At 41.7% G+C, this 144,179-nt stretch overlaps 1 pseudogene; it reads right to left on the reverse strand.

Moving 5' to 3' along the window:
* Window positions 1–54,068: 54,068 nt before the first annotated feature.
* On the reverse strand, window positions 54,069–107,248 carry LOC149233755 (G-type lectin S-receptor-like serine/threonine-protein kinase At2g19130 pseudogene; annotated as a pseudogene).
* Between the last annotated feature and the right edge of the window lie 36,931 nt (window positions 107,249–144,179).

A 144,179-nucleotide genomic window follows, 5' to 3' on the forward strand; every position in this document is an offset into this window, starting at 1 on the left:
GCAAGTTATTACATTACCATAATAACCTATTTGAAGTGACTTCTGAAACAAATACCAAGCATTTAACGCAGACAATAATTTGACATCTTTCTAAGCTCAAAAATCAAGAGCCCTTGTTCTTGATTGGCACAGGTAAACAGATAATACTTCAATTATGGTGTATCTCTCACCTTTATTCATGCTTTTAGAGCATCAATTTACTCTATTCATTTAGTGTGGCTCTCATTATTTAATGGCATTGAATCTATTATAGGGTTGTTACTATGATTTTTTTGGAATTTTAGATGTCATGAAGGGGATTTTTGGACTGTCCTAAATGTGAAAACGAATGTTAGGTGCATGGAAAATGTTATTATAGAGCATGCTCACTACTACTATCTATTTTGTGGAAACAATGACCTAAAAGTCAAATTATCAAAGTTCAATCATAGTTAGTGAATCCTTGGATAGAGTGTTTTGTTTCTTGATAATCTATATCAATATGCGATTTCCATACAATTATGGATTTTGCTATTGTCTTCTTTAACCAGAATGTAATTGTTACTATCGTATTGTAGTCTCGTAATTATTCTACTAAAGATAGCCATGGTTGAAAGAAGTGTCCATAAAGAGTATTTTATTGAAGCTACTATTTTGGGATGATTGGTGGTTTTGTCATTTCTTGCAATGATGATCTTGCTGTACAAGCCATTTTGCTATCAAGATTCTTTCTTGTTGAACTGAGAGCTACTTATAATTTGAAAACCCCACAAGCACAAGTTGTGGAGAAGAATCTTCGAGGATACGCTACAAGAAGTGAAAGGTATAAGAAATTGAAATATACACAATTAAGTTGCAAAAATAAGGTGTTGCAAACAAAAAGTTTGTAAAATCAACCAAATATTTAGAAAGGTCAAGTGGTAGATATAGAAGTTAAGGTCACTCACAGTAGCATTCGGTAAATAATTTTTGGGTCCTATGAAACAAGGCCCTACAAATTGAAGTTCCTTCTTCTTAGTGTTGGTTTTTGGAAATGTCATTGGTGACATGTGTTGCCACAATGTTGTGAAACATAGGTATTTATAATAACGATTGAAGGAGATCTTGTGGTGTAAAGATCAATAACATATTGATTAAAATCTCTTTGACTTTTTTGTTCTTGGGTTTCTTGTGGAATGAATGAGATCTGTGCTCATGATGTGATCAACTAGTGGTTATTATTCTTTGAGTTCATTTTTCAAAACGGGTAAAGATTGCAAGAAATCCCTTGGAGGAAGGTAGTTAATAAACTTCATTATAAGGTTCTTAAATGATGGGGTTATAGAGCACACAATAGAGATCTTAAACACACTAAATTGAGAGACAACGCCAAAGATCTTAAAAAAAAGAAGACATTACTCAATGGAGAACAAAAATCACACTTTTATTACAAGCAGGAATAGCCTTGGCCTTGCTTGGATTGCACAAGTAGAAGCAAGATTACAAATTTATAGATGGGAGAAGAGTTCGATATTTCTCCTCATGTGAAATTCATGGTTGCGCAATGAAGCCAGAAAGTTAGTCACGGTGGGTGGAAGTCGGTGTGTTAGGTTCGGCATCGACACGCCTATCAAAGAGTCAACATCGACGTCTTCATTATGGCTTCACTTTTAACATTCTCCCACTTGAAGCCGAATGGATAATCCTGAATAAAACTCACATCGAGTCCTACCATGCCTCTACAGAACTCATGTTTATTTCTTGGTAGAATCTTAGTGAGCATATTAGCAGGTTTTTTATCTGTATGGATCTTTTGCAATGATAATTGTCCTTCCTCCAACACATGATGGATCTAATGGTACCTTAAGTCAATGTGATTGTTTTTGAGTGAAATGATAGGATTTTCACCATGTGAATGTCACTCTGACTATCACAATATAGAACATACTTTTATTGCTTTATTCCTATCTCTCCTAGGAATCGTTGCATCCACAACATTTCTTTACAAGATTTTGTTGCACTAAAATTGATTTTGTGGTACCAAATGGCTTGGCATCCTTCATTTTAAACCTGTCAAGCACCTCATTGATATATTTTTCTTGTGACAACCATAATGTTTTGTTTTTATTGTCACGCATAATCCTCATGCCCAATATTTGTTGTGCTGGTCCCAAATCATTCATTGCAAATTTGTTGCCCAAATATTTCTTCAACCTATTGATCATATTCTTATCATGCCCAACAATCAACATGTCATCCACATATAACAATAATATGATATACTTTCCTTGATCATACCTCTTGATTTAGACACAATGGTTAATTTCCAACCTGTGAAAACCATGTTCCAACACGAATGAATCAAATTTATTATACCATTGTCGAGGTGCCTGTTTAAACCCATAGAGGCTCTTCTTCAACCTGCAAACTACGTCTTCCTTTCCTCTTTCTATGAAGCCTTTTGGCTACTCCATATAAATTCCTTCCTATAATTCACCTTGAAGTAAAGAAGTTTGTACATCTAACAGTTCACATTCTAAGTCTAAAGAAGCAACAAGACCAAGAATGACTTTGATGGATGTCATTTTGATAACAAGTGAGAAAATCTCAGTGAAGTCAAAACCTTATTTTTGGGGAAATCCTTTCACCACTAGCCTTGATTTATACCTCTCCTTCTTTTCATCACCTTCATGCTTAATCCTATATAGCCATTTTTTTTGTAGAGCCTTTCTACCTTTTGGGAGCTTTACCAACCCCCAAGTTTTATTTTCCAGTAAAGAGTTCATTTCTTCCTCCAAGGCAGGGGGGGTTTCAATAGGCAAGGGAGGTTGGTGTCTTCATGCACTGCGGGGTTTCAGTAGGCAAGGGAGGAAGCTTGATGGTTGTAGAAGAAAAGCACACAGTTTAGGGAAGCTAGATGAGGCTAGGTTGCTTGAGAAAATGGCTAAGTGTGAGATGAGTGAAACATATGTGAACATTGATAGGACTTGACTGTGATCACACACAGACACTTAATGACACAATGTAGATCATCCAGAATGCATAAGACATACTTTGCTTGATGCAGTAAGCTTCGTGACAAGTGTGCATGAAGTGAGAGTGAAACATGTCTATGTGATGAAAACCACTCATGCACACGTGCTTTCCCTTGAAGCAAAACAACATTCCCTTTGTATGACAAACAACAACCCCTATGCCCGAAGATGACACGTGCCTCATAAAGATGAGAACACATAAAACTATTAATATCAAGGAGGGGAGATTGAAATCATCATCCTACCAACAAGTGACCAAGGATGATCAATTGCAGGATCCAAGGTAGGCTCCGAAATTCGCATGCGAGCCAAAATTTTGGAGGGTGTTGTAGCCACTACAACACTTGGCAACACACAAGTAGAACTCTAGATCTTTGTATGGACCTTGTTTCGTGAAAATCAAGTCTAACCCTTCAGGAAGTATTGTTCAATTCTTTGATCATCGTGGTTTCCACACTAACTTGGTTGAAAGATGTAATCCCTGCCATTCTCTTGATCGGTTAGCACACATTCCAAGCCAAGTTAACTTAGTTGTTTTGATTGGGGATGAGGGGTATGTGTGCACAAGAAATATAACTGTCAAAGTTTAAGTTTCATCTCTTGTGTTGCTTCACTGCCAGTAGGCCTGGATAGTACCCCGACAGAGTCACACAGGAATACAAGCATCGTTCTGTTGCCTTTCTCTTCTTTCACCTTATTCATTTTTCATTATTAGTATTATTATTATTGTTTTTGTTGTTTTTGTTATTATTATTATTATTATTTTCAAAAACTTATGCGTAGGAACTTATTTATTTCATAGGTGGAAGAGGGATCCCGACTTATTGAGAGAAAAAGAGGTTTTTACTTCAAAGAAGTATGTTATATATACCTCTGACATACTTGTTAAGGTTTTCCCCCTCACCTTACTCTACTGGACTGAGCATACAAGGGTTAAATCAAAAGAACCGATTAGAGTAGGTGGTACTAGTTAACAGTGCAAGCGTTGTGTTTTCACTAAGACTCACTCTGAACATAACGTATTTTCCATCAAGGCATCATCGACTGAAGACAATGAGCTCTTCATAAAGAGAGAGGACAACATATAACCAAGTGTTGATAGTTTTCCCAGTCCTCTTAGATTTGACCAGCTTGTCTCGAGAGCCAAACACAGTTTCACGAGAGGCTAAGCTATGGGTATAAGTAAGAAAAGAAAGCAAAAAGCATAACTAAAGCGGAAGAAAAACAAGTAAGCAAAGATATAAATCAAGAAAACCAAACCAAGTAAGCAAACAAACAAGCATGCAAACCAAAAAGCAAAGCAAAACAAGAAGCAAAGACTACTCCTACTCCTACGCTAAACAATGCATGGGCCTACTCACGTGAAGTGACATTTCCAATGCAACCACCGACGCATTGGCTGGCCCATGTTGGTGAAGGCATGGTTAAGAAGAAATATATGCATGTAAACCAACGAACAAGAAAAATAGATCAGCAAATACCAACATGCTCTGAGTTCTAAAACATCCGCATAATACAAAAGAGTGAATGCACAAAACAAACATTCTGTAGACATACCATGGTATTGTGACGCATTGCGTGCAAATGGTAAACATACACACTCTTTGGACTGTGACATACGAGTGAACATGAGAAAGACCAACAACTTATGCTTTGCTAAAGCACTCGTTGTGTAAGATTCCTCCAAAGCTTGAGCAATGGGATCATGTGATTCAAGTGGAGGAAGCAAAATTTGGGTGTTTGGTTGATCTTCAATGTGAAGAAGAAAGTGATGAGGAGCCTTGGGTGTTTCGAAAATTTTTTGATCATAAGAAGAACAAAGCTCAGGACAATGAGGGCCTGACATAACCATCAGCCCAAGCTGAAGTGCCTCGACAGCCTGTGGGGTTTCCACTCCGTCAATAGGTAGATCATCGAAGACCAGTGACATAGACAGATTAACGACGAGTGAATCAACATTGTGATCAAATGAAGAAGTACAAATATCATGACATCCATGATCACAAAATTCGGGATGTTCGTTGGCATCCTCATGATTTGATGAATCGTGTAGAGGGGTAGATGAGAAGAAAGGATGTTCACCCTCTATGTTTTAAGAAATGATAGATGACATATAGGACGGATCTGCAAAGGAATATGTGTAATCTTCGCAATGTAATGAAAAACTAAGACCCGATGTGTCCTGTGAACGATCAGAAGTAGAAACATCGGAAACAAGTTTTCACAGGGGAAATCAACAGTGGTAGAATTACAAGGGATGTCAGGATAGAGTGGATGAGGCGCAGATGGAAGGGAGTCATCCTTCACCACAGGTTCTTCTTTAGATCCCCACACATACTCATCATGAATGATAGCACAGGTTGGTTGCACAACACCAACTCTGTCGACAAATTGATTTGTGTTCACAGTTTTGAGTCACCCCGCCACCCCACGGGTGGGCGAGTTGCCAGGGTGGCGTGGGGGGGTGGGGGGCAGTTTGTACAGCTCCCCCCCGCATCACCGTGGCGGCCTGCCTGCTTGCGAGGTGGCGGGGCAATTCCGAGAGTCACCTTGCCACCCCGGTGGCCAGCGCACCCCACGGGCAGGCGGGCCACTGGGGTGGGGGGGGGGGGGGGGGGGGGGGGCTTCTGCAGCCCCCTCCCCCCCGGCGGCCCGTCTGCCAAACGGGCTGGCCATCGGGGTAGCACGGGGGGGGGGGGGCATTTGCAGCACCCCCCCGTGCCACCCCAGCAGTCCGTCCGCTCGCGGGGTGGCGGGGCGACTCTTAAATCGCCGCGCCACCCCGTGGGCGAGCGGGCCGTTGGGGTGGCGTGGGGGGGTGCTGTGCAGCCACCTCGATAGCTCGCCCGCCCGTGGGGTGGCAGGGTGACTTAAGTGTCCCCGCCACCTCACGGGCGGGCGGGCCACCGGGGTGGTGCGGGGGAGGCTGCCACAGCACTCCCCCCCTCCACCACCCGGGCGGCTCGCCACCCCGGGGGCAGGCGGCCCTGCCGTCCCCATCGCCCCTAACCTACAGGCTCATTTGGCCACCATGAGATTTACCGGGCCCACCATGCCCACAATGGACATAGTGGGTAAATTTGGGCCGCAAAAAATTTTAATTAAAAAAAATAATTAAACTTCATTAAACTTATCTAATATTAAAATTTGCAAGGAAAAAAAATTAACTAACCTTTCAATTGCGAGAATTCTCCGTTGAATATGTTGTTGATAGCAATGTAGCTGCTCCACAAATTCACTCCAAGTCTTTCAATGAACCTCGGAAAACCTTGATGTGATGTGAGTAATAGTGATAATGAAATTTATTATATAGGTAAAATTACGGAGATGTTTTACCGTACGGTTAATGTGGGATTAATTTGTTTTAAAAAAAAATTAACATGTTAATTTTTTTATGGTGATATGGGAAACTATGATAAAGTGAATATTATGGAATTGTTTTACAACACAGTGAATGTGGGATTAATTTGTTTTAGAAAGTAGTATAAAAATTTAAAAAACATTCAATTGTTTAGTAAATATTATATAGTTTAACTATTAAAATAATTTAGGTAAAAGTTTTAGTTTACAATTTTAAATTTAAAGATTTATTTCATAAAAAAATTTAGTTAACATTTTTCAATAAATTGTAGAATAAAATAATGAAGGGAAATACATGAAACAAAATTTTTGGAGGGAAATATTTTGGCGAAACTTTTTAAAGGGAAATTTTCTTGAGGGAAAATTCCATTCTCTAAGCTATATGATATCTTTAGGAGAGTCTGCATTTGTATCATTCAACCTCTCTATTTGAAAGGGATGGATTCTCCTGATAGTGAAGTTTCGCTTTGTAAAGCATCAACATCTTCATCGCGTAACAACTCTAGTCATATTGATGAATATAATGGAAATTCTTCCACTATGAATAGAAAGTCAATTCTTCCACTTAATCCTAATCCTAAGGACTATGAGAGCAACATTGATGAAAGAGGGGATGAAGAATTTCAAATAAATAAAGAGTCACGGATTCCACTTAGTCCTAATCCTAAGGATTATGAGAGCAACAGTGATGAGGAGCATGATGAAGAATTTCAAAAGAATGGAGTGTCACGATGTCCAATTAGTCCTACTCCAATGGACTATGAGAGCAGTGGTGATGAAGAGCATGATGACGAATTTCAAAAGAATGGAGTGTCACGGTGTCCAATTATTCCTAATCCTATGGACTATGAGAGCAGCAGTGATGAAGAGCATGATGACGAATTTCAAAAGAATGGAGTGTCACGGTGTCCAATTATTCCTAATCCTATGGACTATGAGAGCAGCAGTGATGAAGAGCATGATGACGAATTTCAAAAGAATGGAGTGTCATAGTGTCCACTTAGCCCTAATCCTATGGACTATGAGAGAAGCAGTGATGAAGAGCATGATGACGGATTTCAAAAGAATGGATTGTCATGGTGTCCTCTTAGCCCTAATCCTATGGACTATGAGAGCAGCAGTGATGAAGAGCATGATGACGAATTTCAAAAGAATGAAGTGTCACGGTGTCCTCTTAGCCCTAATCCTATGGACTATGAGAGTAGCGATGATGAACAGCTGTTAGAAAATTATATATTACGGAGCAATGGAACGCATAAAATATTGCAGAAATATAAACACAGAAAACGCACAAAACAAGAGAGACACAGATATACGTGGTTCACCCAGTTTGGGCTACATCCACCCCGAACAGCCAGTCCTTCCTTTCTATTATCCAGCAAAAATAAGAGACACAACCTACAACAAATCCGCTATAATATCCTCTGTTTTCTCTCACAGTCTCACCTCTCTGTTTCTCACTCACAAAATGCACATCTATCACACAGTCTCAAATACAATACCCTCATTCAAAGAGAGGGGTTGCCTTCTAGGGAAAAAAACCCTAAACTAAACATAAGTTCTACTGTCAGATCATCCGCCTAATGAACGGCCCAGATTGACTAGAAAATACTATACTTTTACAAGGCAATTTTACAGCTGTTTTTAGCTTCGGGGGCGCTGCTCCCGAAACCCCCCGCCAGGGGGGGGCTCCCAAAGGTCGCAGCCGCCCCCCCTGGACCCCCCCTGCAGCGAACATTTTACGGGCAGCGTTGCCACCCCCATTTCGAACTGGGGTCCTATGTGGCGATACCTTTGAATATAGAAGATAATCAGGCTCCACACCCAACAATCTCCCACTTGGAGACTGATTGTAGCAACTCCACCGCTGCTCCATTTGCTGGACAATGACTCCTCTTTGGACCTGGCTGTTTCTCATCTTCATCGTCATCCTTGAAGACCAACTGAAACTGAGCATATTCTCAGTTTCTCCCTGGTTACAACTTTTGTTAGCATATCTGCAGGATTCTGGCTAGTGTGTATCTTTTCTAGCTTCAACTCTCCATCTTCCAACACTGATCATATGAAATGATACTTGAGCTGTATGTGTTTAGTCCTGGAATGAAACGCTGAGTTCTTTGCAAGATGAATGGCACTTTGGCTATCACTGTATAACGTGCCCATATCATGCTCCTTACCCAATTCACCCATAAACCTTTGTAACCAAATCATTTCTTTACTAGCCTCTGTAGCAGCAACATACTCTGCTTCTGTTGTTGAAAGTGCAACAACACTTTGGATTTTTGAAACCCAACTGATAGCTGTTCCTCCAACAGTAAATACATATCCTGTAGTGCTCCTCCTGTTATCTCTGTCACCTGCCATATCTGCATCAACATATCCTTGTAGGGAGATGTTTGAACCACCAAAGCATAATGCTTGATTTGTGGTACCTTTCAAATATTTGAGAATCCATTTCACTGCCATCCAATGTTCCTTTCCTGGATTGTTCATGTACCTGCTTACAACTCCCACTGCATGTGCAATATCAGGCCTTGTGCAGACCATTGCATAGATTAAGCTTCCAACTGCTGATGCATATGGAACTTTAGACATATAATCCATGTCTTCTTGGGTCTTTGGGCACATTTCCTTGCTAAGTTTGAAATGGCTAGCAAAAGGTGTACTAACTGGTTTTGCATTGTGCATGTTAAATCTTTTCAACACCTTTTCTATGTACTCATTCTGAGACAATGTTAATTTACGATTTTTCCTGTCTCTAGTTATTCTCATACCAAGGATTTGTTTCGCAGCTCCCAAATCCTTCATTGCAAATGAATTTGCCAATTTTCTTTTGAGCACATTTATTTCCTGCATGTTAGATCCTACAACAAGCATGTCATCTACATACAATAACAATATAATATAGCTGCCATCATTTTGCTTTTTCAAATAAACACAATGATCAGAGTGACATCTAGTATAACCTTGTTCAGACATAAACTTGTCAAATTTTAGATACCACTGCCTTGGAGCCTGTTTTAAGCCATACAAGCTCTTCTTCAACCTGCACACTAGTTTCTCCTTCCCTTTCACCTCATATCCTTGTGGCTGCTGCATATATATCTCTTCCTCCAAATCCCCATGGAGAAAGGCTGTCTTTATATCTAACTGCTCAAGATGCAAATCTTCAGCTGCTACAAGACTTAAAATAGTTCTGATTGAAGTCATTTTAACAACAGGAGAAAATATTTCATCAAAATCAATACCTTTCTTCTGTGCAAACCCATTCACCACAAGTCTAGCTTTATACCTCTGTTTTCCTCCATCTTCTTCCTTCAGCCTGTAAACCCATTTATTCTTCAATGTAGTTTTTCCTTCAGGAAACCTGACTAAATCCCAAGTTTGGTTATGCATTAAGGAGTCCATCTCTTCTTCCATGGCTACCTCCCACTTCTTCCTGCTTTCAACCTGCATTGCTTCTTCATAACATTCGGGTTCACCGGAATCAGTCAACAATAAATAATATAATGAAGGAGAGTATCGTTCAGGGGGTCTACTTATCCTGGTAGATCTTCTAACATCACTTTCAGGTGTTTGGGGTGCCTGTTGTTGTTGTGGTGGTTGCTGTTGTTGTGGTTGTCGATTATTATTATTTTTAGGCACCTTTACTTTTTCAGTTATTTCATCAAGAATTGCGTATTCCTTGTTTTCCTTTTCCTGTTTCTTTTTCTGCAATTGATTCTTATACAAGACCTTTTCATTGAATATTACATCTCTGCTCCTAATGATTTTGTGATTTTCGTAATCATATAAGCGATAACCAAAATCATTAACACCATATCCAATAAAGGTACATTTCTTTGACTTTGCCTCAAGCTTTGTTCTATTTTCTTTATCAATATGGACAAAGGCCTCACAACCAAAAGGCTTTAAAATAGAGTAGTTTACCATTTTACCTGTCCATGCTTCCTCTGGAACACCACCATCCAAGGAACTTGAAGGCCCTCTGTTTATTAGATAAACAACAGTATCTACAACATCTGCCCAAAACTGTAAAGGCAATCCTGCATGCAATCTCATGCACCTTGCACACTCCATGATTGTTCTGTTCATCCTTTTTGACACACCATTTTCTTGTGGTGTTCTTGGAACTGTCTTCTCTCTGCGAATTCCATGCTCTGAACAGTACCTATCAAACTCTTTGCTGCAATATTCACCTCCATTGTCTGATCTAAGACACTTCAATTTCTTTCTTGTCTCAATCTCAACCAATGCTTTCCATTTCTTGAAAGTATCAAATACATCAGATTTATTCTTAATACAATAAATCCAAGTTTTTCTAGTTGCATCATCAATAAAAGTAACATAATAACGAGAGCCACCAAGAGATGATACCTGAGCAGGTCCCCATACATCTGTATGCACAAGCTCTAATTTTCATTCTTCTTTTCTTTCCCAACTCTGAGAAATCTGACTCTCTTCTATTTTCCATAAATGCAATTCTCACAGAAGTCCAAATCAACATTCTTCAAACCCGACAACAAATTCCTTGAGTGAAGAATCTTCATCCCCTTTTCACTCATGTGTCCGAGCCTATGATGCCATAATGCTGCATCTGCTCCTCTGGAAGTTAAAGCATTAATAGAGTTAGAAATACCATTGCATAAATACAATGTACCAACCTTTTCGCCTTTTGCTATTACCAGGGCTCCTTTAGTGACCTTCCAAGCTTTATTTGTGAAAGTTGTCACACAACCTTCACCGCCTAACTGCCCTGTTGAAATCAGATTTTTCTTTAGATCTGGAACATGCCTTACCTCCTTTAATAGCCATTGGTTTCCATTTTGCTGTTTTACAAGAACCTTACCCATTCCAACGATTTTACAGGGTTTATCATCACCTAGACGAACTTGTCCAAAATCTCCTTGAACATAGTCATGAAAGTATTTCTTATCAGGTGTGGCATGGAATGAAGCCCCTGAATCTACCACCCAGGAATCAGTAATATTTTCAAAAGAAAGAATCAAAGCATCTTGTAACACCTCATCTGTCACATTTGCTTCATGATTGTTTTCTTGCTGTGCATCTCCTTCTTTTCCCTTCCGAGATCTACAGTCTTTCTTTAGGTGTCCTTTCTTTCCACATTTCCAGCACACTATCCCTGATCTGGACTTGGATCTGCCTTTCCTTGATTTACTGCGATATCCTGAGCTCTTTCCTCTTTCCATTTTTCTTCCTCTAGACTCTGCACTCAAAGCATTTCCCGATGTCTCACCGGAGCTTTTCCGTCGCATTTCCTCGCTAAGGATAGCACCGACAACATCATCAAACTTTAAAGTACTAGATCCAGAAACGGAGTTACTAATGGCCATTACGAAACCATTCCAACTTTCTGGTAATGAGCACAAGAATAACAGAGCTCTAACTTCATCATCAAAGTTTACCCCTACAGAACTTAACTGACTTGTAACTGTATTAAAATCATTTAAATGGTTTGCAACAGATCCACCTTCCGACATATTCATATTAAATAACCGTTTCATAAGAAATACCTTGTTTGAGGCCGAGGGTTTTTCATATAGTTTTGACAACGTCTGCATCAAACCCTCTGTCGTGGTTTCCTTCGAAATGTTGAAGGCGACTGACGCAGCAAGGCACAACCGTATTGTTCCGAGTGCCTTTCTATCGAGAAGGTTCCATTCTTCGTCTTTCATACCTGTCGGCATCTTTGTTTTTCCGCCCAATGGTAGGTATAGATCTTTCTGATACAGATAATCTTCCATCTGTATCTTCCACAACAAGAAGTTTTGGCCGTTAAATTTCTCGACCCTAAACTTACCATCTTCCGCCATTGCTCCCACTCGAACTAGGAACCCTTCTTTCCTGCGAGTTTATCAGCCAAATAGACCTTCGGCTCTGATACCAGTTGTTAGAAAATTATATATTACGGAGCAATGGAACACATAAAATATTGCAGAAATATAAACACAGAAAACGCACAAAACAAGAGAGACATAGATATACGTGGTTCACCCAGTTTGAGCTACGTCCACCCCGAACAGCCAGTCCTTCCTTTCTATTATCCAGCAAAATGAAGAGACACAACCTACAGCAAATCCGCTGTAATATCCTCTGTTTTATCTCACAGTCTCACCTCTCTGTTTCTCGCTCACAGAATGCACATCTATCACACAGCCTCAAATACAATACCCTCATTCAAAGAGAGGGGTTGCCTTCTAGGGCAAAAAACCCTAAACTAAACATAAGTTCTACCGTTAGATCATCCGTCTAATGAACGGCCCAGATTGATTAGAAAATACTATACTTTTACAAGGCAATTTTACAGCTGTTTTTAGCTTCGGGGGCGCTGCTCCCGAAACCCCCCGTCAGGGGGGGCCTCCCAAAGGTCGCAGCCGCCCCCCCTGCAGTGAACATTTTACGGGCGGCGTTGCCGCCCCCATTTCGAACTGGGGTCCTATGTGGCGATACCTTTGAATATAGAAGATAATCAGGCTCCACACCCAACAAGAGCATGATGACGAATTTCGAAAGAATAGAGTGTCATAGTGTCCTCTTAGCCCTAATCCTATGGACTGTGAAAGCAACAGTGATAAAGAGAATTATGATGAATTTCAAAAGAATGGAGTGTCATGGTGTCCTCCTAATCCTAATCCTATGGACTATGAGAGCAGCAGTGATGAAGAGCATGATGACAAATTTCAAAAGAATGGAGTGTCACGGTGTCCACTTAGTCCTAATCCTATGGACTATGAGAGCAGCAGTGATGAATAGCATGATGATTAATTTCAAAAGAATGGAGTGTCACGGTGTCCACTTAATCCTAATTCTAAGGACTACGAGAGCAGCAGTGATGAAGAGCATGATGATGAATTTCAAAAGAATGGAGTGTCACGGTGTCCTCTTAGTCCTAATCCTATGGACTATGAGAGCAGCAATGATGAAGAGCATGATGACGAATTTAAAAAGAGTGGAGTGTCATGGTTTCCTCTTAGTCCTAATCCTATGCATTATGAGAGTAGCAATGATGAAGAATTTCAACTTAATAGAGTGTCACAATGTCCACTTAGTCCTAATCCTGTGGACTATGAAAACAACAATGATGAAGAACATGCTGAAGAATTTCAAAAGAATGAAGTGTCATGGTTTCCACTTAGTTCTAATCCTATGGACTATGAGAGCAGCAGTGATGAAGAGCGTGATGAAAAATTTCAAAAGAATGGAGTGTCACGGTGTCCTCCGAGTCCTAATCCAATGGACTATGAGAGTAGCAGTGATGAAGAGCATGATGACAAATTTCAAAATAATGGAGTGTCACGGTGTCCACTTAATCCTAATCCTATGGACTATGAGAGCAGTAGTGATGAAGATCATGATGAAAAATTTCAAAAGAATGGAGTGTCACAGTGTCCTCTTAGTCCCAATCCTATGGACTATGAGAGTAGTAGTGATGAAGGACAGGATGAAGCACTTAGTCCTAATCCTAATGGCTATAAAGGTAGCAGTGACAAAGGATAGGATGTAGCATTTTTAGTAAGTAAACAGTCATTCGACATAGTCCTAATTCTATGGACTATGAGAGCAGCAATGACAATGCACATGAGGAAGAATATCCAATAAACATCGAGTCAAATTTTCCATTTAGTCCTAATTGTAAGGACTATGACAGTAGCACTGAAGAAGGGGAAGATGAAGAATATCCTCCAAGTCATTATTTGAAAAGCACAACTGATCATAGTGTGGATAACATTCCTCTTAATGATGATGAAATTGCTTATACAAATGATGATACAACGATGGAGATGTTGCCAAGAAATATTGTATCGAGGAGTAGGAGCAGACCTTTTCGTATCAATGCAAGATGTTCTAGTTATACAAGGGGTAGAGCAGAATATCTGATGAGAAGAAGTTCTATCAATGCTCTCATTTCAAGTGAATGTTGTCAAAAATATTGCTTGAAACATATGGATTTCAAATTTGCATTAGAGAGAAGGAAGAGATATTTGTCAATGAATAAAAGCATGCAAAATTCATATTTAGTTGGGTGCATGCAATCTACATTGTGAGGTTATGATTATCATATTGGGTCTTTATTTATCTGTAGAAAGGCTTTCAAAATGTTTCATTCGATGGGGAATTTTCGTCTCTCGAGAATTCAAGAAAATTTGGAAAAGGATCCCACATTTTATTCAGAAGTATGTCATAAACGATAGTTTGGGCCATTATCAAATACTGCAATGTCATGGATGAAAGATTTCTTTCAAAGCATGGAGAGTGTATGCCAAACAGAGAGACTACATATTCCAGATAATTTTTCAAGACGAGAAATCTACAACTTGTACAAAGAATATGCAGAAGGTGTTGAGGGACATGGCCGGTTTATTACATATCAATATTTTGTGAAGGTATGGAAGAAAGAATTCAACAATGTTCATATTCCTAAGAAGACAAGGATGGGGATTTGCAGTACATGTGCTTCTCTTAAATAAAAAAGGGACAAATGTGAAGGGTCAGAAAGAGGTAAGCATTCCTAACTTTAACTTTTAAAATTGTATAGTCATCAACTATGAAAACATATTTCTTAATGGCTTTCTTTTATGTTGTGTAGATTCAATAGTCAAAGAACTTTAGGAGCATCGTGAGCAACAAACAAGTGAAAGGAAAAAGTTGTACAAGCATCGAAAGAAGTGTTATGATAATTCGAATAAATATTTGGGTTTGATAATTGATGGTATGGACCAGAAGAAAACACTTTTACCACATTTTGTTTGCACACCAAAAAATTTACAGGAGGAAAATTTTATTCAGTATCACTTGGTCGATTGTATGCTCTTCAATGGGAAAATGTTGCCAAGGGTGTACTTCACAGCTCCAAATATTCATAATGATGCAAATATGACAATAACCATAATTCACGATGTGCTTTCTCATTGGTAGGGTAATCTTCCTGAAGTTTTGTATCTACAATTGGACAACACTTGCCGTGAAAACAAAAATCAGGTTGTTTTTGGATATCTAAACATGCTTGTTGAATTGAGAATTTTTTAGAAGGTAAAGGTTGGTTTCCTTCTTGTTGGGCACACTCATGACCATATTGATCAGATGTTTAGTCGTTTTTCAGTCACATTGAGGAGGAAGGAAGTTGGGATCTTGCCATCATTAATTGAATGCATTAAGAAATCATACATGCCAGAGCCTACTTTTGATGTGTTGGAAGAAACGGTTGACATGTGAAGGTTTATTCTAGGATCGCATGGTGAGGAGAAATGCATTGAACAACTTACTGACATTAACTTCCAACATCAATTTCATATCAAAAAAATTGATGAGAAAACACTAATATGGGGCAAGAAGCATTCAACTACTATAGAATGGGCACTGTCATCAGGTTTGGAATTTTTGAAGTTCATTCCAGATCATCCAATATTTGCATCAAAAATTTTGTTATTACAATCAATTGGTGAAGTTCATCATGCACGAAGACAGAATAGAGATATAAATTATTTTGATTGCCTAGAAGAAATTAAAAAATGTAATAGATATACATATGAGTACTTTGAAATCGCTGATTCAGTTTGGTGGGAGTCATTGTTACACAGTAATTTGTCACCGTTGGTCACCGTCCCTATCGCCCCGTTTCCATACATTGGAGGACGCATCCCGGGACCTGTGAGCAGTGACATAACCCAAAAACACTTGCATTATGTTCCCCTGAGTATGTACTTCATGTTCCCTGAAGACACCTTCTGCAAATTATCCCTGAAAAGTGCTCTTTTTCCATTGGCGCAGGTCCATCTTACCCGCGCCAATAACTGAGATCCTCAAAAGAGGGCGCGACCACTGGCGCTCTGTCACAGAACAACACCCGCGCCAACCCAGTTTAGTAATGATTTTTGCCAAAAGCACGCCCATATGATTTTTTCCCTTCAGATCACGAAGCTTTTTGAGGGAAAAATCCAGTGGATAGAGTTCGAGAGTCATCATCTATCCTTGACAACTATCCACAGTAGCTTTTCCGAGATAATGCCAATCCACAATGGGTGTCCGGGTTCATCGAATCTTTCTACCTTCTCCATCTATGAATATTTTTCCTCATGCATTAGACAAGCTAGTGCTAGTTGTTGAGTTCTTGAGTTCTTGGAGAAATGTTAGTTGTGGTTATCATGAGTGATAATGAAGCATAGAGAGGTTATGCTGCCGGAGAGGAGATACATTGCAAGACACATATAGCTGCTCGCCCAGCCAGAGGAGAGGTTCAACGTCAGAACCTTGGTTGTAACTTTTTCTTTTTATTATTAATTAATGAGCAACTGCTATTATAGTTCCAGTCTCATTGTCTATTATGGTGATGTGTGATTTATTTCCTTTCTGACTGAAATATAGTTGTGCTTTGGTGGATTTTATGTTGGTATCTGTTTCTTCCTTTGCATGTGCAGGTGTCCGGTTATGATCTGCTAGAGCGAGGGAGCGGGAACATCAACTCTGCTTCGGCCATAGCGTTGGATTCCAGGTTGGTCTTCTTGATTCACCTTTGATGCATAACTAGGAACTTGCGTGGCAGCGTGGTTTGATTGTGGCTAGTTCTGTTTTAGACTAGTGGGATCGCCTCTGTCCGCAGAGGGGATTTACCTATCCAACAATTTGGCGACTCCGCTGGGGAGAAGCTATTTGGAGTTTGTCTTGCATGTTAATTTTCTCTTGCTTGCTTGAGTGAATGAGCTTCCTGGGTCAGTTCTGAGTTTATTCTTTGCTGTTTGATCCATCTGAGCACTGTCAGCCCGACCTGAGGTCGTGTTATTTATTTTTCTAGCCGGCAAGCTTAATTGGCGCGGTTATTACTCTGATAGTCGCGCCAGTTGGCGCATGTTGCTCAAAAGCAACTCGCGCCAATCCTTTGGTAGTGCAAGTTGCAGGCTGACAGTCGCGCCAGCTCTGTAAATTTCGCCTGTGTGTGTGTGGAAAGCTCTTTCAACCTCTTTTTATATCTCTTACAGCCTCTGGAAGTGTGTTGAACCTCTGCTTGACTGGTTTTAGCCTTTATCCTGCAGTTGTTTGCTTATTTCTATTGGTTTTCGTCTCAGCCCTAGAACATCTAGTGACTTTGCATGTCTAGCCTTCTGTGGGAAGTTTCAGTCTCTTGATTATCCAGTCAACTTGTTGGTTGTGTTCCGCACCTATCCAGTGATTTGTTAAAGCTTGATCTTCTATGCTCTGAGTGATTCACTTCTAGCCTCTTTGGATTTTACTTGACTTCATTCGAACTTAGATTACATGGTTCATTGAAAGTCTTTGTGTTTTTCCTTGCTTGCATAGTTCATTTTGGTGTTTCAGAATTGGTTCTATTTCATTGAGTGAAATTGGATTGTGCATATCTCTTAAGATTTGTGTAAATGCATCATGCCATCTTAAAGGAAAGAAAAACAAAATATCTTTTGCATCATATTAGTTAGCGTTTATTGTTATTTGTTGCTATTACAAAGAAAAAGAAAAAATTTCATTTCTTGTTATTAGCTGCATTAAGATCTTTGTTGTTTGTTGAGTGATCATTTCGTTTGTGTAAAGATCTCAACCCTCCTATAGATAGAATTCATCGAATCAAATGATATAGTTTTGGCATATAGTTTGCATTTAAGAAGCTTTTGAGATATCACATACGGTAGGACCAAAAAACTGAAACATAATTGAAGATAAACTTTAAAATAAACTCAATGAACATAACAACGCATTGGAACATAACGCAAATACTCTAGAGGTCTAAGTTAGAGACGTGTTCCGGCGTCTTTAAACCTGGTAGTTTATCGTCGAGTGGTTGGGTGATTCCTCCACGCTGAAACGATAGGTGCCAATACGGACTGAGCTCCCACGTACCGTCGCGTATATACGGGAGACCCCACTAGGCTATTATCCTTTATCCATAGGAAGCCGAGTCTGCCGCCTTACAAGCCGTAATGCACTGAACACAGCATTCGGGAAGATTGACTGCAGTACGAGAAGTCCTTGGTTTTCATCTGATTGCCGAGGTGTATAAGCAGTTTTACGGATTGTTTGGTGAACCTTTTACCTAGAGTCTCCAGAGTAGTCACTTTTGATCCTTTTCGGACTCCCTAAAAGAAAAGGTGCCTGTGAGCGTCTTGTCACTTCGTGCTCATTAAACATTCGAAGGAGACTAGAGTCATCTTTTATCCTTTTCTCGACTCTTAAAAAATGAAAAGGTTAAGTTCAGTGTCTTAAAATTTATTGGCCACGATAACATCTACCCAATTAGATTTTGTTTGTGTCGGTTTGAGTAGGGGTTGTCTCGGTAGACTCCTTAAGTTTGTGAAGTTTCATCCTGGCGGAATTACCAGTTTCGTCTTCTACCGAGACACCGGTTGTGAGTCTTCCTGTGGTTCTGAGTATACAACCACTTAGTTCTCGTGCCCCAGGTGACGAGACTTACCAGTCTCATTGGAACCCTACGTGGGAACCTTTTGAGGACGGTGTTCCTTTTTGGGATTATACCTCTCCTCGTGTGTCAGTCCCACCTGCTTCATCTGACATGGATGATTTGTCCCCTACAACGACTGATGAGTCCGTTGCGACGAGCGGTGAAATTCCCACCTCAACGGACCCTATACGTGATAGTAGTACACCTACTACTACAAATTTACCACCAGGCTATAAAGCTTTAAGAGATACTATGCCGTCTGGAACTCCGTTCACGGGTCCTGTTTGGTCATCACACACTTTTCCTACTACGGAGCCTTTTACTCCGCAAAGTCACAGTCCATCTGTTACCTCAGTCACAACCGCTCCAACGGTTTGTGCAGCCTCTTCGACTCCTATTTCTAGTCGTCCCTCAGCTTCTTTGTTTGGAGTCTTTGATCCCATGACGAGTGTCCCAATACAGGGGCCATATGATCCATATTTGTCATCTCAACCGGTTGTTGAGGTATCAGTGCCATTGTCAATTGATTGGACCTCCACCTCTTTTCATGGTGGTCAAGTTTCATCATCGCAATCTCCAAGACAACCCCCTCAAGACCAACCAGGACAATCCTTTCATGGAAACCCTTTCACTACTGGTGCTCCCTTTTCCTCTTCTTATATCTAACCTTCTGGTAGCTCAGGTCAGTCGTCTTTTCAACAAGCCCAACCTGGTATCCAGCAAGGTTATCCCGTTGGACAAATTGGTCAAAAAACTATTAACCCAAACCAATCCAATGTCCAGTATAGTCCAATGTCTGGACAAGTTACTCAACCAGCTGGTCAACCTACCGTCCAGTATCCGCAACCCTCTGGGCAAGCTGGTCAGCCTCAAACACGGTTGGGCCAACCAACTGCCCAGCCTTCTCAGTGATCTAGCCTGTTAGGACAACCTTCAGCTGCGCAACAACAGTTCCAATCCCAACCGGTAGGCCAACCTCAGTATCAGCAGGTACAACCTTCTGGACAGGTAGGCCAACCTCAGTATCAGCAGGTACAACCTTCTAGATAGGTAGGCCAACCTCAGTATCAGCAGGTACAACCTTCTGGACAGGTCGGCCAACCTCAGTATCAACAAGGTTTCCCTTCTGGCCAAATAGCCCAACCTATAGGACAGCCTACTGGCGCGGCTCAATCCGATCCGTGGCCCCAAACGGGACCCCAATACCCACCTGGTTTTCAAATGCAGGCTGGGTCTCAATCACAAACTTTTTATCCAACCCAGCCTAGTCCTCAAACGCAATTTGGAGCCCCACCTCCGTATGGCTACCAACAACCTCAAGGACAACCTTCGTTTGCCCCATACCAGAACTACCAACAACTGCAAGCGAATCCCTCGCAAACCTATCAACAGCCATATGGCGCATCTGCAGCATCGTTTGGTAATCCTTATGCTGGGGGGCAATATACAAATCCCTATGGCCAATACACTATGGGGCTAAATCCATCCAGACAAAATCCATGGGGGCAACCACCCCTTGGTTGGAACCCTGATGCTCCACCCTACCAGCAGCCCCAGATGTCTTTCAATCCTCAATTACCATTCTTAGCGACTTTAGAATTACCGGATGTATCCAAATTAACTAATGATCCTATTCTTCATAATCCTTATTGGCCTCCAGTTCCAACTAAAATACCTGGTGACTGTCCAAAATTCGATGGTAAAGCCAATGAAGACCCACAAGCCCATGTTATGACTTATCATTTGTGGTGTTCATCTAATTCATGGCTTGACGATTCAATTCGGCTTCACCTTTTTCAAAGGACTCTCACTGGCTCTGCCGCTAAGTGGTATATCGAACTTCATCGCGGGTCCTTTCAGGATTTCAATTCTTTGGCTATGGCATTTCTCACTCATTTCCAGCTACCCATTCGATACGAAACGGGTACACACCTCCTCACTTCATTAAGACAAATGACGGCTACGCATATCTCTGATCATATTCATGAATGGAGACAGCGTAGACGTATGATCAAATTTTGGATTCCCGACCAGCTTCTTACCGATTGGTTTACGACTTCGTTCGTGCCTCCAATAGCTCGGGATATCGCCATGGGGGCCTGTGTCACTGAAGAGCAAGCTATTGCTCGAGCTTAGTACCTTGACTTGGTTTATTCTCAGTCAGGTACATTATATGATTATTTGCCTGATGTCCCAAGACTAGGAACGTCTAAAGCCTCGCCAACACCCACTGTTGACGGTATCATTGGTTCGGTTAATTCAAAGAAAAATCCCGCGAACCCTGCGAAGCAAAAACCATCTGCTTCGAATGGACAACCTTCCCAGGCATCGCCTGGTTCGAATGTTACTTCTGAGGTTAATGCCGTCCAATCTAATACGGCAAACAAGGCCTCGAAAGAGAAGAAAAAAGGGAAAGCGAAAAATAAGCCAGAACAACCCAAACAGGAAGCCCCAAAACCTCAACCTGAGGACGACACTAAACGCAAACCCAAGTATCCCTGTTTTATCTACGATGAGGATCACTATACCAAGGATTGCCCGGTCCGAAGTTAGTCGTTTGTTGAAAGGCACCCCTGGGACTCCTGCGGTGCTCAAAGAGCCCTTTCCCACCCAACACACTCAAAAAACTCAAATGGTGGCTGACCCTACTCAGCCTCCCTCTTCCTTTGGTTCTCAAGTGTTTATGGTTGGTACAATACCCATTAATATCAGTACTCGAACGAAAGATTATCCGTCATCTGCCGGGAAGGAGCCTGAGGTTCCCTCGAGTGCTCCTCCGTTCAGTTCAGGTCCACTCCACATTGAGAGACCTACCACTGAAACGCCTCTTCGACCCCCTCCAAAAGGAGTACTCCGGAAATCCTCGTACAATCCGAATGCTCATGCTACATAGCACTACAACATCGTTGAGGACTTAGCACAGACTCCGTCGGCTATGTCCGCTTTAGAGGTTCTCCAGAGCTGCCCTTCTCAGAGGAAGTCCATGCTATCTGCCATTGGTGGCATAGACCCGGCCGATTCGGATTTAATAACTTTTGACTTAGAACGCCACACTCAGAGACTGCCTCCCCAAATCGCCTTCCTCATACAGGTAATTATTGATTCCAAGACGATTCACCGTACAGTTATTGATGAAGGTGCCTCAACTTGCATCATGTCTGTTGCTTGTTGGAAAGCTATTGGATCACCAACGTTGAGTCAGTCTCCCACTACCTTGGAAGCTTTCGATGGAAGAGCGTCCCGTCCTTATGGTATACTCCAACGTTTACCAATCTCTTTGGAAGGGAAGACGGTCGAGATGGAAGTTGAAGTCGTTGATGCTACTCTAACCTACAACCTCCTTCTCGGAGGTAGCTAGATATACGCGATGCAAGCTGTTGCTTCATCATTCTTCCGAATCATCCGTTTCCCTCATCAAGGGAAGATCGTTACCGTTGACCAGCTCTCCTTTTTTGCTTCTTCTTCCGAAGGCACCATCCCATTTGTGGAGCATACCTCCAAATTACCTAAGAGTCTGGGAGCTGGACTTTTCAAAGATCCCGATCTTATGGGTGTTTTTCCACTCCCTCCTCTAAACATCGCCTCTGTCAATATGATCACTACTGGCTTTGATCCGTGGTTGATACCTCCCACAGACCACGTAGATTCCTGGGGCGACCGGATGCCGTTGAGTCCTGCCGAGCTTAATTATGTTGAAATCATTGCTGCCTCGGCTCCCTCTTCTACGCTCACTCCATCCTCAGGGCTTCTCGACAAGGCTTCTTCGGATTCCCTAGGAGAAACATTCCTCTCCGACGAAGCCATTATTGAAACCATGTCTCTGAAGGAACCTCCTTGGCATGACTCTCACCATCGTTCCTCATTTCTCCCTGCCCTACAACATTTTCTGACATGCCTCGAGCGGTTTGCTCCTTGTCTCCCATCACAAATCCTTCAAACGCCTATTCAAATTGATCAGGTTTTTTCTGAAGGGAATATGGCGAACATTACGCGAACCCAACCCATTGACATCTCTGTCAAACCCGGGATAGTCGAGCATATTCACATTGGAGTCACTTGTACTCCAGAAGAGATTCAACTTTATTCCAAACTTTTTCGTGAATTTCGTGATGTTTTCGCATGGTCCTATGAAGAAATGCCCGGCATTGATTCTAGTATAGTGGTGCATGAAATAATCACGTACCCAGATGCTAAGCCTGTTCGTCAACGTTTACGCCCTGTACACCCCCGAAAGGCTGCAGCAATTAAGGCCGAGGTAGAAAAGCTTCTTAACGCTGGTTTTATTTATCCTATTCCTCTTACAGATTGGGTTTCTAACATTGTGCCTGTAACTAAAAAACAGGGTACAATTCGGGTTTGTGTCGATTATTGTGATATAAAGAAATCCTGTCCTAAAGATAATTTTCCCACACCATTCATTGATTAGATCATTGACGAGTGTGCCGGCAGTGAAATGTATTCTTTTATGGATGGTTTCTATGGTTATAACCAGATCAACATTGCTCCCGCTGATCAACACAAAACTGCTTTTATTTGCCCATGGGGGACTTTTGCCTATAAGAAGCTCCCTTTCGGTCTTAAAAATGCTGGTGCTACCTTCCAGCGTGCAATGTCTTATGCATTTCATGACATTCGGCATATTGTACAACCTTATCTGGATGATCTCCCTGCTCATTCAGCTAAACGTCAAGACCACCCTCAACACCTTCGCGAAATCTTTCTTCGCTGTCGATATTACCGAATCAGGCTAAATCCTCACAAATGTGTCTTCTGTGTTGAATCTGGCAGACTTCTCGGGTTTATCGTTTCTCGAGAGGGCATCCGTTTGGATCCCCTTAAAGTTGCGGCTATCGTGAATCTCCCTCCCCCCGCTTCTTTGCATCAGTTGCAGAGTTTGCAGGGAAAAGCCAATTTTTTACGTCGTTTTGTTCCCAACTATGCCGAGGTGGCCAAAGGTTTTACACGATTACTGAAACGTGATGTCCCTTTTCATTGGGATGCCACAGCTCAGGAATCTTTTGAGCGTCTCAAGAATCTCCTTGTTTCTACTCCATTGCTCCGTCCTCCGAATTATCATCGCGACTACACCTTGTATTTGGCTACCGCCGATACCACTATCGGCATGGTTCTTGTCCAAACCGATGATGATAACACTGAACATGTTATTTATTATCTCAGCCGCAACCTATTAGACACGGAAACTCGATATGCTTATGTCGAGAAGTTGGCATTAGCCGTAGTTTGTGCTGTACAACGCTTCCGTCATTATATTCTTTTGCGTACGACTACTGTGATTTCTGATTGCAACCCCATGACGTATATATTGTCACGCCAGTTGCTGGGGGGCAAATACTCAAAGTGGATTGTTATCCTCCAAGAGTTTGACTTGGAATTTACCACTGCCAAGTCTAAGAAATCCCTTGTGTTTGCTGAGTTAATTTGCTCTTTGCCATCTTCTTCCTCGACCTCGCCTGTCGAGGATCAAATTCCGGATGAGACCCTGTTCCTCATTAGCACCCTCGATCCATGGTACGGAGATATAATCACCTATCTGCAAACGTCCTCCTTTCGCCCCGGTGTGTCTAAAGACGCTCGGCGAAGGATCCGTCATCAATCTCAACCATACCATATCATTGGAGATACATTATATCGTCTTGGTGCAGACTCTGTTCTCCGCCGTTGTCTTACTTTTGAGGAAGCGGAACGGGTTCTCAATGACTGCCACTTCGGTGCCTGTGGCGGACACATGTCCGGATATGCTACAGCCCAAAAAATCCTTCGTGCTGGCTATTTTTGGCCCTCTATTTTCAAGGATTGCATTCTTGCCGTTCGCTCTTGTCATGAGTGCCAGATATACCACCGGAAAATCCGAGCGCCTCCTGCTCCATTGCACCCTGTTGTTTCCGTCGGCCCTTTTGCAAAATGGGGCATTGATTATATGACCTGTAACCCTCGCTCGGCCGGGGGGCATGGGTTTGTCATCGTTGCCATTGATTACTTTACTAAATGGGCCGAGGCGATGCCTACATTAACTGAAGACGGTCACACTGCGGCGCAATTTTTATTCAATCATGTTATTTCGCAATTCGGCGTCCCTCAAGCCATTGTCACTGATCACGGAAAACATTTCCGTAATCATATGATGTCGGAATTAACAACCCAGCTAGGCTTGCAACACGATAGTTCAACTCCATACTACCCTCAGTCCAACGGTCAAGTTGAGGCTGTCAATAAGATCTTGGTTACAATGCTTCAACGTATCGTTGGTGTGCATAAGTCTAACTGGCATTTGATGTTATTCCCTGCCTTGTGGGCTTACCGAACCTCTATGAAGGATGCCACTGGTTTCACTCCATTTCAACTAGTTTACGGACTAGAGGCTACCCTGCCAATTGAATGTGAGATCCCTTCATTGAAATTAGCTGTCGAGCTACTTCCCGACACCACTCCGTTAGAAGAACGCCTTCTTTACTTAGAACGGTTAGATGAGACTCGTCGCTTGGCCTCTTTGGCCATCGAAACGAAAAAGAAGTGAGTCAAGACTCACTTCGATCAGACCGTCCGTCCACGTTCTTTCGTTGAGGGAGACTTAGTCCTACTCTATGATCAAGCAAAAGATAAGCTAGGTGCAGGAAAGCTCGAGTCTATGTGGCTAGGCCCTTACATTGTCAAGAAAGTTTTGCAGAAAGGGGCCTACGAGCTGATTGATTATGAAGGTAACCCTCTTGGGAAACCCCGAAATGGGCTTTATTTGAAAAAGTACTATGCATGATGCAGGTACATTTTATTGTATACATACATGTACTTTAGTGTGTCGTGTGTGTGTGTCAGTCTTCAAGACATAGCTACCACTTATTGTGTCTTTCGCTTCTTGTGCAGATGCCGGATACACCTTATGTTGGTTTCGCTGATGGTGCCTGCCGCAGTACCCGTGATTTGTCTTCTGCAGCATGGGTGATCTACGATCCTCATAGCGAGCTAATAGATTGCCAGGGTGTGTGTTTAGGTCGTACTACTAACAATGTCGCCGAATACTGTGTTGTAATCGAGCTACTTGCTAGAGCAATTAATTTCGGTATTCGCGCATTGATAGTGAACCTGGACTCTCAACTTGTTGTCCACCAGCTCAACGGGCAATATTCCGTCAAAAACCGTCATATTCTAAGATTGTATTTACGTGTAAGATTGTTAGAAAGGCATTTTGATTTTATTACATATCAACATGTTCCGAGACAATTAAACACATTATCTGATGCATTGGCCAATCATGTATTAGATAGACATTTACATAATTTGTAACTAAAACAGTCCATAAGCAAGCACATAAAAACACAATAATGAACCATAAACATATGTATATACGTGTGTATCATAATGTTTGCGCCGCGCGCATTACATAACTCAAAAATAATACATGTCCAAGTCCCATACAGCCGCAGACAACATGTCTCTCAAAATATACAAAAATGAAACCTAGGCGTCTAAGCACGGTGATGCTCATGATAGCATGTCACCACCCGCACAAAACGTCTCAACAGACGATGGACGCGAGTAGATACTCCCACCGTGTGTCTCTGATACGCTCTAGGCACATCGGCCAATCTGCCATAATCTGGTATTCCTCGAGTAAGGGCCTCAAGGTTCTGAACTAGATCATCCTCACCCTCTACCTGAGGGTCTGCTGTAGGTTGTGCTCTCCGCACGTTATGAGGCAAGTCGGCTGGTCGCTCTACACCAACATCTACATACATATAGGTGCTGTAAGAAACGGACATGTATTACAAAAACTTGATTATGTAAAAATATTAAAAACATAAAGGGTTCTTACCTAGCTCCTCGTCCCAGTCCTCTCCCTCAGGCAGCGGGAGGTCTGGGTCTCCAGTGAAATCAGTGCCCGCATAGGGCCAGTCCTCCACGATGATCATCTAGTGTTGGAGCCAAATGAAGAACTCGGGCCTCCAGGCCATCTGCTGGCCCCCACCTCCTCTAGGCATAAGTGGTGCCCATCGAGCCAACCTCGGCTCCCGTGGCACTGGGTCTGCCACTATGCCTCCCGGGATTCGGAATATCAGTAACCGCTCCAGGAAAAACAACACTATAATGGATCCATATCCAAACTGCTTATTGCCATCACGCTTACACTTGGTAAGATGCCTCTTTATATTTGTTGTCACTGCCGATGCCCAATCAAATAGTGTCGGTTGCAGACACTCAGTTGCCAGCAGTAAGAGATTCTTGCCGGCCTCATGGGGTGCCTGTATCCCAGCTGTCTGGGTGATAGTAAACAGTACCACTCGTAGCACCAAATCTGGGATAGTGACAATATCTACCTTGGCGACATTGGATCCAAAATGAGCCCTAGGACAAACCCTTTCCATTACCTCACCCATCTTTTCCCCGGAAGGCCTGCTACCGGACAAGATGGGTCGTGCGCCCCGCCGAGATAATCAAGTAATAAAATAGACATCAGAGACATCCAACTCCAATGTCTGGTCCTTCAGGCGGAATACCTGATCCTCAATATCCCAGGCATCCACGATAAACCTTAGTAACTCGGGCTGTGCACGTAGGTATGAGGTAAGGAAGAATTTTTTCAAGCCACAATCTCGCAACGCATCCATGCATGCATCATCTTCCATTGCCATGGCATCTATGGCCTCATGTTCCCTTTCTCTCCATTCTATCGACATTTTGACTAATACCTGCAACCAAAAACCAAAGATGTCATCAATAGATCAATGATGAAACCAAATATCAAAGAAAATTGCAAATCCAACGGTGGAAATAGGGTAAAACTTGGTTCGCGCGATTGGCGCGACTGTTTTAAAAACAGTCACGCCAATGGCGCTTCTCCTTTAGAGAAAATTGCCCATTGGCGCGGACCCGTGAAGGATACTCGCGCCAATGGGCGCAGCCCTAATTTTTGCAATCCCCTTTGCAGAGGATCATTCTGTGGAAGGAAAACTAAATAAATGGAATAGAAATGGAGCTAAAGATGAGGCCTCTTACCTGTTTCAAACGGCGGCTCGAATGGTCTCCTGGATTGATCGCAATTAGCAGTTGAAATTTGCACCCAAAACCCTCCAACGGTAAACTCACAAGGTAAAAAGTGAAAAGTAATTTTATTTTTTACTATTTCACTATTTATAACTTCTTTTGGCTTAAAAATACATTAAAATAACGTTTTGTGGAATATTTTTATGTCAAAGTAGGGTTTTACGCTGTTTTTTGAATGTTGACAGGGTTTAGTGCCACTCAAGCAGCATAACGAGCTCCTTTTTTGACTTTTTCAAGCTCGGTAAAACACGAGAAAAGGTTACTTTAAGGTCTGCTTTCAGCTCTTTTCTGACCATTTAAAGAGGAAAAGATTGCCGAGTCGCTCCTCTTGACTCGTTAAATGTTAATAAGGGGTGGTCGTTTTAAGTTCTTTTTGTCGACCGTTAAAACATAAAAAGATTACCGGGTTTTTGTTGTTTCAAACTCGTTAATGGTTCCGAAACGACGTGATTTTGACCGCTTTTTTACTTTTTCAGGTCGAAATCACTAGTTATGAAAAGTACTCCTCGATCGTAATGATCGGGCGGTTCTTTCGGGTATTATTTTATACTTTTTCGGGCCCGAGAGACACAACTTTACGAAAAAGGACATCCCTGGAGTTTCCTTTTCTACTGTCTTTTCAAACTCTCTAAACATGAAAAGACGCCGAGTTCTTCCTTTGTCAGACTCGTTAAAACTTGATGACATCGGATTTTGTCACACCACAAGCATATGCTATCCCCATTAAGCTTGTTAAAAATAACTGGGGTACTCGCCAGAAATGGCGGGGGGAAAAGAAAATTTTTGAACCATAATTATTACCGTGACGGCAGTATGTCGCTCTTGAACATGGCACTTTTCTGCTTTCGTGTCCAGGGTGGGGATACCTCATCTCATATCTTTCACTTGCTTCCATGGACTTGGGTACCTTATTTGACCTCTCATCCACTCATTGCCTCGTCATCATGACCTTTGATACATTGATGTCAAATACTGCCGATTCCATTAATGTGCCGCCGATATGTTCAAGAGAAGTTGACCTCTGCGAAGAAACAACCTCCCTCTGATAGTTCGTACAATCTTGATTCACAACATTATCTCTCTGTCTCGTGTCGATGATGTGGGAAACATTATGGCCCACCTTCGATCAAGGTCACTTCCTGTCGACTTCAACTCATTATCCAGGAAGTTGATCTAGAGACTCCTTTCCAGTGCCTTGGAGCCTGCATGCCTCAATGGCAGGTTCTTCGTGTTCGACGTGAGGTTTTCATCATTGGCCTCCGATCGAATGATTCTACGGGTGTTCGACTTCAGATCATTCATTCACACGTCGTATATTGTACCTATAGTACCTTAAGGGCCATTGTCGTTATTGGTGGTACCTCTCGCGTCTGTTAACAGTTTCCACTATTGACTGGTAATCAGACGATGTTCATGCATGTTCGACTTCAGCTCATATATTCACATGCTTGAACTTGTACTCTTGTTCGGATCGAGATGGAGCGCAAGACCCTGGATTGTGTCTGTGGTAATCCAGGCGTGATTCTTGATACTTGACTCATTCACTGGATGGCTGCGACCATACCTGAGTCAATTCATTGATCCTAACCAGATGGCTGCGTCCATACTATGGATCTAGATTATTTATGTACTCTCTTATGGATGGCTGTGACCATACCACGTACATCATGTAATTGAACTATCAGTCATGTCTCTTAACACAGATCCTCGGCGGCAGCTCTATATATGTGTTCTTGTGTGTTCTTGTAAAGCATTTCACCCCTCTCTCTACCTCTCGGACTTCATGCTTTAGGGGGCATCTGTTACACAGTAATTTGTCACCGTTGGTCACCGTCCCTATCGCCCCGTTTCCATACATTGGAGGACGCATCCCGGGACCTGTGAGCAGTGACATAACCCAAAAACACTTGCATTATGTTCCCTTGAGTATGTACTTCATGTTCCCTGAAGACACCTTCTGCAAATTATCCCTGAAAAGTGCTCTTTTTCCATTGGCGCAGGTCCACAGTATCTTACCCGCGCCAATAACTGAGATCCTCAAAAGAGGGCGCGACCACTGGCGCTCTGTCACAGAACAACACCCGCACCAGCCCAGTTTAGTAATGATTTTTGCCAAAAGCACGCCCATATGATTTTTTCCCTTCAGATCACGAAGCTTTTTGAGGGAAAAATCCAGTGGATAGAGTTCGAGAGTCATCATCTATCCTTGACAACTATCCACAGTAGCTTTTCCGAGATAATGCCAATCCACAATGGGTGTCCGGGTTCATCGAATCTTTCTACCTTCTCCATCTATAAATATTTGTCCTCATGCATTAGACAAGCTAGTGCTAGTTGTTGAGTTCTTGAGTTCTTGGAGAAATGTTAGTTGTGGTTATCATGAGTGATAATGGAGCATAGAGAGGTTATGCTGCCGGAGAGGAGATACATTGCAAGACACATATAGCTGCTCGCCCAGCCAGAGGAGAGGTTCAACGTCAGAACCCTGGTTGTAACTTTTCCTTTTTATTATTAATTAATGAGCGACTGCTATTATAGTTCCAATCTCATTGTCTATTATGGTGATGTGTGACTTATTTCCTTTCTGACTAAAATATAGTTGTGCTTTGGTGGATTTTATGTTGGTATCTGTTTCTTCCTTTGCATGTGCAGGTGTCCGGTTATGATCTGCTGGAGCGAGGGAGCGGGAACATCAACTCTGCTTCGGCCATAGCGTTGGATTCCAGGTTGGTCTTCTTGATTCACCTTTGATGCATAACTAGGAACTTGCGTGGTAGCGTGGTTTGATTGTGGCTAGTTCTGTTTTAGACTAGTGGGATCGCCTCTGTCCGCAGAGGGGATTTACCTATCCAACAGTCATTTTTCAATAATCAAAGTGATATCATTTAGACAATAGCAAATGAAGATATACCTTTGAAAAATCCATTTATTTGGCCACAAAATGTGTCAAATGAACATGAGGAAATAAACATTTTTGAACAGCAACAATCTCAAGGTATTATTAATTCTTCACAGGCAGAGGAAAGAGAGATGTATATTGGTTCCAAAAGATCTCGTGCACAACATGAGGCCATGGAAGACCTTTACAGGGGTTCAGTACAGGATATTAAGGAGGGTTGCACGATCGCAATGTAGCAGTTGGAGATCCCAATGGCTATCCATTCTGGGTTGCTAAAGTTATAAAGGTCTTTACAAAAAATGAGGATGTTATAAGTGTTGAAGTACATTGGTATGCCACAAATACACACCCATTCAATGGTGTGTATAATCCAAAGATTGTAGTTGACAAAAAAAATGGCGGAAAGAGAAAAAGAAAGGGTATAAATATAAATCACCTCCGCACAAACATCTTAAAATTGGAAGATGTTGAAATACTTGTTTATGATTTCAATTTAACAAAGAGAGGAACTCTTCGCTTCAAGACAATAGAGATTCTGAAAAGGTTGTTACCAGAAGGAACAATGTTGAGATGGGAGTCTGCTGAAACTAGTCGAAGATCTAGAAGAATTTTTAAACCTGAAATGGTGGGCATGCATGTGGACTCAGATGGGGCACTAGTTGATGAAAGAGAAGAATATGGAACATCTTTGTCAGCATCCAGTCATTCATTTGAGGATGTGAATTTTGATGGTGTGCAAGAAAATATTAGTGATTTTGAATAATTGTCTAAGACAATTTATATAACTGATGTTTGCATCGTATCTTGAAATAAAATTTTTGATTTCCATATGGTGTTAAATAAGAAGTTATGATTCATTTTTATGTTGTTGGATTATATGTCTTAATTATGATAATTTTTATTGTTTAGAATATCTACAATGCAACATTAAATTAGAGATATAATGTATGTTTCATTCAATATACAAATAATGAAATTTGAATTCATTTAGTCATGTAATTTGTTCACAATGTCATGGTTTTTTAATTTTATGGTTGAAAAACTTCCAATTTCTTTTGTATCTAGCATGTTATGGTTGAAAACATGTAGAGTTTATACTTAGGAAATAAAAATGTTATTCTACCAAAAACATTAGTGTGTTTTTTTCCTCATAAACAACATTTTTTGGCACATAAAAATTCGGTTTTACTACCATTTTTTAAAAATGATGAAAATTGACCCTAAAAAAAAAATCATCGTTCCAATATCAACACTTTTTCGTTTTCAAGGTGTTTTTTGCATGAAAATTTCATTTTCACTATCATTTTTAAAAAATGTTCAAAATTGACCCTTAAAAAAAACCATCATTCTAGTATACACACTTTTTGTTTTTAGCGCTGTTTTTGATGTTTTTTCGGGGTTTTTTGGACAGAGTTCCCATTTTGAGTTTATAGTTCCCGTTTCAAATTTTACATTGTTGGAAACTGAAAAACTGAAAGCAACAATGGTGGGGGTCTAAGTGGAATAGGCGGGTGGCCACCAATATCCACCTGGATCATTCCTTGCCTCCCCCCCCAAGGAAGCAATGGTCCCCATTGCATTAAGTTCCTCCATGAGATGAGGAAACTTCTGTTGAATTTGGTCCCTGGTGAGCCACTTGCCCTAGTGAAGGAGTTGGCCAGCTTTGACAGCTCGATATAGTTGGATCCTTTGCTGTCGGGTGTTCTTGATCTGCGTGTCCATGATTCGATCAGTTGTGGTTTGCTCCATGCAATCTAGATTTAACTCTGTAGGTGTGAGTTGTTCTGTGATGTATGATGTGTCCAACAATGGTGGGAGGTATGGTCAAAGGCGTTCCACATTGAACACTAGGTGCAGGCCAAGGAATGGGAGAATGCTAAGCTCAAATGCATTGTCACCTATAGCCTTGGTAATGGTGTAAGGACCATATCGGAGTGGTCTGAGTTTCCGATAGGCTCCAGTAAGGCATTCCTTCTGCAAATGCAACCAGATTTTGTCACCCACCTGAAACTTGTGTGGCACCCGATGTTGATCATGTCACTGCTTGTACTTGGAATTTGATTTCCCCAGAATGTCATGGACCTACTGGTGAATATGTTGGATGTGCTCAATGAAGCTATTTGCCTTATCGTCTTCTGACTAGACATGAGTCAAATGTGCCTGAGTAGCTGCAAATGGTATGGCCACATCAATGGGACATAGTGACTGGAATCCCAAGCCCACTTGAAAAGGGTTGCGGCCAGTCGAGCTGTGGAGAGCCCGCTTATAGCTGTGCTGGACATAGGGAAGGCTCTCATCCCATGTGCGTGGATGCTTTGAGTTGTACATTCGTAGAATATGTACAATCATCCTGTTTACGACCTCTGTCTGGCCATCAGTTTGGGGATGGAAGGTTGGGGACTTAGTGAGCTTGGTGTTCAGCATTGACCAGAGACTGGACCAAAATGTACGAAGGAACCTGTTGTCCCAATCTGAGATGATAGACTGTAGGATCCCAAAATGTATCGACACCCGTTCAAAGAAGAGTTTAACAGTGACTTCTTCTGTGATATTATTCTTGTAGGTCGCTGGAATGGCCATCTTCAAGAATCTATTGACGACCACAAAAACACAGTCATTGCCATGCTTAGTAGAAGGAAGGCCCGACATGTAATCCTTGGAGATGGATTCCCAAGGTGGACTAGGGGTAGGAAGCAGAGTATAGAGGCCTTACTTCTTGATGATCATTTTGGCAATGGTGCAGGTAGTGCAGGATCTGATGTACTTCCCAACATCCTGTTGAAGATTCGGCTAGTAGAAATACTTATGTAGTACTGCCATTGTTTTCTCGACCTCGAAATGCCCAGAAGCCTAGCTATAGTGCGCTTCCCAAATCATCTTGGCTCACTCACTTGAAGGAACACAAAGGTGTCCCAAATGGCATAGCAGGACATCATGGAGGTGAAAATATGGAAGTTGCTAACCCTCCAAGAGCATCTAGTATGTGTGGCCGAACTCTAGGTCGCTTTTGTAGAGAAGTGGCCAATCAGAAGTCTCGTGCCCACAAGAGTTGAGCACGGTGGTTAATGCCATGATCGGTGGTTGGATGAGGCAGTCTGCAACATTATTGGTGCTACCCTTCTTATACTTGATATTCAAATGGAACTTCCCTTGCATTTGTATGAACTGCAGGGGTCAATGGTCTGTGTGGATGACTATTTTCTTCCCCAAAATGTAACACTTCTGTTGTCAGTAGGCCTGCACAATGGAATACATCTCTTTGTCATAAGTGGGATACTTCCATACTGTGTCTGAAAGTGTCTCACTATGATATGCCACTAGATGCCCCTGTTGAGTAAGGACTGCCCCAATAGCATAGTCAGAGGCATCTGTCTCGATCTCAAATGGTTGTTGCAAGTTTGGTAAAGTGATCGCTGGTGCAGAGCAGAGGCGATGTTTCAACTCTGCGAATGCCTTCTGTTGAGATTCAGACCAAAATAATTTTTTTTTCACTCCTCCCTTGGTGACTTGACTCAAGAGCCAAGTGATATGAGAGAATTCCAACACGAAACTGCGGTGGAAATTGGCAAGACCCAGAAAGCTATGGAACTCTATCAGAGTGGTTGGGGCTGGCCAATCTCGAATGACTTGGATCTTGGATGGATCCACATGCACCCCTCGTTAATCAATAATGTATCACAGATACTGAACTTGGGTCATGCCAAAAGCACATTTCTCCAAATTGGCACACAACTTTTGTTTCCACAGTGTTTGAAGAACCTGTCGGATGTAGTGGAGGTGCTCTTCCCAACTCTGGCTAAAGATCAGGATGTCATCCAAGTATACCACTACACATGAGTTGGTGAATGACAACAAGATGTCATCCATTAGCCTCATGAAGGTTGCAGGACCATTCGTCAACCTAAAAGGCATAACCAACCATTCGAAGGCCCTCCTTCGCATTGAAGGCAACCTTCCACACATCGGAGGGTTCGATTGGCACCTCATGATAGCTAGACTTCAAGTCGATCTTATTGAAATATTTTCCCCCCTTCAGTTGGTCCAGAAGGTCATCAATCCGTGGGATTGGGTACCTATTCCGGACAGTGATCTTGTTCAGTGCGCGGTAGTCAATATAGAGTCTCCAAGTCCCATCCTTCTTCTGTACCAACATGATCGGGCTCCCACAGGGCAATGGACTCAGACAGATGTGACCTTTTTGCATCAGCTCCTGAATCTACCTCTTGATTTCATCGTTCTCTAGAACGGAGCGTTGATAGATTGGTCCATTGGGCAGCGACGCACCTGGGGTCAGATCGATGGAGTACTTGACCTGACAGTGCAGAGGAACCCATGTGGGGGAGGTGAAGATGTCCTCATACTCCTCCACGACCTTGTTACAGAGGAGCCCTGTCTAGAGGTTGTGGCCACTGTCTTCTTCTTTCCCTGAGGGCGTATCATGAGGAAAACAAATTTCCTGGTTTTGGAAATGAGCTTACTGCTTTGTTTTGTAGTAACCAAAGAGATGGCAGTAGGAAGTGGCACCTTCAGTATCCTGTACAACTTATTTCCCAAAGTAATAATAATAACACGAGGCCTTGACTCATACACATCATGTCGCTTCCATAAGTATGGTTGGCCTAATAATACATCACAAACATCAAGGGGAGCAACGTCACATAATACCTCATCCGTGAAGGGCTTGATGTTGTATGGAAGGCAACACTGTTGGCTCACGCGAAGAGCCTGTCCTTGGTGAAGCCACCCGATGGTGTATGGTTGTGGATGTGCTGTCGTTGGTAAGACCAATCGCTTCATGACCTCTGTCAAAATGAGGTTCTTTTGGCTCCCGCTATCGACAATGAACTGTAGCGGGGAACCCTTTACCCACATCTGGGAGTGGAAGAGGTGCTCCTCCTCCTCTGGATCTTCAGGTTCCTCCTTCTGGATCTTCATGGTGGCAACAGTGGCGTTGGGCTCCGCATTGATAATTTGCTTCCCTTTTTCATTCCCCTTGTCGGGTTATGACTCAAGTCAGAACATGCATTTGACTTTGAATCCTTTAGCTCGGCCACCAGTGATTGCTTGGCCTGACACTCACTTGTGTTGTGAGCGGAGCTCTTATGGAACTCACACCACTTTCTCGTGTCCTTCTTTGGCTGCGGAATTTTTATTTGCTTGCGGCTTTGGTGGGTTGTCCTGGGCTGCCCTGCCTTGGCTTTTTCCTTTGTTTTACGTTTTGAGGGCAACTTTCCCTTGCTTCAGATTCGTATATCCAAAGTCTCGCATCTTCTATTTAAAATTTTGCTTGATCTTGACTGGATATCGGTATGTCGTGCCGAGCGAGGAGATGTCTAGGAATTCTATCTCATCTTGGATGTACCTGTGTAGGAATTCGAGGTACTTGAGAACCAAATGCTTCTTAGAATCCTTGATACCCAACTTCGTGCGAAGGGTATGAAAAACATTGGTAAGCTTCGACACATATTGGTCCCTTGCCTATTGCAGTGTTGTCCATTTTATGTATTTATCCTCATAGCTCTTGACAGGGTAGTACTTCTCCTTGATGGCATCTCAAAATGAGTTCCAAGTGGGTGTAGCTGAAAACAGTGAGTTCGTACTTTCATCCTTCTACTCATAGTAGGTTTCCCACCAGTCCTTGACATGGGGAGCTGCTTTGAGAAGTGCAAAAGTAATATTTTCCCGGCTGGAAAAATCATGAACGAAAAATATCCTTCTAGTAGATTTAACCATTTATCAACAGTGTCTGCATCTATCTAACCCTCAAATATGGGAATGTCATAGTTAACTTGTACCTTAAAGGGTGTGGCACTTCTAGAGTAGATGTTGGAAGTAGATGCATCGCCCCTGGGTAGTTGTTGAAGGATCTGGGCAAAGTTGTCCATCATCACGTTCCTTTCTTGCTTGAGGGCTTCCTTGAGCAAGATTTTGATAGGATCTTTTGCCCCCTCATCTATATTTTCATCCGCCATGGGAGGTCGTCGGGATTTGTGAGGCTGGTCTTGCAAAGGTTCGACCAGTTTAAGCCCTAACTCCTTATATCCTAACCTCGTTGGGGACATGCAAAGAAAAATAGAGAAAGAGCAGACCACTTTGATACCACTAATCCAAATTTAAATAGGAACACAACAAATTATAGATATAACCATAAATACAAATATGCACTAGAAATAACACTTCATTTCATTAATATCAAATACTGAAATATGATTGCAAACATAATGGAAATAAGACTAGTTCAGGCGATGGTAGCTTATCTCTGAGGAGAGATGTGGTAGCTACATGCCTTTGAACTGTGTTACAATGAGGCTCAATGGCCTGTTTATTGTTGAGAAATAATGGAAAACCCTAAACATCCAAAAACCTAACCCTAGGAGATGAAGCGCCAAACTATGGGCCCCGTTTGGGTAAACTGATACATCAATTTCCCGGGGTCGTAACTTTGGCATACGATCTCCGTTTGACACGCACAATACCTCATTAGGAAGACCTATCCGAGGACTACAACTTTTGAGTGAGAAACATTAATGAGTGTCGCATGTTTATCCTGGTTTTCCCAAAAAACGTCGTTTAGGGCCTCAAAATGGATCTAGAAGCTCAGGACCCGAAAAACTGCCAAAAATAGTAAATTGTGCTACAAATAAGGAAACTGAAAAACTGAAAGAAACAATGGTGGGGGTCCAAGTGGAATAGGAAGGTGGCCACCAATATCCACCTGGATCAAGCGGGCATGCTTAGCATCTTCTGTGCAATTTTTTGGAGGAGTGAGGCTGAGGGTCACTGCCTAGTTAAACTCTTTGGTTGACCAACTGGATGCTTGGTTGATTCTTGGAGGCAATACAAATTGAGATGGCTTGCTGAGAAACTTCTGTGTTATCTAGGTGACAGTCAGTCGGTCGACTTCAGAATTGTGCAATGCAGACTGGATGGGAGGAAGCTTCAAGCTCTGCGCAATTTTGGGCAGCAGTACATGATCACTCAGATCTGAGACTATGCAATGCAGCTCAGCAAGGGTTCGACTATTGGAGGGTGGTCCAATAGACAAAGTTTCAAAAAAATGACTAAGTGTGTGAATGAGTGACTTCGTACATGCGTGACATTGCGAACACACACTTAACATAAATTGACGACAAGACACCTCGAACCATCAAGACAACATACACTCAGTGTGACTGACCGACAAGTGTGAACGACCAGCGCGACACTTGTGATAGTTCATTGAACGAGCATGACGAAACTTGCACGACAATGCTTACAACATCGTGTGTGAGTGTGACAAATGTTTACATAATGAACACAACTCAAACACAACCTTCAACATCAGCAGAATGAGGTCGCAAGCATGACATAGCAATCAACATGTTGAAGACGATAGTTGGTCAAACAAGTGAAAAGGCAGCAAGACATGTAGAAGAAACACATAAAATGAATTTTTGTGTTTGCACACATGCATGTTACTCAGGACAAGATGATATGACAATGACAAGTAGTCCTACAAACTCAACTAAGAGGTGTACTTCGAAAGGTTTTCTTTACTTACCATACTTACCCTCAAGATGATCATGCATCTGACAGAGTTTTCATGTAGTCTTGATCTTTCCATTACTTGGTTCGTTGGTCTTTCTCCTCAACTCCTTGGAAGTGATTTCAGCATGTCACCTTTTCCTATGGTCACTGAGAGGTAGATCTGTGCAATTTCAGCAGACAATGACTATTGTCGGAGTGAGGCCTTGGGAGGCCTGTCTGCAGTTTCTACATGCAAGACAGACAGGGAAACTTAGACAACATTGCACAGTTTTGAGGCACATGACACTGCTGTGGGATGGGGGTCCTGGGAGGACACCCTTGCACAATTTATGAGTGCAGTGCAGCTGGACTACTCTACACATTTTTGGAGAGCAGTGCTGGCTGCTTGACTGCTCTGCGCATTTTTGGAGAGGAGTGTTGGCTAGGGTCTCTGCAGGCTGCAAAGTTTCAACAGGAAAGGGGGGTTGGTGTCTCTATGGGTTGTGGGGTTTCAGCAAGCAAGGGAGGTTGGTGTCTCTGTGCACTGTAGGGTTTCAGTAGGAAAGGGAGGAAGATTGATGGTTGCATAAGCAAAGCGCAAAGTTCAGGGAAGCTGGATGAGGCTAGGTTGCTCGGAAAAATGGCTAAGTGTGAGATCAATGAAACATATGTGAACATTTATAGAACTTGACTATGATCGCACACAGACACTTAATGACACAACGTAAACCATCTAGAATGCATAAGACATACTTTGCTTGATGCAACAACCTTCGTGACAAGAGTGCATGAAGTGAGAGTGAAACATGTCTATGTAATGACAACCACCCATGCCCACGTGCTTTCCCTTGAAGCAAAACAACATTCCATTTGCATGACAAACAACAACCCCTATGCCCAAAGATGACACATGCTGCAGAAAGATGAGAACACGAACAACTCTTAAGATCAGTGAGGGGAGCTTGAAATCATCATCTTACCAACAAGTGCCCAAGGATGATCAATTGCAAGATCGAAGGTAGGCTCCGAAATTCACATGCGAGCCAAAATTTTGGAGGGTGTTGTAGCCGCTACAACACCATCTTAATGGCCCACACATCATAATCCTTCCATGTAAATAGTGGAAACTCAGGCTAGAAATTCGAGAAAACCATCTTTCTTCAAAAAAATACACCTCAAATAATAAAATCCTCTTTTACTAAAAATGTTTATAAACTATTTCAAAAAAACCTTTATAATAAAAATCTTTCTTAGAAAAAAACTTTAAAACTTTAGACTTTCAAAAAAGCATTTTTAAAAAATCTTACAAAGCCTTTTAACAAAATAAACCTTTATATAATTTTTTTTTATAAAAAAAATTTCGTAAACTTATAAATGCCTTTTATAAAGATTATTTTCAAATCTTTTATAAAGTCGCTAGAAATTCTTATTCCGTAAAAAAAATAAATTTGAAAAAGACACCACGTGCCTGTTTTTTTAAAAGGTTTTAATATAAAGTAATGCGGCTCACATGAACTTGACTTCGGTCAACCACAATTAATGCACATGGTTCCACGGTTATTAATGGCTTGAGCATTGCCGACCACATAAGTTTTGTGCACTTCCTACCACATAAATTTTGCACGGTTTTTAATGAAATTTTCGCTTTCTTTAACAATTTGACAAATTTACAACTCAAATTTATAAAAAAAATGTTAGCCTTTTTCTTTGGCCTTCTTCTCATTGGCTCTGCCAGCATTACGGATCTTATAATCCTTCCTTAGCTTTGATACCAATTTGTTGGAAAGGCAGAGGAGGAAAAACAACAATTTCACACGAAACATGCCAGAGCGCTACTATTGATCACACAAAAACTTGATTCTTACAATGAAATCGGTGAAGGGTAACCCTTTTGACATGCAACCACACTCTTAATTCAAGTGACTTAACTCACTTGACTCAAAGCTTCAGCACTCAACACTCTTAATTGACTCTTTAATTTTAGCCAACTCTTCATATTTTAACATCTTCGTGGCTCTTTGTAATACCAAATTGCTGGAAAAGCAGAGAAGCCAAAACACAAATTCCACACACAAAAGACTAGATCTTTTATTGATCACACAAAACTTGATAATTACAATGAACCCAGTGAGATATATTTATATTTTTCCAACTAGAAACGCACCTAAAATTAACTTATTCATCTATCACTTAACTCCATAGGTTCGACACTAAATTAACTTATTCACTAATTTTAGCCAAGTATCACACTCAAGTAATAGATAAAAAATCACACTTTGAATTAAATGAAGGAGTTGCAGCTCACAGGTGTGTACTACACCTGGGAGACTGCACTCAAACAAAGAGGAGACTCTCACTCTCGTTCACTCTGCTTTACATCAAATGAATATTACAATATTAAATACATCACTGAAAAATAGGTAGTTGTAAACAACCTCCTAAACTCTAGGAACTAATCCTAAACTAAGGAGATACGTTACAACCATATAACCATTTCTCCATTATTTTTAACTCCCCCCCTTAATGGAGAAAGGGTTATTTTGCACTCCTAACATCCCTCTAAATAATTCAAACTTTACTCGCCCTAGAGGCTTAGTAAAAATATCAGCTAAATTATCACAAGTATTACAATACTCCACACATATTTCTTTTGACTGTATCTTTTCTCGAACAAAATGAAACTGAGTGTCAATATGTTTAGTATTTTTATGGAAAACTGGATTGTATGCAAGCTTTATTGTGCTCTGGTTGTCAGTTTTGATGCTGGTTGCTTCTTTCTGACTTTCGCCTGCATCGCTAAGCAATCTCCTCAACCAGATGGCTTCGCATGTTGCTACACACAACGCCTGGTACTCAGCTTCACATGATGATAATGCTACAGTACTTTGCTTTTTGCTACTCCACGAAATAACCCTGGATCCAATACTAAATGCGTAACCTGTGATGGATCTACGATCATCCAGGTTACCTTCCCAATCAGAATCTGAATAACCTGCTAAAGTAACATCAGAAATGTCAGTGTATAAAATGCCATAATTACAAGTACCACTAAGGTACCTCAACACACATTTTGCTGCAATTCAGTGACTCTCAAGGGGTCTGGACATAAACTGGCTCAACACACTAACAGAATATGCCAGATTAGGTCTAGTTGTCGTGAGATATATCAAACTTCCAACTAGCTGTCTATACAAAGTGGCATCCACCTGTTTTGTGCCATCATCACTACTTAACTTGAGATTCTGCTGCAATGGTGTTGCTACTGTTTTACACTGTTCCATTCTGAATCTTTCCAATAGGGTTCTGGCATACTTTCCTTGGGTTAGAAAAGTTTGACCAGAATCTTTCCACACCTCCAAACCTAGGCAATAATGAAGATCTCCAAGGTCTTTCATTTCAAATACCTGTGACATTTGCTGCTTGATTTCTTTGATCAAATTATTTGCATTTCCTGTTATAATCATGTCATCCACATACAAAGAAATCAAAATGATTTACCTCTGTTTATTTATCTTGGTATACAAGTTTGGGTCGTTGAGGCTCCTATGAAAACCATGCTGTATAAAAAATGAATCAATTTTCTCATACCATGACCTGGGTGCTTGTTTCAAACCATAAAGTGCCTTATGCAATTTACACACTAAATGCTCCTGCCCCTCTTTCACAAAACCAGGAGGCTGTACTAAATAAATTTCTTCCTTTAATTCTCCATTTAGAAATGCAGACTTAACATCTAGCTGGTGTAGCTTCCATTTATGTTTTGTTGCTAAAGAGATTAGCATTCTAATTGTATTTAGTTTAGCTACAGGGGCAAAGGTGTCATCGAAATCTATGCCTTCTTGCTGTGAATAACCCTTTGCTACCAGTCTAGCTTTGTATTTTTCTACACTCCCATCTGCATTTATATTAGGTTTATACAACCACTTACAACCTATAGGGGTTTTTCCTTCAGGCAACTCAACTAAATCCCAAGTATGATTTCTATATATTGATTCAATTTACTCATGCATTGCAGCCCTCCATTCATCTGATTTACTTGCTTCTTCATAGTTTGAAGGTTCTACAATTTTTAAAATTTTGGACATTAAAGCATAGCCTTTCAATCTTTCAGGTAGTCTAGTTTTTCTACCTGATCTTCTAGGTAGAGGACTTACCTCAACTCTATGTGTTTCAACACTTTCCAGGCCTGCAACATCACTTATTACACTATCTGCTGCTACTTCTTCCTGTTTCTGCTCTTGCTCCTGCTCTTCATCTTCGTCACTGTTCATCTCTATTAGCAATGGAATGTGGCTATCATTGCAAGAGTCTTCCTTTCCATCTTTAGTCTGTTCATGAAAAACAACATCTCTGCTTGCAAAAACTTTATGAGTCACAAGATTATATAACTTGTATGCCTTATACTCTGTGCCATATCCTACAAATATACATTTCAAGGCTTTTGGGTCTAACTTCTTTCTATCTGCTTTTGGTATATGAGCATAAGCTTTAGATCCAAATATTCTTAGATGACTAACTACTGGTTTGAGTCCAAACCATGCTTCAAAGGGGGTTTTGAAGCCTAGACATTTAGTAGGACTCCTATTCTTTAAATAAACAGCAGTATTAATGGCTTCTGCCCAAAGACCATTTGATATACCTTTACCTTGAAGCATAATTCTGGAGCACTCCACAAGAGTTCTGTTCTTGCGTTCTGCTACTCCATTCTGCTATGGAGTGTGTGGCACTGTGAATTGCTGCATAATCCCATGCTGCTTGCAGAAGTTCATGAACTCTCCTAACCTGTATTCTCCCCCTTGGTCCGAGCGAAGAATCTTTATCCTCTTTCATGTTTCGTTCTCTATCATAGATTTGAACTCTTTAAAGTACCGAAAGGCTTAAATCTTTTTACTTAAAAAATACACCCATGAAAACCTAGTGTAGTCATCTGTAAACAACAAAAAATAATATGCACCTCCTAGGGACCTAGTTTGCATAGGTCCACAAATATCTGTATGCACTAGTTCTAGGATTACTCTTTCCTTTCTATTGACATGCAAAGGGAACTCTTCTCTATGCATTTTACCTAATGCACATTCATCACATTCCAGCTTGACATTATGAAAAACAGGGAGTCCATCGACCATACCTTTCTTCTGAAGTAAGATGAGGTCCTGCAAATTGAGATGTCCAAATCTCTGATGCCAGAGATTTTCGACTGTTGATCCAGCTACAACCATTGCTTGTCGTGGCATACTCTTTGCATCCAATCTGTACAAATTCCACACGCGTACTCCTGTTTCAACTGTTTCCATCTGGCTATCCTTAATGACACAACCATTCTTGTTACACAGTAATTTGTCACCGTTGGTCACCGTCCCTATCGCCCTGTTTCCATACATTGGAGGACGCATTCCGGGACCTGTGAGCAGTGACATAACCCAAAAACACTTGCATTATGCTCCCCTGAGTATGTACTTCATGTTCCCTGAAGACACCTTCTGCAAATTATCCCTGAAAAGTGATCTTTTTCCATTGGCGCAGGTCCACAGTATCTTACCCACGCCAATAACTGAGATCCTCAAAAGAGGGAGCGACCACTGGCGCTCTGTCACAGACCAACACCCGCGCTAGCCCAATTTAGTAATGATTTTTGCCAAAAGCACGCCCATATGATTTTTTCCCTTCAGATCACGAAGCCTTTTGAGGGAAAAATCCAGTGGATAGAGTTCGAGAGTCATCATCTATCCTTGACAACTATCCACAGTAGCTTTTCTGGGATAATGCCAATCCACAATGGGTGTCCTGGTTCATCGAATCTTTCTACCTTCTCCATCTATAAATATTTATCCTCATGCATTAGACAAGCTAGTGCTAGTTGTTGAGTTCTTGGGTTCTTGGAGAAATGCAAGTTGTGGTTATCATGAGTGATAATGAAGTATAGAGAGGTTATGCTGCCGGAGAGGAGATACATTGCAAGACACATATAGTTGCTCGCCCAGCCAGAGGAGAGGTTCAACGTCAGAACCTTGGTTGTAACTTTTCCTTTTTATTATTAATTAATGAGCGACTGCTATTATAGTTCCAATCTCATTGTCTATTATGGTGATGTGTGATTTATTTCCTTTCTGACTGAAATATAGTTGTGCCTTGGTGGATTTTATGCTGGTATCTGTTTCTTCCTTTGCATGTGCAGGTGTCTGTTTATGATCTGCTGGAGCGAGGGAGCGGGAATATCAACTCTGCTTCGATCATAGCATTGGATTCCAGGTTGGTCTTCTTAATTCACCTTTGATGCATAACTAGGAACTTGCGTGGCAGCGTGGTTTGATTGTGGCTAGTTATGTTTTAGACTAGTGGGATCGCCTCTGTCCGCAGAGGGGATTTACCTATCCAACAATTTGGCGACTCCGCTTGGGATCGAACCCAGAATCTCCCCCTCATTTGCCGGGGGGGGCTAAATTGCGTATGAGTGTTAATCGCCTTTGAGTGTTTTTAGTTTATGATCTTTGGAACTCTCACCCGTTTTTCTTGGTTTGCACTTGATTGGTTCTTAGATTACATTAGAACCATCGTGTGTTTGAGAATTCTCTTGCATAGATCACACTTGCATAATTAGAGTTCTCATTTTCAGGATATGAATGAAAAGTGTGCATAGATTACATTTGCATACTTTGGTTGTTTGCCAGTTTCTGTTTCGGTCTTCTCTTGACCCAGTCAACTTTTTGGATACTCTTTTGCATATGTTTGGTGTTTTTTAAAGCTTGATCTTCTATGCTCTGAGTGATTCACTTCTAGCCTCTTTGGATTTTACTTGACTTCATTCGAACTTAAATTACATGGTTCATTGAAAGTCTTTGTGTTTTTCCTTGCTTGCATAGTTCATTTTGGTGTTTCAGAATTGGTTCTATTTCATTGAGTAAACTTGGATTGTGCATATCTCTTAAGATTTGTGTAAATGCATCATGCCATCTTAAAGGAAAGAAAAACAAAATGTCTTTTGCATCATATTAGTTAGCGCTTATTGTTATTTGTTGCTATTAAAAAGAAAAGAAAAAATTTCATTTCTTGTTATTAGCTGCATTAGGATCTTTGTTGTTTGTTGAGTGATCATTTCGTTTGTGTAAAGATCTCAACCCTCCTGTAGATAGAATTCATCGAATCAAATGATATAGTTTTGGCATATAGTTTGCATTTAAGAAGTTTTTGAGATATCACATACAGTAGGACCAAAAAACTGAAACATAATCGAAGATAAACTTTTAAAATAAACTCAATGAACATAAGAACGCATTGGAACATAACGCAAATACTCTAGAGGTCTAGGTTAGAGACGTGTTCTGGCGTCTTTAAACCTGGTAGTTTATCGTCGAGTGGTTGGGTGATTCCTCCACGGTGAAACGATAGGTGCCAATACGAACTGAGCTCCCACGTACCGTCGCGTATATACGGGAGACCCCACTAGGCTATTATCCTTTATCCATAGGAAGCCGAGTCTGCCACCTTACAAGCCGTAATGCACTAAACACAGCATTCAGGAAGATTGACTGCAGTATGGGAAGTCCTTGGTTTTCATCTGATTGCCGAGGTGTATAAGCAGTTTTACGGATTGTTTGGTAAACCTTTTACCTAGAGTCTCCAGAGTAGTCACTTTTGATCCTTTTCGGACTCCCTAAAAGAAAAGGTGCCTGTGAGCGTCTTGTCACTTCGTGCTCATAAAACATTCGAAGGAGACTAGAGTCATCTTTTATCCTTTTCTCGACTCTTAAAATATGAAAAGGTCAAGTTCAGTGTCTTAAAATTTATTGGCCACGATAACATCTACCCAATTAGATTTTGATTGCGTTAGCCTGAGTAGGATTATTTCTCGTTCAATGGCATCCTTCCCTGAGTCCACCGGCCAAAGTGTTCCCCCTGATGGAAACCCTAGTCCATTTCCTTCTGTTGGAAATGTCGGTGTTCAGTATATCGCAACTTTGTCTTTGCCTGGGTTAACCATCGGTTTGCCCGTATGGTTGTTTTCAAACTCGGTGGTCTCGAGTGTGATAACTTCTGCTCCGAATGAACCCACCTCCCAGGTAATACCCACTTCGAATGTTACTTCCGAGGTCAATGCCGTCCAAACCACCATGGCAAACAAAGCCTCGAAAGCAAAGAAGAAAGGGAAACCGAAGAATAAGCCAGATCAACCCAAGCAGGAAGCCCCTAACCCTCCGCCCGAGGATGGTGCCAAACGCAAACCCAAGTATCCTTGTCTTATCTGTGATGAGGATCACTATACAAAGGACTGCCCCAGGCGGTCCGAAGTTAGTCGTTTGTTGAAAGGCACTCCCGAGACTCCTGCGGTGCTTAAATAACCCTTTCCCTCACAGCAAACTCAAAAAACTCAAATGGTGGCTGACCCATCTCAGCCTCCCTCTTCCTTTGGTTCTCAAGTGTTTATGGCTGGAACGATACCCATCAATATCAGTACTCGAACAAAAGATTACCCGCCATCTACCGGGAAGGAGCCTGAGATACCCTCTAGTGCTCCCTCATTCAGTTCGGGTCCACCACCACCTCCTCCACCTGAACAACGTCTTGCTGATTTCAAGGTGGACCCTTCCCCTTCTTCGCCTACTGCTGCGTCCTCATCTTCTACTTCGCCTGGTGAAACTCTGGATTCAAGTAACCAGGTGGCTAAGAAGAAAAAGAAGAAGAAGACCAAGAAGAAGAATACTCCTAAACCAGAGGTTAAAGGTATAACCCAAGTCGAGCCACCTTGTGCTCCTCCGCGGAAGGTCAAATTTCCTTGTAAGTTGTGTAAGGAAGACCACCTTCTCCGCGATTGTCCTGGCATTCCCAGGGTTTTAGAAGTATGGTCTCATGATCCAGACCGCCCTGCATCGTCCTCGGTAGATCGTGGCGATGTTACCTTCCTCGGCGGCGAGGGAAAAGAGAAGATTCGAATCCCTTGTAAACTTTGTGAAGGCAATCATCCCCTTCACCTTTGTCCATTCATGGATAGAGCCTCTATTGTATTGGAAAGTCTTACAGCTCCCTCAACCCAACTTCCTACTGGTTATCAACGTCTTTCTGCAATTGCAGAACGTTCCCCTGCTGACAAAGAAATCAACCAAGATTCCTCTCTTGTCCAGCCTCCTCTTCCTGAATCTGGCTCTGCCAAGCCTGTTCCAGACCAACCATTGGTCGGAAAGAGCGTCGACTCGAGTTCACCACCCACCAACCACTCTATTTCAGAAGAGAATCAAACTCATGTTCTTCTCATCTCCTCAAATTCTCCTACATCTGGAAATACCCCTACATCTGAGAGTCCTACTGCACTCTCCCCCAAGCAGGGGGGAAATCATACGATTCCCCCACCAAGTAGTTCAGTCGCTTCCTTCGACTGGAGACGTTTGACTACCTTCCGTCTCCCATCTCATGTGCCTTTTTGGGTCATGGTACACGCCTATGACAAGGCAATACCTGGCACTGTTTTGGATGAGGGTGCATCTGTTAGTCTTATGTCTGCTACTACTTCGCAAGCTTTGGGTTCCCCACAGCTTGCGCCCGTAGCATCGAATCTGACTGCTTTTGACGGAGGAACTAGCCAACCATTAGGGATCCTTCCAAAGTTCCCTATTACTTTGGGAGGCAAGACCGTCTATATAGACGTATCGGTTACCCAAGGTGCTTTAGATTTCAATCTTCTCCTTGGTCGTGACTATGTTTATGCCATGGGGGCCCTTATTTCTTCACTTTTCCGTGTGGTTTGCTTTCCACACAATGGACGAATTGTGACTATCGATCAATTATCGTTCGTTAGTCCACGGGTCCCCCCTGCGCAGTCGTCATCCCCTCCTGGTGTTCATCCACCAGTTGCATCTGCCTCACCGCAGGTCAACTACGTGGCCACCTATCCTGTGCCTGTATCCAGCGATGCCACCGTCGTGCATAGTGTCCTAGGGGCATTGGGTCCTGACTTCCAAGATGTTTCCCTTCCGTCGAAAGTGACACTCTTGGAAGCCCCGACTTCCTGTTCATTATGATGAAGTCGCGGCGGAGCACAGTTCGTTTTCTTGTGTCAAGCTCGTTCAAAAATGAAACAAGGGTTATGAGGATAGTTCTTTTACTGTGTCAACCTCATTAAAAAATGAAACAACTCCCTTTCCAAATCGAGTCTTTTGATTAAGATCTCGTAAAATACAAGTCGAGTCTTTCACAGATCTCGAGAGTGAACCTTCATTCCATCCACCTCGTTGAATGCAATGAAGCTTGGGGGGCATGTACCTCGATTTGCATTATCATGCTGGGGGCATGCAAATTTATAACAAGCATAGTTTTTTCGTTTCAAGCTTGTGTAAACATGAAACCGAATCCAAGCAAAGTTCTCCATGGTTCAAGCTTGTGTAAAAATGAACCCATACCTGATTTACATCCCGTGATTGCCTTTTATCTGCTAAATTCTGCTAGATGAGCCTTGGTTGTTTCATTCCATCGCCACCATCTCTTTGGCCGATCATATGCTTTCACCTGGTTTTTTATCCTTTCCTGAGGAACCGCAGCGATGAGTGGTTTTATTAGCCAGCCTCTTGACCATTACATGTTTTGAGCAGTTCCACCATTACCGGAACCAGTTGCTACCCTTTATACCACTCGTTCCTTCAAGACGAGTCGCCTTTACGCTCTTTTCTGACTCGTAAAATATGAAAAAATTGCCAAGTATTTTTCCTTTTTGACTCGTTAAAGAGAATAAAAATGGAGGTCCGCTTTCAACTCTTTTCTGACCATTTAAAGAGGAAAAGATTGCCGAGTCGCTCCTCTTGACTCGTTAAACGTTAATAAGGGGTGGTCGTTTTAAGTTCTTTTTGTCGACCGTTAAAACATAAAAAGATTACCGGGTTTTTGTCATTTCAAACTCGTTAATGGTTACGAAACGACGTGATTTTGATCGCTTTTTTACTTTTTCAGGTCGAAATCACTATTTATGAAAAGTACTCCTCGATCGTAATGGTCGGGCGGTTATTTCGGGCATTATTTTATACTTTTTCGGGCTCGAGAGACACAACTTTACGAAAAAGGACACCCCTGGAGTTTCCTTTTCTGCTGTCTTTTCAAACTCTCTAAACATGAAAAGACGCCGAGTTCTTCCTTTGTCAGACTCGTTAAAACCTGATGACATCGGATTTTGTCGAAATGACACACCACAAGCATATGCTATCCCCATCAAGCTTGTTAAAAATAACTGGGGTACTCGCTAGAAATGGCGAGGGGAAAAGAAAAGTTTGGAACCATAATTATTACCGTGACGGCAGTATGTCGCTCTTGAACATGGCACTTTTCTGCTTTCGTGTCCAGGGTGGGGATACCTCATCTCATATCTTTCACTTGCTTCCATGGACTTGGGTACCTTATTTGACCTCTTATTCACTCATTGCCTCGTCATCATGACCTTTGATACATTGATGTCAAATACTGCCGATTCCATTAATGTGCCGCCGATATGTTCAAGAGAAGTTGACCTCTGCGAAGAAACAACCTCCCTCTGATAGTTCATACAATCTTGATTCACAACATTATCTCTTTGTCTCGTGTCGATGATGTGGGAAACATTATGGCCCACCTTCGATCAAGGTCACTTCCTGTCGACTTCAACTCATTATCCAGGAAATTGATCTAGAGACTCCTTTCCAGTGCCTTGAAGCCTGCATGCCTCAATGGCAGGTTCTTCGTGTTCGACGTGAGGTTTTCATCATTGGCCTCCGATCGAATGATTCTACGGGTGTTCGACTTCAGATCATTAATTCACACGTCGTAGATTGTACCTCTAGTACCTTGAGGGCCATTGTCATTATTGGTGGTACCTCTCGTGTCTGTTAACAGTTTCCACTATTGACTGGTAATCAGACAATGTTCATGCATGTTCGACTTCAGCTCATATATTCACATGCTTGAAATTGTACTCTTGTTCGGGTCGAGATGGAGCGCAAGACCCTGGATTGTGTCTGTTATAATCCAGGCGTGATTCTTGATACTTGACTCATTCACTGGATGGCTGCGACCATACCTGAGTCAATTCATTGATCCTAACCAGATGACTGCGTCCATACTATGGATCTAGATTATTTATGTACTCTCTTATGGATGGCTGCGACCATACCACGTACATCATGTAATTGAACTATCAGTCATGTCTCTTGACACGGATCCTCGGCGGCAGCTCTATATATGTGTTTTTGTGTGTTCTTGTAAAGCATTTCACCCCTCTCTCTACCTTTCGGACTTCATGCTTTAGGGGGCATCTGTTACACAGTAATTTGTCACCGTTGGTCACCGTCCCTATCGCCCCATTTCCATACATTGGAGGACGCATTCCGGGACCTGTGAGCAGTGACATAACCCAAAAACACTTGCATTATGCTCCCCTGAGTATGTACTTCATGTTCCCTGAAGACACCTTCTACAAATTATCCCTGAAAAGTGCTCTTTTTCCATTGGCGCAGGTCCACAGTATCTTACCCGCGCCAATAACTGAGATCCTCAAAAGAGGGCGCGACCACTGGCGCTCTGTCACAGACCAACACCCGCGCCAGCCCAGTTTAGTAATGATTTTTGCCAAAAGCACGCCCATATGATTTTTTCCCTTCAGATCACGAAGCCTTTTGAGGGAAAAATCCAGTGGATAGAGTTCGAGAGTCATCATCTATCCTTGACAACTATCCACAGTAGCTTTTCCGGGATAATGCCAATCCACAATGGGTGTCCTGGTTCATCGAATCTTTCTACCTTCTCCATCTATAAATATTTGTCCTCATGCATTAGACAAGCTAGTGCTAGTTGTTGAGTTCTTGGGTTCTCGGAGAAATGCTAGTTGTGGTTATCATGAGTGATAATGAAGTATAGAGAGGTTATGCTGCCGGAGAGGAGACACATTGCAAGACACATATAGTTGCTCGCCCAGCCAGAGGAGAGGTTCAACGTCAGAACCTTGGTTGTAACTTTTCCTTTTTATTATTAATTAATGAGCGACTGCTATTATAGTTCCAATCTCATTGTCTATTATGGTGATGTGTGATTTATTTCCTTTCTGACTGAAATATAGTTGTGCCTTGGTGGATTTTATGCTGGCATCTGTTTCTTCCTTTGCATGTGCAGGTGTCTGTTTATGATCTGTTGGAGCGAGGGAGCGGGAATATCAACTCTGCTTCGATCATAGCGTTGGATTCTAGGTTGGTCTTCTTAATTCACCTTTGATGCATAACTAGGAACTTGCGTGGCAGCATGGTTTGATTGTGGCTAGTTCTGTTTTAGACTAGTGGGATCGCCTCTGTCCACAGAGGGGATTTACCTATCCAACAATTCTTAAAGAATTTCACCTGCATGTCCTGGTCTGTAATCATTGAGACAGAGATCAAGTTTTTCTTAATTCCTGGAACATATAATACATTTTTAAGATGTTTAATGTCACCACTAGGCAGCTTCATAGGAATATCTCCATACCCTTTGATCTCATACCCACTGTCATCTCCTAGATAAATTTTTGATCCACATGCAGATTCTTCAAGAGATTCAAAGCAGTCCTTCTTACGGGTCATGTGTGAGGATGCGCCAGAGTCGACATACCATATGTCGTCCTCATCTCCCTTTGATGCTGAAAGAGCACAATCGACTGTGAATAGTTGAAGATCATGGCTGTGGTCCTCCTCTTCTCCAGCAAAATAGCCCTGATGTTTCCTCTGTTTGCCTTTTCTTTCATCCGCCTGCCTCTTATAGCATTCTTTAATTTGATGACCAAGTTTCCCACAATAAAAACATCTCTTAACATAATTATCAGTTATACCTCTGAATGGTCTCTTTTGAAAAGAGCTGGCCCCCTTCTGCTGTTGCGGTTGATGCTGCTGATGTTGGTGCTGGTGCTGCTTTCCTCTGTAATGTCGCCTCTTCGCCATCAGAGCTAGGTCATTGATTTGAGTTTTCAGATTCTGTCTTCGCTCCTCTTCCTGGAGCAGAATCGCTGTCAGCTCATCAAATGAAGGGGCTTTCTCCCTCGCTGACAGTCCTGTGATGAATGTCTGATATTCATCCGTCATTCTGTTCAATGTGAGTGTAACTAGATCTGAGTCGGACACCTTTTCTCCAATAGCTCCCAGTTTGTCTCTCAGATCCTTGACTCTGGCCATGAATCCACCAACGGACTCATTCTCGTCCGTCTTCAATGCAAACAATTTTCTCTTGAGTGCCAAAACACGATTTGTATTCTGAGTCTCGTACAGGTTCTTGATCGTTGTCCATAGATCAACAGCTGACTTGGAATCTCTAATATGTGGGATAATATTGTCCTTAACGGACATCTTCAGTATAACTTTTGCTTTCGTTTCTCTTTTATCTCAGTCTTGTTATTGAGTCGCTGTTCCAGATCTCGGCTCATTTCCTTCAACGATCGCCCATGCATTTACGCTCTCCAGCAAAGTTTGCATTTTGAATTTCCAGTTGGAGAAATTCGTTCCATCGAGTTTTCCAGACTCGTGGAGGTATGATTCTATACTGTTGTTCATTTTCGCCCAACTGAACACTCCAATCGGCCACTACCGAGCAAGTCCGATCTGCTTCCACCGAACAGATCAGGAACTTCACTGTGCCACCACCAGGCAAGTCCGATCTGCTGCCACCGAACAGATCAGGGACTTCACTGTGCCACCATCGGGAAAAACCGATCTGCTACCACCGAACAGATCAACAAGCAAGCTCCAACACGCCACCACTGGGCAAAGGCGATCTGCTTCCACCGAATAGATCAAGGAGCTGCACTGCGCCACCACCGGGCAAAAAACCGATCTGCTTCCACCGAGCAGATCATAGAGCTCTGATTCGCCACCACTGGGTAGGTTCGATCTGCTACCTCCGAGCGGATCACGGTACCCCAATTCACCACCACCGGGCAGGTCTGATCTAAGCAGATCAAGGAACCTCAATTCACCACCACCGGGCAAATCAAATCTGCTGCCACCGAGTAGAAATCTCCACATGCCACCATCGGGCAACTCCGATCTGCAAAAAATTGCAGATTTCCAGAGAGAAATAGGTTGGCTCTGTGGCGCTCTGAACAGCTACAAATCCGCGCCAATTGTTGAAAAGAAAAATTCACGGTGTCCACGGAAATTGGTGCGCTTAACAGCCACAGATTCATGCCAATTTAGTTATAATTTTGCTGGCACGCTTATCAGCCCCAAATCGGCGCCAATTGGCGCGTCTATTCTTTAAAAAATAGCGCCTTTCTGTTTTGTTCTGGATTGGCGCGACTGTATTCAAAAAATCCGCGCCAATTGCTCAACCTTTTCTCCGGCTCAAAGATGATCAGTCATCTGAGACCCTTTGCTCCAGGTGTTACTGCAGTTCCACCTGATCACAAAAATACATGTACATGCACTCCTACCACTACAGAAATGTAACTAATGATACATCCCTAAAAAAAATGAGGCTATCTCTATCCTAAGCTCTGATACCAAGATAAAAAATCACACTTTGAATTAAATGAAGGAGTTGCAGCTCACAGGTGTGTACTGCACCTGGGAGACTGCACTCAAACAAAGAGGACACTCTCACTCTCATTCACTCTACTTTACATCAAATGAATATTAAAATATTAAATACATCACTGAAAAATAGGTAGTTGTAAACAACCTCCTAAACTCTGGGAACTAATCCTAAACTAAGGAGACACATTACAACCATATAACCATTTCTCCATTATTTTTAACTGCAATTAACTTATTTTAACAGGGAGACCCTTGTTCGTGTAAAAAATATTATCGAGTAGACACTATATTGGAGTGGAGGGATCACCAATGTCGTTGTGCGCACATGGTCAAATAGTTTTATCCCAGAAGAAAATGACTAGATTGTCATCACATGTATCGAGAGAGTAGGGAATTGGGGGAAGAGGGGGTATGTTTACAATGCCTTCCAAATTCTGCAATACTTTAGTCATGGACGGTTTGGTGTCTTCGTCGTCCTGAATGCACCATCCTGTCACTATGGCAGCGCTCTCCACTTGTTCCACATGAGCATCGTTCAACAATTCCTTGTCCAACACCTCCATGGCATTTCCTCTGCTGATATGAGTTGTAGCCCAAGCTAGAAAGAACAATTCAGAGGATTCAGAGACCTTGTCCATGTTTCTTTGCCCTGCAATTATTTCAAGCAATGTTATGCCGAAGTTGTAGATGTCAGCCTTCACAGTGATCGACATACCTGAGATCCACTCAAGGGCCAAGTACCCTCTCGTTCCTCTCATGGTCATCAAAACCTTTCTACACTCTCTGCCCAGGAGCTTCGTCGTTCCAAAATCAGCCACCTTCGGGCATAAATTGGAGTCCAGAAGGATGTTTTTGGGCTTGATGTCGCAGTGAATAATGCGGTCCTTGCACTTCTCGTGCAGGTAAATAATTCCCCAAGCAATTCCCACCGCAATGCTGAAGCGCGTTTTCTAGTTCAACAACTTGTGTTGTTCATCATTTCTCGGGGATTTCTTGAAAAGGAAGGAGCTAAGGCAACCATTAGGCATGTATTCGTACACCAACAGTCTTTGGGAGCCCTCTTTGCAAAACCCGACTAGCCTAACCAAATTCACATCTTGGGCAACTCCGATGGTACTCACTTCCATGTAAAATTGCTTCTCTCCTTGGCTTACACTCTCCAACTTCTTAGTTGCCACTAGAGAGCCATCCGCTAAACTCCCTTTGAAGACAGCGCCGAAACCCCCACCTCCAAGATGCTTAGAAAATTTCTTCGTTGCATTCTGCAGTGTGCTGTAAGTGAATAAATTTAGCCCGACAGGGACGTATTCTGTGGAAGGCAAAATTGATTGCTTGCAACACCAGATAAACAACAACACAAACGCCAAAATAGAAACTAGCCCGACCATGAAACCACCCACCATGCCTGTGAGATTCAGCTTCTTGTTGGAATTGAAGGAGTGAGGTACATCAAAGGAATCTAACCTTAGAAACAGAGAGATCCCGTTGGACGTATCGTACAGATTTATTAATTCACCGAACCACATTACACACCTCTGCGAACTGTTGTTAACGTAAGTGTATGCGGTGCATGAGCAATTGTCGAGATAAGTTGCCTAGCACTGCTTTTGGCCTTTGTATTCAACCCCGTGAGAGGGCACAGATGTGCCACTTATTTTTACAAACCTGTCGGTGTTGCTTTGGTTTGCTGCATCACGACATCGTAATGGTTTCTTCTAAACACAGTTGCCTGGCCACTGGTAAGATTTCCAGTCTCTGTTGTTTCTTGGTACAGAGCTTGACACGCATTTGCAAGACTGAACATTGTCATTATTGCATGATCCATAAGCCCCGCATATGGCATAAACATCACATTGAGTGACGGGTTGTTGCCAGACCATCATCCATTCTTTATTTTCTAGCAACGTGTCCGCTCGAATATTTCCTAACTTATTATCCACAAAGACACAGATTCCCGCCTGCAGTAGAGTTGAAGTAAAATACATGGATGAACCATTTCTAAAATATGTAAAACCATACCCATTTTCTGCGGCTTCGGGATTAGTGCTGAAATATTGGTCGTTCCAAGGACCACTATGCCAATATGTGGTGTCATTATTCCACATCAGCAATAACTGGATGACTTCGTTTGGATCCATCTGTAGGGTGAAAGGTCCAGGACTCGGGTCCCAAGGGCTCCTCCATGCTGACAGCCTTTGGTTGTTACTAACCTTCATGCCTAGAAACCATGTATTTTGCGGATAATCGAAGCTCTGCCAAATGATTTGAGTGTTATTCTTGGCACTCACAACAACCAAGTTACCAAAATCTGTTATCACAGTAGAAGAAGGTTTATTCCCATTTCCCTTAGAAGACCAAATGGTGGATCTTCCATAAGACAAAAGGAGACTCTCGTCCTCTATGATATTCAGAACACTGGACTAGTTCTCCAGCGGTTGCTGCACATTGGCCACCCAAGCGATTGTCTGCTCTGAAACCTGGGCAAACCATATTCCTACATACCATTTTTCAACATTTTTGTGGTTAAGTTTGAAAAATCCAATTTGAACTCCTAGTCTGATTACCAGTGAGTGAAGAGCCCAACACTATTATGTCGGAAGCTTCATTTTTCGCATGGCCAGGTTTTATATGAAGAAGCAGCAACACAAGTAGGAGAAAAAACAAGACAGAATCTGTGGGAATTGCTCTCTCATATTTTTTTCACTGATCCCCATTCTAAAATCAATAATCACTGAGATACCCTGCTACCACACCATAGTCTCAAGCCCACTATAACATGTTCATGAGTCCAATCCGACCTTTGATTATTGTCTCGTCAACTTAAACAAGTCCATATGGTATACCCCATGATAATGTTTTCAATTATTGCGACCGTGACCTCTACCGACCCTACCCACATATCACCATACCCATTATATTACATTAAAAAAATTACGTGGTGGTGGGCGCGCCATCGCCGGTGGACTCGACCCACACCCCCACCTAATGACAACGACCACATTTAAAACAATGGATTTTTGGATCTTGCAAGGATTGAACCCGCTCGACCCACATGGGCTGACCCGCACCGGGCAGCCCCATGTGGCGTATGCCAAGATCAAACAATGCCCAACCGCATAACAAAATGCGCCTCCCATTTCAATCATTTCACACGGTTATGATTATGTAAAATATTACAAATGGTTCTTCAAAATAAACTGTGCGCCAATTTTGGCATGGGCGGGATTTGATCCCCCAACCCCATCCTTTTCATTTCCCAGTATTACCAATGCATCAACAACCTTTACCTCGGTAAACTCTGCCACCCATTTATATTTAAGCCTTCAAATTTATTTGCACGGGGAAGAACGGAGGTGGAACAGGGAACAAAGAGTAAAACGGAGGCCGAGAATGGAGTTCCATACAACGGAATCATGATTTGCAGCGCTGAGGTGTAACCATGATTTGCACATTTTTCGAGGCAAAATATTCTTTGATCCCTAAAGATTCTCTAGGGAGGTAAAAATTCATTTTATCAGAATGTAATCAAGTTTACAGTCAATTTTCTGAGATTTTCACAGGAAACATAATGGTGGGGTTGGATTTATATTTTGAGCAGCATATTTTCAGATTCCCAATGGAGGAGAATCTTCAAGAATCTTGAGGGAATCTTCTAGATTCCTTGGAGGCTGAATTTTCCCAGATTCAGAATGCAACCAACTTTATACTCATTCTTCTTAGAATTTTGCAAGGATCTCAATGGCGAGATCAGTTTGCTGATTTGAGCAGAAGATCTTCAGATGACCTAGAGGAGGGAATCTTTGAGGAATCTAGGGGGAATCTAAAAGATTCCTGTAGCCCTAGATTTTCACTTTGTCAGAATTCAGAAATTTGACAGTCGATTTTACACTATTCGATGCCATGAATTTGATGGTGTAATCAGATTTTCCATTTGATCATTCCATTTTTCGGCCACTTTTCAAAGTGGAGTGCAGGTGTGAGCATTCAATGTGTGAGCAGTCATTTCCATGATATTTGATGCCACGAGATTGATGGTACAGCCATAACCAACGATTTATCATCCTCTTCTTCAGATGGCTCCTTGATGTGAGGTATATGTAGTGCGATAATGTACTTCTTTGTCTCTTTGCTTGAGATGCATTGTGTTGTATAGATCCATGTTTTATGTTTGATGTGGCATCTTGTTTTGTTCTTGATGTGAGATGTACTTATTGTCATGTTTTGATTGAGATCCCTTTGTCGCCATGTTGACAGGATACTCATGTGTTTTCACATATGTTTGAATTGAGATCCCTTTGATGCCATGTTGGCGGGATGCTCATTATTATCATACTTGAAATTATGTCATGCTAATAGGAGTCCTTTTGTGAATGAGAGTTCCTACAACGGAACATCTTGTGGAGCCACTCCTGCGTGAGGGAATATTCCTTACATGATAGAGAAAACACATTCATGTACATCATCACTCTTTCTAGCACTTAATGCAACGACCAACACCATCTTGACACCAGGCTCGGAGACGTAGTCTCTCCTTGACGAACTTCGTTATCAATATCTTGTGTTTTATGTTATTGATTCTTGTCATGTTCCTTATTCTTTACAACATGCATATATGTTCATTTATGCTCTTTTAAATGAAATTCTAATAACGTCACAGAAGTAAAAGATCTTGGTTAAATCCAGGAGTTGAGTCAATTCAGATCAATAGAGCTGGGAGGTTAGCCTGCTCGACATCCTTGCCCAGTTTTTGAGTTGAGCGTGATGTTGGAAAGTTGGGAGATTGCTCATGAAAATCGTGCATTTTTTAGGAGGAGAAGTAGGTCAGCTGACAGGGTGATTGGCTAGAAAACTTCGCAATTTTTTAGGGCAGTGTAGTGAGAGGCAACGGGTGTCTATCTGGCATGTCTGTGCAATTTCTTCAGTGAGTAGAAGCAGGCATACTTGGCAGCTTCTGCACAATTTTTTGGAGGAGTGAGGTTAGGGGTCACTACCTGGTCAAACTCTCTGGTTGACCAGCTGGAGGCTTGGTTGATGCTTGCAGGCATCGCAGATTGAGATGGCTTGCTAAGAAACTTTTGCGCTATTTTGGGTGACAGTCAACTGGGTCGACTTTAGGATTACGCAATGTAGACTACCTGGGAGGTAGCCTCAAGCTGTGCGCGATTATGGGCAGTAGTACATGATCACTGAGAGCTGAGACTATGTAGTGCAGCTCAGCGAGGGTCTAACTTTTGGAGGGTGGTCCTGTCGAAAGAGTTTCAAAAAAATGACTAAGTGTGTGAATGAGTGACTTCATACATGCGTGACCTTGCGAACACACACTTAACATGACTCAACGACAAGACACCTCAACCCATCAAGACAACAAACACTCAGTGTGACTGACTGACAGGTGTGAGAAACAAGCGTGAAACTTGTGATAGATCATTAAACGACCACAACGACACTTGCATGACAGTGCTTACAACATCGTGTGTGAGTGCGACAGATGTTTACATAACGAACACAACTCAAACAAAACCTTCAACATTAACAAAACAAGGTTGCAAGAATGACATAGCAATCAACATGTCGAAGACGATCGTTGGTCAAACAAATGAAAAGGAAGCAAGACATGTAGAAGAAACACATAAAATGACTTTTCGTGTTTGCGCACATGCATGTTACTAAGGACAGGATGATATGACAATGACAAGTAGTCTTGCAAACTCAACTAAGAGGTGTAGTTCGAAAGGTGTTCTTTACGTACCATACTTACCCTCAAGATGATCATACATCTAATGGAGTTTGCATGCGGATCTTTTCCATTACTTGGTTCATTGGTATTTCTCCTCAACTCCTTGGAAGTGATTTCAGCATGTCACCTTTTCCTGTAGTCACTGAGAGGTAGATCTATGCAATTTCAGTGGACAATGAGTGTTGTTGAAATGAGGCCCTGGGAGGCCTGTCTGTGCAGTTTCTGCATGCAAGACAGATAGGGAAACTCAAACAACATTCCGCAGTTTTGAGGCACAGGACACTGTTGTGGGATGGGGGTCTTGGGAGGACTCCCTTGCACAATTTATGAGTGCAGTGAAGCTGGATTGATCTGGGCATTTTTGGAGACCAGTGTTGTCTATCTGACTTCTCTGCGCATTTTTGGAGTGCAGTGTTGGCTAGGGTCTCTACGAGATGTGTGGTTTCAGTAGGCAAGGGAGGTTGTTGTCTCTGCGGGCTGTGGGGTTTCATCAGGCAAGGGAGGTTGGTGTCTCTATGCACTGTAGGGTTTCAGCAGGCAAGGGAGGAAGCTTGATGGTTGTAAAAGAAAAGCGCATAGTTCAGGGAAGTTGGATGAGGCTAGGTTGCTCGGGAAAATGGCTAGGTGTGAGATCAATGAAACATATGTGACCATTGATAGAACTTGACTGTGATCACACACAAACACTTAATGACACAATGTAGACCATCAAAAATGCATAAGAAATACAATGCTTGATGTAACAACCTTCGTGACAAGAGTGCATGAAGTGAGAGTGAAACATGTCTATGTAATGACAACCACCCTTGCGCACGTGCTTTCCCTTGAAGCAAAAAAACATTCCCTTTGGATGACAAATAACAACCCCTATGCCTAAAGATGACACATGGTGCATAAATATGAGAACACGGACAACTCTTAAGATCAAGGAGGGGAGCTTGGAATCGTCATCTTACCAACAAGTGACCATGGATGATCAATTGCAAGATCCAAGGTAGGCTCCGAAATTTGCATGCGAGCCAAAATTTTGGAGGGTGTTGTAGCCGCTACAACACCATCTTAATGGCCCACACATCATAATCCTTCCCTATAAATGGTGGAAACTTGGCCTTGAAATTTGAAAAAACCATCTTTCTTCAAAAAAATACACTTCAAATGATAAAATCCTCTTTTACTAAAAACCTTTATAAACCATTTTAAAAGAAAACCTTTATAATAAGACTCTTTCTTAAGAAACCACTTTAAAACTTTAGACTTTCAAAAAACCATTTTTAAAAATTTTTACAAAGCCTTTTAACAAAATAAACCTTCTGTATTCAAGCTTCTATGATCCATAACGAATCAAGCAAAGTCTTTCAGTAGAAATCACATAAGAGAATTTTTTTGGCCGACGCGTTTCGAACCAACAAGTGTGGTTCATCATTAGGACCAAATGAAGAGGCAGACCATGGCACATTGCTCTCTATTTAAGCCTTTACCATGGTCCGCCTCTTCATCTGGTCCTAATGATGAACCACACTTGTTGGTTCGAAACGCGTCGGCCAAAAAAATTCTCTTATGTGATTTCTACCGAAAGACTTTGCTTAAAATAAACATTTATATAATTTTTTATATAAAAATACTTTATATAAAAAAAATTTCATAAAATTATAAATGCCTTTTATAAAGATTATTTTCAAATCTTTTATAAAGTCACTTGGAATTCTTATTTCGGCAAAAAAAAACTTTGAAAAGAATGTCACCTGCCCGTTTTTGTAAAAGGTTTTAATATAAAGTAATGCAACTCAAATGAACTTGACTTCGGTCAACCACAATTAATGCACATGGTTCCACGGTTATTAATGGTTTGAGCACTACTGACCACATACGTTTTGTACGCTTTTGAACATATAAATTTTGCGTGGTTTCTACATTAACGAACTGTGAAATTTGTGCTCTCTTTAATAATTTGACAAATTTGGAACGCAAATTTATAAGAAAAAATTGCAACGCAAGTCAATGTGCTTGCTTTTTGAGTGAAATGATAGGCTTTTCACCAAGTGAATGTCACTCTAACTATCACAATATAGAACATACTTTTCTTGCTTTATTCCTATCTCTCCTAGGAATCGTTGCATCCACAACATTTATTTACAACCTTTTGTTGCATCTATGTACTTTGTCTCCAGTGTAGAGAGAGCTATTATTCTTTGTAGCCTTGAAACCTAAGATATTACTGCTCCTTCAAATGTATACAAATAACATGTAGTGGACTTTATGGTGTCCATATATCCAACCATATTTTCATTTGTAAATACTTCAAGAACACTCTCATTATGAACAAAACATAAAAAATAATGACTAGTACCCTTGAGATACCTCAAAATCCATTTTAGTGCTTGCCAATGTTGTTTTCCTAGATTGGCAAGCAACCTGCTCACTACTCCACTAAATATGAAATGTTTGGTAGTGTGCATACCATGGCATACATCAAGCTACCAACTGCTGAAGCATAAGGAATATTGCTCATTTCTTCCTTCTCCTTGTCATCACTAGGACATAAATCAATACTTAGCTTGAAGTGGGTTGCGAGGGGTGTACCAAATGGCTTGGCATCCTTCATATTAAACATGTCAAACACCTTCTTGATATATTTTTCTTGTGACAACCACAATGTTTTGTTTTTCCTGTCACGCATAATCCTCATGCCCAATATTTGCTGAGATGTTCCCAAATCATTCATTGCAAATTTGTTGCCCAAATATTTCTTCAACCTATTGATTATATTCTTATCATGCCTAACAATCAAAATGTCATCCACATATAACAATAATATGATATACTTCCCTTGATCATACCTCTTGATTTAGACACAATGGTCACTTCCAACCTATGAAAAGCATGTTCCAACATGAATGAATCAAAATTATTATACCATTGTCGATGTGCCTATTTAAACCTGTAGAGGCTCTTCTTCAACTTGCAAACTACGTCTTCCTTGCCTCTTTCTATGAAGCCTTTTGGCTACTCCATATAAATTTCTTCCTATAATTCACCATGAAGGAAATCAGTTTTTACATCTAACTGTTCACATTCTAAGTCTAAAGAAGCAACAATACCAAGAATTACTTTGATGGATGTCATTTTGACAACAAGTGAGAAAATCTCAGTGAAGTCAATACCTTAATTTTGGGAAAATCCTTTCACCACCAACCTTGATTTATACCTCTCCTTCTTTTCACCACCTTCATGCTTAATCCTATATAGCCATTTGTTTTGTAAAGCCTTTCTACCTTTTGGGAGCTTTACCAACCCCCAAGTTTTATTTTCCAGTAAAGAGTTCATTTCTTCCTCCAAGGCAAGGGGGGTTTCAACAGGCAAGGGAGGTTGGTGTCTTTGTGAACTGCGGGCTTTCCGCAAGCAAGGGAGGAATCTTGATGGTTGCAGAAGCAAAGCACACAGTTTAGGGAAGCTGGATGAGGCTAGGTTGCTCAAGAAAATGGCTAAGTGTGTTATGAGTGAAACATATGTGAACATTGATAGGACTTGATTGTGATCACACACAGACACTTAATGGCACAACGTAGATCATCCAAAATGCATAATACATACTTTGCTTGATGCAGTAACCTTCGTGAAAAGAGTGCATGAAGTGAGAGTGAAACATGTCTATGTGATGACAACCGCTCATGTGCACGTGCTTTCCCTTGAAGCAAAACAAAATTCCCTTTGCATGACAAACAACAACCCCTATGCCCAAAGATGACACATGCCGCATAAAGATGAGAACACAAAAAACTCTTAATATCAAGGAGGGGAGATTGAAACCATCATCATACCAACAAGTGACCAAGGATGATCGATTGCAGGATCCAAGGTAGGCTCTGAAATTCCCATGCGAGCCAAAATGTTGGAGGGTTTTGTAGCCGCTACAACACTTGGTGACACACAAGTAGAACTCCAGCTCTTCATATGGACCTTGTTTCATGAAAAGCGAGTCTAACCCTTCCGGAAGTATTGTTCAATTATTTGGTCATCATGGTTTCCACACTAACTTGGTTGAAAGATGTAATCCCTACCATTATCTTGATCGATCATCACACATTCCAAGCCAAGTTAACTTAGTCGTTTTGATTGGGGATGAGGGGTATATGTATGCACAACCAATATAACTATCAGAGTTTAAGTTTCATTTCTTACGTTGCTCCACTGCCAACAGGTCTGGACAGTACCCCGACAAAGTCACATAGGAATACAAACATCTCTCTATTTCCTTTCTCTTCTTTCTCCTTATTCATTTTTCATTATTATTATTATTATTTTCAAAAAACTATGCGTAGGAACTTATTTATTTCAGAGGCGGAAGAGGGATCCCGACTTATTGAGAGAAAAAGAGGTTTTTCCTTCAGAGAAGTATGTTATGTATACCTCTAACATACTTGTTAAGTTTTTCCCCCTCGCCTTACTTTACTTGACTGAGCATACAAGGGTTAACCCAGAAGCACTGATTAGAGTAGGCGGTACTTGTTAACAATGCAAGCATTGTATTTTCACCAAGACTCACTCTGAACCGAACATATTTTCCATCAAGGCATCATCGATTGAAGACAAGGAGCTCTTCATAAAGAGAGAGGACAATAGATAACCAAGTGTTGAAAGTTTTACAAGTCCTCTTAGATTTGACCAACTTGTCTCGAGAACCAAACACAGTTTCATGAGAGGGTAACCTACGGGTACAAGTAAGAAAAGAAAGAAAAAAGAAAAAAGCAGAACTAAATCGGAAGAAAAAAAATTAAGAAAAGAAAACAAGCAAGAAAACCAAACCATGTAAGAAAACAAACAAACATGCAAGCCAGAAAGCAAAGAAAAACAAGAAGCAATGCCTACTCCTACTCCTATGCTAAACAATGCATGGGCCTACTCACGTGAAGTGATATTTCCAATGCATCCACCGATGCATTTGCTAGCCCATGTTGGTGAACACATGGTTAACAAGAAAGGTATGCATGTAAACCAACATATAAGAAAGATAGATCAACAAATGCCAACATGCTCTGAGTTCTAAAACATCCACATAATAGAAAAGAGTGAATGCACAAAACAAACATTCTGCAGACATACCATGGTTTTGTGACGCCCTGTGTGCAAACGTTAAACATACACACTCTTTGGACTGTGACATACGAGTGAACATGAGAAAGACCAGCAACTTATGCTTTTCTAAAGCGCTCATTGTGTAAGATTACTCCAAAGCTTGAGAGATGGGATCATGTGATTCGAGTGGAGGAAGCAAAATTTGGGTGTTTGGTTGATCTTCAGTGCGAACCAGAGAGTGATGAGGAGCCTTGGGTGTTTCAAAAATTTTCTGGTTGGAAGAAGAACTAAGCTTAGGACAACGAGGGCCTGACATAACCATTAGCCCAAGCTGAAGTGCCTCAACAGCATGCAGGGTTTCCACTCCGTTAATAGGTATATCATTGGATACCAGTGGCCTAGACAGATTAACAATGAGTGAATCAACATCATGATCAAATGAAGAAGTACAAAGATCACGACAGCCACGATCATAAAATTTGGGATGTTCGTTGGAATCCTCATGATTTGATGAATCATGCAGAGGGGTAGATGAGAAGAAAGGATGTTCACCCTTTGTGTTTTAAGAAATGATAGAAGACATATAGGACTGACCTTCAGAGGAATATGTGTCCTCTCCACAATGTAATGACAAACTGACATCCGATGTGTCCTGTGAACGATCGGAAGTAGAAACATTGAAAAAAAGTTTTCAAAAGGGAAATCAATAGTGGCAGAATTACAAGGGATGTCATGATAGAGTGGATGAGGTGTGGATGGAAGGGAGTCATCCTTCACCACGTGTTCCTCTTTAGATTCCCACACACACTTATCATGAATGATAACATAGGTTGGCTACACAACACCAACTTTGTCAACAACTTGATCCACATTCATAACACGTGTGGAGTCCGGAATGGAAGAACATGATACAATACAATTTGGAGGATCAGTAGAATGCAAGGACAAAGTTTGAGGTAACAAGTCCACATGACAACCAACAGGCTTGCAAGCCAAATATGTGCAGATATCAAGAGCAGGTGGGGTAGGAGGATGTGATAGTTCAATAGATGTGCGCACACCTTCTACCACCTCGCACTATAGAGCTTGAGCTGTTTGATGAGAAGAGGATGAACATTCACTTGTGATAGCGACCTCGTCCATCTTCGATTTGGCAGCTCTAACACCAAGGTGTGCCGGGAGGGGTTCGAATTGTGGATTTTCGGAGATGTAAAGAAGATAGTTAAATCTTCCATGGAGGAATTCCCAATCAATTTAATCTTCAGGAAATCGGTATGCAAGATTACAAAAGCATATGTGAAATTGCTCAATGGATTCATCAGGTGCTTTCTATAATTTCATAATTTCTTTATTGAGTTCTTTACGGTCAAAATGATTGAAAGCATGGTTAATATTTGTGATCAGATGAGGAAGAGAGTGAATAGATTTTTCAGGCAGCGTGGCACTCCAATGTAGTGGGTGCACTCGAAGTGTGTATGAAAATAGCGTGCAAGTCATGTAGTCTTCAAAGATTTCATGCCTTTCACAGGAGCCTACAATGCCAACCACATGTCTAACCAAGGCTACTTGGCATCCACCATTGTATGTTTTACGTGACAATTTATTCCGGAGTTCTTCCGACATTTCAAAGTCGTTTCTAGAAGACATACACTCCAGAAGAGAAATTGTGTGTTTAGTCATGATAAGTATCCAAAGATTCAAAACAGATTGTGAGGAATCAACTTGTCATCTGGCCCTCCTTTTAGCGCTAGAAATGTCGATGGTGCTGGACCCACCAACATTTAGCGGATCTCCTCGATATGAAGTCCCAACTAGACCTCACACTGTTTGTTGTAGAAGTCCAAATCCGGTACAATGGCCCAGTTGCCATTATCTTAAATATTTTCCTTAACTCTTGCTTGTCAGCACATTGGAGTGGTTTACTTTGACTTCGAACAACGAGGTTCGCGTGCCTGGTGAGTGCTTAGTGCCGCTTGTGTTAGAGTTCTTTCACTGTAGAGGGAGAGGGTGGAAGTGAGTCTCAGGTTGAAAGGGAATATTTCCAACTTTGTTAGAGGCACACAACACAACAGAACATGCGCAACTTCCGATGGAGTAATCCACACGAATGCGGCAGTCAAAAATACAAGGTGAACAGATAGCACATACAACACCCAATGGAATAGTCCACACGAGTGTGATGGGCGTTATAACAAGTTTAGAAGAACGAATATGTCGAGTGTCCAACAGGATATCCCATACGAGTGAGACAACATTAGCAACTAATACAACACATTTCCAATAGCATATGTACTAAAACAACTGAAATAGTTCAACTTTCTTAATACATGTTAAAACACCATGCATTACAAGCGTCCAAAGAATAGTCTTACAAACGAATACAATACATGTTTGAAAATGTGATGGCCTATTAACAAGCTTCTAAATTAAGCGAAAGTTCCAAGACACATCCGTACACCATTACATCACTAACCTTGATAGTGGGGTGTTGGAGGCACTACTCGCTCCTCAAATAAAATATTACAGACTCTCAAGGCTATGTGGAGGAGCCAAGGTGAAAATTCATATGCATGTACAAATGAGGGGTATTTATAGCCAAGGGTAAAACTGGCCCTTGTGACTATTTGACTTCCCTCATGATTGTTTGACTTACATGACTCTTCATATTTACATGTGGGTCTCTTGGACATCCATGTTACATTACATTGATTACAACAGTATGGCCCACAGTAGTGATGTGGCCGAGATGACTCATGACATGAATTGACACGACCGAGTTAGTGTGTTCATGCTGGTGGTGGTGTGCATGTCGAGCTGCAGTGCTGCTGAGTGATGGATGTTTTCTTGGTGTATCATAAATTCACCTCCACATGGAAAAGTGTGCGGAGTCCCCGATGGTATTGGTGTTCACTTAATGTTGCACGTGCATGTCTCTCCTTCGCTCGTACTTTGGCATGCTCCATGTGTTTGTCCATTTGCGAACAAGTCTCCTTGCATGCGCTCCTTGTTCATCATTTTTGTCATCGCGCCATGTCTCATCCATGTACCTGTATCTAAAATCACTTATGATGAGATGACATCAAATCCATAAATCTCTTAGTCTACCATGATGCATTGTCTTTGTCTTTTAGATACAGGTGACCAGGAGAGAGGACAAGGCTTTGAAACTGTGTGGAGCACATTTCAGGTCGGGATGCGGGCTCCAGGCACTGTCCATGAAAATTACGTAGAGGTCACTAGGAGGATGAGATGGGTGATTCGGATCAGTAGTGACTGTCTATGAGATTTGGCTTGGTTGGAGGGAAGATCAGCACAATTTTTTCAGGGAGACAGTACAGGCAGCAGAGGGAGACTAGTAGTAAAATTGCGCAATTGCTCCGAGGAGTTGGCAGTAGGCTGCTAACAAAAACTATGCAGAGCTGGGAGGCTGGCCTGCTGGACTTCCCTATGCAATTTCTGCGCTGAGCGGGATGCTAGAAAGATGGGAGACTTCTCATGAAAACTGTGCATTTTTTAGGAGGAGCAACAGGCCAGCTAATAGGGTCACTGGCTGGAAAAACTGCACAATTTTTTAGGGCAGTGCAGTGACAGGCAACAGGTTTATGTTTGGAATGTCTGTGTAGTTTCTTCAGTCATCAGAACTGGCCATGCTTGGAAGCTTTTGCACAATGTTTTGAAAGAGTGAGGCCCGGGGTCACTACCCGGTCAAACTCTCAGGTTAATCAACTAGAGGATTGGTTGATGCTTGCAGGCAATGCAGATTGAGATGGCTTGCTGAGAAAATTTTGTGTTGTTCTTAGAGACAGTCAGCCAGGTCGAATCCAGGATTGCGCAATGCAGATTGCTTGAGAGGTAACCTCAAGCTCTTCGCAATTCTGGGTAGCAGTACATGATCACTAAGAACTGAGACTACGTAGTGCAGCTCAGTGAGGGTCTGACTGTTGGAAGGTAGTCTGGTCAACAGAGTTTCAGAAAAATGACTAAGTGTGTAAATGAGTGACTTCGTACATGTGTGACCTTGCGAACACACACTTAACATGAATTCATGGCAAGACACCTCGAACCATCAAGACAACATACACTCAGTGTGACTGACCGATGGGTGTGAGTGACAAGTGCAACACTTGTGATAGATCGTTGAACGACCGCGATGACACTTGTGTGAAAGTGCTTACAACATTGTGTGTGAGTGCGATAGATGTTTACATAGCAATCACAACTCAAACAAAACCTTCGACATCACTAGAACGAGCTTGCAAGCATGACATAGAAACCAACATGTCCGAGACGCTAGTTGGTCAAACAAGTGAAAAGGAAGTAAGACATGTAGAAGAAACACATAAAATGACTTTTCGTGTTTGTGCACTTGCATGTTACTGAGGACAAGATGATATGACAATGAGAAGAATTCTTGCAAAATCAACTAGGATGTGTACATCGAAATGTGCTCTTTACTTACCATACTTACCCTCAAGATGATCATGCATCCGGCGAAGTTTGCATGCGGTCCTGATATTTTCCATTACTTGGTTCTTTGGTCCTTCTCCTCAACTCCTTGGAAGCGATTTTAGAATAATACCTTTTCCTGTATTCATTGAGAGGCAGGTCTGCGCAATTTCATTGGATAGTGACTACTACCAGAATCATGCCCTGGGAGGTCCGTCATTGCAGTTTCCACATGTAGGACAGACAAGGAAACTCGGACAACATTGCACAGTTTTGAGGCACAGGACATTGCTGCGGGAAGGGGGTCCTGGGAGGACACCCCTGCATAATTTCTAAGTCCAGTGCAGCTGGACTTCTCCACACATTTCTGGAGAGAAGTGCTAGCTTCCTGACTGCTCTGTGCATTTTTGGAGAGGAGTGTTGGCTGGGGTCTCTACGGGTTGCGGGGTTTCAAAAGGCAAGGGAGGTTGGTGTCTTTGCGGGCTGTGGGGTTTCAACAGGCAAGGGAGGTTGGTGTCTTTGTGCACTGTGTGGTTTCAGCAGGAAAGGGAGAAACCTTGATGGTTGTAGAAGCAAAGCACACAGTTTAGGGAATCTGGATGAGGCTAGGTTGCTCGAGAAAATGGCTAAGTGTTAGATGAGTGAAACATATGTGAACATTGATAGGACTTGACTGTGATATCACACAGAAACTTAATGACACAACGTAGACCATCTAGAATGCATAAGACACAATTTTCTTGATACAACAACCTTCGTGACAAGAGTGCATGAAGTGAGAGGGAACATGTCTATGTGATGACAACCACTCATGCGTATGTGCTTTCCATTGAAGCGAAACAACATTCACTTTGCATGACAAAAAACAACCCTTATGCCCAAAGATGACACATGCCACATAAAGATGAGAACATGGGAAAATGTTAATATCAAGGAGGGGAGCTTGAAATCATCATCCTAGTAACAAGTGACCAAGGATGATCGATTGCAGGATCCAAGGTAGGCTCCGAAACTCGCATGCAAGCCAAAATTTTAGAGGGTGTTGTAGTTGTTACAACACTTGGCGACACACAAGTAGAACTCAAACTCTTTGTATGGGCCTTGTTTCATGAAAAGTGAGTCTAACCCTTCTGGAAGTATTGTTCAATTCTTTGATCATCGTGGTTTCCACACTAACTTAGTTGAAATATGTAGTCCCTACCATTCTCTTGATCGGTCAGCAAACGTTCCAAGCCAAGTTAACTTAGTTGTTTCGATTGGGGATGAGGGGTGTTGGAGAGGTAAATCCCCTCTACGGATAGAGGCGATCCCTACTAGCCCAGAACGGGTCTAGCAACAATCAGTCAATGCTACTATGCAAGTTCCTAATTGCAAATAAAAGGTAGGCAATGAACACCTACTTGGATTCCAACACTATTGTTTGATGAAGAGATGCCGCTCTCGCTCCTTCGCTCTGGCCGGTCACGATCTTCCACGATCTCCGTGAATAGATACCTACACACACAAAGAGAAAGACAAAGACAAGCGTGAAATCTAATAAAAGCAATTATACATCAGTCAGAAAAGACGTAATTCACATTAACCATTATAGAGACAAATGAGAATGGAACCATAATAGTAGTCATCTATTATTAATCAATAACAGAGAAGAGTACAACCAAATGTTCTGACGTCGAATCCTTCTCAAGAGGGTCCAGTCAGCAAGTCTCTTAAGCATTCACCCTTAGAGATAGATCTCCCAAGACAAGAACTCTCTCTCACACAAGCAACACTTCACAACCTTCCTTAAGCTATATAGCAAATCCACACTTATCACACCAACTACCTACTAGCAGCAGCACTCTGAGCACTATAAACTCCACACAATCCAAACTATTCAAAAACTAGCTGCTCATGGAAATGGTAGAGGTTTAAATAGGAGAAGGAGTCTCCATGAATGGTGGGAGGATGAGCTTATCTCCAAGGAAGGTGGTTCAAATGACGAACAGACATGCCATAGAAGGGAGGGCGACATTTACAAGGCCAACAACCAAGTCTGGAGTCATCTGGAAGGCTGGCTGTTAGAACAAACTCGCCCAAACTGGATCAGCGCGGGTGTATAACTGCACTGGAGCGCTGACAGCGCATCTGAATAACGGAGCAGGCTGTGTCAGCGCGACTTAATACAAACATAGGATGCGCTGGCTCATGAAATTCGATCAACACGGAAAACTCGTGTGCTTCAGCGCTGGCAGCGCATCAGTTGCATTATCAGCCGCCAGTCAGCGCGGTTATTTTAATAACAGTCGCGCCGATCAAATAAACTTTGGCAAAGTGGGTCATTTTGGCCAGATTAGAGAGTAGGAGCATGATCAATGGGAATTCATGACACAGTAGGGAGACTGAGAGGGAGACAGTGACAAATTACTGTGTAACAGATGCCCCCTAAAGCATGAAGCCCGAAAGAGTGGGAGGGGTGAAATGCTTTACAAACTCGCTGAACTGGAACACCACCAGGAAGGACCTGCAAGTACAACTGATATCTCGATTACATGTAGTCTAGGCATGGGCGCAGCCATCCAAAAGACATATGAAGCAGGTCTGTGGTATGGACGCAGCCACCCAGCTAAAGAGACCATGATGATAATAAGGTATGGTCGCAGCCATCCCAAAAGACTCAGGTATGGGCGCAGCCATCCATCAATGAGTCATGTAATAATAATCCACAAAATCGCAACCTGGTTTGTAGCAGACAAAAACCAGGGTCTTGCGCTCCATCCCGACCCGAACAAAGTACAAGTCCAAGCATGTGAATACATGAGCTGAAGTCGAACATGCATGAACATCGTCTGATTACCAGTCGGTGATGAAAACTGTTAACAGATGCGATAGGTACCACCAATAATGACAATGGTCCTCAAGGTACTTATAGGTACAATCCGCGGCGTGTGAATCAATGAGCTGGTGTCGAACACCCGCAGAATCATCCGATCGGAGGCCAATGATGAAAACCTCGCGTCGAACACGAAGAACCTGCCATTGAGGCATGCAGGCTCTAAGGCACCTGAAGGGAGTCTCTAGGTCACTTTCCTGGATAATGAGCTGAAGTCGACAGGAAGTAACCTTGATCGAAGGTGGGCCATAATGTTTCCCACATCATCGACACGAGACAGAGAGATAAAAGATTTTGTGTGAGACATCAGAGGAAGGTTGTAAGCTTGCAGAGGTCAACTTCTCTTGAACATATCGGCGGCACGACAGCGGATTTGGCAGTATTTGACATCAAATGAGCAGAGGTCATGGTGACAAGGCAATGAGCAGATGAGAGGTCAAAACAGGATAACCCAAACCCACGGAGGCTAGTGTAAAACAAGATGAGAAATCCCCACCCAGACACGAATGCAGACGAGTGCCATGTTCAAGAGCGACATACTGCCGACACGACCATTATTACAGTTCCATTTTCCCCACCATTTCTGGCAGGTACCCCGATTATTTTTGGATGACAAGCTTGACGGGGATAGCATATGCTTGGAAAGCGTCATTTCGACGGTGTCTGATGTCATTAAGTTTTAACGAGTCTGACAAAGGAAGAACTCGGCGTCTTTTCCTGTTTAGAGAGCCTGAAAAGACAGCGGAAAAGAAAACTCCAGGGGGTCCTTTTTCGTAAAGTTGTGTCTCCCGAGCCCGAAAAAGTATAAAACAATGCTCGAAAGAACCGCCCGACTAGTATGATCGAGGAGTACTTTTCGTAAGTAGTGACTTCGACCCGAAAAAGTAGAAAAGCGGTCAGAAGTACGTCGTTTTGGAGCCAATAATGAGTGCGAAACGACAAACACCCGGCAATATTTTTAGTTTAAACGGTCGAAAAAAGAGATTTAAAGGCGACCGCCTCTCGTTTTTTTTTTTAACGAGCCGAGAGGAGGGCTCGGCTATCTTTTCATCTTTAAACGGTCGGAAAAGAGCTGAAAGCAGACCTCCATTTTTATTCTCTTTAACGAGTCAAAAAGGGAAAAATACTCGGCAATCTTTTCATATTTTACGAGTGAGAAAAGAGCTTAAAGGCGACTCGTCCTAGAGGAACGAGTGGTATAAAGGGTAGCAACTGGTTCCGGCAATGGTGGAACTGCTCAAAACATGTAATGGTCAAGAGGTTGGCTAATAAAACCACTCATCACTGCAGTTCCTCAGGAAAGGAAAAACAACCAAGTGAAAGCATATGATCGGCCAAAGAGATGGTGACGATGGAATGAAAACAACCAAGGCTCATCTAGCAGAATTCAGTGGATAAACATGGCAATCACGAGATGTAAATCGGGTATGGGTTCATTTTTACACAAGCTTGAACCATGGAGAACTTTGCTTGGATTCTATTTCATGTTTACACAAGCTTGAAACGAAAAACTATGCTTGTTATAAGTTCGCATGCCCCCAGCGTAATGACGCAAAACGAGGTACATGCCCCCCAAGCTTCATTGCATTCAACAAAGTGGATGGAATGAAGGTTCACTTTCGAGATCGATGAAAGACTCGACTTGTATTTTACGAGATCTTAATCAAAAGACTCGATTTGGAAAGGGAGTTGTTTCATTTTTTAATGAGGTTGACACAGTAAAAGAACTATCCTCAGAACCCTTGTTTCATTTTTTAACGAGCTTGACACAAGATCAGGAACTATGCTCCGACCAAGCCTAGTTTCATTTTTTAAGGAGCTTGACATAGGAAAGGAACTATGCTCCAACCGAACTGCATCATAATGAACAGGAAGTCGGTGCGTCCAAGAGTGTTACTCCCGGTGAAAGGACCACATCTTGGAAGTCAGGACCTAATGCCCCCAGGACACTATGCATGACGGTGTCATCACTGGATACAGGCACGGGGTAGGTGGACACGTAGTTGATCCGCGGTGGGGCAGATACAACTGGTGGATAAAAACTAGGAGGGGATGACAACTGCGCAGGAGGCATTGGGGGACTAACGAATGACAATTGATCGATAGTCACAATTCTTCCATCGTGTGGAAAGCAAACCACACGGAAAAGCGAAGAAACGAGGGCCCCCATGGCGTAAACATAGTCGCGACCAAGGAGAAGACTAAAGTCTAAAACACCTTGGGTAACCAAGACGTCTATATAGATGGTTTTGCCTCCCAAAGTAATAGGGAACTTCGGGAGAACTCCTAGAGATGGACAGGCTCCTCCGTCGAACGCCAACAGATTCTGAGTGACTGGACCAAGCTGCGGAGAACCTAAAGCTTGCCAAGTAGTGTACGGCATAAGACTGACAGACGCCCCTTCATCCAAAACAGTGCCAGGTACTGCCTTAGCACAGGCATGTACTGTGATCTGGAAAGGCATATGGGATGGAAGGCGACCGGCGATCAGGCGATTCCAATCAAAGGAAGCGACCAGACTACTTGGTGGGGGAATCGTATGATTGCCCCCATGGGCTAAAGGAACCGAAGGAGAACCTTCGGGAGCAGCTGGGTTAAGAGAGTCATTTCGGGACTCAGGAGAATCTAAAGAGACGAAAAGAACATGGGCGTGATTCTCTTTCGAAACAGAGAGAGCGAGCGGTGGACTCGAGTCGACACTCTTGTCGACCAATGGTTGATCTGGAATAGGCTGGACACAGCTGGGTGTGGGAAGAGAAGAATGTGAACCAATCTCATTGTCGGGAGGTGGATGATCTGCAGCTGCAGAAAGACGTTGATAGCCAACGGGGAGTTGGGGTGAGGGAGCTGGGAGACTTTCCAAAACACTGGAGGCTTTATCGATGAGTGGACAAAGGTGAAGGGGATGATTACCTTCACAAAGTCGACAGGGGATTCGAATCTTCCCTTTTCCCTTACCATTCCCAACTGATAAGGTAGCATCGCCGTGAGCTTCAGACGACGATGAGGGGTGGGCCGGATCGCGAGACCATACTTCTAGTACCCTGGGAATGCCAGGACAATCGCGAAGAAGATGGTCTCCCTTGCATAATCGACAAGGAAACTTAACCTTCCGCGGAGGAGTGGAAGGGGGCCCGACTTCAGGTGTACTCGAGGGAGTAACAGTTATACTTGTAGCCTCTCCCTTAGGAGACTTCTTCTTCTTGGTCTTCTTCTTCTTCTTCTTAGCCACCTGGTTATTCGAATCGAGACTTTCACCAGGCGAAGTACAAGAGGAAGACGTAGAAGTAGGCGTCGAAGGGGAGAGATCCACCTTAGGATCAACATGATGTTGTTCAGGTGGAGGGACTGATGGAATAGAAGCTGATACGGCAGGGACCAAAGAGGTTGAAAACAACCAAACAGGCAACTCGACAGTTAACCCCAGAAGGGATAACGTTGCCATATAAGGAGCACCAACATTCCCGAGAGGAGGGAAATGACCAGGATTCCCGTCAGGAGGGGAACTTGGGTTGGTGAACCCTGGAGAAGTTGCCATGGAAAACAAGAAGAAGCCTACTCAAGCTAACGCACACAAGATCTGACCAGGTGATGTTAACGCGGCCGAATAAATTTTTTAGACACAGGAACTAAACTTGACCTTTTCATGTTTTAAGAGTCGAGAAAAGGATGAAAATATGACTCTAGTCTCCTTCGAATGTTTAATGAGCACGAAGTGACAAGACGCTCACTGGCACCTTTTCTTTTAAGGATTCCGAAAAGGATCAAAAGTGACTACTCTGGAGACTCTAGGCAAAGGGTTTACCAAGCAATCCGTAAAACTACTTATATACCTTGGCAATCGTATGAGAACCAAGAACTTTCCGTACTGCAGTCAATCTTCCCGAATGTTGTGTTCGGTGCGTTACGGTTCGTAAGGTGGCAGACTCGGCTTCCTATGGATCAAGGATAAAAGCCTAGTGGGGTCTCCCTATATACGCGACGGTATGTGGGAGCACAATCCGTGTTAGACCACTATCGAGTCACAGAAGGAGGAATCACCCAACCGTAATATGGAACAATAGTGACTATGTTTAAAGACACCGGAACATGTCTCTGGCCTAAACCTCTAGATGTTTGCGTTAAGTTCCAATGCGTTTTTAGGTTTATTCAGTTTATTTTAAGGTTGATCTTGTATTAGGTTTCAGTTTTCAGGCCTTACCGTATGTAATGTCTCAAAGCCTAGGATGCAGCTACATGCCAAAGAATACCATTTCGTTCGATGAATTCTAACTACGAGAGGGTTAAGAATTCTCGATCAAACAAAATGAACACAATCAATCAAACCATCTAATGCAGCTAATGGCAAGGAAATGAAACTGTTCTTTGATGAACACCTACCTATGGGAGGGTAGAAATATCATTCCCAAACCAAGACAAGCGAATGCAAACACTAAGAAACACAATGCATCAATACACTAATCTCACGATGCATCAATACTACTAATGAAAGATTAAAATTTTGCTTTTCAATTTCTCAAACATGAAAATTCGTAATGCAAATGCACTTTCACTTTCGTATGCTAAATGGATGCAATTTTTTTTTCGTGAATTTAAGAAGACAAACAAGCAAGTGTGAACTGATCGATCCAAACAATTGTGATCTATGCTTGGTAGTGAAGAAATCGAATCAACATAAAAAATTGGTTCAATAATCGACACTAAAAATCAACCAGCAAAAAGCAATGAAAAAGCCTCAAGCAAATCAATAAGAGGGTTGTGGATGAACCTTGAATAGACAAGTAACCCAAGAAAGTGGTTTCTCGATGAAACTTCTAAAGGGCTAGGTCACATGGCCTAAAAAACACAAGACTCACTCGAATGAAATCAAAGAGAGAGTGCCCCTAACCAAAAGTAATCAAAACAAGCTAGTGGGAGACAAGAAACAACAGGGGATAAGAAAGATTGATGAATTTAGGAGATAAAGTTATAAAAACAACTTTTCAGGAATCAACGCAAGTTACACACTGAAAACCCACGATGATCACTATGTTAGCGCAATTTTTACACAGACAACCCGAGATGTCAGCGCAATTTTTACACAGACAACCCGAGATGTCAGCGCAATTTTTACACAGACAACCCGCGCTGATCGCAGAAAAACACAGTCGTCGCGGGAATTAAGCTAGCAACCCAAGATCAGCGCGGGTAAAAAACTACCAAGTGGCGCTGACGTCGCGACTATACACGTCTTTTCCGCGTTGATCCGATTTCCAGGATCGTCGCGACTGTTAGGCGTAATTACGCGATGAACAGGATGTTGCAACAGGGTGAGCGCGATGACAGCGCGACTGTTAAAATTAAATCCGCGATGGAGCTCAAAAATAGTGACAGGCAAATCAAAAATCCCAAATCAAAACAACCAATCTTTCAATCAAACAGGGGGATTTCCCAGATCAACCCAGGAAATGCAAAAGACTGATAATTAATCCCCAAAACTTCAAAAGAGACCAAAACAAAAAACTCAAAGCAAGAATGAACAAAAAGGGACAAAGGCCAGCTCCCCAGCGGAGTCACCAAATTGTTGGTGAGGTAAATCCCCTTTACGGATAGAGGCGATCCCTACTAGCCCAGAACGGGTCTAGCAACAATCATTCAATGCTACTATGCAAGTTCCTAATTGCAAATAAAAGGTAGGCAATGAACACCTACTTGGATTCCAACGCTATTGTTTGATGAAGAGATGTCTCTCTCGCTCCTTCTCTCTGGCCGGTCACGATCTCCCATGATCTCCGTGAATAGATACCTGCACACACGAAGAGAAAGACAAACACAAGCGTGAAATCTAATAAAAGCAATTATACATCAGTCAGAAAAGACGTAATTCACATTAACCATTATAGAGACAAATGAGAATGGAACCATAATAGTAGTCATCTATTATTAATCAATAACAGAGAAGAGTACAACCAAATGTTCTGACGTCGAATCCTTCTCAAGAGGGTCCAGCCAGCAAGTCTCTTAAGCATTCACCCTTAGAGATAGATCTCCCAAGACAAGAACTCTCTCTCACACAAGCAACACTTCACAACCTTCCTTAAGCTATCTAGCAAATCCACACTTATCACACCAACTACCTACTAGCAGCAGCACTCTGAGCACTATAAACTCCACACAATCCAAACTATTCAAAAACTAGCTGCTCATGGCAATGGTAGAGGTTTAAATAGGAGAAGGAGTCTCCATGAATGGTGGGAGGATGAGCTTATCTCCAAGGAAGGTGGTTCAAATGACGAACAGACATGCCATAGAAGGGAGGGCGACATTTACAAGGCCAACAACCAGGTCTGGAGTCATCTGGAAGGCTGGCTGTTAGAACAAACTCGCCCAAACTGGATCAGTGCGGGTGTATAACTGCACTGGAGCACTGACAGCGCATCTGAATAACGGAGCAGGATGTGTCAGCGCGACTTAATACAAACATAGGATGCGTTGGCTCATGAAATTCGTTCAGCGCGGAAAACTCGTGTGCTTCCGCACTGGCAGCGCATCAGTTGCATTATCAGCCGCCAGTCAGCGCGATTATTTTAATAACAGTCGCGCTGATCAAATAAACTTTGGCAAAGTGGGTCATTTTGGCCAGATTAGAGAGAAGGAGCATGATCAATGGGAATTCATGACACAATAGGGAGACTGACAGGGAGACAGTGACAAATTACTATGTAACAAGGGGTATATGGATGCACAAGCAATATAATTGTCATAGTTTAAGTTTCATCTCTTGTGTTGCTCCGTTGCCACCAGGCCTAGACAATACCCCGAAAGAGTCACACAAGAATAGAAGCATCACTCTGCTGCCTTTCTCTTCTTTCACCTTATTCATTTTTCATTATTGTTATTTTTATTTTTATTTATTATTATTTTAAAAGAACTGTGCGGAGGCACTTATTTATTTCAGAGGCGGAAGATGGATCCCGACTTATTGAGAGAAAAAGAGGTTTTTCCTTCAGAGAAGTATGTTATGTATACCTCTGACATACTTGTTAAGGTTTTCCCCCTCACTTTACTCTACTTGACTGAGCATACAAGGGTTAACCCAAAAGAACCTATTAGAGTAGGTGGTACTAGTTAACAGTGCAAGCATTGTAGTTTCACCAAGACTCACTCTGAACAGAATGCATTTTCCATCAAGGAATCATCAACAGAAGACAATGAGCTCTTCATAAAGAGAGAGGACAACAGATAAGCAAGTGTTGATAGTTTTACAAGTCCTCTTAGATTTGATCAGTTTGTCTCGAGAGAAAAACATGGTTTCACGAGAGGCTAACCTACAGTTACAAGTAAGAAAAGAAAGAAAAAAGCAAAAAGCAGAACTAAAGCAGAAGAAAAACAAGTAAGAAAAGCAAGCAAGCAAGAAAACCAAACCAAGTAAGAAACTTCTCCTACTCCTACGCTAAACAATGCATTAGCCTACTCACATGAAGTGATATTTCCAATGCAGCCACCGACCCATTGGCTAGTCCATGTTGGTGAAGGCATGGTTAACAAGAAAGTTATGCATGTAAACCAACAGACAAGAAAGATATATCAACAAAGACCAACACGCTCCAAGTTCTAAAACATCCACATAATAGAAAAGAGTGAATGCACAAAACAAAAATTTTGCAAATGTACCATGGTGTTGTGACACACTGCATGCAAACAGTAAACATGCACACTCTTTGGACTGTGACATACGAGCGGACATGAGAAATACCAACAAATTATGCTTTGCTAAAGTGCTCGTTGTGTAAGATTCCTCCAAAGCTTGAGTGATGGGATCATGTGATTTGAGTGGAGGAAGAAAAATTTGGGTGTTTTGTTGATCTTTAGTGTGAAGCAGAGAGTGATAAGGAGCCTTGGGTGTTTTCAAAATTTTCTGATCGGAAGAAGAACTAAGATCAGGACAGCGAGGGCCTGACATAACCATCAGCCCAAGCTGAAGTGCCTTGACAGCCTACGGGGTTTCCACTCCGTCAATAGGTAGATCATCAAAGACCAGTGGCCTAGATAGATTAACAATGAGTGAATCAACATCGTGATTAAATGAAGAAGTAAAAATATCATGACAGCCACGATCATAAAATTTGGGATGTTCGTTGGCATCCTCATGATTTGATGAATCATGCAAAGGGGTATATGAGAAGAAAGGATGTTTACCCTTCATGTTTTCAGAAATGATAGATGACAGATAGGACGGATCTTCAGAGGAAGATGTGTCCTCTCTGCAATATAATGACAAACTGACATCTAATGTGTCCTGTGAATGATCAGAAGTAGAAACATCTGGAAACAAGTTTTCACAAGGGAAATCAATAGTGGCAGAATTACAAGGGATGTCAGGATAGATCGGATGAGGCGTGGATGGAAGGGAGTCATCCTTCACCAAAGATTCTTCTTGAGATTCCCACACACACTCATCATGAATGATAACATAGGTTGGTTGCACAACACCAACTTTGTCGCAACTTGATCCGCATTCGTAACACATGTGGAGTCCGGAATGGAAGAACACAATATAATACAATCCAAAGGATCAGTGGAACATGGGGATAGAGGTTGAGGTAACAAGTCCACATGAAATCTGACAGGCTTGCAAGCCAAATCTATGCAGATATCAAGAGCAGGTTGGGTAGGAGGATGTGACAGTTCAATAGATGTGCACACACATTCTACCACCTCGCACTACGGAGCTAGAGCTATTTGATGAGAAGAGGACAAACAATCACTTGTGACATTGACCTCGTCTATCTTAGATTTGGCAGCTCTAACACCAAGGTATTTTGGGATGGGTTCGAATGATTCCAAGAATTGTGAATTTTCAGAGATGTAAATAAGATAGTTAAATCTTCCATAGATGAATTCCAAATAAATTTCATCTTCAGGAAATTGGTATGCAAGACTACAAAAGCATTTGTGAAATTTCTCAATGGATTCATCAGGTGCTTTCCATAATTTCAAAATTTCTTTATTGATTGCTTTATGGTCAAAATGATTGAAAGCGCGGTCTATATTTGTGACTAGATGAGGAAGAGAGTGAATAGATTTTTCGGGCAGCGTGGCACACCAATGTAGTGGGTGCCCTCGAAGCATGTATGAAAATATGCACAGGTCATGTAGTCTTCAAAGATTTCATGCCTTTCATATGAGCCTACAATGCCAACTGCGTGTCTAACTAAGGCTACTTGGCCTCCACAATTGTATGTTTTACATGTGTTGTACTTATTTCCTGTAGGTAGTCCTTGGCTGCAAAAACTACACCAGGAAATCAACTCAACCAATGTTTAGGTTCAAGATGGCCCTTGAACGAGAGGGAGCTCCCTTAGTTGTTACGAGGCTTTCTTTAACATTGTTCATGTGTCACTGAACAACAACTTTTGAAGCACAATGGCCATATTTATGGTTTTAATTGGGGGTGGTTGGTAATCAATGACAATCTCTATCCATGATTAAAGGCCTCCCTCACAGGGTCCCTTCAAAACGTGTCAGCTTCCAACTTGACCGAATGACTTAGCTTTTCAAGGATTATGATAGAATAATGTAAGGATATTCCTAATAATTAAGTAGTCAGACAGACTTCTTAACAATTAGGGAAATTTGGATGTGTGTAGAAGATTTTTACAACCCAACAAAACACATTGTAGAGTATTCAAGAAGGCCAAACTGAAATCAATTCTAAGAGGAGCTATTTCAGACAGATAGTTCAATAAGCTAATCCCTTTTGATGGCTATCAGAAGGCATAAAGCAAAATCCAGTCAAAGAGGAGTTATCTTGGACAAACAGTCTAATAAGATAATCTCTTTCTACACTTACCCAGACCTTGCTATAAATGCTTTGAACATGTGTAGAAATAAGATATGAAACACTAGAAAGACATACTAGAAAACACAAAATTCTGTCAAACTGGAGCCAAAAGGCTTTCATTATAAATCCTATAATAGAAGCTATTACAAAATGAAGAGCCTTGTCATCAAAATCCCACACATATTACTTCAATTGATGAAGTATTTATATAATTTCCTCACAAAATATCTTGATAACAATATCAAGAGCTATTACAAATATCTGAAAACTGTCTTACAAAAATAGAACACAAATAACTATAACTAAAACTATTTGAAGAGTTCTTGTACTATCCTTGAGGGGTTCTGTTGATAAAGAAGACAAATTCGAATTTGATTGCAGCTCATATTTGATGAGGTGGCCTCCAAGTCACTAATTGTCTTTGAGCTTTTTCCTCCCAAATTTATGAAAACTAGGATCCAGTAATACCTTCTAATATCTCAATATGTGTTATTTGTGTGAAAATTGAGAGAGGTTTGTGTATTATAGTATCTTAGGAACAAAAACCTCCTCCAGTTTCCCAAGATTCATCTATGATTATCCATAATAGTTTCTGCAAAAAGGTGGCTTAAACAGGACATTGCATAGCTGGAAAAATAGGCTAAACATGATGAGAGTGTATCTCCCAACCCTTAACACCTGTATGAAAAGTGAGATAGCTTTTGTATTTTAGAATCTTATGAACGAAAACCTCTTCCAGGTTTCAAATATGCATCTTTTTATAGTCACAATATCCTCTGCAAAAAGGTAACTAAAACATGAAATTTCTAGAAAACATGCCTTCAAAGATGCATTTGCATCTCCCAAACCATAATATTTGTTACAAAAATGAGAGAGTTTTTTGTACATGAGGATGTTATCAAAAAAAACCTATTTCATTGCTGGAAAATTCGTTCTCAGATGCTTGTAAACCATGTTTGAATTTACTTTATTACATCATTTAATCATGTTTAAATGCATGATTAACTAAATCATCTAGCTAATGAAACTTAAATTTACATTTTGAGGGCACATTTACTCTTGCAGACCCATTTATTATTTCTAAACTACTAAAACCTATTATATCATTAAATTTAAATTATCAAAACTAAATATGTTACAATAACGTGACAAGTTATTCCAGAGCTCTTCCCAGATTTCAAAGTCGTTGCCATAAGACATACACTCTAGAAGAGAAATTTTGTGTTTATTCATGATAAGTATGCAGAGATTCAACACAACTTGTGAGGACTCACCTTTTCATCTGGCCCTCCTTCTAGCACTAGAAATGTTGACGATGTTGGACCCACCAACATTCAGGGGAACTCTCGGTGTGAATTCCCAACTAGACCTCACACTGTTTGGTGTAGGATTCCCATCTGATACGATGGCCCAGTTGCCATTATCTTAAATATTTACCTTAGCTCTTACTTGTCAACACGTGAGAGTGGTTTACTTTGTCTTTGAACAATGAGGTTTGCATGCCTGGTGAGTGCTTAGTGCTGCTTGTGTCAGAGTTCTTTCACTGCAGAGGGAGAGGCTAGAAGTGAGTCTTAGGTTGAAAGGGAATAGTCCCAACTCTACTAGAGACACACAACACAATAGGACATGCGCAACTTCCGATGGAGTAGTCCACACAGATGCGGCAGCCACAAACACAAGGTAAACAGATAGCACGTACAACACCCAGCGAAATAGTCCACACGAGTGCGATGGGCGTTATAACAAGTTTACAAGAATTTATATGTCAAGTGTCCGACGGGATAGACCACACAGGCGAGACATCATTAGCAACTGATACAACACATTTCAAATAGCATATGTACTAAAACAACCGAAATAGTTCAACTGTCTTAATACATGTTAAAACAACATGCATTACAAGCGTCCAAAGAATAGTCTTACAAACAAATACAATACATGTGTGAAAACGTGATGGAATGTTAACAAGCTTCTAAATTAAGCTTAAGTTCCAAGACACATCCATACACCATTACATCACTAACCCTAATAGCGAGGTGTTGAAGCCATTGCTTGCTCATCAAAGAAAATATTATAGACTCTCAAGGCTATGTGGGAGGAGCCAAGGTGAAATGTCCTATGCATGTACAAATGAGGGGTATTTATAGCTAAGGGTAAAACTGGCCCTTGTGACTGTTCAACTTCCCTCATGACTGTTTGACTTACATGACTCTTCAGATTTACATGTGGGTCTCTTGGACTTCCACGTTACATTACATTTATTACTATAGTATGGCCCACAGTAGTGATGTGGCCGAGATGACTCATGACATGACTCGACACGACAGAGCTGGTGTGTTCATGCTGCTGGAGGTGTGCATGTCGAGCTTTAGTGCTGCTGAGTGATGGATGTGTTCTTGGTGTATCATAACTTCACCTCTGCATGCAAAGGTGTGCAAAGTCTTCAATGGTCTTGGTGTTCAGTTAATGTTGCACGTGCATGTCTCTCCTTCACTCGTCCTTTGGCATGCTCCATGTGTTCGTCCGTTCATGAACAAGTCTCCTTGCATGCACTCCTTGACACTTGTTCATCTCATTCGTCGTCGTGCCATCTCTCATCCATGTACTTGTATCTACAATCACTCATTACGAGATGACATCAAATCCATAATTCTCCTAGTCTACCATGATGCATTGTATTTCACATTTAGATGCAGGTGACCGAGAGAGAGGATAAGGCTTTGAAACTGCATGGAGCACATTTCAGGCTGGGATGTGGGCACTATCCATGAAAATTGTGCAGAGGTCACTAGGAGGCTTAGATGGGAAATCCGGATCAGCAGTGTCTGTCTGCTAAATCTAGCTTGGTTGGAGGGCAGATCTGCGCAATTTTTTGGGGAGACAGTGCAGGCATCAGAAGGGAGACTGGCAGTAAAAACTACGTAATTTCTCCAGGGAGCTCGAAGTGGGCTGTAGGAAGTTGATAGCAAAAACTACGTAGAGCTAGAAGGCTAGCCTGCTGGACATCCTTGTGCAGTTTCTAAGTTGAGCGGGATGTTGGCCAGTTGGGAGACTGCTCATGAAAATTGCGCAGTTTTTAGAGCAGTAGGCCAGCTGGCAGGGTGACTGGCTGGAAAAACTTCGCAATTTTTTAGGGTAGTACAGTGAGAGGAAATAGGTGTCTGTCTGGCATGTATGCGCAATTTCTTCAGTCAGCGGAAGCAAGCATGCTTGGCAGCTTCTGCGCAATTTTTTGGAGGAGTGAGGCCGGGGGTCACTGCCTGGTCAAACTCTTCGGTTGACCAGCTGGAGGATTGGTTGATGCTTGCAGGCAGCGCATATTGAGATGGCTTGCTAAGAAACTTCTCCTCTATTATGGGTGACAGTGAGCCGAGTGGACTCTAGGATTGCACAATGTAGACTGCCTGGGAGGCAGCCTCAAGCTCTGCGCAATTATGAGTAGTAGTACATGATCATTAAGAATTGAGAGTATGTAGTGCAGCTCAATGAGGCTTCGAGTTTTGGAGGGTGGTTTGGTCGACAGAGTTTCAGAAAAATGACTAAGTGTGTACATGCGTGACCTTGCAAACACACACTTAACATGACTTGAAGACAAGACACCTCGAACCATCAAGACAACATACAGTTAGTGTGACTAACTGACAGGTGCGACACTTGTAATAGATCTTTGAACGACCACGTTGACACTTGCACACCAGTACTTACAACATTGTGTGTGAATGTGACAGATGTTTACATAATGAACACAACTCAAACAAAACCTTCAACATCACCATAACGAGGTCGCAAGCATGACATACCAATCAACATGTCAAAGACGACAGTTGGTCAAACAAGTGAAAAGGAAGCAAGATATGTAGAATAAACACATAAAATGACTTTTCGTGTTTGCGGATATGCATGTTACTGAGGACAGAATGATATGACAATGACACGAAGTGCTGCAAACTCAACTAAGAGGTGTACTTCGAAAGGTGTTCTTTACTTACCATACTTACCCTCAAGATGATCATGCATCCGACGGAGTTTCCATGTGGTCCTGATCTTTTCCATTACTTGGTTTTTTGGTCTTTCTCCTCAACTCCTTGGAACCAATTTCAGCATGTCACCTTTTCCTGTTGTCACTGAGAGGTAGATCTGCATAATTTCAGTGGACAATGACTGCTGTCAGAATGAGGCCTTGGGAGGCCTTTCTATTCATTTTCTGCATGCAAGAAAAATAGGGCAACTCAGACAACAATGCACAGTTTTGAGGCACATGACACTGCTGTGGGATGGGGGTCCTGGGAGGAAACCCCTGCACAATTTATGAGTGTAGTGCAACTGGACTTATTTGCACATTTCTAGAGAGCAGTGCTTGCTGCTTGACTACTTTGCGAATTTTTGGAGAGTAGTGTTGGCTAGGGTCTCTGTGGGTTGTGGGGTTTCAGCAGGCAAAGAAGGTTGGTGTCTTTGCGGGCTGTGGGGTTTCAATAGGCAAGGGAGGTTGGTGTCTCTCCGCACTACAAGGTTTCAACAGGCAAGGGAGGATGCTTGATGGTTGCAGAAGCAAAGCGCACAGTTCAGGGAAGCTAGGTGAAGCTAGGTTGCTCGGGAAAATGGCTAAGTGTGAGATTAGTGAAACATATGTGAACATTGATAGGAATTAATTGTGATTGCACATAGACACTTGATGACAAAACATAGACCATCCAGAATGCATAAGACATACTTTGCTTGATGCAACAACCTTCGTGACAAGAGTGCATGAAGTGAGAGTGAAACATGTCTATGTAATGACAACCACCCATGCACATGTGCTTTCCCTTGAAGCAAAACAACATTCCTTTTGCATGACAAACAATAACCCCTATGCCCAAAGATGACACATGCTGCATAAAGATGAGAACACGGACAACTCTTAAGATCAAGGAGGGGAGCTTGAAATCATCATCTTACCAACAAGTGACCAAGGATTATCAATTGCAAGATTCAAGGTAAGCTCCAAAATTCGCATGCAATTCAAAATTTTGGAGTGTTGTAGCTGCTACAACACAATCTTAATCCCCCACACATCATAATCCTTCCATGTAAATAGTGGAAACTCGACTAGAAATTTGAGAAAACGATCTTTCTTCAAAAAATACACTTCAAATAATAAAACCCTCTTTTACTAAAAACCTTTATAAACCATTTAAAACAAAACCTTTATAATAAGACTCTTTCTTAAAAAAAACACTTTAAAACTTTAGACTTTCAAAAAACCATTTTTAAAAAATCTTAAAAAGCCTTTTAACAAAATAATCCTTTATATAATTTTTTATATAAAAAAACTTTTATAAACTTATAAATTCCTTTTATAAAGAATATTTTCAAATCTTTTATAAAGTCACTCGAAATTCTTATTTTGGTGAAAAAAAAACTTTGAAAAAGATGTCACCTACCTGTTTTTGTAAAAGGTTTTAATATAAAGTAATGCGGCTCACATGAAGTTTGACTTTGGTCAACCACAATTAATGACATGGTTCCATAGTTATTAACGGCTTGAGCACTACTGACCACATAAGTTTTGTGCACTTTCGACCACATAAATTTTGCGCCCTGTTTAACAATTTAATAATTTGACAAATTTGCAATGTAAATTTATAAAAAAAATTGTTAGATTTTTTTCTTTTGGCTCTCTTCTCACTGGCTCTGCAGGCACTACAGATTTTTTAATCTTTCTTTAGCTCCGATACCAATTTGTTGGAAACATAGAGGAGGAAAAACACAAATTCCACACAAAATAGAGGAGTTGCAGCGCTACTATTGATCACACAAAAATTTCATTCTTACAATGAACTCGGTGAATGGTATTTAAACCTTTTCGACTGGCGACTCACTTAAAATATCTTGACATGCAACCACATTCTTAATCCACTGACTTAACTCACTTGACTCAATGCTTCAACACTCAACACTCAACACTCTTAATTAACTCTTTAATTTTAGCCAACTCATCATGCCCAAGTAATTAGCTTATTTTAACATTTCTGTGGCTCTTTGTAATACCAATTTGTTGGAAATGCAAGGAGCCAAAACACAAATTCCACACAAAAAACACACGAGCTGCTATGACTCTTCTATTGATTACACAAAACTTGATGATTACAATGAGCCCTGAGAGATATTTATATATTTCCAACTAGCGCCGAGCCTAAAATACCTTGACATGCAACCACACACTAAATTCATCTATCACTTAACTCCACAGGTTCAACACTAAGTTCAGTTACTCACTAGCCAAGTCTCGCACTCAAGTAATTAACTTATTCTAACATGGAGACGCCTGTTCATTTTGCGCACATGGTGAAGTAGTTTTATCCCAGAAGAAAATGACTAGATTGTCATCACATGTATTAAGAGAGTGGGGAAGTGGGGGAAGAGGGGGTACATTTACAATGCCTTCCAAAATCTGTAATACTTTAGTCATAGATGGCTTGGTTCTTCGTCATCTTGAATGCACCATCCTACCACTATGGTAGCCCTCTCCACTTGTTCTGCGTCTGCATCATTCAACAATTCCTTGTCCAGCGCATCTATGGCGTTTCCTCTACTAATGTGAGTTGCAGCCCAAGCTAGAATGAACAGTTCAAAGGATTCAGAGAACTTGTCCATGTTTCTTTGACCTACAATTATTTCAAGCAATGTTATGCCGAAGCTATAGACGTCGGCCTTCACAGTGATCGGCAGACCTGAGAGCCACTCGAGGGCCAGGTACCCTCTTGTTCCTCTCATGGTCATCAAGACCTTACTACATTCTCTGCCCAGGAGCTTTGCCATTCCAAAAGCTGCCACCTTCGGGCAGAAATTGGAGTCAAGAAGGATGTTTTCGGGCTTGATGTCGCAGTGAATAATGTGGACCTGTTGTGCTCTACAACAACCCCCCATTTCATATCATTTTTATTTACAAAGATTAACATATGGAATGGGTCCCTTTTAAAGTTTGATTGGCATCAATCCTTCTGTTGTTCAAAAAGGTCTGATAATCAAATGAGTTTATGTATTTAAGCCTTTCGAACAATAGTTTTTCAATAATAAAACAATCTTTTGTTATTACGATAAAGCGATCGCAAGATCGCATATCGCAATGACATGGGAAACACATTAATGTGGCGCCTTGGTCTCCACCGATGCGATTTCGCTATCGGCGATCGGCGATACTCCATGCACACCTTATAAACGCGCATAACATAAGCCCCGACGCGACGCGATATCGGCGATCGGCTATCGGCGATGCCTCATATGTGGTCAAAACACTTTAAGTTATAAACTCCGACCCGATGCGATTTCGCAATCGGCAGTCGGCAACATCCCATGCACCCTAATAAGGCACCCAGGTCTTACCCCCGATGCGATGCGATATCGGCGATCGGGAAATCGGCAAATCACTTTAAATGCACCCTGTTATGTTTCTTCACGCTAATCCGATGCGATGTCGCAATCGACACTCGGCAGGATCTTTCGCTTATGATTGTATAACATCTATTCCCCGAAGCGATGCGATATTGGTTATCGGCGATCGGCGTTCCCAAAAAATCATCACTTAAGGACCTAAAAGTATTATTGATATCCAATTGATAAAGCGCGGATTTCAAAAAATCCGTTAAATGTAGGGATAAGGTGATGTATTTGTATTTAAAGCTTTGCCCCTTCGATTAACGATCACCTGCGCTCAACCGCCAAAATATCTATTGCACGCTCAAGGGGGTCATTCAGCCGGATAACGGTGTAATAATCATTTAATGAGTAGCAGGCCTTAAACGACCATTAATGCATCTGCAATATCTTCCCAGTGATTGGATCCGCAGCCACTTTTGAGAATTAATCTCAGCACGCTTCAATTGATATATCTTTCCCGCTATGGATTGTCATTGTTATATTTCCTTGTTACGATTTTTCTTGCATTTGTGTAGAATTCATCTGTCGAGAGAAGCCTGAGCAAGATGGGAAAGAAATCCAAAAGGACCGCGGGTTCCGCTGCTACATCTGTTGCAGGACAAGCTGCTGTAGATAAGAAGAAAGGCTTAATTTCAGACACTACATGCACTGGTCTCACTAGAACTACATGGCAAGGCACTTATAATCTGTTAGAGGCCGAGCAACCAAAAGTAACAGTGACGGAAGCTAGTGTGGACGTGCTCAAGAAGTCCGATGCTACTCTCAAAGATTTGGCCGACTCTTTCCTTCACAGGATAGCGGCCAGAGAACAAATTCTTCCCTACACAGATGTAGTGCGATGGGCAATTGAGGAAATTCCAATCCTCGACAGAACATTTAACACCAGGGATGGGAGGATTTTCGGGTCGTTCAAGCTGGAGCATCTAAGGCAAATGTATCATTTGCCCGAGCCGGAGAAGGTATACAACAAGACTTTCCTGGAGAAATTTGCAGCTGACAATGAAGTGGAATCCGAGCCCATCCGGGATTGGAGGCAGAATCCAGCCAAACACAAGCATGAAACTTCTGGTAAGTACTCAGTCGATTCTTTGGCTTCTCCCTATTGTTATGTGGGGATAATGATGTGTAGGCTATGGGGATTACACGACTTGGCTAATTTTACCATAGAGATGGTTCCCCTAATGGAAGCAGCTGTAAATAGCATAATCATGGATTGGGCCACTATTCTCTCTGATAAGTTGGCCGTAGCTGTTCGTGACTTTAGAGCCAATTCCGTAGTCACCGAAAGGAAAATTCCCCCGTTTTATTATAGTGCTTACATTTTAGATACATTATGTTTCAATTCTGAGTTTCCCATCCTCGGTTGGAGGTGGACTGCCCAAGACCCCTCACCCATTCATCTATACCACCAGAAGTTGTGGAAGTCCTCTTACAAGGACCATTTGTATCAAATCTGCAATGGTTTTATGGTTCCCATTCATTATTCTATTTTTGATAGGCCCATTCCCAAAATCTCCTATCTAGCTTCCTTTGATTTACCAGCGGTAGCAAGTTGGTTCGGAGAAGAGCGATTTACCTATGTTAGGGTTTTCGTGAGCCAAGCCAATCCGCATGTTCTCCCTTTATATATTCTAGACAAACTGCTAGCATGAGAAATCTCCTACCAGATTATGGCCGAGAGTGTTACACAGACTCTCAAGAAAGAAAAGAAGAGGGGCTGGCCCTCTTTTCCCTTAAGAATTGGTGTCTTTACTCTGCATGATCTCAAGCATGCAGAAAAGGAAGCCACAAAGATGCAAGCTTTAGCCCTGGCCACTATCCCAAATAGACTCTATGATCCAAAGAAAACTGCTTACACTGCATTAGAACAGGCCAAATTGACAAAAGTTGACCATCAAGAGGATATGTTTGATGACCTGTTCGTTGCCTCCGAAACAATAGGTCATGCTAAAGAGCTTGCTAGGATGAAATACAATGATGAGGGGTTAACTGAGTTCAATAAACTTAGAGAGCAGAGGTTGCAAACTCTGCCTCTAGATTTACTGTCAACAACCCCGACGACTTCTTCAAGCGAGCCTGGTCGGCAACAGACGAGCCAACCTCCTGTTACAACGAAAGAACAAAAGAAGCAACAGGAGGAAAAGAAAAAGAAGCTGCAGGCAGAAAGGCAAAGAAAAGAGCAAGCAGAGAGGCAAAAGAAAGAACAGATAGAAAAACAACAGAAAGCACAAATGGAACAAGAACAGAGAAAGAAGAAAGAGATAGAGGAACAGCGGAAGAGGGAAGAAGAGGAGAAACAAAAGAAAGAACTAGCAGATAGGCAAAAAAAGGAATTGGCAGATAGGCAGAAAAGGGAACAGGAAGAGCAGCAGAGGAAAGAACTAGAGGAGCAACAGAGGAAAGAACAGGAAAAAGAGCGGAGTGAATCCCAAACCGAGCAGCATAAACAAACCACCATTGATCCCGAATTGCTTAAGCAATGGAAGCAATTCGATTCCATTATCAGTGGAAAGGAAGGCTCCAAAGATACGGACACCTCCAAAACAAGTGATACACCAGATATCACTTCTTCTCAGGTTCTAAGTGGAACCAACGGCCCACCCATTTCCAAGGATGTTGAGGTAATTCCTAAAGACCCTTCCGATCAAATTGTTCTCCAGGTGGAAGATATTCCTCCCCTGGATGTTTTCTACAGCCCAAGGCATAGAGCAGTTGTTAAGCGATCAAGGAAGAGACGAAAGCTTGATCAACCTTCTATCTTTCCTGAGCAAACAGTCACGGGTAATGTAGTATGGAAGGAAGAATTGGACCCCTCCGATGACCTAACAAAGCTGTCACAGTATGCAGGAGCTTATTCTGCAGCGACTATTGATAAGGCATCGGAGGTAAGTCTTCTATTGAAGACTAAGGACCAGGAAATTTTTGCATTACAGGCAGAAGTGACCGAGGCAAAGCAAAAGGCAGCGCAAGCAGAAGAACAGTTGCTGGAACAACGGCAAGCTAACAGTTTATTAACCCAGCAATTGCAAACCGAGAAGCAGAGGATCGACCAAAGCGCGATCCAGAAACAAAAAGAATTATCGGAGGCATTGGCATAGTTGAGAACAGCGAATGAGCTAATGATGAAATCAAAGGACGAGCAAATAGCTCAACTGTTAGCGCAGCTCGAAGACATCAAGGGCACTCAAAAAGTGGAGGATTTCAGAGCCGAGGCATCTCAGATAAATAGCGCATTAATATCTCAGATTAGGCTCCTATGCCGACAACTCACTGAGGCGGAACCATTGTGCGAGCTAACTACATCAGTATGTCAGCAGGTAGAGAAGGCCAGAAATGAGCTAGATCAAGCTGAAGAAACCATAGTCGCATATCTTGACTGGCAAGATTCTGATGTGGGAAAAGCAGCAAATTTGCCCAGAATCCATGAGACATACAAGGACATACTTTTCACGGAATGGCACACTCAAGTGATGAAAGCGGAAAGGGCAGCTTCGAGGTGTAAATTAACTTCCAGCAATATGGTTGATTTAGTCAACAACACACTCTACTTGGCAAACATGATCTCCCAGTGTACACCTGGAAGCATAACAACAGCAAACATGATTGAGCAAACAAGTTATCATGACTTGGAGGAAAAGGGAAGGTTAATCGCTGGAGTAAATACTTTGACTTCCGAGGCATATTGGCTCTTTCTGATCAAGCCACACACACAAAGGTCGGCCCTCAAGTGTTTAACAGATGCTCTCGGATGCATAATCCCCGATATTCAAGATGCCACATATGGTGCCCAGCTCAGTTCGCGCCTCAACAAACCGCCTGAAGTAGAGCCAATGCTGGCGATATGTCAGCTCAGGTTTAAAGGCAAAGAGCCTACCTGATGAATCATTGCCGCCGATTGCCAGATCGCCAAGGAAGATGGGAGAAATATTAATTGATGCCAACTTAATAGCATTTCAGTTTCTTAGATATTTAGATTAGCTTAGTATTTATAGACCCTTTCATGTTTTTAGAAAGGGTCGTAAAATTTTGTAACAGACTTAAAGACTGAAGTTTGCACTACTGTGCTTCAGCCTATATTCTTTTATGAAACTCGACCAATGGTTCTTAATTTAACGGGAAAGCTGTTTTATGCAATTGCGCACTATTGTCTGTTGTTTGGGATGCTTTCCGAGTTGAAGGAAGGACTGCGACGTAGCGATTAATATATGGGAGTGTTAAGCAGCTTACATGGTACTTTTATCTGCATCTGTATTCATTCCTTTTATATGAATTGCTGTGTTATTATTTCTTGCTATTGTTGAATACATGTATGCGCTGTAACAGCAAATCTCCATTTCATTCCACTATTGGATGTTTTGTGATATGCCTTTTCCTTTAATCATGCATGTAACAATGATATGAATGACAAAGTGTAGTAATTCGCTGTTATCGCTCTGCATAACTATTTATGCAGAGCAATCTTGAATGATTTAAATATCTATGTTTTAGCGATAGAGTCATCTATATGCCTGTCTTGAAGCACAGATTATCAAACGCTACGCTTTAAAAATCGATAAGTCCCGGGATTAGATTATAGTTATTATATTTTGCTGATAGTTTTAGTTATCCGCTTATCACCATCATATTCTATAAGTCGCTCATCCATCCCGTTTACTTATATTTTTTGGGAAACTGGTCCCATTATCCCCAGTCGGAGCCACTATTCCAAACGGAAAAGGAACTGTATTAAGGTCCGGACCGGGTGGTTTCCCCAATGTTGTTGCAGCGCTTTTCGAGGCATCAACATTTTTGGCACTAGAAGGAGGGCCCGACTGTGAATGGCAAGCAAACCTAAATCTGCAAGCCATTCTAAGAGTAATTCTCCCTCCAAATCCCCTCAGACTTCCCATTCGCATGCTGGTTCACCAGTATCCGAGCAAGAAGAAGAGGAATCGACTACCACTGCTCAAGCCTATCATACTTCAGAACAATTGAGTCTTGAATCGCCTGAAGTTCAGTCTCTTATCCATAAACTTCAGAGTTTCTCGATTTCTCCACAGAGATCTGAGGTATCTCACAGCAGTGCGACTTCGCAGTTTAAATTACCCCACCCTCTCACCAGACTTCAGAGCGAAAAACTCGGTATTGAACCTACTGAGTTCCCTTTACCGAAAAGGAAAAAGGCAAAGAAAATTACTGAAGGATCTGATAGTGAGGGGCTTTCATCCATATCCTCCATCTCAACTTCTCATCTGCAAAGTCAACCACCCACTCCTCCATCACATACCAATGTTCACCAGGGACTAAGTGCTGTAACATCCCAACCTGCTCACTCCTCAATATTGTTTCCTTCCCAGGCATCTGGAACTTCAGCGGTAGTATCCTCTACTACTGCTGTTATAATGGCAGATCCATGGTCAAGACCTGGTGCAGTCAATATGCCTGCACCATTGCATCCATTACCAGATCTCCCTGAAAAATGGCTACCCAAGTTTAATCCAGATAATGGGACTCAAGCTGAGGAACATATCAACAATTTCATGTTGGCAGTCAACTTGAAAGGAGTAACAGAAGAAGATGTTGTTGTTAGGCTTTTCCCTTATACCTTGCAAGGATCAGCAGGATCCTGGTATTTTTCTCTACCCTCTGGTTCCATTACCAGTTGGAATACTTGCCAAGAGCAGTTTCTGACCAAATATGGAGATGATCGGTCTCTGGCTACTTTAATAAACGATCTCTCCAATCTGAGAATAGAGCATAGGGAACCAATAAAGGAATTTAATGCTAGATTCAATAAGCTCCTGAACAAAATCCCCACAGCTTCCAAACCAAGTGAACAAATTCGGAGCGAATGGTATATAACCACTCTGCCTGCCAATATAGCCATTTTTGTAGACAGGGCTGGGAAACCAACCTTAGCCGAAAACATGAAAGAAGCACTTGCTATGGAAAAGCGCATTAATGCTCTAGAAAAGAAAGCTGCTCTAGAGGATAGAAAAGCCAAAAAAGTTTCCTTTAAAGAAGATTCTAAAAAGAAAACCCCAAAAGACCCATACGACATGGAGGGTTTGCAAAAAGTCCTGAAGACTTTGTCCAACGAAATGGTTGATATAAAGAAGCAGGTAGCCGAAACGTCAAACAAAAGACCATTTAGGACCTATAAGAGAACTGAATCAAAACCACCGAATGTTATATCTAATGCGGATTCAGAGCAAGAAGAAGAAGAGGAGGAAACAACTTCACAAACAGATGATGAAGAAGAAGTAGCTGAATGCCATGGAATGTGGGATTTTATACTCCCTAACTCTGATACTGATAACGAAGAAGAAGCCTTCCCTGTCACTACAAGAAGTAGAAGTACTCCTGACCCTATCCAAGCCACTTCAAAGAAAAGGAGTGCAGGTGCTGCCACAACAAAGGAAAAAGTACCTCCAAAGAAATCACCAGCAATTAGTCCCCAAAACCAGCCTTCAACTTCTAATTCTCCTTCAACATCTAAAACGTTGGTGGTATCCGATCCAATGGAGTACAATATTGTTGATGACATGAAGAAAACTAAAGCAAACATAACCATGTTCAAACTTAGTAAATTAAAACATCAGCAAAAGTTGCTTCTTAAAGAGTTGAATGATGTTCCTTCTACACCTCTTCCCAGTGCTAAAGCTGCTAATGATTCAGGCCAACCCCCTCCGAGTATGGTTGAAGCTACCGACTCAGTTCTGATCGGAGATAGATCAAACTCTCATACTCCACCATTCCTTCTAACCTATGAGATTTATAATCGAAACCTGCACAACTGTTTAATTGACTCAGGGGCATCATCTAACATAATTCCTGCTTCAGTTTGCTCTAAACTGGACATTGAACCCCAGAAATCCACCATTCATATTGTACAGTTGGACAGAACTAAAGTACAGGTTGTGGGAGAAATTAATTCCGTAACTATCAGATTGTCAGCTGATCCCAGGATAGTACAAAGAATTGATATCTTAATAGCTAATATACCTGAGTTTTATGGTTTAATTTTAAGTAGGGATTGGTCCGAAAAATTACATGGGTATATTTCAACCGACTGGTCACACATGTGGCTTCCCTATAAGGGAAAGCCAAATCAGATAAGGATCGATCGGGAAAAACATATGAACCACACAGTAACTGAATTTGAACAAGAAAATCCGCCTGTGGCATTCAATAATAACATTTTGGGAAATTATTCATCAGAATCATTCTTTGGCAACTTTGTTGCCCAAACCTCACCTTTCTCAGTTAATCATTTGTCATCGCAGATTGAAAATTTCTCACAAACAGATAAATCTAGATGTTTCAATGATGATGAGAAAGCTGTAAATATGATCTCTAATTTTCCTTCATTTTGGTCTTTGTATTTTGATGGCTCCAAGTCAAGCGAAGGCTCAGGTGCAGGATGTGTTCTGGTTAGCCCACAGGGGGAGAAAACAATGTTGTCTTGTAGATTAGAATTTGAATGCACTAACAATACGGCCGAATATGAAGCCTTAATCCATGGGTTATATAAAGCAATCGACTTGAAGGTAAAATACCTTAAAGTGTTTGGTGATTCTGAAATAATCGTTAAACAGGTACGAAATGCAATTCATTGTCTCTCAACTCACCTCAAGCATTACCAATCACTAGTGCAGGATCTTACATCACATTTCTCAGCATTCAACATTTCCTCAATTCCTAGGTCTCAGAACTCAGCAGCTGACCTACTAGCCAATGTAGCTTCTAAGCTTTTGCCTTCTGAAGACTACAGCCTTGATAGATTTTCTGTAGAATTGATTTTTAGGCCTTCAGTTCCTGATAATGTAACTAATTGGAGGGTGTTCAACCATGATGAGGATATTTTACAATTCTTAACCTCTGAGAAGTCCTATGATAACCAAATCATTGAAGAAAATGAGCATGACTCACAAATGAAAGAATCACCTCAAGAGAATGCAATTCCTAAGCCTGTAGTAAAGCTAGAAGATCTTTATGATATTAAAGACAGGTTTAGACCTGTGATTAATGCAAAGCTCCAAAGCTCTACTCTAAGGTTCGAATTGATAAATTTAGGTACTGAGCAAGCTCCTCAAAATATCAATTTAGGATTAGGACTTTCTTCAAGTGAAAAGGAGGCATTCATTAGATTGTTAAAGAAAAACAAACAAATTTTTGCTTGGAAATATGATGATTTGAAGACTTATGACACATCTATTATTCAACACACCATTCCCATGCTTCCTGATCAAAAACCAATCCAGCAGAAGTTAAGGAAAATACACCCAAACTTAGAAAGTCAAATAAAGTCAGAACTTAACAAGCTCCTGAAGGCCAAGATTATTTTTCCAGTTCGGCATTCAAACTGGGTTTCTAATATGGTGCCAGTCAGAAAGAAAAACGGCGACATCCGAATTTGTATTGATTTCAGAAACCTCAACAAAGCAAGCTTAAAAGACAATTTCCCATTACCCACTATGGAGCAAATACTTCAATCTGTGGCAGGTTCTGAATTGATGTCCTTTCTGGATGGTTTCTCAGGATACAACCAAGTTCTGGTTCATCCTGATGACCAACTCAAAACCACATTTAGGACAAAATGGGGAACATATGCATATCAGAAAATGCCTTTTGGACTTATAAATGCAGGAGCGACGTTCCAGAGAGCTATGGATACAGCTTTTAAAGGGTTGATTAATAGAACAGTGGTCGTCTATTTAGATGATATAACTGTATTCTCTAAAGAGAGGTCTAATCATTTGCATGACTTAAATCAAATTTTTCAGCGGTGCAAAAGGTACGGTATTTCTCTGAACCCTAAAAAGTCATTCTTCGCTCTTGATCAAGGGAAGCTCTTGGGCTTTATTGTATCCAAGCATGGCATTTATATTGATCCCGATCGAATCAAAGAAATCTCTAAAATCCCATTTCCTCACAATAAAAAATCAATGCAGTCATTTCTAGGCCAGATCAATTTCGTTAAAAGATTTGTTCCAGATTTTTCCCAAGTTGTTTTGCCACTTCAAGCAATGATTAAGAAGAATTCAGTCTTTAAGTGGGGATCAGCGGAGAAGGAAGCTTTCGATCTAATCAAGCAATCAATAATCAGTGCCCCGGCCTTAAGTACTCCAAATTTCTCCAATCACTTTACATTGTATACCATGGCATCCGACTTATCTTATGCTGCAGTACTCACGCAATTAAATGATGACAACTTGGAAGCACCTATCTCATTCTTTAGCTCTAATCTTCAGGGTGCTGAATTGAATTACTCTGACGTAGAAAAACAAGCCTTTGCAGTTTTTAAAGCGGTCAAGCATTACAGACCCTTCCTTTTGAAAACCCACACAAAAGTTATAGTCCCTTTTCTAGCAATCAGGCAATTATTAATCCAAAGGGAATTGGGTGAAAAAAGAGCAAATTGGGTCACAGCACTTCAAGAATATGACTTAGAAATTAAACCAGCAAAGATTGTTAGAGGTCAAGGTTTTTGCAGGATATTGGCAGGAGCATCCAACATTCCAGAATCAGGAGATACAAGCCAAACTGAAGAAGTCAATCAGCTAAGTGCCACTGATTCTCAATCACAATATGCAGATTTAATCTTTTTCTTAAAGAATGGCTATGCCCCCACACATTTGTCTTACAAAAATAAAAGGGCCATAAGGTTAAAAGCAAAGAATTTCACTCTTATTGATGATGTGCTTTTTAGGCGAAATTATGATTCTATCCTGTTAAGATGCCTTGAGAAACCTGAAGCTAAAAAAGTTTTGCAGGAGCTACATGATGGACCAGCAGGAGGACATTTTGGAGCAGACACAACAGCTCACAAAGTTATTCATGCTGGATATTATTGGCCTACTCTGTTTAGAGATGCCCATGAATATGTAAGGAAATGTTTCAATTGCCAAACTTCTAGTGGAAGACAACGAAAATCAGCCTTCCCTCTGCAACCAATCAACATTGAACAACCATTTGAGCAATGGGGATTGGATATCATTGGGGAAATTACTCCACCATCTTCCAAACAACATAGGTATATCCTCACTGCTACCGATTATTTTACTAAATGGGTGGAGGCTATTCCTTTGAAAACAGCAAATTCAGAGGCAATCATTGAATTCATAGATCAATTCATCATTACCAGGTTTGGTGTCCCTAATGCTCTTGTTTTTGATAATGCTTCCTATTTCTCAGGCAATGCTATATATGATTTCGCTATTAAAAGGGGGTTTAAACTGAAGTATTCTGCTAATTATTATCCCCAGGGAAATGGTTTAGCTGAATCTACTAATAAGAACCTGATCAAAATCATTAAACGCACTATTGAACAGAATCATAGAAGCTGGCACAAATCTTTGATGTTTGCATTATGGGCTGATAGGATAACACAAAAGGCTTCTATAGGATCCTCCCCATTTAATCTGGTATATGGAAAAGAAGCAGTATTGCCTACGAATCTTGTTCTGCCCTCTTTGGCCCTAGTACAGTACATTGAAGAGACTCCTTCTTCTTCTATCCAGCTTAGGCATGACCAAATTCTCAAATTAGAAGAAGAGAGAGAAAAAGCTAGAATCACTCATGCCAAACATCAAAAAATCATTAAAGCATCTTTTGACTCAGCCTCATCCGGTTCAAAATAGTTTCAAGTAGGCGACTTAGTTCTAAAATGGGACAAGGCCCATGAAGATAAAGGGAAGCATACCAAGTTCCAGAAGATGTGGTTTGGACCATTTCAGATCTGTGAAAAGATAGGCCATTCAACCTTTGTATTGCAAGACTTATCAGGGTTGAGAGATTCTCTCCCTGTTAATGGCCTGATCTTGAAGAAATTCTTTAATTGAGAAGGTAATCCCTTCTCCTCTTTGTAGATTTGTGTAGTTTGTAGGATTTGCAGGAAATAAAATTGTAGAATATCCTCCATTGACCTTTTGCTGTGTTTGAAGAAGTTGTCTCACAAGAATAATATGAATATTTGCTTTTAGATAATAGAACTCTCAACCAAAAGGGATAATTTCTAGGAAATTAGATATCTTTGTGTTCTGAAACCACAATCTAACTTTTGAAGACTCCTCTCAAAATGTAAAAGTTCTGTGAATCATTTTCTGTTTTCAAAATTGGTCTCCAAAGGTTATCCATTTTAAGATAGAAGCTAACCCATTTTCAGCACCTTCAACTCTTCACCTGTCATCCATTTGCTCTTAAGGAGAAGATTGTTCACCCCATTCACTAAAGTTTATGATTACTCAGAGTGTAATTCTAAAATATAAAAGATTAAAGATAAGAGGTCTTATTACAAGCCTGCTTACCATGTTCATAGGAAAATAGTTTGACTGACATTACCAATACTGCATATCAAAACAGGGTAATGGCTTGAAATTACAAGACAAGGGGTCTCATCACGAGCCAGCTTGTTCAGTTAGATTACCACCAGTGAATGGCATTGTCACCAGCTGGCCACCAAACCAGGACAATGGCTTTTTATCTTATCAATAACAAAGAAGAAAAAGGAGATGAAATACAAAATATGAAAATGTTTTGGATTCATTCTGTTAGTCACACTCTTAAGTGAATGGAACAGTGGACAATAACATGGTTAAAAGGTATCCCTGTCGAGACTATAAACGTTTGCTGGCAACAGAGGCTCTACCTATGACAGAGGGGTCAATTTTAAAAGCTGATTTGGGAAAGTTTTCTGTTTTATCATTATAAACCAACAAAGGCCATTTTAAAAAAAACTTAGAATGTATTTATTTTCTTTAAAAAGGGGGAGGAAGATAACAAAATAATCTCACTTTGTTCAGAATGCACAGATATCCAGTTATATTAGAATTTTCCCCTTCTGATTGAGACTCTATTTGAAAAAGCTTAAGTGTTTGTATCAGTTTCAGAGATAACTGGTTCTTCCAGCGAATCGCCAATTGTTGTGCTCTACAACAACCCCCCATTTCATATCATTTTTATTTACAAAGATTAACATATGGAATGGGTCCCTTTTAAAGTTTGATTGGCATCAATCCTTCTGTTGTTCAAAAAGGTTTGATAATCAAATGAGTTTATGTATTTAAGCCTTTCGAACAATAGTTTTTCAATAATAAAACAATCTTTTGTTATTACGATAAAGCGATCGCAAGATCGCATATCGCAATGACATGGGAAACACATTAAAGTGGTACCTTGGTCTCCGCCGATGCGATTTCGCTATCGGCGATCGGCGATACTCCATGCACACCTTATAAACACACATAACATAAGCCCCGACGCGACGTGATATCGGCGATGCCTCATATGTGGTCAGAACACTTTAAGTTATAAACTCCGACCCGATGCGATTTCGCAATCGGCAGTCGGCAACATACCATGTACCCTAATAAGGCACCCAGGTCTTACCCCCGATGCGATGCGATATCGGCGATCGGGAAATCGGCAAATCACTTTAAATGCACCCTGTTATGTTTCTTCGCGCTAATCCGATGCGATGTCGCAATCGGCAATCGGCAGGATCTTTCGCTTATGATTGTATAACATCTATTCCCCGAAGCGATGCGATATCGGTTATCGGCAATCGGCGTTCCCAAAAAGTCATGACTTGAAGATCTAAAAGTATTATTGATATCCGATTGATAAAGCGCGGATTTCAAAAAAGCCGTTAAATGCAGGGATAAGGTGATGTATTTGTATTTAAAGTTTTGCCCCTTCGATTAACGATCACCTGCGCTCAACCGCCAAAATATCTATTGCACGCTTAAGGGGGTCATTCAGCCGGATAACGGTGTAATAATCATTTAATGAGTAGCAGGCCTTAAACGACCATTAATGCATCTGCAATATCTTCCCAGTGATTGGATCCGCAGCCACTTTTGAGAATTAATCCCAGCACGCTTCAATTGATATATCTTTCCCGCTATGGATTGTCATTGTTATATTTCCTTGTTACGATTTCTCTTGCATTTGTGTAGAATTCATCTGTCGAGAGAAGCCTGAGCAAGATGGGAAAGAAATCCAAAAGGACCGCAGGTTCCGCTGCTACATCTGTTGCAGGACAAGCTGCTGTAGATAAGAAGAAAGGCTTAATTTCAGACACTACATGCACTGGTCTCACTAGGACTACATGGCAAGGCACTTATAATCTATTAGAGGCTGAGCAACCAAAAGTAGCAGTGACGGAAGCTAGTGTGGACGTGCTCAAGAAGTCCGATGCTACTCTCAAAGACTTGGCCGACTCTTTCCTTCACAGGATAGCGGCCAGAGAACAAATTCTTCCCTACACAGATGTAGTGCGATGGGCAATTGAGGAAATTCCAATCCTCGACAGAACATTTAACACCAGGGATGGGAGGATTTTCGGGTCGTTCAAGCCGGAGCATCTAAGGCAAATGTATCATTTGCCCGAGCCAGAGAAGGTCTACAACAAGACTTTCCTGGAGAAATTTGCAGCTGACAATGAAGTGGAATCCGAGCCCATCCGGGATTGGAGGCAGAATCCAGCCAAACACAAGCACGAAACTTCTGGTAAGTACTCAGTCGATTCTTTGGCTTCTCCCTATTGTTATGCGGGGATAATGATGTGTAGGCTATGGGGATTACACGACTCTGCTAATTTTACCATAGAGATGGTTCCCCTAATGGAAGCAGCTGTAAATAGCATAATCATGGATTGGGCCACTATTCTCTCTGATAAGTTGGCCGTAGCTATTCGTGACTTTAGAGCCAATTCCGTAGTCACCGAAAGGAAAATTCCCCCGTTTTATTATAGTGCTTACATTTTAGATACATTATGTTTCAATTCTGATTTTCCCGTCCTCGGTTGGAGGTGGACCGCCCAAGACCCCTCACCCATTCATCTATACCACCAGAAGTTGTGGAAGTCCTCTTACAAAGACCATTTGTATCAAATCTGCAATGGTTTTATGGTTCCCATTCATTATTCTATTTTTGATAGGCCCATTCCCAAAATCTCCTATCTAGCTTCCTTTGATTTACCAGCGGTAGCAAGTTGGTTCGGAGAAGAGCGATTTACTTATGTTAGGGTTTTTGGGAGCCAAGTGAATCCGCATGTTCTCCCTTTATATATTCCAGACAAACTGCTAGCATGAGAAATCTCCTACCAGATTATGGCCGAGAGTGTTACACAGACTCTCAAGAAAGAAAAGAAGAGGGGCTGGCCCTCTTTTCCCTTAAGAATTGGTGTCTTTACTCTGCATGATCTCAAGCATGCAGAAAAGGAAGCCACAAAGATGCAAGCTTTAGCCCTGGCCACTATCCCAAACAGACTCTATGATCCAAAGAAAACTGCTTACACTGCATTAGAACAGGCCAAATTGACAAAAGTTGACCATCAAGAGGATATGTTTGATGACCTGTTCGTTGCCTCCGAAACAATAGGTCATGCTAAAGAGCTTGCGAGGATGAAATACAATGATGAGGGGTTAACTGAGTTCAATAAACTTAGAGAGCAGAGGTTGCAAACTTTGCCTCTAGATTTACTGTCAACAACCCCGGCGACTTCTTCAAGCGTGCCTGGTCGGCAACAGACGAGCCAACCTCCTGCTACAACGAAAGAACAAAAGAAGCAACAGGAGGAAAAGAAAAAGAAGCTGCAGGCAGAAAGGCAAAGAAAAGAGAAAGCAGAGAGGCAAAAGAAAGAACAAATAGAAAAACAGCAGAAAGTGCAAATGGAACAAGAACAGAGAAAGAAGAAAGAGATAGAGGAACAACGGAAGAGGGAAGAAGAGGAGAAACAAAAGAAAGAACTAGCAAATAGGCAGAAAAAGGAATTGGCAGATAGGCAGAAAAGGGAACAGGAAGAGCAGTAGAGGAAAGAACTAGAGGAGCAGCAGAGGAAAGAACTAGAGGAGCAGCAGAGGAAAGAACAGGAAAAAGAGCGGAGCGAGTCCCAAACCGAGCAGCATAAACAGACCACCATTGATCCCGAATTGCTTAAGCAATGGAAGCAATTCGATTCCATTATCAGTGGAAAGGAAGGCTCCAAAGATACGGACACCTCCAAAACAAGTGATACACCAGATATCACTTCTTCTCAGGTTCTAAGTGGAACCAGCGGCCCACCCATTTCCAAGGATGTTGAGGTAATTCCTAAAGACCCTTCCGATCAAATTGTTCTCCAGGTGGAAGATATTCCTCCCCTGGATGTTTTCTATAGCCCAAGGCATAGAGCAGTTGTTAAGCGATCAAGGAAGAGACGAAAGCTTGATCAACCTTCTATCTTTCCTGAGCAAACAGTCACGGGTAATGTAGTATGGAAGGAAGAAATGGACCCCTTCGATGACCTAACAAAGCTATCGCAGTATACAGGAGCTTATTCTGCAGCGACTATTGATAAGGCATCGGAGGTAAGTCTTCTATTGAAGACTAAGGACCAGGAAATTTTTGCATTACAGGCAGAAGTGACCGAGGCAAAGCAAAAGGAAGCACAAGCAGAAGAACAGTTGCTAGAACAAAGGCAAGCTAACAGTTTATTAACCCAGCAATTACAAACCGAGAAGCAGAGGATCGACCAAAGCGCGATCCAGAAACAAAAAGAATTATCGGAGGCATTGGCACAGTTGAGAACAGCGAATGAGCTAATGATGAAATCAAAGGACGAGCAAATAGCTCAACTGTTAGCGCAGCTCGAAGACATCAAGGGCACTCAAAAAGTGGAGGATTTCAGAGCCGAGGCATCTCAGATAAACAACGCATTAATATCTCAGATTAGGCTCCTATGCCGACAACTCACTGAGGCGGAACCATTGTGCGAGCTAACTACATCAGTATGTCAGCAGGTAGAAAAGGCCATAAATGAGCTAGATCAAGCTGAAGAAACCATAGTCACATATCTTGACTGGCAAGATTCTGATGTGGGAAAAGCAGCAAACTTGCCCAGAATCCATGAGACATACAAGGACATACTTTTCACGGAATGGCACACTCAAGTGATGAAAACGGAAAGGGCTGCTTCGAGGTGTAAATTAACTGCCAGCAATATGGTTGATTTAGTCAACAACACACTCTACTTGGCAAACATGATCTCCCAGTGTACACGTGGAAGCATAACAACAGCAAACATGATTGAGCAAACAAGTTATCATGACTTGGAGGAAAAGGGAAGGTTAATCGCTGGAGTAAATACTTTGACTTCCGAGGCATATTGGCTCTTTCTGATCAAGCCACACACACAAAGGTCGGCCCTCAAGTGTTTAACAGATGCTCTCGGATGCATAATCCCCGATATTCAAGATGCCACATATGGTGCCCAGCTCAGTTCGCGCCTCAACAAACCGCCTGAAGTAGAGCCAATGCTGGCGATATGTCAGCTCAGGTTTAAAGGCAAAGAGCCCACCTGATGAATCATTTCCGCCAATTGCCAGATCGCCAAGGAAGATGGGAGAAATATTAATTGATGCCAATTTAATAGCATTTCAGTTTCTTAGATATTTAGATTAGCTTAGTATTTATAGACCCTTTCATGTTTTTAGAAAGGGTCGTAAAATTTTGTAACAGACTTAAAGACTGAAGTTTGCACTACTGTGCTTCAGCCTATATTCTTTTATGAAACTCGACCAATGGTTCTTAATTTAACGGGAAAGTTGTTTTATGCAATTGCGCACTATTGTCTGTTGTTTGGAATGCTTTCCGAGTTGAAGGAAGGACTACGACGTAGCGATTAATATATGGGAGTGTTAAGCAGCTTACATGGTACTTTTATCTGCATCTGTATTCATTCCTTTTATATGAATTGCTGTGTTATTATTTCTTGCTATTGTTGAATACATGTATGCGCTGTAACAACAAATCTCCATTTCATTCCACTATTGGATGTTTTGTGATACGCCTTTTCCTTTAATCATGCATGTAACAATGATATGAATGACAAAGTGTAGTAATTCGCTGTTATCGCAATCTTGAATGATTTAAATATCTATGTTTTAGCGATAGAGTCATCTATATGCCTATCTTGAAGCACAGATTATCAAATGCTACGCTTTAAAAAATCGATAAGTCCCAGGATTAGACCATAGTTATTATATTTTGCTGATAGTTTTAGTTATCCGCTTATCACCATCATATTCTATAAGTCGCTCATCCATCCCGTTTACTTATATTTTTTGGGAAACTGGTCCCATTATCCCCAGTCGGAGCCACTATTCCAAACGGAAAAGGAGCTGTATTAAGGTCCGGACCGGGTGGTTTCCCCAATGTTGTTGCAGCGATTTTTGAGGCATCAACAGGACCTTGCACTTCTCGTGTAGGTAAACAATTCCCCTGGCAGTTCCCACCGAGATGTAGAAGCGCGTTTTCCAGTTCAACAACTTGTGTTGTTCATCATTTCTCGAGGATTTCTTGAAAAGGAAGGAGTTGAGGCAGCCATTAGGCATGTATTCGTACACCAACAGCCTTTGGGAGCCCTCTTTGCAAAACTCCAGCAGCCTAACCAAATTCACATGCTGGGCAACTCTGATGGTACTCACCTCCATGTAAAATTGTTTCTCTCCTTCGCTTACACTCTCCAAGTTTTTAACTGCCACAAGAGAGCCATCCGCTAAAGTCCCTTTGAAGATGGCGCCGAAACTCCCACCTCCCAGACGCTAAGAAAATTTCTTCGTTGCATTCTGCAACAATTTGTAAGTGAATAAAGTTAGTCTGACGAGGACGTATTCTGTGGAATACAAAATCGATCGCTTGCAACACTAGATAAACAACAACACAAATGCCAAAATAGCAACCAGCCCTCCCACGACGCCACCCACCATGCTTGGGAGATTCGCCTTCTTGTTGGAATTGAAGGAGTGAGGTACATCAGAGGTGTCTAACCTCAGAAACGGAGATATCCCATTGGAAGTATCGTACAGATTTAGTAATTCACCAAACCACATTGCACACCTCTATGAACTGTCGTTAATGTAAGTGTATGTGGTGCATGAGCAATTGTCAAGACAAGTTGCTTGGCACCGCCTTTGGCCTTTGTACTCAACCCCGTGAGAGGGCACAAATGTGCCACTTATTTCTACAAACCTGTCTGTGCTGCTTTTGTTTGCCGCATCACGACATCATAATGGTGTCTTCCAAACACAGCCCCCTGACCACTGGAAAGATTTCCAGTCTCTGTTGTCTCTTGGTACAAAGCCCAACATGCAGTTGCAAGATTGAACATTGTCATTATTGCACGATCCATAAGGCCCGCATATGGCATAAACCTCGCGTTGAGTGATGGGCCGTTGTCACGCCCCCAAGCCGGCGGTAGTCTTTCAACAACTCTTAGTGAGGTATGGCACCACCGAACACTTTCTTTTCACCAATACTTATGTTCATGGACTACGTCTAACCACTTACTCCTACTTAGTTTGTGTTTCGCAACCAAGTATTATTAATGTTATCCTTTATACCAATGAACACCCATACACATTCATTAACATCAGCGATTATAAATGAAGAACACAATTGCATAGTATAAAGGGAGGAGCAACTCCCTGAACAATGCGTTTTCCCGAATAATATATTATACAATCTTTTACAATAGTTACAAAGCTTTACAAGTATACTCGGAAACCCCAATTTTCATACTTAGCCAAATTTACAATCTTCGGCAAACTCCGTTGCCCATCTCGTCGGGCCTCCGCATGGTCGCCGCACGACTCACCAACCCTTCGTTCACCTCGTCGCACGATTGTGTTGTTTGCCCAACTTGGGCGGGGCTCCAAGTCGCCACACACGGGCGCCTCCACCCGAGACACACCTCCGTTCACAATCTCAACACTTCACCAAGTCAGCATGCACACTTGCACGATGGGCGGGCACTCACTCAAGTCACCCCAGGACTCGTGCCAAGTCATCGCACAAACCGGGCACTCACCAACATTTCACTGTTGGGTGCTCCTTCGCACAAACCAGGCGCCACACCTACCGTGCACACCCTCACCCAACTGTCGGGCGCTCTTGCCCGCGCCCTCGCCCAAAACTATGCTGTCACTGTGCAGCCCTACCCAAGAATGGGCACATCTCAAGTTCTGTGCCTCTACGACTTGCTGCACCCACGCACTAGACTGTGCCTTCCTTATGAGCGAGTGTGTTTGATCATTGAGCAATTGATCAAATGAACTCCATCGCAACTCCAATATATATGGGGCATAGGGCGAGGTTGCAGCTACCCAGCCGACCTACCCATGCCTTCACACACCATCATAATATGTGCGTCGGCATTCCTTCAAATGCTCCAACCACCGTCGGCTCCACGCATTTGTTGGTCAGCCTCCATAAGGTTTAACACCATGCCACCACGCATATAAACATCAACTCACCCTCCATATGTGCATAACTCATTATCGCACACCCAAGGGAGCTCGCACTTCAACCAGATCACAACTTGTTCGACCTTCTAACCGCGCGCCCTCTCTAACCGTTTGCGGTCGCACCTTAGCGGAACTACAGGTCCTTACATCCTCCTCCACCTGAAATTTTTTTCGTCCTCGACAACATACCAACCTGGTAGCCATCCACCAAGATTAACATCAATGTATGTCTCATCCTCGGTCCATGATGTCAACTCCTCCACATACTGCAAACATCCCTGCAACATATGTAGAACTTCATCTCCACCATGTGTCGTCCTCATCCTGTGAACTGTCCTCCTCGTCTGCCTGATGCCAACATCTCTCCGTGCACTTCCGGACCCCATGTCTGAACTAGTTGGGTAGCTAATCCAACTGTCATGCTCAAGCCATGAGAGTGAACATCCTTATGCCTTCACCAATCTATCTCGGATTTTGCCACATCTTGGACTCACCAAGAATCTCACCCATGCTCAGGTCCATGGAAACTCCATCCCATCTGAAACATGTCATGATGCTTGATGCCAAGCCATCGCTGCACCATCTGCCATACCTGCTTAACCTATTTTAAGGACTCACTGCCATGAGCAGCTAACAATGAGCCCCATCTTCTTGTCATCTAAGAAGATGTGGAGGGGGTAGAGCCTGGAGGCTCACCCTCACTAATCAACTCAATCCATCTGTCAGGATCTTCTATCTCAATCCTATGTAGATAAGTGACCCGATCCTCCTCCCAGACATTCGGCCTCACATATGCCTCATCATCATCATCCTCGACCACTTCTAGCCTTCTTGAAAATTCCAAGATACTATTTGAAAGTGTCCTGATGACCAATGACTGCTCGGTAAGCTTTGTCTCAACCGTAGACAATCGCTTACTCATGTCTTCCATCCGCTTCTCATCCTCCATTTGCATCACTGCCAACTTACAATTAGGTCTTGTCACTCCAATGGTTGGTACACCAATGGGTACATCTTCCCTTCCATCGTAAATGTATAGCTTCTTCAAATGTGGAACAATCATAACATCGAATTGTTTCATGAATTCCATTCCCAGCACAACTTCATAGTCATCTATCCACACTATAATGAAGTTGACCTTCCCTGTCCACTCACCTAGTGTTGTGTCCACTTTTTTAGCTACACTAAGAACATTATTAGGAGGAGAATTGATTGTCTTCATCTATGCCTTCACCGATACATATTTCAGCCCAATTCTTCTTGCAGTATCTTCTCCCATGAAGTTGTGAGAGGCCCCACTATCCACCATAGTGAGTATATCAGCACCTCCAACCTTCATCCGAACATACTCCAAATTGTTCCTCTCAGGATCCCTCCGAGAGATCACCTCTGTAGCAGCAACAACACCAAGTATCTGCATCATCCCCACATGTTATAGACATTTTTGTGCCTTACAGCTATAAGCATGAAATGTCCATAAACCAAGGGATCCTAAGTCCCTAAAACTGTTGTTCCAACTCCTAAAGAAACAAGGTCAACAAATTACAGCTTCTCCCGGAAGTTCTCCACCAGAAACTGCTCAAAACTAGTCAAATCAGGATCATTTCAGATGCTCCACTAGCTAGCTGCGTTGCAAAGCACCCAAATACACTGGCTAGGTGTGTTGCACGCACTTGAATGCACTACCAGGGTGCGTTGAGCGGGAAATGGCAAGTGGCAGAGTCATTCCACGAGGTGGAGAGACAATGGAAGCTTCCAGAATCTTCTCCAATGACACTTGCCTCACTGAATTCGACCAGTGATGAGTAAGAGGCTCTCAGTCTCCAAGTGGAAGCAAGAACTGACAGAGAGAAGCCACTAATCAATTCATGAGCTGACTCATCCTCTTTGCATACATCTATATATGGATCCCTCACCAAGAGATCCGGAGGCTGGAATTTTGTACATTGCAGAGAATTGCTGTTGGTTTTGTGATAGATATCAGAGTATTGGGTGATTTATGCTTTGTTAGAGGTGAAGAAGGGATTCTATGCTGGGAGGTTGATGCTGGATCAGGAATCATCGGTTGTAAGTCCTCCTGGATCTTCTTGTTTCATCAATAAAACTATTTGAGTTTCTCCTACATGCTTGTATATCACTGATGTTTGTTATATTTGTATGTTTAGCTTAAATCTGGTCCTAAGCTTTTTATGAACATAAATCCATGTCTTTGTGTAGTTTCTCTCTTCTGTGAGCTTGCAGGAACTTGGTGACGCTGGGCAAGTGAGGGAGCGAATAGCTGGGAGCTGCCAAAGAGAAGAGAGATTGGATCAAAGGACTAGCGCAAGACACAGGTTGGTCCATCCTATTCATCTTCGTTTATGGTTCATAAAGGAGAATACAAGAATAGTTTTCCCTGTTTGTTTCTGAGGTCTCTGTCACAACCCAGTGGGATAGGGTTGTTTTGAATAGACACTTTTCCCGAAAACAAAATGGCGACTCCGCAAGGGATCGTGTCTAGTTAGTTTGTTTGTGTTTCTATTGTTGTTCATCTCATAAGCTTAGGAGTAGCAAATCGAACTGCATTTGCCATTTACAAATGCAAAGTAGACATCTGCTACTCTAGTCCATTCACTGGATCTGTTTATGATCTGAACAGTTGATTCACAAATGATCTGATTACCCTTTCTGATAGCTCTTACACCTCTTGTAAATGAATCCTCTGATTGTGCATTACTGATTGCTTTTACCCGGCCAAAAGCCATAGATTAAACTGCAAACCGTGACCCAGAACCCAGAGAGAATTATCGTTTCTGCTCCAGTGCAGGCTCTGTGAAGAGACTCTGCATTTCAACGCAGTTCCCGAGAGGGCTACCTGTGTTGCAATTTAGTTTCTCTGTGTAGCAGGTGCGTTGATCAGCTTAGCCCTGTCTAGCTGAGGTTCTTTGCTCACTTTTTCCAGTTTTACCTCTGATTTTTGCAGCCTGTGATCAGTGTGTATGTCTGTTTAAAAGCCCCTTTTCTTTACCTTAATTCCGCCTCAGTTGTATAAAAGAAACTGTATTTGTTTTTGTGTGTTTGTTATGTCATTTACAGTTTCCCATTGCAAAAGTAAACTAGTCATATTGTCGTCCTTGGATTTAGATTTGTCGTAAGTGTCAATTTTGATCTTAGGAGAAAGTTTATTTGCTGTTGACAGTCGATTACGCTTTTACTTTTGCCTTTGGCTTGAATTTGTGAATTTCTAGTGTCGAAACAAGTGTTTACTTCAAAATCATAAAGTGTCGTAATCGTCTCTACCTTTTGATTTCGAAAAGAAGCTTGTTTGTGTTTTTCACTTGAAAGTGAATTCAAATTTGTACAACAACTTTCTTTTTAGGCATCAATATTAAGAAAGTGAAAAACAAATACATGCACAAGTGCATTTGCATATTGACAGTTTGTATGGCTTGATTTAGGAAAAGTGCATTTACAGTGTGCTCTTTGCTCTTTGAGAAAAGATTGTGTCTTTCTTTTCCCCTTGTAGCTAGGATTTTCATTGCTGAAAAGAGATAAAATCTTGCTTATCATCTTTAGATTGCATTTTAAGAATTCCATCTACATCTCGTGGTGAACCCAAAAGGCAAACTTCATAAGAAAGATCAACCTAAAATAAATTCAATGAACTTAACAACGCTTTGTAACTTAACGCACAACATTTAGAGGTCTAGGCTAGAGACGTATTCCGACGTCGTAAAACCTGGTAACTGTTGTCCTCACTGATGGTTGGGTGATTCCTCCACTTTGAGACGATAAGTGCCAGTACGGACTTGCGCTCCCATGTACCGTCGAGTATATATTGGGAGACCCCTATAGGCATAAAACCTTTATCCATAGGAAGCCGTGTCGGTCGCCCTACTGATCGCAATGCACCGAACACAGCATTCGGGAAGATTGACTGCCGTACCCTAAAAAGTATTCTGCAGTTTTGCAATTGGTTTGGTACTCCCTCTACCTAGACCTCCAGAGCAGTCCCTTTCGTTCCTTTTCAGACTCCATAACGGAAAAGGTCCATCTGAGCACTTGTCACTTCAGGCTCATTAAAAATCGAAGGAGACTAGAGTCATCTTTTGTTTTTTCTCGACTCTTTAAAACTGAAAAAACAAGTTGTGTCAAAGCGTGTTAAAATTTATTTTAAACGGAATATTCATACCCTTTTCCTGCGTTGATCTTTAGGTTGAGAAAATGGAGCCTACCAACCAAGGAATTCCCCTTGGTGGAAATCCTAGTCCCTTCTCCTCTTGGGGAGATGTTGGTGCGCCCCATATGGCCACTTGTCGTTTCCAGGACTGACAATTGGCTTGCCAGTATGGCTCTTCTCAACCAATGTCGTTCATAACACCCCTATTCCTGAACAATCGAATCAACAATTAGACGAGTCCAGAGTTACCCACCAGCCTTCTACTTCCTCTAATTCTTCCTCTCCTCCTTCCTCTTCGCTTGACAGGACTGGTAAAACTAAAAGCCAAGTTCCTAAGGAGAAGAAGGAAAAGAAGAAGAAAGAGAAAAAGAAGAAGGAGCCAAAGGCGAATAAGGGAAAACGAGTGTCGTCTAATGAAAATCCACACACAGCACCGACCAGGCCTAAATCGCCATGTGTCATTTGTAGAGGAGACCACTTTCACAGAGATTGTCCTTGCATCCCTCGGATACTAAGGGACTGGTCTCCTCATTTGCACAATCCGGTGTCATCAACCTCTGGAGATCATGTTGGAAGCACACCATCAACTAGTGAAAGTGAAGCCCCAAGACAAAAAGGGAAAGCTAGATTTCCCTGTAGACTCTGCGAAGGCAACCATGCCCTCCACCATTCTCCCTTCTTAGACGAGGCTAAAAGAGTTTTGGATGATCGTCCGGTTTCACCATTAGGACTTCCTCCTGGATATAAAAAACTCTTGCCGAGTCCGTCACTAGTTGAGAACCTAGTTGGCCCGCTCAGGTGGTCGGCTGAAGCACCTATCATTGAAGATAAACCAACTGAATCCATACCAGACGAAAGTCAAAAGGTCGAGGCGGCAGTTGACCCGGTCTTGCCTTCAAAGGTTTTATCTTCGAATGATACAGTCACTTAAGAGAATAAGGATGACATCGTCCAAATTCTCTTCATCAACACAGACTTTGACGAACATGGGGGCAATCCACCCATTCCTTTACCGCAGGAAGGAAGTTCGTCAGAGCCATACCCGGCCGTCTACTCGGTCCCACCTCCAAGCAACCTAGTTGTATCCTTCGACTGGAATCGACTAGGCAGACCCCATTTGCCAGCAAGCATACCATTCCGAATTATCGTTCAAATATATAGAATGGTCATGGCTGGCACCATCATAGATGGGGGGGCTTCTGTGAGTATCCTTTCCTCTATTGCTTGGAAAGCGCTTGGTTCGCCATCGCTGTTGCCTGAAATGAGAAATCTGACAGGCTTTGATAAAGGAACCAGTCGACCTTTAGGGATCCTTCCCGATGTGCGCATCACATTGAGAGGGAAGACAGTTCGCATGAATGTCATGGTCGTTCAAGGACCCTTGGATTATAACCTACTCCTTGGACGAGACTATATTTATTGCATGGGAGCCATCGTCTCCTCACTCTTTAGAGTAATGTGTTTTCCGCACGAAGGAAGAGTGGTCAAGCTCGTGGACCAGCTTTCATTTCCCGGATCACACATAGCAAATAGTCATATACCGTCCCTAAACGATCTCTTCACGCAAGAAATGTCTCAATTCCCAGTCCGTCCTCCCGATGAGCGTGAGTAATTCGGAGGGATATGACTGAAACCTAGGGGGCATGTGTCCTGGTCTGCTTCGGCAGGAAAACTTCGGGTATAGGGTAGGTTTCTGTGGGAGAATATGACTAGTCTGTACCCCGTCCATCGGTGGAAGAGGGGTTATTCTAGAATAAGATTCTCTTGTCAAAGTTATGTGGGTTGACAGACGGAGTCACTCACCTTTGTTTATCTTGGTAGACATCGCCAAAGAAGTGTTTTGTTTGCACCACAAATAGAGCAATCTTTGGGTAGCCTGTAAGAGGTAGGCCTCTCCCGATAGAACAAATGTTTTGTCTACAAATTGAGGGGTAAGTTTGAAACTCTGTTTTATACCTGGGGGCATGCAAACCTTTTGGCATGCAAGCAAGGGGCGGCTATTTATTTTTTAAATTTTTAGGACCTCTAACCCTTTAAACTCGTAGGATTAGTCGTCACCAAACTTGCATAAAGAGAGGATGTGGGGCAAAAATCTAAAAGTTGTCGTTTTTATATGAGACATTCTTATCATATGACTAGATTAATCGAGCAGTTTTAGCGCATAGTTCAAGCTCGTTAAAAAATAAACATAAGATCGAGCAAATGTTTCCACCTGCGTTTAAGCTCATTAAAAAATGAACTATCCTCCGGTAAATAACCACCGTGAATGAAGCATTTTCAGCCATTAAAGCCTTGGTCATGTTTGCACCATCACCTCCACTTTTCCATTGGCCGATCATTCACCTCCATTTGATTGTTTACCCATTTTGAGGAACAGCTGCGAAGAGTGATTTCACTAGCCATCCTTGTGACACTGCCGTGATTGGAAAATTCCAAACCTTAACTGGAATCAGCTGCTACCCTTTTTATCACTCGTTCCTCAAAAGACGAGTCTCCTTTAAGCTCTTTTCATCTGACTCATAAAATATGAAAAGATTGCCGAGTTTTGGCCTTCCAGCTCGTTAAAGCTACCGGAAGTGCTATCCCTCCTCTAGATTTTAATCTTTTTGGACCTGAGGGATTATTGCACAAAAAGATCGAGCACTTGTTTTGTTCGGCTCGTTAAAACTATCGAAAATTCATCCCTTCTGTATTGTTTTATACTTTTTCGGACTTAAGGGATTAGATGACGAAAAAGGAATTCCGGATTTATCTTTACGTACCTTTTCAGACTCTCTAAAAATGAAAAGGACCGAGTTATCTTTGTCGTTAGACTCGTTAAAAAGATTAATAGCGACAAACTTGTCTTTAGACGAGAACGAGTTTCACTATCGCTAGGCTCGTTAAAACATAGCGATGGGTTTGCCTGAAGGGAAAATTATAGAACAAGCATATGTTATCCTCCTCAAGCTTGACAAAAATAAAGATGTACTGGTCAGCAATGACTAGGGAAAAATTTGGAAGAAAACTCAAAGAAACTTTATTAGTAGCAAGTCACTCTTGAACATGACACTTCCACTTCGTGCCAGAGTCGGGTTGGGTTGTTTCATTCACCGGTCACATCACCATGGTCACGCCATACCATCCACATTTGGGGTAAATGCTACCAATCCATCACATAAGTGTCGCTAACATGTTCAAGAGAAGTCATCCAGAGAAGTCACCCGTGTCCCATCCACTACCATACATTATACTTCATTCTTTCATGACCGCCACCCTGAACCATATATCACCAGATCTTTTTCACCTCCATCAAAATCATTTGCTCCGTTCCGTGTCATTGATGTGGGATTCATTAAGGCCCTCCTTTGACGGATCACTTCTTGTCGACATCAGCTCATTATCCAAGAAGTTGATCTAGGAACACCCCTTCAGTACTTTGAAGCTTGCATGCCTCAATGACAAGTTTCTCACTTCTGGCGACAGGTATACATCAATGACCTTCGACCGAAAGATTTTGCGTGGTGTTCGACGCCAAGTCCTTTATTCACACCACGTGAATTGTACTGCAGTACCTTGAGGGTAATTATCATTATCGGTGATTCCTCTTGCGCTTGTTAACAGTTTACATCATTGACTGGTAATCAAGCGATGTCTTTCCATGTTCGACTTCAAAACATTTCTCACATGGATCGACTTGTACTTAGAGTGAAGATCGGACGAGATTGAAGACCCCGGATCTAGTTTCATCCATCCAGGCTGCGATATATATTCAGGAAAAATAAAGACATTGAAATGTACAGCATTGCAGCACAGATAATCATCCTACCAAAAGGATGTTGACTTCATCAGAATCATTAGTCTACCATCAGACGATTGTTTGTCCTATGTACATGAAAATGAATTTATAAAGCTGAGCATGGGAATGCCCGCCTCAGCTAGATCATGAAAATAGTATGAAAATAATGTATTGTATTGTATCTTATTACAGGTCTCCTCCCCAGCATTAGAAGAACTTCGGATCCTCCGAATAAAGAATTTCACCCGATAAACGACCTCATACTTTAGGGGGCAACTGTTATAGACATTTTTGTGCCTTACAGCTATAAGCATGAAATGTCCATAAACCAAGGGATCCTAAGTCCCTAAAAGTGTTGTTCCAGCTCCTAAAGAAACAAGGTCAACAAATTACAGCTTCTCCCAGAAGTTCTCCACCAGAAACTGCTCAAAACTAGTCAAATCAGGATCATTTCAGATGCTCCACTAGCTAGTTGCGTTGCAAAGCACCCAAATACACTGGCTAGGTGCATTGCAACGCACTTGAATGCACTACTAGGGTGCGTTGAGTGGGAAATGACAAGTGGCAGAGTCATTCCACGAGGTGGAGAGACAATGGAAGCTTCCAGAATCTTCTCCAATGACACTTGCCTCACTGAATTCGACCAGTGATGAGTAAGAGGCTCTCAGTCTCCAAGTGGAAGCAAGAAATGACAGAGAGAAGCCACTAATCAATTCATGAGCTGACTCATCCTCTTTGCATACATCTATATATGGATCCCTCACCAAGAGATCCGGAGGCTGGAATTTTGTACATTGCAGATAATTCCTGTTGGTTTTGTGATAGATATCAGAGTATTGGGTGATTTATGCTTTGTTAGAGGTGAAGAAGGGATTCTATGCTGGGAGGTTGATGTGGATCAGGAATCATCGGTTGTAACTCCTCTTGGATCTTCTTGTTTCATCAATAAAACTATTTGAGTTTCTCCTACATGCTTGTATATCGCTGATGTTTGTTATATTTGTATGTTTAGCTTAAATCTGGTCCTAAGCTTTTTATGAACATAAATCCATGTCTTTGTGTAGATTCTCTCTTCTGTGAACTTTGCAGGAACTTGGTGACGCTGGGCAAGTGAGGGAGCGGATAGCTGGGAGCTACCAAAGAGAAGAGAGATTGGATCAAAGGACTAGCGCAAGACACAGGTTGGTCCATCCTATTCATCTTCATTTATAGTTCATAAAGGAGAATACAAGAATAGTTTTCCCTGTTTGTTTCTGAGGTCTCTGTCACAACCCAGTGGGATAGGGTCGTTTTGAATAGACACTTTTCTAGAAAACACCACAGAAGCTTCTTCATTTGCATTAGATTGTGCAATCGCAGCCACTTTCAGTCTAGAAGGACAATTCTTCACTGTATGTGGTCTAGCACATATCCAACACTTCAAGGCTTTCTTCGTCTTCGAATTATCATCCGATTTCGAAGCATCCTCTTTCTTCTTATCTTTTGGCTTATCAGACTTCTTCTTCCTGTCCACAGCAGCAAAAGCTTCTTCAAGTGTTCTAATCCTCTACCTCTTCACTTCATTTCGTGCCCAAGGCTTCAACCAAATAATGAAATTGAACACCTTGTCCCTCTCTGCCATGTCAGGAAGTTCTAGAACCACACTTGTAAACTCCCACTGATATGTCTGAAGGTTCTTGGTCTGCTTTATGAACTTAATTTTCATCCTTGCTTCCCATGTTTCATCCTGAGGATAGAAATGGGTCTGCAAAGCTTTCTTCATCTCATCCCACGAAGTAATGTCACGAGCACTGCCATTGGCAATATGATCCATCCTCCTTCGCCACCACATCTTAGCATCCTTTGTCAAGAACTGAGCAGCTACCTTGACCTTCGTCTCATCATCAGATAGACCCAATTGTTCCAAGTACTACTCCATGTCCCATAGAAAGTTGCCAAGAGTCTTTGCACTCCTTATACCATCGTAAGATTCTGGTTCCTTGACTTTCACATGAGGCACTCCTCCACCTGAGCTATGCCTCACAGCCTTCTTCAACACCATGATCTCATCTCTGGCTTTGTCAAGAGATTTTTTCAAGCCCACAATCTCTGCAAGACCTTGGTCTCTTGCCTCTTCAACCTCCTTGACCCTTACTTCAAGTTGTGTACACAAAAGATTAGTGTACTCATGTTGAGTCCAGAGTTCATCGAGTTCTTCCTTCATCTTCGAATTGGCCTCTTTCTCCTTTTTGAACAAGTCCATCTTCTTATTCTAGAAAGCTTCCAAGTCCTCCATCTTCTCCAACACTTTTTCCATGAATGCCATAGTAGCATCCTTCACACTGTGACTAGACCCAGCTTGAGATTCAACTGCCATTACTAACAGCTTCCTTCTTCTTTGCAATCTAGTTTCGACCATCCAGCAGCTTCACCAAGTTTCCTGCAACCTGAACCAGCCCTTGTTCCACTTGTATGTGAAACAACTTCCTTCACCTGCAAGTACCTGCTTCACTGTCTTCAATTTCCAAGTGTATCCACACCTGCACTTCGTCATGAGCAACCCTGCTCACCAGCTGCAACCAAGCTCTGATACCACCTTCACTTCAGTGGAGGTGTGTAGCAGCTTCAACCTTCAATGCCCGAATCAGCTTCTCTAATACCACCTGTCACCCCCCCAAGCCGGCGGTAGTCTTTCAACCGCTCTTAGCGAGGTGCGACACCACTGAACACTTTCTTTTCACCAATACTTACGCCTAACCACTTACTCCTACTTAGTTTGTGTTTCGCAACCAAGTATTATTAATGTTATCCTTTATACCAATGAACACCCATACACATCCATTAACATCAACAATTTTAAATGAAGAACGCAATTGCACAGTATAAAGGGAGGGGCAACTCCTTGAACAATGAGTCTGCCTGAATAATATATTATACAACCTTTTACAACAGTTACAAAGCTTTACAAGTATACTCGGAAACCCCAAGTTTCATACTTAGCCAAATTTATAATCTTCAGCAAACTCGGTTGCCCAGCTCGTTGGCGCCTCCGCATGGACGCTGCACGACTCACCAACCCTTCATTCACCTCGTCGCACGATCGTGTTGTTTTCCCAACTTGGGCGCGCCTCCAAGTCGCCACACACGAACGCCTCCACCCAATACACACCTCCATTCACAATCTCAACACTTCACCAAGTCACCATGCACAGTTGCATGACGGACGGGCACTCACCCGAGTCACCCAAGAACCTGTGCCAAGTCATCGCACAAACCGGGCGCTCACCAACATTTCACTATTGGGCACTCCTTTGCACAAACCGGGTGCCACACCCACTATGCACGCCCTCACCAAACTGTCGGGGTCTCCTGCCTGCGCCTTTGCCCAACGCTATGCTATCACCGTGCGACCTTGCCCAAGAACGGGCGCATCTCAAGTTCTGCGCCTCTATGCCTTGCTGCACCCACGCACTAGACTGCGCCTTTCTTATGAGCAAGTGTGTTTGATCATTGAGCGATTGATCAAATGAGATCCATCACAACTCCAATATATATGGGGCGTAGGGCGAGGTCATAGCTACCCAACCGACCTGCCTATGCCTTCACACGCCATCATAATATGTGTGTCGGCCTTCCTTCAAAAGCTCCAACCACCATCGGCTCCACGCGTTTGTTGGTCGGCCTCCATAAGGTTTAACACCATGCCACCATGCATATAAACATCAGCTCGCCCTCCATATGCGCATAACTCATTATCGCACACCCAAGGGAGCTCACACTTCAACTGGATCGCAGCTTGTTCGACCTTCTAACCGCACGCCCTCTCTAACCGGCCGTGGTCGCACCTCGGCGGAACTGCAGGTCCTTACACACCATGCCTGGGAGATTCACCTTCTTGTTGGAATTGAGGAGTGAGGTACATCAGATGCGTCTAACCTCAGAAACAGAGAGATCCCATTGGAAGTATCGTACAGATTTAGCAATTCACCAAACCACATTGCACACCTCTATGAACTTTCGTTAACGTAAGTGTATGTGGTGCATGAGCAATTGTCGAGACAAGCTACTTGGCACCACTTTTGGCCTTTGTATTCAACCTCGTGAGAGGGCACAGATGTGCCACTTATTTATACAAACCCGTCTGTGCTGCTTTGGTTTTCCGCATCACGACATCATAACAATGTCTTCCGAACACAGCCCCCTGACCACTGGAAATATTTCCAGTCTGTGCTATCTCTTGGTACAAAGCCCAACATGCAGTTGCAAGACTGAACATTGTCATTATTGCACGATCCATAAGGCCCGCATATGGCATAAACCTCGCATTGAGTGACGGGCCGTTGCTAGACCATCATCCATTCTTTATTTTCCAGCAACGTGTCTACTCGAATTTGTCCTGACTTATTATCCAAAAAGACATGGATTCCCGCCAGCAGTAGAGTTGAAGTAAAATACATGGATGAACCGTTTCTGAAATATGTAAAACCGTACCCATTTTTGGCGGCTTCAGGATTAGTGCTGAAATATTGGTCATTCCAAGGACCGCTGTGCTAATATGTAGTGTCATTATTCCACATCAGCACGAAGTAAACGGCTCCTTTTGGATCCATCCGCAGGGTGAAGGGTCCAGGACTCGGGTCCCAAGGGTTCCTCCACGCCGATAGCCTCTGGCTGTTACTAACCTTCATGCCTGGAAACCATGTATTTTGCGGATAGTCGAAGCTCTGCCAAATGATTTGAGTGTTATTCTTGCCAATCACAACAACCAAGTTACCAGAATCCGTTATCACAGCAGAAGGTTTATTCCCGTTTCCCTTGGAAGACCAAATGGTGGATCTCCCATAAGACAAAAGGAGACTCCCGTCCTCTGTGAGATTCAGAACGTTGGACAAGTTCTACAGCGGATGCTACACGTTGGCCACCCAAGCGATTGTCTGCTCTGAAGCCTGGGCAAGCCATATTCCTACATACCATTTTTCAACATTGTTGTGGTTAAGACTGAAAAATCCCAATTTGAAGATACCATGCTTCGAACTCCTGGTCTGATTACCGGTGAGAGAAGAGCCCAACACTATTCTGTCAGAAGCTGCATTTTTCGCATTGCTAGGTTTTATATGAAGAAGTAGCAACACAAGAAGGAGAAAAAAACAAGACAGAATCTGTGGAAATTTCTCTCTCATATTTTTTTCTCCGATTCCCATTCTAAAATCAATAATCACTGAGCTACCCTGCTACCACACCATAGTCTCAACCCCATTATAAGGTGTTCATGAGTCCGATCCGACCTTTGAATGCTGTCTCGTCAACTTAAACGAGTCCATACGGTATATCCCATTATAACGTTTTTAATGATTGCGAGTTTTAAGGCCAGTATAACGTGTTTGATAAGGCCATTATAATGTATCCATGGTGGACTGGCTATGGGTTGATATTAAGATTATGGTGCACCACTCAAAGTTTATTTAAGATTTAAATTAAACATTTTTTTATATGGACTAGTTATAATGACTTATGAAGCACCTAATTATAGATAGATGTGTCCATATGCTATATATACTTACACGCTAGTGTGATTTATATATGGTGCTTATATGTTTTAAGTACACCACTTAAAAAGCCTCCGATAAAAATTCAATTGCTTAGGCTTTATGAGCCATCTATATGAAGAATTTTTTTTTTGTCTTTGGACTTTCTCAAAAAGAAAAAATCTACCATGTTAAAGCTGCAAATTTTCTCTCAGCTTCTTGTTGGAATATGATGATATAGAAATTTAAAGTTTCCATTCATATAATATTATGATGAAATATTAATAATATTAGATGACTTAAAATTAGATAACTTAAAATTAAGTAAAACTTTTAGGGACATTTATTATATTGTATAAATTTTGAATAATCAATACAATTTTTTAAACTTTTAGGGACCTTTTGTTGAAGATAATGGAGAATCATAGAATAGGTAGAATTGGTTCACGTAGCCTCAGGATAGGAATTAGTTTCTTTTTCTTAGGATGTTGTTCTAACTTTCCTAAAACCATGTATTCTATTTAATGTGTAATGTTGATAAACAATGTACAACGTTCTGAAGAGACAGACTCTCCTGGTTCAGACTCTCTTTGGTAGAGCTGACAAGTGGGTTTTATTTTAATACAAACATTGCCATTTTTATCATGGTATCAGAGTGTCAGGGATGAGGAACCTGTACGCTAATTGGTGGGTGGTTCTTTGAACTGAAATCATTGCAGGTTTTGAGTGGATAGCCGTGACGATATCACTATTACACTTCTCCAAATTTTTATTTTTCGATCGTCACAGTTTTTCAGTGTATAGCTATGACGGTCTTAGAAAATTGATGTAAAACTGTGACAATCTCAGATATTGGGCATATATCGGCGAGTCTCAGAAAATTGATGTATATATGCGACAGTCTTGGATATTGGGCGTATATCTGCGAGGATCGTGTAAATCAAAGAAACTGAATGGGGAGCCAAGAACAAGGCTATAGCTGTCAGAGAAGCTGAGTGGGGAAGCAAAGAAAAAGGTTGTAGATGACAATAGAAGGTTGTCTGGAGGCTGAGAAGGAAGCCACGACGATCTGCGCATGTGTTGCGAGATCAAACAACAATGATATGTCTTTGTCACAGATCTGGGGTAAAGTTAACATCTTTTACCTGTCGAATTTTTTTTTCTAAATCACCAAGATGAATAACAATATATTTGAAGCATGGATGAATGAGCATAAAAAGCTCGATGGTTCCAATTATGAAAATTGGAAGTTTAAGATGGAAATTCTGCTAGAAGTGCAGAGTGCTTGGACGATTGCGAATGGGGATGAGTCGAAGCCCGTAGGTGGATCAGCATCGGTCCTAGATTGGGAGAAACGAGTACGCAGAGCAAGGACAATGTTAAATATGTCAGTGAAAGACTGTATTATACCACACATCAGAGAAGGTAAGTTAGCTAACGAGATCTGGGGAATTCGGAAGGAATTGTATGAGATCAGAAATTCAAATCATCTTTTGTTCTTCAAGAGTAAGATCATGTCCATGAAGATGGAGGAGAATGAAACAATTACTTCACCCGTAGCAAGGATCAAGGATCTGAAAACCAAATTATCAGATATTGGTCATACAATGGACGATATACATCTTGTGACCATTACAATGAATGGTGTCATTGATGATTATCAAATGTTCATCACTGGGATCAATGCCAGAGAAAAGATCCCACATTTTGAAGAGATGACAGGTATACTGATGCAGGAAGAAGAGAGGAAATCAACTCTGAAGCCCCAGAGTGTCGATATTGCATTGATGGCAAGGAAAAAATTCTACAAAGGGAAAGGAGGTCCAAAACAACAAAATGGAGCAAGTTCACAGAAATGGCCAAATCTGACCCAAGGTATGCATCCCAATAAAAACTACTCTGAAACTAAATGTTTTTATTGTGGAAAATTGGGTCATATTTCCAGGGAATGTATGAAAAAGAAGTATTATGATGAACAACAGAAGCCAAAGAGACATGCAGGTCATCTCGTGAATGGTGATCAGGTGCAGAATTTGAGGTTGTTCATGTTAGATCGTGATGAAAATGTTGATGCAGACATCTAGTATGTAGATTCAGGAGCATCAACACACATGACAGGGAACAAGCACTGGCTGGAGGATTTTAAAGAGATCAACGAAGGCACACATATTTACCTAGCTGATGACAGAAGCCATCAAATCAAAGGTTGTGGGAAAGTTTCTATTATGCTACCTCATGGTAATATCAAACAAATTTATAATGTAATGTATGTGCCTCGCATAACAAAGAACTTGATTTCTGTATCTATGATTACACAACAAGATTTGAAAGTTGAATTTTTAAAATCTAACTGTTACATTAAAGATCTGCTAGATGGAATGAAGATAATTGCTACAGGAATCCGAATAGGAGAACTATACAAGTTGGATGTGAGACCTGCATCGGTTCGAGCATTGATAGGAGCGAGCCTAACTACAGAAGAGCTTTGGCATCAGAGATTCGGCCACATCAATTACAATGATTTGCTGTTACTATAGAGGAAAGAAATGGTAAGAGATCTTCCTATGCTAAAGCAAGTACATAACGATTGTGATGCCTGTACTTTAGGAAAAATGCATAGAGAAGAATTCCCTGTTAGAGTAGAAAAGAAATAGAGGGACATACTGGAGTTAGTGCACGTAGACCTTTGTGGACCTATGCAGACAAAATCATTAGGAGGTGCATTGTATTTCCTACTGTTTATTGATGAATGTACAAAGTTTTCTTGGGTGTATTTCTCAAGTAAGAAGAGTCATACATTCGAATACTTTAAGCAGTTTAAAAATATGATTGAAAGACAAACAGGGAAACAGATAAAAACTCTCCATTCTGATCAAGGGGGAGAATACAGGAAAGATGAGTTGATCAGGTATTGTAAAGATCATGGAATTTTGCAGCAGTTCACAGTACCCCATACTCCATAGCAGAATGGAGTAACAGAAAGGAAGAACAAAACTCAGGTGGAATGTGCTAGAAGTCTGCTTAAAGGTAAGAATCTTTCAAATGGTTTTCGGGCTGAAGCAGTGAATACTGCGGTTTATTTAAAAAATAGGAGTCCTACAAGAAGTCTTGAGTATAAAACTCTTTTTGAAGCTTTATATGGATATAAAACTATAGTAAAACACTTAAGAATATTTGGATGTAAGGCATTTTCCCACATACCAAAAGAATATAGAAAGAAATTAGACTAAAAAGCCATTAGATGCACTTTTATAAGGTATTGTTCATCATATAAAGCATACAAATTAGTTAATCCCTCTACTCACAAGATATTTGTTAGTAGAGATGTTAAATTCCATGAGCAGGATAGTGAAGAAACTGATGAGCACTATGATGGATGGGACATTTCGTACTTTGAAGAAGAAGAAGAGAACAATCAGGGTCAGCAACAAACAAAGGCAGAGGATGAACAACAACAATAGCAATAGCAGCAAATGCAACAACAACAACAACAACAACGACAACAGCAGCAATAGCAACAGCAGTAGCAGCGGGAAGAAATAAGGTTTGAAACGACCACCCCACCACTCAGGAGATCAAGTAGGAAAGTAAAATACCTATAAGATATAGGGAAAATGCTTTTATAACTAGTATGATGAATGTTGTTGAACCGTCTAGTTATAAAGAAGCAAATGAAAGTAATGAATGGAAAATAGCCATGGAACAGGAATATGATTCAATAATCATAAACAACACTTGGGAATTGGTAGAGCTTCCTAGAGGAAAACAGGGAATAGGTTGCAAATGGTTATGTAAACCAAAAATTAATGTAGATGGAACTATAGAAAAACTGAAAGCTAGATTGGTTGCAAAGGGGTACACACAAAAAGAATGGATAGATTATGAAGAAACCTTCGCCCCTGTAGCTAAATTGAACACCATCAGAATGTTAATTGCTTTAGCTACTAAGAAACATTGGATAATTCACCAACTAGATGTAAAGTCTGCATTTCTGAATGGAGAACTGAAAGAAGAGGTTTATTTAGAGCAACTGGAAGGGTTTGTCTAGAAGGGAAAAGAACATTTAATCTATAGGTTGAAGAAAGCACTCTATGGACTAAAACAAGCTCCCAATTCGTGGTATGAGAAAATTGATTCATTTTTTCTACAAGCTGGCTATAATAGAAGTAAGAATGACCCTAATCTTTACACCATGAAAGATGAACAAGGGTGCGTAGTGCTGATTTCATTATATGTAGACGATTTGATAATTAGAGGTGATGCTATATATCTAATTGATGAAATCAAGCAATAGATGCCACAGATGTTTGGGATGAAGCATCTCGGTGAACTCAGATACTATTTAGGTCTTGAGATCTGGAGAGATTCAGGTCAAACATTTCTGTCTCAAGCAAAGTATGTCAAAGGCCTGTTAGAAAAGTTTAGAATGGATCAGTGTAAGTTTGCACCGATACCATTGCAGTAGAACATCAAATTGCAGTGTGAGGATGGCTCAAAAGCAGTAGATGCAGCACTTTATAGACAACTGTTTGGGATTTTGATCTACCTAACCACCACTAGACCTGACTTGGCTTATGCAGTCAGCGTGTTAAGCGAATTTATGTCTAAGCCATTTGAAAGCCACTGGAATGCAGCGAAGAATGTTTTGAAGTATCTACAAGGTACTGTAGATTATGGAATTATTTACACTGACTCTTCTGATGTTAGATTGGCAGGATTTGCAGATTTAGATTGGGCAGGAAATGTAGATGATCACAGATCTATAATAGGTTATGCATTCAGTCTTGGATCCGAGGTGATCACATGGAGCAGCAAGAAGTAGAACACAGTCTCCTTGTCCTCAGCAGACGCAGAGTATCAAGCCATGTGTGCAACAACATGCGAGGTGGTTTGGTTGCAGAGACTTCTCCAGGATGTTGGGGAAGAACAGACAGTTGCAACAACAATCAGATGTGACAACCAAAGCTCAATTAAGCCGGCCAACAATTCGGTGTTTCAAAAAAACACTAAACATATTGATACTCAATTTCATTTTGTTAGGGAGAAAGTGAAATCTAAAGAAATTCATCTGGAATATTGTAATACATGTGATAATGTTGAGGAATTTTTCACTAAGCCCATTGGAAAAGTAAAATTTCAAATGTTTAGGGAGATGTTAGGCATATATGTGAACCCATTCTCCATTAAGGGGGAGTGTTGAAGATAATCGAGAATATCCTAGAATAGGTAGAATTGGTTCATGTAGCCTCAGGATAGGAATTAGTTTCTATTTCTTAGGATGTTGTTCTAAATTCCCTAAAACCATGTATCTATTTAATGTGTAATGTTGATGAACAATGTAGAGTGTTCTGCAGAGCCAGACTCTCCTAGTTCAAACTCTCTTTCGTAGAGCTGACCAGTGGGTTTTTTTTTAATACAAACATTGCCATTTTTATCATGGTATCAGATCGTCAGGGCTGAGGAACCTGTACGTTGGCTGGTGGATGGTTCTTTGAACTGAAATCATCACAGGTTTTGAGTGGATAGCCGCGACGATTGCACTATTACACTTCTCCAAATTATTATTTTTCGATTGTCGCAATTTTTCAGTGTAAAGTTGTGACAGTCTTAGAAAATTGATGTAAAAATGTGACAGTCTCAGATATTGGGTGTATATCTATGACGACGTCTCATAAAATTGATGTGTATCTGCGACAATCTCGGATATTGGGCGTATATCTGCGATGATCGTGTAAATCAAAGAAACTGAATGGGGAGCCAAGAACAAGGTTGTAGCTGTCAGGGAAGCCAAGAACAATGTTGTAGCTGACAACAGAAGGTTGTCTGGAGGCTGAGAAGGAAGCCATAGTGATTTGTGCATGTGTTGCGAGATCAAACAATAGTGATCTGTCTCTGTCACAAATCTGGGGTAAAGTTAACGTCTTTTACCTGTCGATTTTTTTTCTAAATCACCAAGATGAATAATAATATATTTGAAGCATGCATGAACGAGCATAACAAGCTCGATGGTTCCAGTTATGCATATTGGAAGTTTAAGATGCAGACTCTACTAGAAGTGCATAGTGCTTGGACGATTGTGAATGGGGATGAGTCGAGGCCCATAGGCGGATCAACATCGGTCCCAGATTGGGAGAAATGAGAAAGCAGAGCAAGGACAATGTTACTGATGTTAGTGAAAGACTGTATTATACCGCACATTAGAGAAGGTAAGTCAGCTAACGAGATCTGGGGAATTTTGAAGGAATTGTACGAGATCAGAAATTCAAATCATCTTTTGTTCCTCAAGAGTAAGATCTTGTCCATGAAGATGGAGGAGAATGAAACAATTGCTTCATTCGTAGCAAGGATCAAGGATCTGAAAAACAAATTATCAGATATTGGTCATACAATGGACGATACAGATCTTGTGACCATTACAATGAATGGTGTCACTGATGATTATCAGATGTTCATCACCAGGATCAATGCCAGAGAAAAGATCCCGCATTTTGAAGAGCTGAAAGGTATAGTGATGCAGGAAGAAGAGAGGAGATTGAGTTTGAAACCCCATAGTGTCGATCTTGCATTGATGGCAAGGAAAAACTTCTACAAAGGGAAAGGAGGTCCACAACAACAAAACAGAGCAAGTTCACAAAAATGGCCAAATTTGACCCAAGGTATGCATCCGAATAAAAACTACTCTGAAACTAAATGTTTTTAGTGCGGAAAATTGGGTCATATTGCCAGGGAATGTAGGAAAAAGAAATATCATGAAGAACAACAGAAGCCAAAAATACATGCAAGTCATCTCATGAATGGTGATCAGGTGAAGAATTTGAGGTTGTTCATGGAAGATCGTGATGAAAATGTTGATGCAGACATCTGGTATGTAGATTCAGGAGTGTCAACACACATGACAGGGAACAAGCACTGGCTGGAGGATTTTAAAGAGACCAACGAAGGTGCATATATTTACCTAGGTGATGACAGAAGCCATCAAATCAAAGGATGTGGGAAATTTTTTGTTATTCTACCTGATGGTAATATCAAACAAATTTATAATGTAATGTATGTGCCTGGCATAACAAAGAACTTGATTTCTATATCTATGATTACAGATCAAGATTTGAAAGTTGAATTTTAAAAATCTAACTGCTACATTAATGATCCAGGTGGATATTGGTGGCCACCTGCCAAGTCCACCTGGACCCCCACCATTGTTTCTCTCAGCATTTTCAGTTTCCTTAATTGTAGCACAACTTACTATTTTTAGCAGTTTTTTGGGTCCTGAACTTCCAGAGCCGTTTTGAGGCCCTAAATGATGTTTTTTGGGAAATCTGGGGGCAACAGTTTGGCGTTTCATCTTCTAGGGTTAGGTTTTGGAATGTTAAGGGTTTTCCATTGTTTCTGAACAATAAATAGGCCTTCGAGCCTCATTGTAACACAGTTCAGAGGCATGTAGCCCCCACATCTCTTCTCAGAGATAAGCTACCATCGCCCTAGCCGGTTTATTTCCATTACTGTTTGTAATGATATTTCAGTATTTTACATTAATGAAATGAAGTATTATTTCCACTGCATATTTGTGTTTATGGTTATCTTTGTAATTTGTTGCATTCTTGTTTAAGTCTGGATCAGTGGTATCAGAGCAGTCTACTTTTTCTCTATTTTTCTTTGCATGTCCCCAACGAGGTCGGGATATAAGGAGTTAGGGCTTGAACTGGTCGAATCTTTGCAAGACGAGCCTCGCAAACCCCGATGGCCTCCCATGGCGGATGAGAAGAAAGATGAGGGGGCAGTAGATCCTATCAAAATCTTTCTTGAAGAAGCCCTCGAGCGACATGTTGGCATTATGGTTCAAGTGTTGTCCTTGATGGCAACTCACTCAGTGGATGGAACAGGTGCTCAAAGGTTAGTACAGGTGATGGCAACTTAATCAGAAGACAGATCTCAGTACAGCATGGCAAGAAAGCTCATACACGATGTTTCGTTAAGCCCAAGTCGCGTGTACACGCAAGTTAGATTCATAAAAAGCGCGTGTATGTGGAAAGGTTCCTTTGGTTCATGGTGGTTAGACCTTGGAAGTTGTGCCTATGATTTCGGACCATTATGTCTCGACGGGCGTGTCGATCCCTAGTTTTAAAGTTGATGATATTGTGTTACTATGGTTTTGGCTCTTGGTATTGAGAAAGGCCTAAGGCTATATAAGGAGAAGAAGATCATTAGGCAAAGATCATCTTTCGACAAGGCATGAATATCTAAGAGAGAAAGAGATCTGATATGCAGGTTCTGAGTTGGTTGATCTGAGCTAAGGAGAGATCTCATCGGTTGATGGAGAACTAGATCTAAGGAGAGATCGGGATCAAATGGTTTGAAATGCACTATCATGTTATGGTTGATTATGCGTATTTCTAGATCTGCATATTGTCGCAATGTTACGTTCTGAGTCTAACTAATATCTGGTACAGCTGCAAGTTGAGAAAGTTTATTTTTAGATTTGTACGCAGGTTGGCTTCGGTAAAAGCGCGTGTATACGCGGTTTCTGCTCATTAAAGTAGCGTATATCTTTTGAAGCTTGATTTGGGTTTATAGTGGGATCTGACTGTTATTACAGAGTTCTGTAGTCTGCTCTGTGTTCTGGTAACTGGTGATTGACAGGGTTCAGTGGTTCAGTGATTCAAAGTTGGTTGTTTTATGCTTCAATGATCTGTTGTGAAAATTGAATGAATTGTGGTCTTCAGATTGTAATGTTGTGCTTCAGGAATATCCAAGTCTGAAAATGTATGAAAAGTGATACCTGGAAGAAGGAAGATTGTAGGTCAGCACCTACGTACTAGTATCTTGGCTAGTACAAAAGCAAAAGGGGGTTGGAGCTCCCTTCCAAGGAAGTTTGGAGAACGAGAGAAGGTTGAAGCCTTCTGCAGGTTGTAGCCTGCGTACTGGTATAAGGCTGCACCAGTACAAAAGATTGTAAACTGAAGTTTCATATTAAGAAAGATAGAGACAACTTGCAGCAGGTGGTTTTCACCCACATTGGGTTTCCACCTTATATCTTGGTGTTCATGTGTGTGGCTTTTTATCTGTTCTGTTATACTGCACATGTTTACTGTTAATATGATGAATAATGTCCTGATGCACTTAATTGAAGAATAAGCCAACTAAATTGTGAGTTTTCTGCTTATACGCTGTTTTACTTCGTCACAGTAGCGTGTACACGCTGGTTCACTTAACTGAAGTAGCGTATATGTTTTGGGCATTTGAAAAGTTTGATTAATCTGATAATACTGATTCACCCCCCCTCTCAGTATTATTTCCAACAATTGGAATCAGAGCACGTCCTTCAGAGAAGCTTGATCGCTTGAAGGAAGATCATTCATCATGAGCAACTACGAGAAAGAAGCATCAATCAGGCCACCGGTTTTTGATGGAACAAATTTCAATTATTGGAAGGTAAGAGTTACTGCATATCTTCAATCTCTTGGTACAGAAGTTTGGGACATTGTAGAAAAAGGCTATGCTTTTCCTTCAGCTACTCCTACAGATCCAGATGAAAAAAAGGCATATGAAACAAATGCAAAAGCAGTCGCTACCCTATTAGGAAGTATATCTCAAACAGAATTCATGAAGGTCATGCACTTCAAATCAGCAAAAGAAATATGGGACAAAATGATCACTAGCTATGAAGGAGATGAACAGGTAAAGGAAGCTAAACTTCAAACACTCAGGATTCAATATGAGACTCTCAGGATGTATAATGATGAAAGTGTGGCTAATTATTTTCTCCGGGTAGATGAGATTGTTAATTGTATGAAAAACTTGGGTGAAGAAATAAGAGAAACTATAGTAGTTCAAAAGGTTCTAAGATCTTTATCCCCCAAGTTTGAATCTAAAGTATCTGCAATAGAAGAAAAGGAAAATCTCCGTGTTCTCACTATGTCTCAGCTACATGGAATTCTAACCGCTTATGAAATGAGAAAGGGAGGTCCATCTGACAGAAGGGAAGCTGCTTTTAAGGCATCAGGAAAAGAAGATTACTATGAAGCAAGCCATGTTCCAGAAGAAGAGGAAGAAGAATCAAATTTTGTCAGAAATCTTCAAAGGGGTTCTGGAAGGTTCAGAGGTAAGCTACCTTTCAAATGTTTTGCTTGTGGGAAAGTAGGTCATTATGCTGCAAAATGTCCTTATAAGGATAAAGGAAAAGAACCTGCTAGATGGAACAAGAAACAAAGTGCAAATAGGAAAAGCTACTACACCCATGAAGATAGTGATGGCTTATCAAACAGTGATGAAGATGAACAAGGTAATAAATATAAGCTGTTAATGGCATTTGAAGATGATGATTATGAGGATGCTATAGATGTGGATAATCTCTATAATGAAATCACTAGACTCAAGAGAAGCATAGAAGAAAGGAATGTGATTATTGATACTTTGCAATTTCAAATTGATGAAAAGGAAAAACATCTTGAAAAACTAGAAGGTGAAATTGTTGGTCTCAGAAAAGAAATTGAGAAAACAAAAACTATTAATCTTAAATTTGTCAAAGGATCTGAAACCTTGGATGAGATTATTAGTGTGCAGCGGTCTCCTCTAAACAAAACAGGTTTGGGCTATAATGGAGAAACCTCTCAAGCATCCACCTCAAAAAGTTATCTTGATGCAGCAAGAGGAAATGAGCGGAAGAACAATGAAGATAATCAGGTAAAGCAGGGACGAGTTACAAACAAAAACTATCAGGGACAATCCTCCTTAAGGATGAACAAAAGCTACAACCAACCACAGGTAAAATCTTCTCAGTTTGGCTCAAGAATAGATGAAAATAGAAATTACAATCAGTTGGCTGGTAGATTCAATAACCGCAGAAGCTTCTTCAATGGACAATGCTTTTCTTGCCACAACTTTGGTCACAGAGCAGCTCAATGTGTTGCATATAAAACAATCATGACTAGGGAAGCTCAAAAACAAAGAAGTATGACAGGGATTACAAAAAGGACCTATAACAACTTTTCGGTGCTTGAAAATGAAGTTGAATGTTCTATTTGCAATAATTTTGGTCATAAAGACTCTGAATGCAGGAGCAGGTTTCAGGAGAAAAAGGAACAAGCCACAAGCACCAAAACATGGAGAATAAAGGAACCTCAAACAGAAAGATGTGGGATAGCATTTTATGCAGAAGGACAGGAAAATCTATGGTACATTGACAGTGGATGTTCGAAACATATGACAGGTGATAAAGAAAAACTTGAATCTTATTCTACTTTAGAAAAGGGAAAGAAAGTCTCTTTTGGAAATGATACTCCTGCTACTATAAAAGGAAAAGGTATTGCTCCTTTAAAAGAAAAGGTCAAGGCTGGAAATGTTTTGTATGTTGATGGATTGAAACATAATCTTCTAAGTGTCAGCCAGATGTGTGATCAAAAAACAGAGGTTATTTTCAGATCGAATGGATGTCTTGTTCGTGATCTTGATACAGGTAAAACAGTTCTCAAAGGCAAAAGAACTCCAAATAATCTGTACATATTTGAAGAAGAACAACAACAATGCTATCTTAGCAAGGATGAAGAGCACTGGTTATGGCATCGAAGGTTGGGACATCTAAGCTTCTCACAAATAAGGAAAGCATGCAAATATCAGGCAGTTCGCGATCTTCCAGATATCAAAATTCCAGACAACACCATATGCAAATCTTGTCAGTTTGGAAAGCAGACCAGAACTAACTTTCCAGAGAAGGAAGGGTCAGCTAGCTTGCCTCTTGAGCTAGTCCATACAGATGTATGTGGTCCATTTAGGAAAAGGTCACCTCGAGGAGAAGAATATCTGATATTATTCATTGATGATTTCTCAAGGTTTGTTTGGTTAGGGCTTATGAAGCACAAAGATGAAGCATTCGAAAAATTCAAATCCTTCAAAGCATTGGCCGAAAATGAATCAGGACACAAAATCAAGTGCCTCAGATCTGACAGAGGTGGGGAGTTCACATCAAATGAATTTTTTGATTTCTGCGATGAACATGGGATAAGAAGAGAATTCTCTACAGCTAGAACTCCTCAGCAAAATGGGGTTGTGGAAAGAATGAACAGAACTATCCAACAAATGGCTCGTGCTATGCTCGATGAATCAGGTACTCCTGCAACCTTCTGGGGAGAAGCCGCACATGCTGCTGTTATCATTCTTAACAAAACAAATGTCCGAGTAAACAGCACTCAAACACCTCATGAGCTTTGGAGTGGTAAAACTCCTTCCGTGAAGCATTTCAAAATCTTTGGGAGCAAATGTTATATTAAGAACACTGATGAGCAACTTGGCAAACTTGAACCTAGAGCAGATGAGGGCATTCTTCTTGGTTATTCTCCACATAGCAAAGCATACAAGTGCTACAATAAAAGACTTGGCAGAATTGTTGACAGTATTGATATAGTGGTTGATGAGAAGGGATATATTCCTAGGCAAGTTCATCATGAAGAAGATGAAGATTACTCTCAAAGGCGAAATGATGAAGAAGAAGAACCTCAAGAAGAAGAAGAATCTCAAGAAGAACCAGAGGAGCAGACAAGAATAGAAGAGAAGACTCCATCCAGATATGTCCAAAAGAATCATCCAGAAACTCAGATTGTGGGGCAGAAAGAAGCAGGAGTACAAACAAGAAGGACACTTGCAGAAGCTTCAAGCTACTTGGCTCTACTCTCCTCCATTGAACCACAAAATGTGAAAGAAGCATGCAAAGATGAATGTTGGGTCAAAGCAATGGATGAAGAACTTGAGCAAATCGAAAGGAACAACACTTGGGAATTGGTTCCTAGACCAAAAGATAAGAATGTAATAGGAACAAAATGGGTCTTCAAGAATAAGTTAAATGAAAATGGAGAAGTAATTAGAAACAAGGCCAGACTTGTTTGTAAAGGGTATGCACAGCAAGAAGAAATAGATTTTGAAGAGACCTTTGCTCCTGTGGCAAGACTAGAGGCCATCCGAATGTTCCTTGCTCTCTCAAGCTTTCAAAACTTCAAGGTATTTCAAATGGACGTGAAATCAGCCTTCCTGAATGGAGACTTAGAAGAAGAAGTATATATTGAGCAGCCAGATGGGTTCATTCTTGGGAATGATCCAAACCTTGTATGCAGATTGAAAAAGGCTCTCTATGGGCTCAAACAAGCCCCAAGGGCTTGGTACTATCGGTTGGACAAATATCTTCACCAACAAGGCTTTTCAAAAGGATCAGCAGATAGCAATCTCTATATAAAAGTTGAAAATAACAAATTGCTAATTCTTGTTGTTTATGTAGATGATATTATTTTTGGCAGCAATGAAGAAACTATGAGTCAAAACTTTGCCTTGGTTATGCAGAAAGAGTTCGAAATGTCACTTCTTGGAGAATTGACATATTTTCTTGGATTGCAAATCCAACAAAATGAAGGAGGTATCTTCTTGTCTCAAACCAAATACCTCAAGCAGATCTTGAAGAAGTATGGCATGGAAGAGTCAAAACCAGTATGTACACCCATGGTTACAGGATGCAGCCTCAGTGCAAATGATGAATCAGCAGCAGTTCACCAACCCACTTATAGATCCATGATTGGGAGTTTGCTTTATTTGGCAGGTACTCGACCAGATATTACTCATGCAGTAGGGATGGTTGGAAGATTTCAAGCCAACCCAAAGGAAACCCATCTTCAGGCAGTCAAAAGAATCTTCAAATATCTTCAAGGGACCCAAAACTATGGCTTATGGTATCCTAGAAATACAGATCTCACTCTTCATGCTTACACAGATGCAGATTGGGCTGGAAGTGTGGATGATAGGAAAAGCACAAGTGGAGGTGCTTTCTTCATGGGTTCCAGATTAGTGTCTTGGTTCAGCAAGAAGCAAAGTTCGATTGCCTTATCTACAGCTGAAGCAGAATATGTGGCTGCAGCATCTTGTTGCACACAACTTCTTTGGATGATGCAGACCTTGCAGGACTTTCAAATCACTTGCACTCCACCTGTCTCTATCTTATGTGATAATACAAGTGCAATCAGCATTTCAAAGAATCCAGTCATGCACTCAAAGACCAAGCACATACCAATCAAGTACCATTTTCTTCGGGAACAAGTGCTTGAGCAGAAGGTCAAATTGGAGTATGTTCCTTCTAAGGAGCAAGTTGCTGATATTCTCACAAAACCACTGCCCAGGGAAACTTTTGAATATCTCAGACAAAAGCTGGGAGTAGTTGATGCTTCATCCTGTTGTTGAAATTTGTTTGTTCTACAGAAAAGTTGGTATACGCAGGTTACGGAAGGGATATGAGCGTATACACGCGGATTTATGTTGAGTAAGTCGCGTGTATGCTGGACGCTTGTTGCAGAAAGAATATCCGCGTACATACGCTGCTTTATACAGGATAAAACGCGTATATGAAGTTCTGAACAGCAAAGGAAAACTCTGAAGTTCTGAACAGCAATAGGAATGTCAGAAGTATTCAGGCACAGTTTCAGGGAGTGCAACAGGCACAGGTTCAGGGGGAGCAGCTCAAAAGTCTCATAAAGCATTGTTGGCATTCAGATGTTTTGGTTGATTGGTTTAAGAAGGAGCTCAGAAAGAAATTCTCGTTGCTGATCTAACAAGATGTTTATCAGATGCTGCTGGTGTCTTTCCTAAGTCTTGGTCTAGATCTGTTGTCTCTATGTCATGTATCTCTCTTGTCTCTTTTATGGTGTCAAGGTCATGTAACGGCCTTTGTTGGTTTCCCCACTATGCCTGGGATGAATGATGAAATGTTCATGTATTATCATGGTTAGGTGGATGAGTCAATATTGATGTATCCCCACTTGGTTGGGTGGATGAGTCATTTTTTGTATATCCTCACTTAGTTGAGAAATGGATGTATGTATGAGTCTTTGGTTATAGGAAGGTCTTTTATGATGTATAGAGTCATGTTCTTCTTGAAGAACATCTTTTGCAGATCTTGCCTACAGTCAAGGGGAGCATGAACAGCACTTGGTGAGCAGGATGGATAGACTGGTACTCTTTGGCATTCACAAAGGGGGAGCACACTTGGAGATTTCAGCATGTACTCAGGGGGAGTATGGACAGCAGTATGGACAGCAGAAGGATTACCAAGGAAGAGAATATCTTGGTCCTCCCTTTGCCCTTGATGTCAAAGGGGGAGAGTGACTTGGTGTGGTGGTTGCCATCAAGTCCAAAGGGGGAGATTGTTGGCATTATGGTTCAAGTGTTGTCCTTGATGGCAACTCACTCAGTGGATGGAACAGGTGCTCAAAGGTTAGTACAGGTGATGGCAACTTAATCAGAAGACAGATCTCAGTACAGCATGGCAAGAAAGCTCATACACGCTGTTTCGTTAAGCCCAAGTCGCGTGTACACGCAAGTTAGATTCATAAAAAGCGCGTGTATGTGGAAAGGTTCCTTTGGTTCATGGTGGTTAGACCTTGGAAGTTGTGCCTATGATTTCGGACCATTATGTCTCGACGGGCGTGTCGATCCCTAGTTTTAAAGTTGATGGTATTGTGTTACTATGGTTTTGGCTCTTGGTATTGAGAAAGGCCTAAGGCTATATAAGGAGAAGAAGATCATTAGGCAAAGATCATCTTTCGACAAGGCATGAATATCTAAGAGAGAAAGAGATCTGATATGCAGGTTCTGAGTTGGTTGATATGAGCTAAGGAGAGATCTCATCGGTTGATGGAGAACTAGATCTAAGGAGAGATCGGGATCAAATGGTTTGAAATGCACTATCATGTTATGGTTGATTATGCGTATTTCTAGATCTGCATATTGTCGCAATGTTACGTTCTGAGTCTAACTAATATCTGGTACAGCTGCAAGTTGAGAAAGTTTATTTTTAGATCTGTACGCAGGTTGGCTTCGGTAAAAGCGCGTGTATACGCGGTTTCTGCTCATTAAAGTAGCGTATATCTTTTGAAGCTTGATTTGGGTTTACAGTGGGATCTGACTGTTATTACAGAGTTCTGTAGTCTGCTCTGTGTTCTGGTAACTGGTGATTGACAGGGTTCAGTGGTTCAGTGATTCAAAGTTGGTTGTTTTATGCTTCAATGATCTGTTGTGAAAATTGAATGAATTGTGGTCTTCAGATTGTAATGTTGTGCTTCAGGAATATCCAAGTCTGAAAATGTATGAAAAGTGATACCTGGAAGAAGGAAGATTGTAGGTCAGCACCTACGTACTAGTATCTTGGCTAGTACAAAAGCAAAAGGGGGTTGGAGCTCCCTTCCAAGGAAGTTTGGAGAACGAGAGAAGGTTGAAGCCTTCTGCAGGTTGTAGCCTGCGTACTGGTATAAGGCTGCACCAGTACAAAAGATTGTAAACTGAAGTTTCATATTAAGAAAGATAGAGACAACTTGCAGCAGGTGGTTTTCACCCACATTGGGTTTCCACCTTATATCTTGGTGTTCATGTGTGTGGCTTTTTATCTGTTCTGTTATACTGCACATGTTTACTGTTAATATGATGAATAATGTCCTGATGCACTTAATTGAAGAATAAGCCAACTAAATTGTGAGTTTTCTGCTTATACACTGTTTTACTTCGTCACAGTAGCGTGTACACGCTGGTTCACTTAACTGAAGTAGCGTATATGTTTTGGGCATTTGAAAAGTTTGATTAATCTGATAATACTGATTCACCCCCCCTCTCAGTATTATTTCCAACACGACAATGGAGTGCGATGATGGACAGCTTTGCCCAAATCCTTCAGCGGCTACCCGGAAGCAACGCATTGGCTTCCGACAACTACTCTAGAAACGCCATGCCCTTTAAGGTACAAGTTAATTTTGAAATCCCCATATTCGAGGGTCAGATAGACGCAGATGCTGTAGATCAATGGTTAAATCTACTATAGGGTTATTTTTCTGTTCATGAATTTTCGAATTGGGAAAATATTGTTTTCGCTCTTCTCAAAGCAGTCCCCCACGTCAAGGACTAGTGGGAGGCCTACTGTGAGTAGAAGGATGAAAATACCGGATCACTATTTTCAACCGCACCCACCTGGAATTCATTTCGGGATGCCATCAAGGAGCAGTACTACCCTGTCAGAAGCTATGAGGATGAATACATAAAGTGGACCACGCTGCGGCAGGGAAGGGACCAAGACGTGCCAGAGTTCACCAATCTTTTCCATACCCTTTGCACAAAGTTGGGTATCAAGGATTCGGAGCATCATTTGATACTCAAATATTGCGGCTGCCTGCACAAGTACATCCAAGAAGAAATAGAATTCCTGAACATCTCCTCGCTCAGCACAACATATCGATATGCTTTCAAGGTTGAGAAAAAGTTTAAACAAAAGAAGTGAGACTTTGGATCTGCAAATCTGAAGCAAGGGAAAGGTGCCCCTAAACCACAGAACAAAGGACAAAGCCAAAGCGGGGCAGCCCAAGACACCCCGCCAAAGCTGCAAGCAAAGAACAGTGTCGCGAAGCCAAAAAAGGACACGGGAAAATGGTGTGAGTTCCATAAGAGCTCCACTCACAACACAAGTGAGTGTCGGGCCAAGCAGTCACTGGTGGCTGAGCTAAAGGTTTTAGAATCAGATGCATGTTCCGACTTTGAGTTAGAACCTGACAAGGGGAATGAAAAAGGGAAGCAGATCATTGATGCGGATCCCAACGCCATTGTTGCTACCACAAAGATCCAGAAAAATGAACCTGAAGATCCAGAGGAGGAGGAGCATCTCTTCCACTCCCAAATGTGGGTAAAGGGCTCCCCGCTATAGTTAATTGTCAATAGCGAGTGCCAAAAGAACCTCATTTCGGCAGAGGTCGTGAAGCGGTTGGGCTTATCGACCACAACACGTCCACAACTGTACACCATCAGGTGGCTTCACCAAGGACGTGATCTTTGCGTGAGCCAGTAGTGTCGCCTTCCATACAACATTAAGCCCTTTAGGGATGAGGTATTGTGTGACATTTCTCCCCTTGAAGTTTGTGTTGTATTATTAGGACAACCATACTTGTGGAAGCGACATGCTGTGTATGAATCAAGGCCCCATGCTATTATTATTACATTGGGAAATAAGTTGTACATGTTACCAGGGGTAGCACCGCCTATTGCCATCTCTTTGATTACTGCAAAACAATGTAGTAAGCTCATTTCCAAAACCGGGAAATTTGTTTTCCTAATGATACGCCCTCAAGGAAAGAAGAAGACAGTGGCCACAGCCTCTAGACAGGGCCCCTCCGCACGACAAGTACAGATGGACAAGGTCGTTGAGGAGTACAAGGACATCTTCACCTCCCCCGTAGGCATTCCTCTGCACTGTCAGGTCAAGCACTCCATCGATCTGACCCCAGGTGCGCCGCTACCCAATGGACCAATTTATCGGCGCTCCGTTTTGGAGAACGATGAAATCAAGAGGTAGATTCAGGAGCTGCTGCAAAAAGGTCACATCCGTCCAAGTTCATCGCCTTGTGGGAGCCCGATCGTGTTGGTACAGAAGAAGGATGGGACTTGGAGACTCTGTATTGACTATCGGGCGCTGAATAAGATCACTGTGCATAATAGGTACCCGATCCCGCGGATTGATGACCTTCTGGACCAACTAAAGGGGGCAAAATATTTCAGCAAGATCGATCTAAAGTCAGGATATCACCAGGTACCAATCGAACCCTCTGATGTGTGGAAGACTACCTTCAAAGCCAAGTAGGGCCTTTTCGAATGGTTGGTTATGCCTTTCGGATTGATGAATGCTCCTCCAACCTTCATGAGGCTAATGGATGACATCTTCTGGCCATTCACCAACTCATTTGTAGTGGTATACTTGGATGACATTCTGATTTTCAGCCGGAGTTGGGAAGAGCACCTCCACCACATCCGACAGGTTCTCTAAACACTACGGAAACACAAGCTATGTGCCAATTTGGAGAAATGCACTTTTGGCATGACCCAGGTTTAGTATCTGGGATAAATTATTGATGAACAGGGGGTGCATGTGGATCCAGCCAAGATCCAAGTCATTCGAGATTGGCCATCTCCAACCACCCTGATAGAGCTCCGCAGCTTTCTAGGTGTTGCCAACTTCTACCGTAGGTTCGTGTTGGGGTTTTCTCATATCACTTGGCCCTTGAGTCAAGTCACCAAGGGAGGAGCGAAAGCAAAATTCTTTTGGTCTGAATCTCAACAGAAGGCATTCATAGAGTTGAAAGATCACCTCTGCACGACACCAGTGCTCACATTACCAGATTTACAACAACCATTTGAGGTCGAGACAGATGCCTCTGACTATGCTATTGGGGCAGTCCTTACTCAACACGGGCATCCAATGGCATATCACAGTGAAACACTTTCAGACACAGTCCAGAAGTATCCCACTTATGATAAAGAGATGTATTCCATTGTGTAGGCCTGCCGACAATGGAAGCATTACATTTTGGGGAAGGAAACGGTCATCGACACAGACCACCGACCCCTGTAGTTCATACAGACCAAAGGGAAATTGCAGAATGATTGCCATCAGAAGTGGTTTACATACCTACAACAGTTCCATTTGAATATCAAGTATAAGAAGGGCAGCACCAATAATGTTGCAGATTGTCTTAGTCGACCACCGATCATGGCGTTAACCACCGTGCTCAACTCTTATGGGCACGAGACTTCTGATTGGCCACTTCTCTACAAAAGTGACCCAGAATTTGGCCACACATACCAGACACTCTTGGAGGGTCAGCATGTTCCAGATTTTCACCTCCAGGATGCCCTATTATGCCACCTGGGTCACCTTTGTGTTCCTTCAAGTGAGCATGCCAAGATGATTTGGGAAGCACACTACAGTCGGGCTGCTGGGCATTTCGGGGTCGAGAAAATGGTGGCAGTATTGCAAAAGTATTTCTATTGGCCGAATCTTCGACAGGATGTCGGGAAGTACATCAGATCATGTACTGCCTGTGCCATTGCCAAACCGACCATCAAGAAGCAATGCCTCTATACCCCTCTTCCTACCCCTAGTCGACCTTGGGAATCCATCTCCATGGATTACATGTCAGGCCTTCCTTCCACTAAGCAGGGAAACGATTATGTTTTTGCAGTTGTCGACAGGTTCTTGAAGATGGCCATTATGGCGGCCTGCAAGAAGAATATCACAACAAAAGCCACTGCTAAACTCTTCTTTGAACGAGTGTGGGTGCACTTTGGGATCCCACAGTCTATCATCTTAGATCGGGACAGTTGGTTCCTTAGTACATTTTGGTCCAGTCTCTGGTCAATGCTGGACACCAAACTCACTAAGTCCACAGCCTTCCATCCTCAAACTGATGGCCAGACATAGGTTGTCAATAGGATGATTGTACACATTTTGCGCATGTACAACTCAAAGCATCCACGCACATGGGACGAGAGCCTCCCCTATGTTCAGCACAGCTACAACCGAGCTCTTCACAGCTCAACTGGACACAACCCTTTTCAGGTGGGCTTGGGATTCCAGCCCCTATGCCCCATTGATGTGGCCATGCCACTTGCAGCTACTCACACAGATTCAGCTCATGTCCAGTCTGAAACAGACAAGGAAACCAGCTTCATTGAGCACATCCAACATATTCGCTAGCAGGTCCATGACATTCTGGAGAAATCAAATTCCAAGTACAAGCAGCGACATGATCAACATCGGGTGCCACACAAGTTTCAGGTGGGCGACAAAGTCTAGTTGCATTTGCAAAAGGAATGCCTTACTGGAGCCTATCGGAAACTGAGACCACTTCAATATGGTCCTTACACCATTAATAAGGCTATGGGAAACAATTCATTTGAGCTCACATTCCCCCATTCCTTGGCCTGCACCCAGTGTTCAATGTGGACCGCCTTCGGCCATACTTTCCACCATTGCTAGACACATCCGACATTGCAGAATAGCTCACACCCACAGAATTAAATCCAGATTGCATGGAACAAGCTGCAATTGATCAGATCATGGACACATAGATCAAGAAAACTCACCAACAAAATATCCAGCTCTATCGAGTTGTCAAAGTAGGCCAACTCCTTCACCAGGGCAAGTGGCTCACGAGGGACCAAGTTCAGCAAAATTTTCCTCATCTCATGGAGGAACTCAATGCAATGGGGACCATTGCTTCCTAAGGGGGGAGGAATGATCCAGGTGGATATTGGTGGCCACCTACCAAGTCCACCTGGATCCCCACCATTGTTTCTCTCAGCATTTTTAGTTTCCTTAACTGTAGCACAACTTACTATTTTTAGCAGTTTTTCGGGTCTTGAACTTCCGAAGCTGTTTTGAGGCCCTAAATGATTTTTTTTGGAAATCTGGGGGCAACATGGGTCCATAGAACCATGTTTCCCTTCCCAAAGTGGTAGTTCTCAGCTAGATCTTTCTAACGAGCTATTGTACACGTCAAACGGAGATCGTATGCCAAAGTTATGACCCCGGGAAGTTGATGTACCAATTTACCCAAACGGGGCCCATAGTTTGGCGTTTCATCTTCTAGGGTTAGGTTTTGGAATGTTAAGGGTTTTCCATTGTTTCTCAAAAATAAATAGGCCTTCGAGCCTCATTGTAACACAATTCAGAGGCATGTAGCCACCACATCTCTTCTCAGAGATAAGCTACCATCGCCCTAGCCGGTTTATTTCCCTTACTGTTTGTAAGCATATTTCTATTATCTCTATAATTTGTTGTGTTCCTGTTTAAGTCCGGATCAATTAAAGATATGCTAGATGGAATGAAGACAATTGCTACAAGAATCCGAACAGGATGACTGTACAAGTTGGATGTGAGACATGCACTGGTTCGAGCATTGACAGCAGCGAGCGTAACTGTAGAAGAGCTTTGGCATCAGAGATTCGGCCACATCAATTACAATGATTTGTTGTTACTACAGAGGAAAGAAATGGTAAGAGATCTTCCTATGCTAAAGCAAGTACATAATGATTGTGATGCCTGTACTTTAGGAAAAATGCATAGAGAAGAATTCCCTATTAGATTAGAAAAGAAACAGATGGATATACTGGAGTTACTGCACACAGACCTTTGTGGACCCATGCAGAAAAAATCATTAGGAGGTGCACTATATTTCCTACTATTTATTGATGACTATAAAAAGTTTTCTTGGGTGTATTTCTTAAGTAAGAAGAGTCATACAATCAAATACTTTAAGCAGTTTAAAAATATGATTGAAAGACAAACAGGGAAACAGATAAAAATTCTCCATTCTGATCAAGGGGGAGAATACAAGAAAGATGAGTTGATCAGGTATTGTAAAGATCATGGAATTTTGCAGCAGTTCACAGTACTCCATACTCCATAGCAGAATGGAGTAACAGAAAGGAAGAATAGAACTCTGGTGGAATGTGCTAGAAGTATGCTTAAAGGTAAGAATCTTTCAAATGGTTTTTGTGCTGAAGCAGTGAATACTGCGGTT

Source organism: Pinus tabuliformis, chromosome J (assembly GCF_031772625.1).
Source record: "Pinus tabuliformis cultivar Carrire ecotype Pingquan chromosome J, CPIR1, whole genome shotgun sequence".
Classification (NCBI taxonomy): domain Eukaryota; kingdom Viridiplantae; phylum Streptophyta; class Pinopsida; order Pinales; family Pinaceae; genus Pinus; species Pinus tabuliformis.